This window comes from Natrix helvetica, assembly GCF_964273705.1.
Source record: "Natrix helvetica genome assembly, chromosome: 5".
Classification (NCBI taxonomy): domain Eukaryota; kingdom Metazoa; phylum Chordata; class Lepidosauria; order Squamata; family Natricidae; genus Natrix; species Natrix helvetica.
Window position 1 is genome coordinate 119,974,877 of NC_138551.1, and position 134,758 is coordinate 120,109,634.

The 134,758-nt window shown below is 43.5% G+C and overlaps 3 protein-coding genes across 3 annotated transcripts in view; 2 read left to right on the forward strand and 1 right to left on the reverse strand.

Annotated features, from left to right (window-relative positions):
* Positions 1-4,809: 4,809 nt before the first annotated feature.
* LOC309392697 (vomeronasal type-2 receptor 26-like) lies at positions 4,810-120,749 on the reverse strand (the record flags this gene model as incomplete). The annotated part of the gene is made up of 4 exons (XM_081954125.1): positions 4,810-5,720; positions 116,618-116,744; positions 117,567-117,779; positions 120,735-120,749. 4 exons carry the CDS (start codon positions 120,747-120,749, stop codon positions 4,810-4,812), a joined length of 1,266 nt encoding a protein of 421 aa, XP_081810251.1.
* LOC309393718 (vomeronasal type-2 receptor 26-like) lies at positions 64,194-84,157 on the forward strand (the record flags this gene model as incomplete). The annotated part of the gene is made up of 6 exons (XM_081956213.1): positions 64,194-64,435; positions 64,873-65,161; positions 70,064-70,858; positions 77,773-77,985; positions 82,821-82,947; positions 83,247-84,157. Exons 1-6 carry the CDS (start codon positions 64,206-64,208, stop codon positions 84,155-84,157), a joined length of 2,565 nt encoding a protein of 854 aa, XP_081812339.1. The 5' UTR covers positions 64,194-64,205.
* Positions 120,750-129,728: 8,979 nt separating the features above from the next.
* The window catches only part of LOC309393740 (vomeronasal type-2 receptor 26-like), a gene marked incomplete at both ends in the record, with an annotated part of 25,188 nt that continues 20,158 nt past the window's right edge, over positions 129,729-134,758 (forward strand). The window contains one exon of the mRNA XM_081956235.1: positions 129,729-129,755. Coding sequence (XP_081812361.1) covers positions 129,729-129,755 — 27 coding nt within the window. The remainder of the gene's footprint in view (positions 129,756-134,758) is intronic.

Genomic DNA, 134,758 nt, shown 5'->3' on the forward strand with positions numbered 1-134,758 from the left:
ACAGTATAGAAATCTCACAATTTGGTTCCTTTGGGTTTATATCCTCATGGTTTACATCCACGTGTCTTGCCTGAATCCAGGCTGCAAATCGTACAAGAGTGGATGGCCGCCAGGAGCCCCCTTCTCCGTTCCATCATCCGGCAGGTGCATCAACTATAATTCCAAGAACTCCCAGGGCTGGGTGGCCCATAGGTCAGAAGCATCCACGATGATGCAATCAAAGCTCTGCTGGGAATTCTGGGAGTTGAACCTATCAGAAATGGCCAAGCTGGGAAAAGCCACCCCAGTGACAGATTCAGAGACCTCCTGAATCCCCTCCTGGAGATCAACTCGGTGTTTGCACCCAGGAGTTCTTTCCCCTCTCCCACTTCCAGCCTCCTTCCTCAGTTCCAGGAAAGAGGAAGAATCCCCTGCAATGGATCATCCTGATTTGCGGCCTCCCACTTGTGTGTCTTCTCCTGCCTTTGCTGCTCTGGAGAAGCCACTCAGAAGAAACCTCCAACCCTCCACAAAAGGCCAACAAGGACGATGGGACCAACCTAAGATTTGCTTAATGACCACACTCATTTGCTTAACAACAGTGGCAAGCAGGTTGTAAAATGAGGCAGAACTTACTTAAGAACTGCCTTGCTTAGCAACAGAAATTGTGGTCATAAGTGGAGGACTACCTTGATTGCCTAATAGGCCATTGGAATTTGTCTCCATGGATGTTCAGGAGCTCGTAATCAGAACTTTCCCTTTCTTTTCCCTTCTGCTCGCTTCCTGGGAGCCGGGAGCAAAGTCCTTCTGAAGGGCTTAGTTCCGGGGCTTCTGGGGCTGGAAGCAGCCTGAGATGACTGAGGAGAACCCCCCAGATCAGGCCTTCAAGGGTTGCACTGCTGGGCTTCCCACCTTGGAAAGAGAGAGAGACTCTCTTTCCTCTGATGGAGTTTGAGACACACCCGATCTCCTGCTTGCAGCTATTCACCTGGTGCAGCCACAAGGAGCCCAATCTCATCAGGATGCAGTCTGACTCTCCTGTGGGGTTTCTCCACCCACATCTTCTGGTCTCCAGTCTCAACCTGGCCCATGCATTGGGGAAAAGAACCAGCTGTTTACAGTGTCCTTATCACCCAATAAGGGGATGGAGATGGGATGGTGGATCTCATGGAGAAGCTTCTTTAACAGGGCAGGAGTAACTATGGAAAGGTTAGCTAACTAGGTCTCATTGGATGAGAACATCTAAGCATCTGGCTTGGTGGGATGGCCATTGGTTCTCATCGAGATTATCGAACAACATAGTTGGAGTTTGGCTCCCACATCTTACCATTTTTCCTATTCATTCTTTCAGACAAACACTTTTAGTTGCTGTTGGTATGAATAATTGATCAAATGATTTCTTCAAAGGTGTCAAATTCATTGGCAGTTGCTGAACAACATATTTCTCTGAATGATATTCACAGAGTTCTCTTTAGCCAGATTTATTGAGATGAAAGGGAAGGGACTGGATCCCCCTGCAAGACCCCCAGAGTGGAGAAATCTCCCCCTTGCTTTTCTCCCAGAGATTCTGAGAGATTCTCTTCAGATCATGATCTGTCTGATCTCGGTCCGTCTCTGGAGTTGGAGGGTCTTCCTGGCCAGCCTTCCCTCTTCCTTCCCTGTGCTGATTATTGTGGTCCTTGGATTCACATCTGGGGCTGTTTCTCTTCCCACCCAGGAGGATTTTTTTTCTTTTACCATCCATGTGACTCAGGGTCTAGTAGAACTTGGATTTATCCTGATGGACTCTTATGGGCCAAAAAGACCTTTTGGAGGTAAAGCCACGGAAAGTAACCATATTCTGCCCAAAACCCCAGCCCAGCAAGTCTGTAAATTGGGAGCTGATATCCTCTTGGAAACTTTCAAGGTAATCTAAAGATGGAATTGTAGGATGCTGTAGATATAATATTAAGAAGGTTTTTTCTTCTGTTGATATAAGATTTCTTCAAATTCTTATGATATTTAGAAATATTTCTAGGCTATCTTTAAAGGCAAAACTCAAGCTGTTTTGTTAACCTTTTCCTTCTCAAATTAAAATAAATGTAATTTTTTTTCTTAACCCTGCTTCTTACTATCTGTGGGAGACAGGAAATAACAGGAGCACTCCTTTGCATGAAATTTAGTTCAAGGCAAATTTGTTATTGGAGTGGGTTAAGGCCACCGAATGTAGCTTGCTTTGGCTTTTAAATGTGAAGCCTGTCAGAATATTCATGAACTGGAATAGGGCATAGCAGCAGGTCAGCCATTGGGGATTGGCTGGAATAGGACATGGTAACAAGGTCAGCCAATGTATAGTCATGGCAACTGGGTCAGCCAATGGGAACTATTTGGTGACTGAGAGCCATGCCAGACGGCTCAGAGCCTGCGCATGGCTTACCTATGAAGCTCTGTGCAAGAGAATTACCGTATTTTTCAGAGTATAAGGTGCACCTTTTCCCCCTTAAAAGAGGGTGAAAAATTGGGTGTGTCTTATACACTGAATGTAGCCCCACCTTTTGGCCTGTTCCTCCCAGCAATTTACCTCCTTGCAGCAAATGGGGAAATGGGGCTTGCAGAGGCTGCAATAGGCTATAGCAATCCCTGCAGCCTGAAACAGCTGATGATCGGGAGGCCCACCGAAATTGAAAGTGAAACTTGCTGTTAGCTCCAGGAGGCAAATTGCTGGGAGGCAGAAGCAGATTTTTTTTCTCGTGCTAATCAGGCTGTTTGTTGCAAGGAGGTAGGTCAATAACTATAAATGCCTATAGAATGTTCAAATTATCAGACTTATTTTTTAAAGACTGTTTTATTATTGTTCTAGACAGCTTCACACAATGAAGAAGCTTTTTAAAATAAATGCTTGATCTTAAGAGGCCCAGTGCTATTGTATCTTCTTTTAAATAGCAGAGAATAACATATACTTCCAGAAAGCCACATCAATTTTAACAGAATCTGTACAAGTATACTCTGAAATGTAACACTACAAACAGTCTATATTGTCTGTACTGTTTGCTGTTTGTTGCAAGGAGGCAAATTGCTGGGAGGCAGAAGCAGATATTTTCCCCTTGTTTTCCTCCCCAAAAGCTAGGTGCCTCTTGTACTTCGGAGCGTCTTATGCTCTGAAAAATATGGTAATCTAGTCTGCTCTCTGAATTGAAACTGGAAACCAATCTCTTCTCTCTGGAAGAATCTGCTGTTGGCATTGTACATTTATTCCCCCCCGATATTGGAACCACCTCTGATCTCCGCTCCTTCCGCAAGAAACTCAAGACCCACCTGTTTCGAGTAGCAGGTCTGGCCTAATTACAACCATAATCGTAACTGCATTTAACATCTATTCAAACCTTCCTGGATGGCTTTTTAAATTTTATATTGGGGTTTTAACGGGTTTTAAAATTGTTCTTAATATTTAAATTGGTTTTGGGATTTTATAACAGACCGTGTGTGTGAGTTGTTTATGTTTCATGTCTTATGTCTTATGTCATTTTTATTGTTTTGATTATGAATGGTCTGTACACCGCCCCGAGTCCCTACGGGGAGAGGGGGCGGTCTATAAATTAAATAAACTATAAACTATAACTATAAACACCCTCTCATTCTTTTGAGGCCTATGGAAACACAAGTGAGGGCACCAGACCCCCTCCCAGCCATGAGTCACAGTGGGTTTATCTATTCCTTCCCCAAGCAGAGTCTGCCTGAGTCCCATCATCCACTTCCCTCCCTGCCTAGGATCACCTGAATTCCTCCATTCAGACAGCAGGAAAAAGGGAGTTTGAACAGAGCTTCCAGGTCATTCTCTGTTCATCCATACTGACCTCTCCAAAACCAAATTCCCGCTCGGTTCCTGGACACCTCCAGCCAATGCTCAGCTGAGCTCACAGCAAGGCCAGGGCGGCTGAGAATTGGGATGGAACCACAAACACTCCACAAACCTCCCCAGCCACAACAGACTTTTAGATGCACACCGTGGCCTCACACACACTCCTAGACAGTGCCTTTATGTGGCCTCAAGGAGGGAGATTGGATCAATCTCACAACCCTCACCCTATCAGAGTTCCTCAGCTGTTGTCCCTGGTGGCAGTTCGAAGATTGTGAATCCCACTCCTGACACCAGTTTCTGTGGAATCAAACACAGGAGGACCCAAAAAACCAATAATCCAGGCTCACTGCAGTTGTTATTGATTCAGTGTCCACTGGAGGAATTTCCCTCCAGAACACAGCAGGACAGATTCCCACAGACAAAAGGATGCAGTCATATTTATACATTTCTGGAAAGGAGGACAAAATGATAATCATAAATAGGCATATCTAATAGATGATATAACCATGAATATTCATAATTAGCACACTTCAAGTTCATGCTCACCCACAGTTACTATCCTCAAGAAAGAGATATCGTCTAAATAAAAGGAAACTATCAGTTGTATTGCCACAGCAGTTTGCCTAAAAAGTATTGAGGAATGAGGGCATTAACCCTTTCTTTCTATCTTGTTAACGCATTCTCATTCCTCCAAGAAATCAGTTTCCTCACAATCTTCCAGACACTCTTTATTTATTTGAATAAAAATCATTGCCCCACTCATGTATGGAGAATAGCTTGGAGTTGAAATTCCTCTGTCTCACATTTCCACATTTCTTCTAGTCATAAGCTAAAATAGGGAGATACAAGAATTCCAGTCATTCAAACATTTCCCATTTGGAAACATACATATATGGTTTTCTTTGATTCCTGCATACTATCTCAGTGGAAATAATGCCTTTTTTCAAATAAAAGTAATGTTTGCAATACTTTAAATAACATGGTATTATATGTCATGTTTTTACATTCATTCTGGCTGTAAGCTGCTCCTTTGTGTTCAGGTCTGGCCTCAGAAGGATAATGTAGCACTTGGGGATGAAGATGCAGCCCAGCAGACCAGCACTGGAGGCCAGGATGGAGAAGACCTGCACAGCCACCATGTATTTCCCTTTGGTGCTCAGGTAGGTGGGCACAAAAGTCACCCAGACACTGCAGAAGACCAGCATGCTGAAGGTGATCAGCTTGGCTTCGTTGAAGGCCCCAGGCAGATTCCTGGCCAGGAAAGCCACCGTGAAGCAAATGGCAGCCAGGAAGCCCATGTAGCTGAGGGTGATGTAGAACATGACAACGGCCACTTCGTTGCATTGCAGGATGATCTCTCCAGGTTGGGAGTGGAGGTCAGAGTCAGGGAAGGGGGGAGAAACTCCCAGCCAGATGGAGCAGATGATAATTTGGAGAGCAGAAGAAGAAAGGATGATGGAGTTGGCCAAGCTCTTCCCCAGCCATCTCTTCACTCGGTTTCCTGGTTTTGTGGCCAGGAAAGCCAGCACCACCGTGATGGTTTTGGCCAAGAGAGAAGAAACGGCAACTGAGAAGATGAGGCTGAAAAGCGTTTGTCGGAGAAGGCAGGTGGCTTTCCTTGGTTGACCAATGAAAAGAAGAGGAGACAAGAAGCAAAGCAGGAGGGAGACCAGGAGGATGTAGGAGAGGTCCCGATTGTTGGCTTTGACAATGGGAGTTTCTCTGTATTTAATGAAGATGATTAAAACAAGGCCTGTAGTTAGGAACAAGAGCAGGGCAAAGGAGACCAAGATGATGCCCAGAGGTTCTTCATAAGACAGGAAGGTTATAACTTTAGGGATACATTGGATTCTGGACTCATTTGGGTATTTGTCATCCGGACATTTGGTGCATTTTTCTGCATCTGAGAAGCCAAAAATCAATTTTCTTTAATATTTCGTTCCTTTTATTTTTCATTAAAAAAAGCATAAGAAGGATGTACTTTTTTTAAAGTAGCTAGGTATATGAAGTTGAGGAAAGTCCTAAGGCTGTGATGGTGAATCTATGGCACCCGTGCCTCTTGGCACACGGAGCCATATTGAGTGGCACACCAGACATCAGCTCCAACTCGCATGCGCATGCCGGCTAGCTGGTTTTTTATATTTCCGGAGGGCCAGGGGAGGCCTTTTTGCCCCCCAACCGGTTACCGGGTCACAGCTCGCTTGTCCCACCCCACCCACTCTGTACTCTGCAGCTTGCCTGCCTGAAGAGCTGCACCCCTGCTAGGTAAGACTGCGAGTCGTGGCTTAGCTAGCTGCCCCTTCCCCAGGGCCCTGCCATGCTTCCCTACCTTCCACATGGTCTTACCAGCGGATCCCTATGCCCGCTAGTCTTCTGAGATCAGCGCCTAGCCAGGCCAGTGGGGGGCCCTTGGTGAAAATGCAGACGCTGTGATGGGGCTGAGAGAGGCGGCAGCGACGATACTGCGGCCTGGGGCTGCTGCACATGTACCCGCTCCCTTTCTGCAAAGGCAGAGCCCCCGCCCCCACTGGAGGAAGATGCTGCTTTCCACTCAGGCCCACATGCCTCTCATGCCAGCTCCGTGGGGCTTCAGGCTCCAAAGCAGCCCACTGGCTTCCCACCCAGCCACCTGCCTGCTCCTCGGCCGTGGCGCCGCTTACCGCTGGCAAAGAAGCGGAGCAAGAGGCAGAAGCCGTGAGTGGATGGGGGGAACCCCTCACATGGGGAGTGGGCCGCGGCGGAGTTTCCTTCCCCCTGGAACTCCAGACTCCACAGGACGAGTTCCCTGAGTAGCGCTGGTGGTTGGTTCCTTCTCTTTGAGAGCCGCCTTGCAAAATGTCAGAAAACACCCCGTTTTGCAAGGTGGCTCTCAAAGAGAAGAAAGCAGCCGTGGCGGAGAGGGAGGGAGAGGGAGAGGCTGGCAAAGAAGCCTTGGATTCCCCATTGCAGCGGCTGTCGGGGGAAGGAGGCAGGGTTACTGGTGGGCGCTTGCTTCCCAAGGCTTCTTTGGTAGCCTCCCTTACACAAACAAACACACACACACACACACACACACACACACATCACTTGCTGCCACGCGAAGCGAGCGCCGGCCAATGTCCCTGCCTCCTTACCCCGAGAGCCGCGGCAGTGGGGAATCCAAGGCTTCTTCGCCAGCCTCTCCCTTGCACGGCAGTGTGTGTGTGTGCGTGTGTGTGTGTGTGTGTGTCTGTGTGTGTAAGGGCAGCTAGCAAAGAAGCCTTGTGAAGCGAGCGCCGGCCACTACCCTTGCCTCCTTCTCCCAAGAACCGCTGCAATGGGGAATCCAAGGCTTCTTCGCCAGCCTCTCCCTCTCCCTCACGCGTTGTTGTGGGCACGCGGGTCCGTGCAATAGTGCACACGCGTGCAATTCTGCCATGCCGTTAAAAAAAGGTTCGCAATCACTGTCCTAGGGTGTGAATTATTTCTGGTGTAATGTAATTCATAGGAAGCTACATTATTACAGATTAATCATGAATCATATCATCTTTTCATGCAAATATTTAGAGTCCTGCCACATGGCAATTAATATACTGGACTTAGAGGATACCTACAGTATCTTGTAACATCTGGAAGCTATATGGAATTCAGGAGAAATTTCCTAACAGTGACAACAATTAACCAGTGGAACAGCTGTCCTCCAGAAGTTGTGGGTGCTTCAACATTGGATGTTTTTAAAAAGAGACTGGACAGTCACTTGTCTGAAATGGTATCAGGTCTCCTGCTTGAGCAGGGGGTAGCACTAGAAGACCTCCAAGGTCCTTTTCAGCTCTACTCTGATTGATTGATTGATTGATTGATTGATTGACTGATTGACTGATTGACTGATTGACTGATTGATCTACATGATTGGCAGAATATTTGCGCAATGAGTTGCCCCCATAACTATCCACAGCACCACATTATGGACCAGTGACACCTTTTATCTACGTGAACTTCAGGGAAGGACAAGGAAGCCAAGGAAGAGGTCAAAGGAGCTGCTCTTAGCCTTGAGGAAAGACAACAAGGAGAAGAGCTGAAGATCAGGAGGAGTCTGGGAGCCCCTTTTCCAATTGAAACAATCTCAATTGTTGGGGAAGGGAGGATACAGCCAGTGGTGGGATTCAGATGGTCCGGCCCGGTTCGAGTGAACCGATAGTAAAAATTCTGCCTGGCCACGTCTCTCCCCACCACTACTTGCCTCGCAGGCCTTGGCTGGTGCCTTAGAGTTATAGCTGCAGCTGCTCTTTGGCTCCCTTGCCTCAACCACGTGTCCATTCAGCCCAGCCTGTTTGCCTGCCTTTGCCGTGGCCTCCTGCTCGTCTTGGTCTGCTCCCGAATGCCCACCTCAGGCTGCTCCAGACCACTCCAACAGCAGCCATTCTTCATCTTTTCCCCCTTTCCTTTCCTTTCTCTTTTCCTTTTTCCTTCCCTTCCCATTCCCTCCATTTTTCATCCTTTCCTTCTTTCCCATTTCCTTTCCCTCCCCTTCCCTTCCCCTTCCTTCCTTCCTTCCTTCCTTCCTTCCTTCCTTCCTTCCTTCCTTCCTTCCTTCCTTCCTTCCTTCCTTGGGGTCTGAGGGAAAGTCAGGGGACCCATTTCCTCCTTGACCCCCTCCCCAACATCTGCTCTGATGGCAACTATGGCTAAAAGGCCTTTGGAAGCTGGGGCTACCCCCTCCCCCTCCCCATTGCAGAAACTCCTCTTGCTGCAGAATTGGGATCTTTCAGATCTTCTTCTCCTGCCCCAGCCAGGGGAAGGGGTTGACCAGGTCAGCCAACAGATTTCAATCGTCCCTCCTGGCTCACCGGAGCCACTCCAATTCCCCCCCTGGCCAGAGGGACCTCTGGCTAAAAGCCCCTCAGTGGACACCCCATGCACACACACACCAATGTGGAGTTCAGAATGATGTTTCTCCAAAGAGGTTCTGGGGAACCCAACCCCCCGCTGCCCCTTCCAGAGCCCAGAAAACTCCCAGGCAAAGCAGCGCTGCCTTGTTCTTAGGAGTGGGGGAGAGAATGGATGGTAGGAAATAAAAACTTGAGGAAGAGGGAGGGAGATCCAGAGGAAATGGAGAGAGGCCCTTGCCCCGTTCCCACCTCCTCCCAGGTGGCCCACAAGGTTGAAAAGCTTCTGATTCCTCACTCTCACTCTCTTTTTCTTTTATCTTTCCCCCCTCTCTCTCGCTCTTACTCTCTCTCTCTCTCTCTCTCTCACACACACACACACACACACACACACATACAAACTCACAATCTTATCCCTGCAAGTCCCCCTTCTCTGCCTGCTCCAGAGAGAGAAGCTTGCCTGCACAGAAGAGGCACCGATCGAAGCGCGTCCCAATAAGTTAATCAGCCGGGCTTTCCTGGGATGCGAGCGATGCTGCCGGGTGCTTGGAAAGGACTTTGGCCACCGGCCCACCACTAAAATCAAACAATGAGGCGAGGCGCAGAGCTGGTTGGAAGAGTGGGTGTGGGTGTGGGGGTGTGGGTGTGTAAAATGGCCGGTTTCATCCAAAGGAGTTTTTGTTTCAGGTGGATCTCCTAGCTTTCAAAGGAGGAAAGGAAGGGGTAGAAAGAGAGAGACGAAAGAAAAGGAAAAAGAAAGAAAAGGAAAAGGAAAGGAGAGAGAGAGAAAGAAAGAGGGAGTTATGGAGGAAGGGAAAGAAAGAAAGAGAGGGAGGGAGGAGGAAGTGAATGAGATATAGTTGGATGGATGGATCAATAGATACATGGAGGGAGGGAGGGAGGGAAAGAAAGAAAGAAAATGAGAGGAAGCAAGGACACAAACCATAGCTTCAAAAGACTCTTTCAAAAAGCACAACAATGCTTGAAAGGGCTGGAAGGGATCTTGGAGGTCATCTTCTAGTCCAGCGATGGCGAACCTTTTTTGGCTCGCGTGCCACAAGTGGGGGGAGCACAGGGGGGTCGTGTGCAGGCGTGCTGCACCCATAATGCAATGCGCAACCCCCCCGTGCGCATGTGTGCACAACAGGCACAGACCCCCCCCCCATTTTACATGCTTTTTTCACCTTCCCCAGGCTCCAGAGGCTTTATAGGAGCCTCGGGAGGGTGAAAAGAGCCTCCCCCACACTCATCCAATCACATGACCACCAAGCCACGCCTACCCAGTTACATTACCACCAAGCCACGCCCACCCAATCACATGACAACCAAGCCACACCCACCCAGTCACAAGACCACCAAGCCATGCCCACAGAACCAGGAGTAAAAAGATTTGAATCCCACCACCGGATACAACCCTCTTCCAATAACTGACTCCTGTTACACACGAGTGTAAGATCTGCTCTCTATTATTCCAGACTGTCAGACATGGAAAAATGAATTCAGTTACAAGAGAGGAGATTTTAACTGAATGAGTGAAAAAATATGATAAAAGGATGAGCTGTTTTAGAGCTGAGCCAGTAAAGCAGAGAAGTTCAGTCTCCTCTTCATGGATCATCTGAGAGCAAAGACTGAGCAGCCATCAGTCAGAGAAGCTTGAACTGGGATTCCTGCAGAGAGGAGGGAGTTGGGCTAGATGGTCTCAGGGTCTCCTCCTAATTTATAAAGGTTGTCATGCCATAACATGCACTGTATTTTTCGGAGTATAAGATGCACCAGAGTATAAAATGCACCAAGGTTTTGAAGAGGCAATTTTTTTAAAAAAGTAGGTAGGTAGAGGAAGAGAAAGAGAAAGAAATACAGTAGGTAGGTAGGGAGAGAGAGAGAAGTTAGGTAGGGAGGTAGATAAAGGGATATATAGAGAGAGAGAAATAGAGAGAGATATAGAGATAGAGAAATGTAGTAGGTAGGTAGGGATAGAGAGAGAGAGGGTAGGTAGGTAGAGGGATAGAGAGAGAAAAAAAGAGATAGAGAAAGAAATACAGTAGGGAGGGAGGGAGAGAGAGAGAGTAGGTAGGTAGGTAGATGTTTCCAGGTGTATTTATCAATGTGCTGGAGAAGGAAATCACTGACAATCTGCAGCACCTAAGACTTTGCTTATGCTGGCAAAGCACTTGATCAATGTAATTCTCATCAACCAGTTAAAGAGCTTTCCAGGAGGGAAAAAAAAGTTTTTACACTCTGCAAACCTCCCCCAAAAGGCCCGTTTTTGTGAAAATGCCCCCCCCTTTTTAAAAAAGTCATGAATAGCCTTGGGGGGCTTTTAGAGTGCTCGGGGGGGGCAGAAATGAGCAAAAAATGGCCCATTTTTCGCAAAAACAAGCCCGTTTTTTGTCAATAGAATTGCAGGCATAGCCTTATGGAGGCTTATAGAGTGTTGCTGGGGGTGGGGGGGGGCAAAATGGTCCGTTTTTTGCTCATTACGGCCCTCCCCAGCCTCCAGGAGCTCTCTGAAAGCCTCCATAAGGGTATGCACGGCCATTTTGGTGAAGGGGGTGGGGCTTCAGGAGGCAAAAAATGCTGTATTCGATGTATAAGACGCACCCAGATTTTCAGCCTCTTTTTTGAGGGAAAAAGATGAGTCTTATATTCTGAAAAATACAGTAACTGTTGTGCTGTTGTTGCTCTAGCCCCACCTAGTGGCCGGGGGCAGATAAGCCTCACTATAAGGTCTGAAGCCAGACTCCATTTTCTGTCAGCCTTTGGAGGAGACGGAAGCAGCCGTTGTGACCGAGACCCCTGGTCATCTGGAGACGGCCTCCCTCCCTCACACGGAGCATCGCTGGAGAGGTTACAGCTGCTTCTTTGCTGGCTGTTAGTTAATGCTGCCTATCTCATATTTACATTTGATTTCCACTATTTGCATCTCTTCAGTTTCACCTGCCCTCTTCTCCCAATAAAGCATCCAGATCCACGCCAGGCTCCCTTTCATGGGAGGAGAATAGGGGGACTTAGCTGCCTGTCCAGCTGCACACAGACCCACCTGTGAGTGAATGTGTGGCTGGCTGCCACACGGTGACCTCGTCTGCTTTGAGTGTGGACCCTTGCAAAGGTGAGCCGGAGCTAGGCATCAAAACCCCTGCAGAGGTGAGCCTGACTGAGCTCGGCTATGGGACCCCAGCTGGGGTGCGCCTAGGTTAGGCGGGCCTGATACTGCCAAGGAAGAACGGACTCCATGATGTGTTGCAACGCATCAACCAGCTCAGCAAGATCCAAAGACCCCGGCTGGCCGATTGAGACGGTATTTATTAAAATCATACAAAAGGTTTCTGTGTTACAGCGTGTTATTACATGATTGGTTAAAACACTTGTTACTGGGCAGGCTTTGTTCACTTGTCACGTATACGTGTTACCGGGCAAGCTTGTTCACATGTTACAAAAAGATGTTACAGAAGACTGTTGCATAGAAATGTTGCAAAGCAAAGAATGTTGCATAGAATTGTTGCAAAGCAAAACCTTGAGCAAGCTTTGTGCTGGCTTAGCAGAAATGTGATGCAGCTAGCAACTTTTAACATGATCGCTACATCTCCTCTGTTTTAACTTTATTAAGGCTGAAACCATGGAGCTTTTACGTCCATGGAGGTGAGTGCTATTTCAGGTCGCGTGTTGCCCTCCGACCCCAGGCTTCCTGTGTCCGCACCTACCATTCTTTCAGCGTCATCTTCTGAATCATTATCCGGGGAGAAATGTAGCAAGGGTTGCTTACTTTCATCTGTTGGTATCAACCTATACGCATTATTCTCAAGCATCATATTAATTTGTGCAGTAGTTTTTGCTTCAGCAATGGCATTCAAACTACGCTTAATCATGAATACAAAAATAGGCAATAAGCAAGGTAATAGTATACATCCCATAGCAATCATTGCAACAAATATAAAAACAGCTTTTAAACCTGGGAATTTGGGTAAAATACCATAGTTGCGGTATCCATACATACCATCTTCAGCCCATGTGGCAGGGCCGTCAGTTCTTGGGCTTCCCAGGGCCATTTTTCCCCCATGTTGGTTCCCCCACATACAAAACAATTAGTAACATTCAATGTGTTAGCAATGTCCTCTGCTAGTTGGACAAAAGTGTTAGTAACATGTTGTGGTATTTCGGGGATATTCAATTTCTCAATTTCCTGATAAAATGACCAAAAAAGTCCTTTAGTTGTTCGCAATTGCTTAGTTTGCTTGGTTACTGTCCAGCGCAACGCAATGTGTGGGTCTCTACCACTTGCTTCTATGGCCAAGCCATATTCTACTTCCCATGTTTTAGTAGGTGTGCAAGTTATGGTAATTGGGTTGCACGAATTTCTTGGACACTTGCTGTTGGCTATGCCCGTTTCCAACTTGCATTTATGGTTTCCACCAGGTGGATCCCCAGACCACATGCTGACACAGCACCAATATGGGCAAAAGCTGTAAGTGTCCCGTTCGGAGCAAGTCCCTTTGTTATTGTAGCACATGTATTTTCGTTCAAGCATGAGACTCCTTTCCCATTGTAATGTCCCACAAGTTGATTTCCAACAATTGCGATTGATTGCTAAACAAGCGTCAAAACTGAGGCGGACTTGCGTGTTGAGGGATTTAAACTCAGTTTTGTTGAGTAATTCTTTTCTACCGCATTCAATGGTGTAAATGGACATCACATATGTAGTAACAGTTTTCGCTTCTTTTGGGTTGTAACATTGAATCTTGTTGTTAAGGGTACACATGTGATATACAGTATTATTGACTCTACAAGTTGATGGATTAGTAATTTGACAATGTTCAGGTTTGATGGTATGATATATCAATGTCTTAGAGACCTTGCCATTGTGTATTGTGGTGGTGATGCAATCGCTACAACTTTGATTGTTAAGTGGTGCAGCACGCCGAATTCGTGAGAAATGAGTGGATTGTTTCTGGAACAACAATAAAGTCAATCTGGCAGAAGTGGCAAGTCCTTTAACTATTTTGGTAATTTCACACTGATATGGTCCCAAATCTACTGCCTTAGGGTTTTTGACAGTCAATTGAGTAGTACGGAAATGAAATGTTTGTAAATAATGTTCTGAATCTTCAGGAAGCCATGTGTTGTTAAAAAACCATCGCCAAAAAGTACCTTTTTTCTTGATAGGAGATCATTGTCGACAGGACATGGTGGGAGCATATGGCACTCCTTGTATGAAGGTGTAGCGTACCTGGTGTGTTCGTATGAGGGAATTGTATTTTGGAAAGTCCGGTGCGTTTCGGCGAATCCTTGCTCCTGGGAGAGGCTCGCTTACTCCTAGTGCATAGTCTGGAATTTCTTTGGCTTTCCACAAACAAGTATTCACATCGCATGGCTCTGGAAAACAGCATGAAAAATGGCGAAGCAAAGTTCTTGAAGAGGGGTAAGGAGAGGTGCGGACAAGAGTCATCCAAGAAAGAAAAATTGAGGATAATGGAGGATAAACCACAGAGGGTGTTGAATAGAGATAAACAGTTTGGTTAAAATAGGTGTTATTGGACAAAAATCCAATGCACGAGTAGGAGCCAATAGTTTGAGGAGTTACGTGTAAGGAAAGACGAACTTGACAAGAGTCATGATATAAGTATTGAATTAATATCAAAGGTTTTAAAGAAGGGAAAAGAAATTTGCCCTGATGCTGCAAGGCATAGGGGCAATCAGTGAGAAGAGTGTCTTTGAACACAAAAGTCACATGAGTGTCAAGAGGTGCAAAAATCACCTGAGGGTGAGCAACAAATCGAGCAGAGGCATAAGATAACAATGAGAGAAAGAGTTTAAAGAAAAAGGAGTGATATGTCAGGGGGAGAAGAAAAGGCAGGGTCATCTTGATCTTCTTCTGGTATGCGGTGATACGGACGAACACAACGAGCAGGAACCCAGAGAGTCTTGTCATCAATTTGTACCGCTGCGTAGCCTTTTCCCCAAGTAATCAATTGTGCCGGACCTTTCCAGTGTGGATCCGGCAATTGCCTGTAGTAAACAAGAGGTCGGGAGGCAGGGAGAGGAGGTTTAGAAAAGTGACGAGAGGCTGCAGAGGAAGCAGGTGTGCCAGTAAGGTTAAGAAAGTTGATAGTATAAAGACAAGTATTTAGAATGTTTTGCAACATCGGGAGATTGGGGGGGGGGTGTAACCCTTTTGACCCCATATGCCGATCAAGAGCTAATTTCAAGGTTTTATTTGCTCGTTCTACAATTGCTTGTCCTTTTGAATTAAAAGGAATTCCAAATTTGTGAATAATGGACCACCTATAACAAAATTCAGCAAAAGCAGAGGAGGTATAAGCAGGACCATTATCAGTTTTTAAAATTTTTGGACACCCCAATGTTGCGAAAGATCGAATGCAGTGATTAATTGTTTGCTTGGTATTCTCACCCCGTTGCGGGGTCACCATAATAAAACCCGAAAAAGTGTCCACAGAAACGTGAAGGTATTTCCATGGGGCAAAGGGAGAATATTGAGTGACATCCATTTGCCATGTCTCACAGGCCGAGGTACCCCTGGGGTTCACGCCCTGTGGGATAGCAGCAGCCTGGAGACTACAGGTCGGGCATTGTTGAATAATGGCAGTTGCTTCTGCCATTGATATGCCAAATTGCTTCATCAAGGCTTTTTTGTTTTGATGAAAAAAGGTGTGACTTTCACCTGCTGTTAATGGGGCAGGCTGAGGTGAAACAATAGTTAGAGGCATCATTTTGCAGGCCTCGTCTGCCATGTGAGTTCCTTCAGATAGGAACCCAGGCAGATGCTGATGACTACGAATGTGTGCTACAAACAAAGGTTTAGTCCTTGCGTGTAGTACTTTTTGCAATTGTGTAAACAACATCAAAAGGGAAGGTGTTAAAGAGGGTGAGATATAGGCATCAAAAATGTGTAAAGTTAATTGAGCAACATACAGACTGTCTGTGATGATATTTAGAGGTTCGGAAGAAAATAATTCCAAAGCCAGAATAAAAGCTGCCAATTCAGCCTGTTGTGCAGATGTTTGTGTATTAGTCAATTTCTTATGCCATATCTGTTGTGTATTCCAAGTACATGCACCATGATTTTTGGACCCATCTGTGAATACGGTTAACGCATCTTTAATGGGTTGTGATGTTATTGGTGTAAAAAATTGTATCGGAATGGTCTTAATAACTTGTAGCCTTGGGTCAGCTGGCAAATGACATGAAATTTGACCAGGCCATTCCGTGAGTGCATCTTGGAGAAGGATAGAATTTTGAAAAAGAGGTTCCCATTGAGATAACTTGAAAGGGAGGTAAAGCGTAACAAAATCCATTCCCATTAAGGCACGGGTTCTTCTTCGTGCTTTTTCAATGAGTAAAGCTATTTGGGCTGCTCTGGGTGTGAGTGAATTATGAGGTGTATGTGCTAGATGTAACCATTCTAAAATGTAAAGTTTAGGTTTTGGGATTAAACATGTAAAAAGCAAATTTTCCATATATATCCCCAAGTAATTAAAGGAATCGGTGTTTTGTCTGGTAAAACAGTAAAAATATACCAGAGGGAGAGGCAAACTTGTTTTTTGTTGAAAATGCCTCTGATAAGTGGTCAAATTAGAAAGTGAAAAAATTCAAGTGATTGAAAGTAAAAAAACAAAGATTGAGTTTGTTTTACATGGCTGGGTCACACCCCTTTGCGGGGTGCCATAATAAATCCTGAATAAATATCCATGGAAATATTTCCTTGGGGCAAAAAAAAAAGGTATTGAATCATCCATATGCCAGAGTTCACAAGTCCTCACATACACAAGTCCTCACATATTCATAGCTGTGACTTTCTGAAAAAACATATCTCTGACTTTCTGAAAAAACATATCTCTAACTTTCTTTCACTTACTGAAATCCTTACAAAAACATATCTCTAACTTTCTTTCACTTTCTGAAATCCTTTCTTGTTGCTTGTACAAAATGCACATTGATTCGGTCTCAAAATGACCTCACCAACTGCCAAGCTTCAACTGTCCTTATCAACTTGCCTATTTCCTCTCTTTTGTTTCTGCAACATCTCCAGTACCTTTCAACAAAGCACATCTTTTTCCCACGTTTAGGTCAGATGCCTTTTACAACATTCTCTTCCCATCTATATACAAAGTAACCTTATTCTGGCTCCAATATCGTCCCTCTAAATGTCCGTGTGAAACTGATCTGGATTCTAGCAAAAATGTTATTCATTCTTTCTGACTGCATTTTGTATTTTTTAGGTCATCTCTGTTAAAATTCTAAAAGGGACAGCAACCAGTGCTACTGATAAACAATTAAACAAACAGACGTGACATCTGTTAAACATACAAAGTGCGCGCAAACATAAAAACATAAAAGAGAAAAAACACAGCTTCAAAAATAAAACAAGCAATTAAGATAGTTTGAGTATACTCTGAAATATGCAGGCATCAGATATCACCCTTAACCCCGCCTTGCTGATGCTCGCAGGGAGAGGAGAGGAAAAAAAATGGTGAAAAGAACACAGCCCCCCCTTCCTCCTGCCTTCTCACCAGAGGCAAAGAGGGGGGGTAAAAGGAAAGGAAAAAATGTTTTGTTAAAATGACAGGCTCTTTTAACACAACACGCTCTGCTTTTTCAGCCAACACACCTTACATTTCAAGTATCCAATACTGACTACATACACACCTATTCACACCTATAGTTACATTTCTTTTGCCACATTAATTTTTACACACTATCATTACAGATGCAAAGAACGGTAAGTCAAAGGAAATTAAATGCACAGCGGGGGAGGATTGCAAAAGCAAAAGTCAGGAAAGGGAAAGCGAGAGTTGTATCTTTTTTCCAAGGCAATTTACAATCCATACTAGGGTTTTGATCCCTGATGAAAGAGAGGGCGAGTTGTTACAGACATGCCCCTCCTTGGATTTTTATACTCCCTTTTAAAATAACACTTTCCTTGAGGTTTGCTGCCTTGTAATAAAGCAGCTGCTAATAAATTAGTTTTATGAGAAGATATTCTTATGTCCTGACACACTTTAATCATATCTCAACAATTCCATTTGAGCCTGCAATATATTAAACCGATACAGGCTCTTTCAAAAAAAAAAAAAAAAGGGAGGAGGTGTGTGTGGGGGGAGCAGCAAGCAAAAGCCGACACAGAGTCTTTTTAAAGAGGGAAAAGTGTGTGTGTGTGGGGGGAAACAACAGACATCCCGGAGAGGGGGAGGTGGGGGGAGAGGAAACATAAACCAGCAGAAACTCTTTCAAAAGAAAAGAAGGGGGGGAATAAGAGGCAGACATACAAAGTCAAACTTTTCTTGCGAAGCAGGGCAATCCTTTAAACTAATTACTTTATGATCTTGTGGAATAAATTTAGGTGGAGAGGCAGAAAACATATGTTTATTCCCCTCCTCTTTTGCTAATTGTTCCTCTAACCATGGAGGAGCTGAAAAATTAACATCTCCATGAGGAGTTGAAAGGCCAATTGAAAATAATTTTGAAGAGAGAATTTTTACTTGATAGATAACACTTTTGCAGGGGCTCTTTGTGTCTTGTGGAAATAAATCCCAATCTTCCACATAGACATTTTTATGGAGCCTTTGCCAAATAAGCCGGACATTGTTTTTCTAAGTACTAGAAAAATTTACTTAAAGAAACTTTAGAAAGAGGATAGTATTGCCATTAATTTTTTGCAAATTATAGGCCTTCTCGATTAAAAGTGAAAGTTCATTCCTAACCTGAATGAGACTTTGAATGTGAGGAGCTCATACTTACGAAGCGCTTGCCCGCCAGGTGCGTAAGATGAGAATCAAGGCGCCGAACACGTAGACACGGGACTCGGCGTGAGACGTCCGAAAGGCAATTCGGCACGTCGGGGTCACCAGTTGTGAGTGAATGTGTGGCTGGCTGCCACACGGTGACCTCGTCTGCTTTGAGTGTGGACCCTTGCAAAGGTGAGCCGGAGCTAGGCATCAAAACCCCTGCAGAGGTGAGCCTGACTGAGCTCGGCTATGGGACCCCAGCTGGGGTGCGCCTAGGTTAGGCGGGCCTGATACTGCCAAGGAAGAACGGACTCCATGATGTGTTGCAACGCATCAACCAGCTCAGCAAGATCCAAAGACCCCGGCTGGCCGATTGAGACGGTATTTATTAAAATCATACAAAAGGTTTCTGTGTTACAGCGTGTTATTACATGATTGGTTAAAACACTTGTTACTGGGCAGGCTTTGTTCACTTGTCACGTATACGTGTTACCGGGCAAGCTTGTTCACATGTTACAAAAAGATGTTACAGAAGACTGTTGCATAGAAATGTTGCAAAGCAAAGAATGTTGCATAGAATTGTTGCAAAGCAAAACCTTGAGCAAGCTTTGTGCCGGCTTAGCAGAAATGTGATGCAGCTAGCAACTTTTAACATGATCGCTACACCCACCTGCAATGGGGACGGAAGGAAGGTGGAATTCCACCAGGCTAATCACAAACCCACAAATACTGGTATTTATTTTAAAAAGAATACAGCATTTTCCAATTAGCAGTGTTTAATATAAAAATGCCATGGTATCTACTCTTTGGAACCATTAATTCCCTGAGTAGTTAAATTGGCCAGATCTGTTGAGATGGTTCCCCTCCTTCTCCTCTGGATTCCTCCTCCAAAGGATCTAAGATTAATGGATCCATATCGGGACCCCCATACCTGCCATGGCTGCAGCCTTGGAGACCCCAAGATCTTTTCATCCTCCTTCCTTCCCCTCCTCGATCTGGAGGAATATGCAGCATTCATGGCCTGGACCAGAGTCTTCATGAGACTGTAATATTGGTAATAATTTATGAACCCTTTTCTGTCCCATTTCCATTGGGTCTCCAGTGGGGCTTTCTGGGTGCATCTTCTGCGGCCTTTGACGGAAAAGACATTCTTTGAAAGAGAACAATGAAAATAATGTTCTTGAAACTTTACTTCCACAAATAAAACGGGTTTAAAGACAGAATCTTTTGGCCTTTCTTTCGGCAGATAACTAAAGTTCCAAATACTATGGATGTATTTGAGAAGTCTGCGCTTGTCTATTTCATACACTGCAAAAGTTGTGAGGATCCAGACTTTCCCCTCAATGGGTCCTGGGAGACGCATAAGTGTTAAATGGAAAGGAAGAATTCTCTCCCAAATGAAATCAAATTCTATGAAGTGAACAAAGACGTTGACTTGTCTCCACTTAGAGAGGGAATCCCTGAGGGCTGCTGTATGTCCAGTTGTTGAGAACAGTTGTGATATAACCACACAAATTCCATTCGTGAGAAGCACAGGAGGGAAAATCCTCATGAAATTCTCTCCCTTTTCTGTGTCTGAAACAAAGAGGCCAATCAGGGTCCATCTGAAGTGGAGGAGCAGCTGGACAATTGCTGGGTACTGGAATCCTTCTTTGGGGAGCATCTGGTGGAAAAAGGGGAATCAACTTTTATCACTCAGAGCCTCTGAAGCTGATCCATAATTGATCTGGAAAAGGAATTGAAAGGATTAGAGCCGTGATGGGGAACCTGTGGCATGCAGAGCTTTCTCTCCCAGCATTCCAGCCACCCCAGCCCAATTCCACTAGCATCCACATGCAGGCGCACCTCCTGCCGGCCAGCTGGTTTTGGGGCCTTTGTGGAGGGCCAGGGCAGGGGACGCATGAGTATGCAGTGGGGGGGGGGTCACATTGTGCAGGAAACTCCGGCCGGCTGGAAGTGAGTGTGAATGGCCTCCCCCCTCCCCCCCCAGTGCTTCCTGGCTCAGTTGGAGGCTTCCTTCAGCCTTCAAACAGTTGCAGGTTTTTTTTTGGGGGGGGGTTGCTTCCAGGTTGGGGCAGGAGGCTTTCCAGGGCCAAAATGGGGCGTGGAAAGTGCAGGGTTTCCCCCCCCCCCCCCGTTATTACCGAATTGTGAGCTCTTAGGAAAGAATCCCCTCCTTGTCGGTTGCTAACAGTGGTGGGTTTCAAAAATTTTTAGAACCTCTTCTGTAGGTGTGGCCTGCTTTGTGGGAGTAGCTTGGTAGTCATGTGACTGGATGGGAGTGGCTTTGCAGTCATGTGACTGGGAGGAAGTGGCCAAGACGATGTCAGCATTCCCAGTCAATATAGAGGTGTAAATTACACAGAAAAGAAAGAGGCATCCATACATCTGAATTTAACTTCAAAGCAGTGGCAACAACTTAAATTCATTAAATAATAATGTTTGTTAGGGCTATGCACTGTTTTTGAATATATAGGAATGCAAAGCCCACAGCATCTACTTGGTACTTTTTAAAGCAGCGGCACCTTTTTCCTGGATTCATGAAATATCTACTTTAAAGAGTTGTGGGTGGGTACTATATTTACAGTCTTGTATTCTCTTCAGTACTTTGTTTGGAACAGAATCCAAAGTACCATGCAGTCCTAGCATTTGTACTAAAGCTAGGCAAGTTATTTTACAGGGCTCTGAGCACTCCTCCAGATCTGGCCAATGAAGCAGATGTTCCAAAGTCCTCCCACAACTTTCCAATGCTTGGAAATCCCACCAAATGATTTATACAGGCCTATTTCATATTTTCTTCTATATGGCAATCAGGGGGGTTTTACATATGGTTCACAGGTGGTCTATTTCCCAAGTACTTAGAGGGCCAAGAACTGCCTTTCCTAGATTGCAGCTTTAGCTTCCTTGAATGTTTACACACCTTCAGGCCATTCAAATATAGACTAGCTCTGATCCTGGAACCATATCACATGCTTTATATGTTAATATCATAATCAATGTAATCATTATTGCTAAAATAACAGGCAGCAGTTAGAGTAGTTTGTAACAAAACATGGGCAATAAACAAGAAGTTGATTCACCACCACCACCCCTATTTTAGCTTGTTTCTGTCTTATCTAATATTTTCCTGAAATTCTTCCATAATCCAGACTACTAAAAAGAGTTCTACATAATTAGCCTTTTAAAATAAGCTTGATGTCCAACAGATTTCCTACTTATTAATATGAACAGGTTCTGGCCTGTTGCTTAAAAAAATAAATCCATACCACAATCTACAGGAAAATGCAGTCTGTAAGTATAATTTCTTTTGTGCTACTACTAACACCACTACACATAAGCACCATACAAAAGGCTAGTAAGATTATTTGCAGAATAGTGTGCTCTCTCACACTTGCCTTTGTTGTTTAAACCACTTTGTAGAGTATATAATATACAATATACTGTGTATGTAGAGGGGAAACTACTTGGATTGGCCACCCTCTTAAGATCTTGGGCTTGGAATTATGTGCACCAGAAACAATACCTATTTGTTTCAGAGTATTTTCAGATTGACAGGCTGACATGTGCTGAACTATCTGTTCTTTGTTTTGTGTACACAAACATAAAGTACAATCGGTGCAACTGTTAACTCTTTATACTGTATATAATCTCTGAAAATGTAAAAGGGAGAAAACAGAACTCCCCAGTCTGTCCCAACCGCATTTCAGCTTCTGCAACTTCCCTCCACCCTCAAAATACAGGGCCAATAAGTTATATTCCAATCTTACACAACAGAAACAACCCCCCCCCCCACACACACTGTTTACATTTCTTTGAAGGCTTTATCAGCACCTGTCCCTGCATAAAGAGGCTCAAGGAAAGATAATTAATTTCTTATTGGACTTGGAAGTACTTAGAAATAGCAAAAGTTCCCACTGCTTTCCAGTGTCTCAAAAGCCCATCATAAAGGCGAGAGTCTATCCTTCTGCTTCTCAGTGCAGAAATCCCTAATATGTTCCAGTAGATTTCAAAGCATCACTTGGAAGCAGAAACAGCCAATGTGGACCCTCAAGAGTAGTCACTGCTATATAAGGTTTCTTTAGTGCTGTGAGCTATACAATTTAAAGTTTCTGCATACTGCCATCAAGCAATTTAAGCCGAAATATACCTCTGAATAAACAGGTATTTTGCTTATGGCATTTGTACATTACTGCAACAAGCAAGCACTCGCCCTCTAAATAAGTTAGACAGTCATAATATTAAAACTTGATAAGTGTTCTTAACAAGAAATTCACAATGGTAGCATCAAACATACATTCCAAAAATACTTATGATATTTGCACAACCACCTGCTTTGCAGTTCTTGTCTTCTTAACTGATGGGAGACTGAAACTCAATATTCCCAATTAAAAAGAAATAGTATGTTGGAATACTGAAAAACTCAGCCAAATGGAAAAATGCAAAGAAAAAAATATTAGCCTTCCTGCTAAGAAGTAACAATTTATATATAGTATGCACAATTCTTTTAGTTAAATTATTGCTGAACAATTTATAATAGTTGCATCACAATATTATTCTAAGATATTTGCCACTACTACCCTACGTCCTAAATATTCACTATTGTCTCCCCCCCACCCACCCCGATTTAAGGGCATGTGAAATTGTTTTGATGAAAGTTGCATGATATGAAACTTCTCTTCTTTGAAATGTTTGGTTTTAATTCTCCAATGAATCACAAGGAATGATTCAAATCACAAGGAATGATTCATTCATTTGGGAGCTGTTATTCAAAATAACAGCTCCCAAAAGAAACCAGCATGGCTGCATAAAGAACTATCTGACAAACTGAAAGACAAAAAAGGTAAGTATAACAAGTGGAAAGAGGGGGACATAACTAAGGCAGAATATCAGCAAATAGCCTGAGCCTGTAAAGATGAAGTGAGGAAAGCTAAGGCTCACAATGAAGAAAGGCTTGCCACAAAAGTAAAAATTAACAAAAAAAGCTTCTTCCAACATGTTAAAAACAAGAAAAAAGTTAAGGAAACAATTGGTCCATTGCTAGGAGAAAGTGGCAAGAAGGTGACAAGCAACAGGGAGAAAGCAGAACTATTTAACTCATGTTTCGCATCTGTCTTTACACAAAGGGATAAAACAGTCCAACCTATCAAAAGCAGCACCCCAAAAATCAGATTAGGAACACAAATTGAAATAGGGAAGAAAATGGTAAGTGAGCACCTATCTACCCTAGACGAGTTCAAATCACCAGGACCGGATGGATTACACCCCAGCGTTCTGAAGGAACTAGCAGACGAGATCTCAGAACCACTGAATTATATCTTTCAGAGATCCTGGAACACTGGGGAACTACCAGAGGACTGGAAAAGAGCTGATGTGGTTCCCATCTTCAAAAAAGGGAAAAAATTAGATCCAGGAAACTACAGACCTATCAGCCTGACCTCAATACCAGGAAAGATTCTGGAAAAAAATAATCAAGCAACGAATTTGGGAACACCTAGAAGCAAACAAAGTAATATCCAAAAGCCAACATGGATTTGTTAAAAACAGATCATGCCAGACTATTCTTATTGCATTCTTTGATAATGTGACAAAATTAGTGGACCAGAGGAACGCCGTTGATATAGTTTACTTGGACTTCAGTAAGGCTTTTGATAAGGTAGACCATAACCTACTACTAGATAAAGTAGAAAAAAGTGGGTTGGACAGCATCACCACCAGATGGATTCGAAACTGGCTGACCAACCGCACTCAACGGGTAGTCCTCAATGGAACTGCATCTACATGGAGTGAAGTATGCACTGGAGTACCCCAAGGCTCTGTTTTAGGCCCAGTACTCTTCAACATCTTAATCAATGATTTGGATGAGGGAATAAATGGGGAACTCATCAAATTTGCAGATGACACCAAGCTGGCAGGAATAGCCAACACTCCAGAAGATAGACTTAAGATACAGAAGGATCTTGACAAACTTGAACATTGGGCACTATCTAATAAAATGAAATTCAATGGTGAAAAGAGTAAGGGTCTACATTTAGGCAACAAAAATGGAATGCACAGGTACAGTATAGGTGGTACCTTGCTCAGTAGTAGTAACTGTGAAAGGGATCTTGGAGTCCTAGTGGACAACCATTTAAATATGAGCCAGCAGTGTGCAGCAGCTGCCAAAAAAGCCAACGCAGTCCTAGGCTGCATCAACAGAGGGATAGAATCAAGATCACGTGAAGTGTTGATGCCGCTTTATAATGCCTTGGTAAGGCCACACTTGGAATACTGCATTCAGTTCTGGTCGCCACGATGTAAAAAGATGTGGAGACTCTAGAAAGAGTGCAGAGAAGAGCAACAAAGATGATTAGGGGACTGGAGACTAAAACATATGAGGAACGGTTGCAGGAACTGGGTATGTTTAGCTTAAGAGAATGAAGGACTAGGGGAGACATGATAGCAGTGTTCCAATATCTCAGGGGTTGCCACAAAGAAGAGGGAGTCAAACTATTTTCCAAGGCACCTGAGGGTAGAATAAGAAGCAATGGGTGTGAACTAATCAAGGAGAGAAGCAACTTAGAACTGAGGAGTAATTTCCTGACAGTTAGAACAATTAATCAGTGGAACAGCTTGCCTCCAGAAGTTGTGAATGCCCCAACACTGGAAGTCTTTAAGAAGATGTTGGATAGCCATTTGCCTGAAACGGTATAGGGTTTCCTGCCTAGGCAGGGGGTTGGACTAGAAGGCCTCCAAGGTCCCTTCCAACTCTACTATTGTATTGTATTGTATTGATTCACGCTTCCTTGTTACACAGCATTTGTTTTAGCTTTCCATAGCTGTCCCAAAACCAACCAAGGAAGATAAAACCACAGAAATTTAATATTGTTGTGCCCGGCTTTGCACTAAATTATCTGTATAGTAAGCCAAAAATAGTTCAAGATTATAATTAGCCCACCTGTTTTCCCCATTAACATGCAAATACATTTTTCTTGTTCAGAGACTGCATGAGAGATTTCCCAGTCCTTGCAAAATATCACATTAAATCCACATAACTACTCAAGTTTGTTTTTAGCATGCGCAAGGAAGGAGCAGGCACTATCTTTCAACAATTAGAAGTCCAACAATAAGCTTTCATTCTTACATCAAGTTGAGCTGACTTGCCCTTTCCAGAGCTAAGGTGTATTGTTTTACCCAAGCAAACAGGAATGCTTTGTAAGGTGAATTATTATTCCACCAACACAGCTTACCATACTCACATTCCTCTCCGCCAAGGGTTGCTAAATTATCTTTGCTTTCAATCAAGTGCAGATTATCCTCTTCCCTCCCAACCTTTAAAGAAATAATAATTACTTCCTCACTCAAGCCTCAAGATTTGGGGGCATTCAGAATAAATCTTCCCAGTTTCCACAACTCACAGAAAACCAAACCTTACTTATCTGGAGTGCTTATCTGGAGAGAGCCACATCGCTTGGGGCCGCACAGGTCTGACTGTCCAGCCTCTTTAAGACAGCTGGTAAACTCCAGGTCAAAGTCCGGCGGAGGCAGGAATGCAAAAACGATGCCTACTACTCCCATGCAAGGGGAGCGAAGGAAACCGCCTGGGTCTCTGAACCTGACTCACCTGTCTGGAGCCGCCAAAAGCTTTAGACTCTGATGGCGGTGCTGGTTTCCCGTGGCTTCGGCATCCCTGAAAGGCGACTCCGCATTGTCCTTTCCTTCTCCCCTCCTCCCTTCAAAAGCTGTGAGGTGCTTTCTTAGCACCAGTTCCCCAGCTGGCACGGCCCCGTGCGCTTGCCTCCTCCTGCCTCCTCCTCCTCTTCACTCCCCAAAGATTCTTCTCCTCCTTCCAGGAGCTCAGTGGGAGCCAGGCACAAGGGTTGGGAGGCCACCTTTGAAACCACACCTTGGAAAATTTCACTGGGAACAGAGGCAGGGAACCAGTTGGGGGGGGGGGGTTGTGGACATCCTGCAACTTGCCTAGGAGGCTGGCAGCTCTGCGCAACCTACCTCCTGCTGCTCCCGTGCTTTGCTGGCAGCCAGGCCTCCTACTCTAAGCAAGGTCCTAGGAGGCCGGCCACGCCGTGCAACCTACCCGCCACGAGCAGCGACGTAACAGGCAGGGGGAGTGCGCGAGGGGGCCGGGGCAGGCATTCTGGTACTGTCCCACAAGACAAAGGGGTTATAAAACGTATGGTAGATTTCAGGAAGCTCTTCTACCGTACCGATTAGAACAGGGAACAACCCACCCCTGATTGCAAACAGCTATTTCCAGTGGGGTAAACAGGACAAAGCAAGTGGGGAAAATAGTTTCCTTTGCTATATTTCCAGTCTGAATTAGACCATGGCAGGGTCCCTACAGAAGAGCTCTTTTAAGGATCATTATGTATTCATAGTAAAGCAACTAACTTAGCTCTGTTCTTAAATGCTAAAGCTGTTGCACATAAAAAACAGAGGAGCTCTGATCAACTACCAGAGCCATCATTTTGACAGTTTTGCTGTCCTGTAGTCTGTCCCCATGAAATGCAAGCATGGAATAAACTGAGCCTGGTTTGTCCTCAGTCTTTTCAGTGGCCACAAACTACTAGCAAAAGTGGCATTTGATAACAAGGCAAGGAATGTTTCCCCTTTTGCATTGGAGCATCCAAGAAGGGACAGGAAAGACCAAGTAAAAGAAGGAAAGAGGGGAAGAGAACAAGGCAGCTAAAGGAAGGAAAGAGGGGAAGGAAGAATGAAAAGGGAAGGAAAAAGAATTTGTGTGACACCAATTTATGTTTCCATAGCAATGACGTTCTGTGCAAGCTGTGTGAGCTGTAAGATGTTTGGAAAAGTTTTTGGTGCATGCCTGTTTTTCTCTCTCTGCTTGCTCTGTTAAGGTGGGAGACAAAAAGGTCATCCAGCCTTTTGCTTTCTGCAGAAATAGAAGCTGATAATCCATAGCTTCGTCTTCAGAGTTTCACTGGATTTATCAGATTCTGAGCTGCATTCAAAAACCTTGCACAATGAAGAATGCTGTGTTATATTTGGGGACAAATCAAGTCCACAATATTAGATTTTAATAAATCCAATCTTGTTCTCATGAAAGCATCAGAATTATTTGTTAATTAGACATTGTTTAAAATTTTAAAGACAGAATATTAGCAAGATTGTATTGTAAAAGTGGAAAATAATTAATAAATTAGAAAACTATAACCAATGTAAATCAAATCACTGTATCTCACCCCTAAAATTTATTTCAATTAGATTAACATGTGCAAATGCCAACTGAGGTATTCTATTCCAATAAACGGCTTACTATAATTTTGAGGATTGCTGCATCTTTTAATGCTTCTATATCCCACATTCTTTGTGGAGGAATCTTTTTAGCTTCTTCTCCAGTTGTACAAGAAACAGGGAGACCTCAGTTCCTAATACAATTTGTCAATAATACAATCCAAAATTGGTGTTTAATTGAAATTTTGTCTGTTCTAACAGCCACAATTTTTGGAGTCTGTCAGTTTGCATAGATTAAATTTAATGCCAATACCCATATTTTCTGATTTTAGACAAAGCAGAAATTGTGTAAATTCCCAAATCAGCTCTGAGGGGCAGCAGCTGGAGTCCTTATGTCCACTCCAAGATACTCCTCGGAGGCTGTGATTGGGTTGGTTCTGCGGGTGGTTTCTCTCTGAAGCCCCAAACATCAGATTGATGTAAGAACATGGGGGAAACCTTGGCCTCATATACTTCAATAATTGGGGGAGGAAGCTGGAGAGCTATGAGGTTTTCTTTTAAGCACCACTTTCACTCATGTCTTTGATCTAACTGAGCTCCTTTGATGATGAGGGAGACAAGATTCAGTCTCAGAGAAAACTACCCCAGGTAAGGAAAAGTGTCACTTGCTCTATTGGCTGACCATCTATGGCTAGGATGTCATTTCCCAAGACCATAACTTTTGACCTTGATTTATTAATTATCAGATAATTATTATGAGAAAAGAACCCAAGTCTTCCTCACAGGGTATATAATCCAATGTGTAAGTATGATAATATCACAGTGTAAATCAGCATGTTCAAATAGGTATTTAGCATGCTAAACATATGTACCTATAACAGAACTTATAACAAAATAAAAGGTTTGGAAAGGACCTTTGAGGTCTTCTAGTCGAACCCTCTGCTCAAGAAGGAGACCCTATACCAGGGGTCCTCAAACTACGGCCCACAGGCCAGATATAGCCCACTGAAGCCATTCATCTGGCCCACATGGGACCATGAGGCTGCCCCGCCCAAATCACCCCACCCACTTGCCAGTCCCCACCCACCCGCTGAGTGCAGGCCTTCCCTTCGCAAGCCCCATGGACTGAAACTGCAAAGTAAGACCAAAGCTTTTGGCCTGGAGAGTACTTCTGGGGGCTGGGGAGGCCAAAAACGGGATGCACAGAGGCCCCAGGAGGGGGAAATGGCACCCTCTGCCTCAGCTTCTTAGCTCGGGCTGAGTGGAACGCAGAGCCATGTCACCTGGCATGCGTGGCCTTGCCCGTTGCTCTTCCGGGTTTCTAGTGTGCATGTGTGTGCAACAATCAGCTGGCCTCTGTGTGTACAGTAGTGCCAGGAACTGGAAGCGCTGGTCTTCCGGTTTCTGCGAGTGCATTCGCACCAGCCATCTGATTGTCATGTGGGTGTGTGCCAGAAACCGGAAGAGGAGCTGCCTGGTGCACATGTATGGACCAACATGCACATTGGTCAACTCCTCTTCCAGATTGCATCCCTGACAAGAGCACTTGGTGCCAAAAGGGTTTGCCATCAATGCACTATTCCAAGGGTGGTTTTATCAAGGCATTATAAAGTGGAACCAATACTTCTCGTGATTTGGATTCTATCCTTCTGTCGATGCAGCCTAGGATTGCAGTGGCTTTTTTTGGCTGCTGCCACACATTGTTGGCTCACATTTGAGAGATTGTCCACTAAGATTCCAAGATCCCTCTCACAATTCCTGCTATTGAGCCAGGTTTCACGTAATCTGTACCTGTACATTTGGCATTTCTTGCCTCAGTGTAAGACTTTACTTTTCTCTACACTGAATTTCATTTTGTTAGATAGGCCCAGGGTTCAAGTCTATCTAAATCCATCTGGCTCTTGAGCCTATCTTCTGGGCAGTTGGCTATTCCTGCTAGTTTAGTGTCACCTGTAAATTTGATGAGTTCCCCATCTATCCCTCATCCAAACCATTGATGAAGATGTTGAAGAGTATTGGGCCTAAAATAGAACCTTGGGGTCCCCCACTGCTTCTTTCTCTCCATGTAGCTGTAGTTCCATCTGGGGGTGATGCTATCTATCCCATACATTTTTAGCTTTCGAAGAAGTAGATATTGGTTTACTTTGTCAAAGCCTTTCTAAAATCCAAGTACTGGAAACTATATGCACTGCATTTCGCTGGTCCACTAATTTAGTAATTTTTGTTAAAGAGTGAAATAACATTTATTTATGATCTGTGTTTGGATCCTTCATTTGTTGAAGTAAGTTGTCAATATCTAGACTGAATAACAAGGGTTCAAATATGCATCCTTCCCTTCCTCCTTGGTAAGTATCAATCCTTCTTCTCATTGCTCCATTGAGCCCAAACCTCCCTCTCAAACAAGGACCTGGAGAAAGAGCCTGGATCAGGGCCAGCAGGCTGAGCTCCATTTTGAGGGCAATCAATTTCCTACATAATATTTCTCGGTTAATTATGACAAATGCACTAACATCTAGAAAGCCAGCAAACTGTTTTTTACTTCAGTGATATAGATGAGATATTTCAAGACAAATCTGTTAGCAATATTAGATTATTGACATGCAATATTTATTATAAAATCTATATAGCTGTTCACTACCTAAAACCTTCTGATTCTTCTGTAAGGAATGCATTTTTCTCAAGTTTAACTAAGAGGATCATGGCATAAATTTTAGCCACAATATATGCTAGTCTATTTGGCCTATAACTGCTACAGTCCTTTTTATTCCACTTTTTGGATAGATAAAATGCTACTACTGCCAATTTCAATCTGACTGGATAGGGTAGACATTTTTATATGTGAAAATGAAGATGCCAATAGAGGCCCCAAACCACCTGGGATATTTTTTTTATCAGTCAGTTGGTAGAATGTCTTATGCAGGGAATATATTGCTTGCATTTCAGGCCTTTTATGATTAATCTCAACATGAACATAATGGGGTGAAATATTGTCATTTTTGCTAATATGGAGAAAAGTAGCTCTTGAATTCCATGGAGAAGACATGATTGCATCTATTGCTCACCCACCACCACCCACCCCTCACTTTACCAGAGAGAGAAAAACACACACAGACCTGTGGGACTTTGTAGGTGCCTCCTAATGTTGACATCTGGATTGAGATGGCTCTTCTAGCTCCATCAAGAAGAGCCAGAAGGTTCTCCTTCCTTCCACAGCCGTAGTTGGGGACATTGGCTTCTCCAGTGGAGAGAATGTCCAGCAAGGCATCTGAAGTGCGGAAAGTGCTCAAATGGTTGTCATGGAGGTTGTAACCAATTGTGAGATTGTGCAGGAACTGGGAAATCTTGTTGACCGTCTGAATGTTGAAAATGAATCCTAAGCTATATAAAAATTTATCATAACTCCTATTGTAAAAAAAAAAAAGTTATAATTAACAGCAACAACAAATACTTTTGTCATATATAATATATATAATCCTCCACAAGCCTATTAAGCCTTAAGCCAACATTGATCCAAAACCAATGATCAGTTACCCAAATATGAAAATTGGTAGGGGTACGGCAACTACAACTGGTTCAACCACTACTTTAAATTAAATTCATTATTCAAGTGACAAATTAAGGATTGAACTGAGAGAGGAAAATAATCTGCAGCCCTTTCAGCTTTTTTTCAGACCCCTTTTTGAGTCTCTTTCACAAAATCAGACAAAAGAGAGACGCCATGGAAATCAAAATCATTCAGGAAATTAGACATATCCCCCAATATAGGAATAAATGAAAAATAAAAAAACAGAAAAGAAGGAGAGTGTTAGAATGGAGGGAGTGCAACTCCAGCAGCCTGAATGACTTACGAATCATGTAAAGCAAACTGAATAGAAGGAGCCACATTGAAAAGCAACTTTATATGCAATTTTTCCTCTCCACTGATGACTATACCGATGAGATGGTCTCCTGGACTGTAAAAGCTCTGTGGTCGTTTTCCATCCTGGTGCTCTGAACTCAGCGGGCATTTCGTTCTCAGCTTCCCAGAGACTGGATGGGACACCAGCAGCATCAGAAGCAGAAGGAGGAGGTCCATCATTCATGGGGCAAATCAATCCATCTCCTTTCTGTTTCTAAATAAGAATCAGAAGAATTCAAAGGACTCTCACAAGGTGGAATATGATCCAGTGTCTTTCCTGATTGAAACACAGAGAAACACTCAGCTTCATCTGGAAAGGAGAGAGACGGACATTCAAGAGCACAGACCCTGCCTGTCCCTAAACTCCATATTTCTCTGCCCAAAGTCTCCCCTGGAAGATTCGGCCAAAGAGCAGAGATGAAATTTTTATCATAATTCTTCCCCTCAGGAGGGATCCCTGGATAATTCAACCAGTTCTTGGACTCAAAGGTTGTTGGGAAATTCTCTGGAGGGAAATGAAAGGGAAATAATCCCCATGTGCCTCATAATAACAGGGGAAGAGATCGAATTAAATCGGTCATTTAGAATTCAGAGGTTTGGGGTCTCCATGCTTGGCCCCAGAGGGAATACACGGCGCCTGTGGCTGCAGAAAAAATAAATCTGAGATTTGTTTGCATAAAGACAAAACCAGGGGGTGGGGCAGTTAATGCCATAGTATGACACAGATCTGAAATAGTTGAGTTGGAACTAAAAACTATTTTATTTTGAAAGCTAATCCTCAAGGGCATCATCACAAAAGGACTGATGCATCCAATAGTGCATCCAATCTCTAAGAACAAAATCAACTTTAGTGAAAAAGTACTTATCGGAAGTTTGCAAAGTTAAAAACAACAACATAGAGACAGAAAGACAGAGAGAAGTTAGGAAAAAAACCAAGTGAAAAGAGATGATGAAATCAGGGCTGCCTCTCACCCCATGGAAGGAAGGGAGGAAGGAGAGAGAGAGAGAGAGAGAGAGAGAGAGAGAGAGAGAGAGAGAGAGAGAGAGAGAGAGAGAAGAAGGTATGAAAAGAGATGGAGAAATCAAGGCTTCCTCTCACCCCATTAAAGGGAGGGAAGGGAGGGAGGGAAGGAGGGAAGGGGAGCTCAGGACCTTCGTGTTGCAGATGGAAAAGCTGATCTGCAAAATCCAATTTCCATCTTCAGAGAGCCAGAGATGCAGAAACGCATATCCCGTGTTCTCCTACCATCCTTTCCCATGCACAGGCCAGGCAAGGGGGCTCTTGCAGGGATGCCAGAGAGGAGTCTGCCCAGCTGAGTGAGGAGACCCTCTTGGGAGAAGGAAGCTGGGGAGCCTTGTGTTGGGGAAGGGAAGCAGATCTGCAAAATCCCCCTCCAGTTTCCATCGTCTGAGTCCTGGCAAGTGGGGAGACCATATCCCGTGCTGCTCAGTCGCCTCTTTCCATGCATGGGGCACCCAGGGGAAAGGAAAGCCCAGACCCACAGAGAAGGCCCAGGATGGCCAGGAAGGAGGAGGGGATCTGGGGCATTCCTGGGAAGAGGCTAACCTGGTTTATGGGTCCCAGCGTTGAATGTTAGGGGGACGCAGCCCCCGGGGTTTCTCCAGCCTCGCTTGGGCTCTGTGTCTTTCCAGGAGAGGCTCCTGTGGGGGAGAATGTGAGTGAGTGTGTGGCTGGCTGCCACACGGTGACCTCGTCTGCTTTGAGTGTGGACCCTTGCAAAGGTGAGCCGGAGCTAGGCATCGAAACCCCTGCAGAGGTGAGCCTGACTGAGCTCGGCTATGGGACCCCAGCTGGGGTGCGCCTAGGTTAGGCGGGCCTGATACTGCCAAGGAAGAACGGACTCCATGATGTGTTGCAACGCATCAACCAGCTCAGCAAGATCCAAAGACCCCGGCTGCCCGATTGAGACGGTATTTATTAAAATCATACAAAAGGTTTCTGTCTAACAGCATGTTATTACATGATTGGTTAAAACACTTGTTACTGGGCAGGCTTTGTTCACTTGTCACGTATACGTGTTACCGGGCAAGCTTGTTCACATGTTACAAAAAGATGTTACAGAAGACTGTTGCATAGAAATGTTGCAAAGCGAAGAATGTTGCATAGAAATGTTGCAAAACAAAACCTTGAGCAAGCTTTGTGCCGGCTTAGCAGAAATGTGATGCAGCTAGCAACTTTTAACATGATCGCTACATCTCCTCTGTTTTAACTTTATTAAGGCTGAAAACATGGAGCTTTTACGTCCATGGAGGTGAGTGCTATTTCAGGTTGCGTGTTGCCCTCCGACCCCAGGCTTCCTGTGTCCGCACCTACCATTCTTTCAGCGTCATCTTCTGAATCATTATCCGGGGAGAAATGTAGCAAGGGTTGCTTACTTTCATCTGTTGGTATCAACATATACGCATTATTCTCAAGCATCATATTAATTTGTGCAGTAGTTTTTGCTTCAGCAATGGCATTCAAACTACGCTTAATCATGAATACAAAAATAGGCAATAAGCAGGGTAATAATATACATCCCATAGCAATCATTGCAACAAATATAAAAACAGCTTTTAAACCTGGGAATTTGGGTAAAATACCATCGAACATACCTCCAAAATCAAATCCATTCCATGTTTGCACAGGAACATGGGCAATTTTCATCATTTTGTCAGTAATTTCCTTAATTACTTTACCACTTTCATCAATTTCAATACAACAATTAGTTAAATTAAATTTTCCACATATCCAATACAGCCCATCGGGTGCTAACCATGTGAGTGATTGATTGTTTGGGTTTGTCAAGAACTTTTTCATGTGTGTAACTTTAAACAAAGCAGTTTCGTCTTGTCCAGCTGAGCTATTTTTTCCTGACCACCATATCCCATTTTCCCATTTCCCAGTGCAAATTAAGTTCCTTACTTTAGTACATTTGGAACCAACAGGTCTGGAGAAGCAAACATTTCCCACAAGATTTGTTGTAAGAGTCCAGTCCCCATCTTTCCCTTTTGTGTATGACAAATTACTTAGCTTGTCCATCTCCAATATTTTAGAATAATTCAGTTCTTGGGCTTCCCAGGGCCATTTTTCCCCCATGTTGGTTCCCCCACATACAAAACAATTAGTAACATTCAATGTGTTAGCAATGTCCTCTGCTAATTGGACAAAAGTGTTAGTAACATGTTGCGGTATTTCGGGGATATTCAATTTCTCAATTTCCTGATAAAATGACCAAAAAAGTCCTTTAGTTGTTCGCAATTGCTTAGTTTGCTGTCCAGCGCAACGCAATGTGTGGGTCTCTACCACTTGCTTCTATGGCCAAGCCATATTCTACTTCCCATGTTTTGGTAGGTGTGCAAGTTATGGTAATTGGGTTGCACGAATTTCTTGGACACTTGCTGTTGGCTATGCCCGTTTCCAACTTGCATTTATGGTTTCCACCAGGTGGATCCCCAGACCACATGCTGACACAGGACCAATATGGACAAAAGCTGTAAGTGTCCCGTTCGGAGCAAGTCCCTTTGTTATTGTAGCACATGTATTTTCGTTCAAGCATGAGACTCCTTTCCCATTGTAATGTCCCACAAGTTGATTTCCAACAGTTGCGATTGATTGCTAAACAAGCGTCAAAACTGAGGCGGACTTGCGTGTTGAGGGATTTAAACTCAGTTTTGTTGAGTAATTCTTTTCTACCGCATTCAATGGTGTAAATGGACATTACATATGTAGTAATGGTTTTCGCTTCTTTTGGGTTGTAACATTGAATCTTGTTGTTAAGAGTACACATGTGATATACAGTATTATTGACTCTACAAGTTGATGGATTAGTAATTTGACAATGTTCAGGTTTGATGGTATGATATATCAATGTCTTAGAGACCTTGCCATTGTGTATTGTGGTGGTAATGCAATCACTACAACTGTGATTGTTAGACATAAGTGGTGCAGCACGCCGAATTCGTGAGGAATGAGTGGATTGTTTCTGGAACAACAATAAAGTCAGTCTGGCAGAAGTGGCAAGTCCTTTAACTATCTTGGTAATTTTACACTGATATAGTCCCAAATCTACTGCCTTAGGGTTTTTGACAGTCAATTGAGTAGTACGGAAATGAAATATTTGTAAATAATGTTCTGAATCTTCAGGAAGCCATGTGTTGTTAAAAAACCATCGCCAAAAGGTACCTTTTTTCTTGATAGGAGATCGTTGTTGACACGACATGGTGGGAGCATATGGCACTCCTTGTATGAAGGTGTAGCGTACCTGGTGTGTTCGTATGAGGGAATTGTATTTTGGAAAGTCCGGTGCGTTTCGGCGAATCCTTGCTCCTGGGAGAGGCTCGCTTACTCCTGGTGCATAGTCTGGAATTTCTTTGGCTTTCCATAAACAAGTATTCACATCGCATGGCTCTGGAAAACAGCATGAAAAATGGCGAAGCAAAGTTCTTGAAGAGGGGTGAGGAGAGGTGCGGACAGGAGTCATCCAAGAAAGAAAAATTGAGGATAATGGAGGATAAACCACAGAGGGTGTTGAGTAGAGATAAACAGTTTGGTTAAAATAGGTGTTATTGGACAAAAATCCAATGCACGAGTAGGAGCCAATAGTTTGAGGAGTTACGTGTAAGGAAAGACGAACTTGACAAGAGTCATGATATAAGTATTGAATTAATATCAAAGGTTTTAAAGAAGGGAAAAGAAATTGGCCCTGATGCTGCAAGGCATAGGGGCAAGCAGTGAGAAGAGTGTCTTTGAACACAAAAGTCACATGAGTGTCAAGAGGTGCAAAAATTATCTGAGGGTGAGCAATAAATCGAGCAGAGGCATAAGATAACAATGAGAGAAAGAGTTTAAAGAAAAAGGAGTGATATGTCAGGGGGAGAAGAAAAGGCAGGGTCATCTTGATCTTCTTCTGGTATGCGGTGATACGGACGAACACAACGAGCAGGAACCCAGAGAGTCTTGTCATCAATTTGTACCGCTGCGTAGCCTTTTCCCCAAGTAATCAATTGTGCCGGACCTTTCCAGTGTGGATCCGGCAATTGCCTGTAGTAAACAAGAGGTCGGGAGGCAGGGATAGGAGGTTTAGAAAAGTGACGAGAGGCTGCAGAGGAAGCAGGTGTGCCAGTAAGGTTAAGAAAGTTGATAGTATAAAGACAAGTATTTAGAATGTTTTGCAACATCGGGAGATTGGGGGGGTGTAACCCTTTTGACCCCATATGCCGATCAAGAGCTATTTTCAAGGTTTTATTTGCTCGTTCTACAATTGCTTGTCCTTTTGAATTAAAAGGAATTCCAAATTTGTGAATAATGGACCACCTATAACAAAATTCAGCAAAAGCAGAGGAGGTATAAGCAGGACCATTATCAGTTTTTTAAATTTTTGGACACCCCAATGTTGCGAAAGATCGAATGCAGTGATTAATTGTTTGCTTGGTATTCTCACCCCTTTGCGGGGTTACCATAATAAAACCCGAAAAAGTGTCCACAGAAACGTGAAGGTATTTCCATGGGGCAAAGGGAGAATACTGAGTGACATCCATTTGCCAAGTTTCACAAGCCTCAGTACCCCTTGGATTTACTCCTTGCGGGATACTATTAGCTTGGAGACTACACGTGGGGCATTGTTGAATAATGGCAGTTGCTTCTGCCATTGATATGCCAAATTGCTTCATCAAGGCTTTTTTGTTTTGATGAAAAAAGGTGTGACTTTCACCTGCTGTCAATGGGGCAGGCTGAGGTGAAACAATAGTTAGAGGCATCATTTTGCAGGCCTCGTCTGCCATGTGATTTCCTTCAGATAGGAACCCAGGCAGATGCTGATGACTACGAATGTGTGCTACAAACAAAGGTTTAGTCCTTGCGTGTAGTGCTGTTTGCAATTGTGTAAATAATGTCAAAAGGGAAGGTGTTAAAGAGGGTGAGATATAGGCATCAAAAATGTGTAAAGTTAATTGAGCAACATACAGACTGTCTGTGATGATATTTAGAGGTTCGGAAGAAAATAATTCCAAAGCTAGAATAAAAGCTGCCAGCTCAGCCTGTTGTGCAGATGTTTGTGTATTAGTCAATTTCTTATGCCATATCTGTTGTGTATTCCAAGTACATGCACCATGATTTTTGGACCCATCTGTGAATACGGTTAACGCATCTTTGATGGGTTGTGATGTTATTGGTGTAAAAAATTGTATCGAAATGGTCTTAATAACTTGTAGCCTTGGGTCAGCTGGCAAATGACATGAAATTTGACCAGGCCATTCCGTGAGTGCATCTTGGAGAAGGATAGAATTTTGAAAAAGAGGTTCCCATTGAGATAACTTGAAAGGGAGGTAAAGCGTAACAAAATCCATTCCCATTAAGGCACGGGTTCTTTTTCGTGCCTTTTCAATGAGCAAAGCCATTTGGGCTGCTCTGGGTGTAAGTGAGTTACGAGGTGTGTGTGCTAGATGTAACCATTCTAAAATGTAAAGTTTAGGTTTTGAGATTAAACATGTAAAAAGCAAATTTTCCATATATGTCCCCAAGTAATTAAAGGAATCGGTGTTTTGTCTGGTAAAACAGTAAAAATATACCAGAGGGAGAGGCAAACTTGTTTTTTGTTGAAAATGCCTCTGATAAGTGGTCAAATTAGAAAGTGAAAAAATTCAAGTGATTGAAAGGTACAAATGCAGCGGTTGATCACACCCCTTTGCGGGGTGCTATAATAAATCCTGAATAAATATCCATGGAAATAATAATAATAATAATAATAATAATAATAAATTTGGATTTATTAGCCGCTCCCTTTCCAAGTAGGACTCGGGGCGGCGTACAATGGAGCATAAAACATAAAAAATATATAACAACACCAAACGTACATACATACACAACATACCTACATACATACACGGAGGAGGAAACAAATTACATCAATAGACAGTTAAAAATCAACTTTAAAATACCCCAATTGTAAAAACCCAATAAAAATTAATATTTAAGGACAATTTAAAACAGTTTGGAGGAATGGGAAAATTACGATTGCGATTGAGCCAGGCCGGATAATTGAAAGAGGTGGGTCTTCAGCTGTACACGGAAGGAGCGGAGATCGGAAGTAATCCTGATGTCACGGGGGAGGTCATTCCACAGGGCTGGGCCCATCACAGAGAAGGCTCTGCTCCTGGGTGTCGCCCCCCGACACTGTTTGGCGGACGGCACCCGGAGAAGTCCCTCTCTGTGTGCGCGAATTGGTCGTAGGGATGTGTGGGGCAGGATGCGATCCTGCATATAACTAGGCCCTGTGCCATGGAGCGCTTTAAAGATCATAATCAAAACCTTGAAACGCACTCGGTAGACCACAGGCAGCCAGTGCAGCTCGCGCAGGAGAGGTGTTACAGGGGAGTATCTAGTCCTCCCCATAATCACCCGCGCGGCCGCGTTCTGGACCAACTGTAGTCTCCGAGTGCATCTCAAGGGAAGCCCCATGTAGAGAGCATTGCAGTAATCCAGGCGAGACATCACTAGCGCATGGGTGACTGTGCGTAGGGCATCCCGGTCCAATAAGGGGCGCAATTGGCGCATCAGGCGAACCTGATGGAACGCCCCCCTTGCCACGGCTGTTACATGGTTGTCCATGGACAGCCGGGCATCCAGGAGGACGCCCAAATTGCGCACCTGTTCCATGGGGGCTAGTTGGACGCCCCCGATGGCCAGAGATGGAAGCACCTGGTTGAACCGGGAGGCCGGAAGCCACAGCCACTCCGTCTTGGAAGGGTTGAGTTTTAGTCGGTTGCCATCCATCCAGACCCGTACGGCCTCCAGACACCGGGACATCATTTCGACGGCCTCATTGGGGTGGTTCGGAGTGGAAATGTATAGCTGAGTATCATCAGCATACAGATGATATCCCACTCCAAAACCACGGATGATCTCGCCCAGCGGTTTCATATATGTGTTGAACAGGAGAGGCGAGAGCACCGATCCCTGTGGCACTCCACATGTGAGTGGCCTCCGGGTCGAACTCTGCTCCCCTGTCAACACACGTTGCGTCCGACCAGAGAGGTAGGAGCCAAACCACCGTAAAACGGTGCCCCTGACTCCCAGCCCCTCTAGCCGGTGCAACAGGATACCATGGTCGATGGTATCGAACGCCGCCGAGAGATCTAATAGGACCAGGATAGAGGAACAACCCCTATCTCTGGCCCTCCAGAGATCATCAACCAATGCGACCAAGGCCGTCTCCGTGCTGTGCCCGGGTCGGAAGCCGGACTGGCGCGGGTCTAGATAATCATTTTCCTCCAGGTGACGTGGGAACTGCTGTGCTACCACACTCTCTACAACCTTCGCTAAAAAAGGAAGGTTGGAGACTGGACGATAATTGACTAGGTCCGTTGGGTCCAGGGAAGGCTTCTTGAGCAGGGGCCTCACCACCGCCTCTTTCAAGGCGGCCGGTAGAGACCCCTCACCCAACGAGGCGTTCACCAGGCCCAGGAGCCAGTCGCGCGTAACCTCCCAGGATGCCAGTACAAGCCAGGAGGGACACGGGTCCAATAAACATGTGGTGGGTCGCAGACGTCCACGCAACCTGTCCAAATCCTCGATGGCAACCGAGTCAAATATTTCCATGGGGCAAAGAAAAGGTATTGAATCATCCATATGCCAGAGTTCACAAGTCCTCACATACACAAGTCCTCACATATCATATCTGTGACTTTCTGAAAAAACATATCTCTAACTTTCTGAAAAAACATATCTCTAACTTTCTTTCACTTACTGAAATCCTTTCTTGCAATGACCAGTTGCTGTAGCTTCAACTGTCCTTAACGACTTGCCTATTTCCTCTCTTTTGTTTCTGCAACATCTCCAGTCCATTCAACAAAGCACATCTTTTTCCCACGTCCATCCTGACTTCCAATTTAGGTCAGATGCCTTTTACAACATTCTCTTCCCATCTATATACAAAGTAACCTTTTTCTGGCTCCAATATCTGATCTAAATGTCCGTGTGAAACTGATCTGGATTCTAGCAAAAATGTTACTCATTCTTTCTGACTGCATTTTATATTTTTTAGGTCATCTCTGTTAAAATTCTAAAAGGGACAGCAACCAGAGCTACTGACAAACAATTAAACAAACAGACGTGACATCTGTTAAGCATACAAAGTGCGCGCAAACATAAAAACATAAAAAAGAAAAAACACAGCTTCAAAAATAAAACAAACAATTAAGATATCACCCTTAACCCCGCCTTTCTGATGCTGGCAGGGAGAGGAGAGAAAAAAAATGGTGAAAAGAACACAGCCCCCCCCCTCCTCCTGCCTTCTCACCAGAGGCAAAGAGGGGGGGTGAGAGAAAAGGAAAAAATGTTTTGTTAAAACGACAGGCTCTTTTAACACAACACGCTCTGCTTTTTCAGCTAACAAACCTTACATTTCAAGCATCCAATACTGACTACATACACACCCATTCACACCTATAGTTACATTTCTATTGCCACATTAATTTTACACACTATCATTATAGATGCAAAGAACGGTAAGTCAAAGGAAATTAAATGCACAGCGGGGGAGGATTGCAAAAGCAAAAGTCAGGAAAGGGGAAGCGAGAGTTGTATCTTTTTTCCAAGGCAATTTACAATCCATACTAGGGTTTTGATCCCTGATGAAAGAGAGGGCGAGATGTTACAGACATGCCCCTCCTTGGATTTTTACACTCCCTTTTAAAATAACACTTTCCTTGAGGTTTGCTGCCTTGTAATAAAGCAGCTACTAACAAATTAGTTTTATAAAAAGATATTCTTATGTCCTGACACACTTTAATCATATCTACCAAATATATTTTAAAAGGTAAATCAAATTCTTTTTTGATATCACTGGCAGGACTTTCCCATTATTTTTAAAATCAGCCAATTGTTTTTGTTTATTGGTGAGTTTGCCATGATTAAGACAAAAGGCCAATTAATTCCTTGTCTTTCAAATGGGGAAGTGTTTTTCCACCATTAGAAGAGATTTTAAGGCAGGAGGCGGTTAACTCTCTCATTACCTTTAGGTGCGAGACCAGATACTGAGAGAGTTTTCCACCTATACTCACGATTATCCAACCGTGTTTCAGGCAGGACGAAGTGCACATGGTCGTAGATTCATTTAAAACACGCAGTTCAATGTTGGTAAGGACAGGGGGGCCAGGGGCGCCCGGCACAAAGGTGAGAGGATAGGCGACAGGGAGATCGGAGGAGTCAGTCAAGGGAAAAGGAATGAGAACGGAGAAGGGAGGAAACGTGACCACCCTGGGAGGGAGAGGGGAGGCAAGGGGCAGAAGAAGGAGAAGGGGGAGGAGGAGGATAATCAGGAGCCGTAGGTGAAGGATAGGGAGGGGGAGAATCAACAGTGACAGGAGCATACAAAGAGTGTTTATCAGAGGAGGAAACAGAAGGGGGGGTGTGGGAGAAGGAAGTGAATTATCAGATTGAGAAAGAGGATAGACAGTAGTGCCATTAATTTTTTGCAAATTATAGGCCTTCTTGATTAAAAGTGAAAGTCCATCCCTACCTGAATTAGACTTTGAAAGTGAGGAGCTCATACTCACGATGCGCTTGCCCGCCAGGTGCGTGAGATGAGAATCAAGGCGCCGAACACGTAGACACGGGACTCTGTGTGAGACGTCCGAAAGGCAATTCGGCACGTCGGGGTCACCAGTTGTGAGTGAGTGTGTGGCTGGCTGCCACACGGTGACCTCGTCTGCTTTGAGTGTGGACCCTTGCAAAGGTGAGCCGGAGCTAGGCATCGAAACCCCTGCAGAGGTGAGCCTGACTGAACTCGGCTATGGGACCCCAGCTGGGGTGCGCCTAGGTTAGGCGGGCCTGATGCTGCCAAGGAAGAACGGACTCCATGATGTGTTGCAACGCATCAACCAGCTCAGCAAGATCCAAAGACCCCGGCTGCCCGATTGAGACGGTATTTATTAAAATCATACAAAAGGTTTCTGTCTAACAGCGTGTTATTACATGATTGGTTAAAACACTTGTTACTGGGCAGGCTTTGTTCACTTGTCACGTATACGTGTTACCGGGCAAGCTTGTTCACATGTTACAAAAAGATGTTACAGAAGACTGTTGCATAGAAATGTTGCAAAGCGAAGAATGTTGCATAGAAATGTTGCAAAACAAAACCTTGAGCAAGCTTTGTGCCGGCTTAGCAGAAATGTGATGCAGCTAGCAACTTTTAACATGATCGCTACAGGAGAAGCCATGCAGGGCTGGGTCTTCCAAGGGGGATCTGGGGTTGCCCGGGTGGAAAAGGTGGGTGGCCTCACCCTGTAGGGGACCCTCCGTGACTCTGAGGAAGATGGGGGTCTCTGTGGCCCCCCCCAGAGTGGTCTGAAGATGTTACTTCCATTCTGAAAACAATGAACACAATTTTGTGTAATGCACAAACCATGGTTTTTTTACGCCAGATAACCTTAAAACCCTGATCCTGGTTTGGGAGCCACCCTGGTTGCTTCTGAGGCTGCCCTAAGCCAACCCTGAGCAAAGCCTGGGAGGCCCTGCGAATTCAGCCCCTTCCTGGCCCTTCAGACCTGGGCAGAGTCACAAAACCTTCCCAGATTCTGAGGCTCTCAGGCCCCAAACCTCCCTGGACCAGGAATGGCTGGCAGGACCTTCCAGGAGAGCCTCCTTGGCTGCTTCTCTCCGGGTGTAACCACTGAGCCCACTGGCTCCTCCTCTGAACCTCCGTTTTTGGCCTCTGCTAACGGCGTAGCTGTGGCTGAAGGACTTGGAAAAGGCCTCTTGAAAGTAGCAGCCTCCATTGTTCCTCCCAACGCCTGGCAGGAGAGAGAGAGAGAGGGAGGGAGGGAGGGAGGGGGGGAGCCAACAGGTACAGAAATGCCTGGAAACCCCTGGAGGCCCTTCAGGTGAGCCGTGAAGTTGGCCCATTCTAATGACTCCACAGGGCCCAGGAAAGAGGCTTCCTTCCCATTGCAGGTTAAGGAGATGAGACGCTTCCATGAGGGTTAATGGAGTTTGACTCCCTCGGCTGAATTCGGCAGGGCACCCAGAAGCCTCAACCCCCTGGCGGGACCTCCACGTGTCCCCCCTGAAAGGGCTCTGCCGTGGGGTCCTGCAAAGGGGGCTGAGGGGCCCCTCCAGGGCTGGGCTTGGCTGAGGAGGGCCAGATCCCATCTGGATCCCCCCAAAGACACTGAAAGGCCCGTTAGCCCCCCTATAAGGAGCCCCAGAAACTCTGCTCCAGCCTCGGCCTCTTCCTCTGGCCAGGACCAGCCTCTGGGTCAGCTTCACACAACCCCTGACACACCCGGGGGAACAACGCCCACCCTCTGGGTCCCCAGCAACCCAGCCACAGAAGGAGGATCCTGGCAACAGATACGGCTCCCCCTCCCCATTTCTTTTACCTCTCCCCTGGGCTCCCTGGGGCAGAGCCCCTCCCCTGCCCTGCAAGGCCAGAGGGACCCTCTCCATGGGGTGCCCCACTTCCCAGATCAGGAGGAAGAAGCCCCCGGCTGCCCCAGGGGGAAATTGGCAGCAGAGGCCCAGGCTGACCTCATTTCCCCCACTGGACCCCACCAGCCCCACCTGGCCTGCAGGTTCCCAGGGCTCACCTGGGAGCCCCACCTGTCCCCACCTCTGATGTCAGAGCCCCTCTCCCTCCCAGCCAATCCCAAGGAGGGCCCCTCCCTCAGAGGTGAGCTTTCCAACAGCCCCTGAGCTGCCCAGAGCAGACAGGGTGGGTGGGGGTCTCCCCCTGCCTCCCTCTCCCCCAGCCCCCCTCCCTTCCTGCCCTCACTAGGGAGGGGGAGGATCTCCTGAGACCCCTCTGGCTCTGAAGGACCCCTGCGTACCCCCTCCTCACAGCACAGCCACCTGCAAAACCCTCTCCAAATTCAGCCCATTGGAGGCCGCTTGACCGGCAAGGAGGAAGCCAGGCGCAGGGAGGCCATCTGGGAGTGAAGGTGGTCAGGAAGCCCCCAGGTGAGTCTGACCCAGAGATCTCGGCAAGGCTGTTCAGAAGAGGTTGCCATTGCCTCTTTCCCAGGGCTCCGAGAGAGTGGCTGGCCCAGTCTCCTAGCTGGCTTAGTGCCCAGGGCAGGACTAGAACTCAGGGTCCCCTGGGATTTCACAACCACCACACCCGACTGACTCTGCTGAGATCCACACAACCCACTGAACCCGGTCACTTCACCAATGGCCGCATTCCCATGTGCCACTTTTAACCATGGTTTGTTTCCTGAGGCTGAACCTGTTGGCCGAGGAGTCAGTGGATGATGGGAACTCCGAAGTGGATCAATTCATTGGAGAGAAGCTGAACAATAGGATACACAGGCAGTCCTCTACTTATGACAGTTTGTTTAGTGACCGTTCAAAGTTACAACAGCACTGAAAAATGTGACTTATGACCGTTTTTCACAGTTACGACCTTTGCAGCCTCTCCAGGGTCACGTGGTCAGAATTCAGATGTTTGGCCACTGATTCATGTTTATGGCCGTTCTGGCTGTGTCCCAAGGTCACGTGATCCCCTTTTGCGACCTTCTGACAAGCAAAGTCAATGGGGAAGCCAGATTCACTTAACAACAGTGTTATTAATTTAAGAACTGCAGTGATTCACTTAATGACTGTGGCAAGAAAGGTCATAAAATGGGGCAAAACTCACTTGATGGATGTCCCACTTAACAACAGAAATATTGGGCTTAATTGTGGTTGTAAGTCGAGGACTACCTGTATTGGGATCACTTTTCTGCTTGCAAGGACCACGTTCACACAACATACTTGACCAGGCTGGGGTCCCCTCAGCCCCCCTGAGACAAACCAGAGGTCCATGTGGAGCCTCCTCAAAGCCTGTAAGAAACTCTGGATGACCACATCCCCCCCCTCCTCCTCTCCTCTGGGGTCTCCCCTGGGACAAACTCAGACATTGGGGTGGGCTCATTCCTGGCCGAAAAGGGGCTTCCTCCTCTCTGGGCAGAACCCGGCTTTGGTAAGACACGGCTGTGAACCCCCTGGAGGAGAACAGAGTCTAATCCCACATCAACCTGGCATTGAGAAGCCACAGCTTGAACCCAGAGCCACCCAGGATCTGGTCTTCAGGCCCTGAGAGCAGAATCTGAGGGACGTTGAGTGGGAGAACTTCCAAGCGGTGGACCTGGGATATGGGCCATCCTCTGTTCTTCTCTGTCAAGATGGACCTTCCTGTCCCTTCGGTTCCCCCCTTTCACTCAGCCCCCTGTTCCCCTTCTAGGCAAGAAGTCCATATCAATGTCTCCCACCCCCAGCGAAGAGACACAATCCCTGAACAATGGATCCAAATAAACCAGGAACAAAGGAGTTTTCAATAGGACCTTCAAACCCCTTGGAGGTTTTTGGATATAGAAAGTCTCAGCCTCAGAGATGGGAAGGTCAAAGGGAAGGTCCTCCCCCCCCCAAGTACATCCCCACAACAGAGGAAGCCCCACCAGATCTCCCAAAATCATGTCGCTAGAAATCAGGTTGCACCAACCACCACACTGTGGGCATCTCGACCATCTTTGCAGAGCTACCCTGTGATAAGATGGGTGGCCAATAAATGCAATGATTGGATGGATGGATGGATGGATGGATGGATGGATGGATGGATGGATGGATAGGTGGGTGGGTGGATGGATGGATGGATGGATGGCAGATAGATAGATCTCAGCTGTAGACCTTATAGTCCATTCTTTATTTTAAAAAACTAAAAAAGGTCAAAATATATAATCTTGGTGTATTATATGAACATGGAAAGACAACACAGAAAAATGAAAGCTTCCAGCCAGTCTATAATGTTCTCCCTATTTACCCAACAATATAGTCCACAAGTTGTCCCTTTCTGGCTTCTTAATGAGTTCTTATCCAAAAATGAATTTTGCTAGAAAACAAATGAAATTTCACTTCAGGCACAAGCAATTTTAAAATGAGCTGCAATTTAAGATTAATATATGAAATTCTGATATAAAATAAAATTCCGAACAGGGCCGACTCTTAACATTGGGCAGAGTTCAAGGGTATTGATGGCCTCCTTGTCATTAGAAGACAGGCAACACTAGAGTTCAATGGCATTAGAGTGGAAACAAACTCCATAGCTCTGGGTGACCTTCCCCAGCAATCTCTGGAGACCAGAGACCATGTTGAAGGACAGCAGAAGTCAATTCCCTGAACTGTCTTCTCCAGCATCACTTTCTGGACGTGTCCTGACAGGAAGGGCCCAACCACAACGGAGCAGTGTCCCCAGGGCTGTATCTGTAATTTTTCACTATAACTTGCTTTTCTCCTGCCTCTTCTCTGCACACGGAGCCCGGAAAAGGTTCAGGATCCCAAGAGGAGAAGTTTCTTCTCACTGTAATTATCACCGCCTGGGCCTTTGAGACCTATGATTTTCCTGTTTTTGAGTTTGATGTAGACATCAGATTGAAGCCATAAGCAAAGGATCTTGTATCAGCAAAGGATAAATTCCTTGGGTCAAGGTAGGGGCTTCACTCTTGATTGCACCTGTCTCTCCTGTCCAGATGAAACTGGGGGGGGGGTCCTCTGTCTATATCAGGAAGCCACGGGCACTTCTGAGAGTCTTTGAGGTTTTCCAATTGCTCCTGTTGTGTTGGAAACAGGAAGAGGATTAATAAAACCTCATGAATGATGGACCTCCTGCTTCTGCTTCTGATGCTGCTGGTGTCCCATCCAGTCTCTGGGAAGCTTAGAAGGAAATGCCCACTGAGTTTGGAGCCCCAGGATGGAAACAGAACATGGAGCTATTACAGACCAGGAAACCATCTCATTAGTATGGTCATCACTATAACAGAAATATCACACAAAAGGTTCCCTTTCACCAGGGCTCCTGCTATTCAGTCTCATTCGTAAGTCATTCAGGGTGATGGAGCTGCATTCCCACCATTTGCAGTCCTAATACCCTCCTTTCCTTCTTATTTCATTTACTTCTATATAACAGGATGTGTTTAATTTCTTGAAAGATTTTGATTTCTGTTGCTTGCCTCTTTTAAATTTAAATCCGAAAATGGGGCTGGAGAAAACCTGAAGGCTGTTGAGACTATTTTCCTTTTTCTGTGCAAACTGACCTAACTGTTCTTTGGTCTTGGATCAATGTTGGCTTAAGACTCAGTAGGCTTGTGGAAACAAAGAGGATTATTTTTTTAAAGAAAGAATTTGTTGTTGCTGTTAATGATAACATGAACATATTTTTTTTGCAGTAAGCTTTCTTTTGGTTATGCAGAAACCTTACGCTTCATTTTTGCCATGCAACTTATCAACAACAATTCCCAGCTCCTGCACAATCTCACACTTGGCTACAACATCCATGACAACTATTTGAGCACTTTCCGCACTTCAGATGCCTTGCTGAACATTCTCTCCACTGGAGAAGCCAATGTCCCCAATTATAGCTGTGGAAGGAAGGACAATCTATTGGTTCTTATAGATGCAGCTGCCAAGGACATCTCTATCCAAATGTCAACATTAGGAGGCATCTACAAAGTCCCACAGGTTTGTTTGTTTCTTTATCTGATTGGGGTGATGATGGGTGAGTGATAGATCTAATCATATCATCTTAGTGGAATTCAAGAGCTGTTCGTCTTTATATTAGAAAATATGTCCACTTTGTCTTAGTCTACTTTGCTCATGTTCAAATTCATCCTAAATGACCTGAAGATCAATTAGGTTCCCAGAAAGGACTTTCCAGTGGATATTCAGATATTCAGAAAAATATTCCTAGTTATGGGGGTCTTTATTGGCATATCCGTTTGACATATACCTTTCACATCCATTTGGACAGAAGTTGGAAGAAAGAGCAGTCTAGCAATTACAGGTCACTTAGTCTAATATTGTGGCTAAAATATATGCCATGTTCCTCTTAGATAAACTGGACAGCGGAAAGAAGAGAAGTGCATTCTTTAGAGGAACAAGAAGGTTTTAGATAGACTTAAAGTTCATATACATTTGAATAAGAAGCAATGCGTCACTGATAATCTGATATTGACAACAGATTTACCTTGACAATCTAATCAGAAAATACGTATGTCAATTGGATAAGCCAGGGTTTGCTGGCTTTACAGATGTTAGTGCAGCATTTAACACACGAAACAGAGAAACATTATGGAGGAAATTGCCTTCAAAATGGAGCCCAGACTGTTGGCCCTGATCCAAGCCCTTTCTACAAGCCCTTGTTTGAAAGGGAGGTTTGGACTCAATGGAGTCACAAGAAGAAGGACCAAAACTCACCAAAGAGGAAGGGAAGGCTGCATATTTGAACCCTTGTTATTCAGTCTAGATATTAATGACTTAACAGGAATAATGAAGGATCCTGAAGTAAACTTGTCTACAGTGATTGGAACAGCCTGGTTTACACTGATCACACAATATTATTATCATTCTCACAACTTGGATGCTGTAAGGTGTAGAAACAATTTGGCTTCTATTGACATAATAATGCAATGATTATTGATAAATCATTATGTATAAATAAATTGATAAAGTTATGGTCTTTGGAAAAGAACAGCATAGCCATAGGTGCCTATTTGATGGCGAGTCTTTAGAGCAAGTAATGCCTTTCCTTACCAGTTTTCTCTGGAACTGGATATTGCTTTGTTCATCATCAAATCACTCACTTAGAGAAAGGGCACAAGTGAATTTAGGTTTGAAATTTAAAAAAAAGTAACATAGCTATCCAGCTTTCTTCCCATTCATTAAAATATAACTGCCAAACTTACCCCAAATCTTTATATGAAAGTGAAGTTTGGGGCTCTATCTATCTATCTATCTATCTATCTATCTATCTATCTATCTATCTATCTATCTATCTATCATCTATCTATCTATCTAATCTGCTAGAATAACACAACCACAGTCCCCGAGAATTATCTTTGGGAGTGGATAAAAGTCTTCAGCTGCTGTCCTGGGTGCTGAATTGGGAATTTATGCAATTTATCCTTTGTATAAAATTTGGGCATATAATTATTAGTCTACAATTAAAGCTATGGAATCTGACAGACTCCCAACAGTCTCCATATTAGAAGTGTAAAATTTCAATTAAAGACATTTTGGATTGTCCAACTGACAAATTATATTAGGAGATGTGTTGTTCTCTTGTACAACCGTGAAACGCATCTATTATCAGAATGTCAAATGTCTAAGAAAGAGAGAGATCAGGATCTTGGACTGAACATCACACAAATGATTTATTGGGATTCATATATTAAAACAATACATATCCTGGACGATCAGAATTAAAAAATTACATATGATACAGCTCCTTATTTGAGCAAAAAAGTTCAGTTGCGATCAGGATACATGGATTTGATTGTACTAAATTGTAGGAGTGATACAGAAATAATTTACACTCTTTATTCTTATTCTTTCTTCGTTTATTCCTGCATTCTGTTTATATAAACCAACTTATAAATAGTCTGTGTACTACATTATAACTGCTGATATGATTTAATGGCTAGTCAACAATAAACTATTTCTAATGTGCAGTTATCAATAAGGAGTTATCAATAAGGAGGTGTTAAAATGTAGTTTTGGGGACTTTATCTGATCCCAGACATAACACAGCCTCCTCTGTTGCTTTTTTAGATCAGTGTTGAACCTGTTTCCGAGACTCTGACTGATAAAAGTCAATTCCCCTTTTTCCACCGGATGCTCCCCAAACAAGGGATCCAATATCCAGGAATTGTCCAACTGCTCCTCCACTTCAGATGGACCCTGATAGGTCTCTTTGCTTCAGACACAGAGGTGGGAGAGAAGTTCATGAGGACTTTAACTCCTATGTTTGTCCAGAATGGAATTTGTGTTGTTATAACACAACTATTCTCAACAAGTGGTCATACAACACCCCTCAAGGATGCCCTCTCTAAATGGAGACAAGTCAACGTCTTTGTTCACTTCATAGAATATAATTCCATTTGGGACAGAATTCTTCCTTTCCATTTAGCACTCAGTCATTTGCCAGGACCCATTAAAGGGAAAGTCTGGATCGTGACAGTTTTGGGCCAATTGACAATTAGAAGGCACGAACTTCTCAAATATGTCCATAGTATTTGGGCTTTTGGTTTTCAGAGTAAACAAAGGCAAATGTATCATACATTTAAACCCTCTTTATTTTTGAAATCCAAGGTTGAAGATCATTATTTCCACTGTTCTCTTTCTAAGAACGTCTTTTCTGTCAAAGGCCGGAGAAGATGCACCCAGAAAGCCCCACTGGAGACCCAGGAGAAAAGGAACAGGATCCAGTTCCCAAATTTCCCCTATATGTATAGTTTTATTAAGACTCTGGCCCAGGCCTTGAATGCTGCATATTCCTCCAGACTGAAGAAGAGAAGCAAGGAGGTCAAAGAGCGGTTGGGGGCTCCAAGGCTGCAACCATGGCAGGTATGGGGTTCTGACAAGGATCCATCAAACTTAGTTACTTTTTGGAAAATATCCAAAGGAGATGGAGAGGACCTACTTCTCCAACCCAGAGATTGTGTTACTTGGAAAAAGTATTCTTGGATTCCTTCTGATAAATCAGTAAATCAATCTTACAGAATAACTGAGTTGGGAAGGACCGTGGAGGTCTTCTAGTCCAACTTCCTGCACAAGCAGGAGTTTACCAGTTTAGACTGCAGCACATTGCTGGCTCACATTGAAGTGATTGTCCACTAGGACTCCAAGATTGCTCTCGCAGTTACTGCTATTGAACCAATTTTCACCTTTCTATGAGGAACAGTGAAAATTATTTGATCAGCCTATCAGTCACTGGCCTGATGTCTCCAGGGTCTCTCCCTTTGTCCCTTGCCATGGGCGCCAGACTACTCTGCCCTCCTGCCCAGCTTGAATACTTCTGCTGTCCTCTGGTGTGCCTGGCATCCCTTCTGGTCACGGGCTACCCTGCTTGCCTGCATCAACTCACCTTTGCTATAGGCTGGGGCATCTGCTACCACCTCTGGCCATTGGTTCCTTCATTTGCTGGATAAGCTTCTCTAGCTCTGGTCCCTGCCGCCTCTCATGCAACCCCACCAAGCAGGGGCCACGAGGCAGTGTGCAGCATGGCAGACTGGTGAACCCTTCTTGTCCTCTCCCTTCCTGGCTCTGTGCTGAACCCCTTCCACCTCTCACGCTCTCCTCGCCCTTTTCTCTCCTGTTGCTGCCATCTCCCCCTTCCTCACACCGTTCCTCTGTTTCCGTCACCCTCTTTCACCCTCCATCTCCCTTCCTTCTCCTCCTCTGTTCTCCTCTTCTGTCCCACACTGACTCTTCCTGCCTCGTTTCCAGGTGAGTCCCCTTCCCAGTGGTCATCCCCAAATACCCCACTTGGCTGCCCCTCAAGCAGCCACACCCAGCAGCACCAATCATCCATGCGCCTGTTGCTTGCTCTCTACCACCAACACCCACCCCCAAACACAAATGATTACCTTTTTTCTATTAGTTTGTTGTTGTTGTTTTGTTCAATTGTGTTGTGACTGCTCTAGACTATTCTATATAATTGAGAAATGTTGTCAGTTTTGTTTTATCAATATATGATTGACAAATGCAAATGTTGGTGAATCTTTGTTTTTCACTTTTGAAAATAGTGGTAACTCTTCTTCTCCCAACTAAAATTACTTGCAAATCAGATAATTATAGAAGAAAGATTCAAATGTAAAGACACCACATGAGATAAGAACCCAAATTTTTGATCTTTAACTTTTCCTGATTTTCCATTTTAGTTTCATCCCTTTCTTGCAAAGAATGAGTTTTGCAATTTTTCCACCTTGAAACTGAATTTGGACCAAAATGGAGATGTAGCAGCAGATCTGAGGATCAAGACCTGGAGGATTCTCCCCACAATGGAATACATCTATAAGGAAGCAGGGCGTTTTGAAAGAAAGAGACTTAATATCAACCAAGGTGCTGTTTCATTGGTAAAGGTGGGTGGAATATTTGCATCTTTTCTCTGTTTTCCAAAGCCTTAGGAACCATTTCAAGTGGGCTAAGCCTACCGTATTTTTTTGGAGTATAAGACCAGTGGTGGGTTCCTACCGGTTTGGACCGGTTTGGCCAAACCGGTAGTAGCTTGGCGGTCTCATACTCCAAAAAATACGGTCACCATCATGGTGAATGACCTCCACTGAGAATTGAATGTGGGAAGGCTTTCTTAGCCTCTTGAGAAACTTCAGTAGTATTCAACAAAATGTCCTTCGGATGCTATAATATAGAACACTGTTTAAGCTGATTGAGACAATCTGGGAAGACAATTCTTTAGGACACAGTTGATGGTCCATTTGTGAACATTCTGTTATTTATTATCTTCATAAAACTGGTGAGAGAAGCCATCAAGTGATGAGGATTGTGGCGTTGATGGTCTCAGGCTCACCTCTTCCTCAAATAGAAGGCAATTCTGTTGATCAGCACCTGAGTTCAGGTTTGGACTGAATCCAAGGAAGGTTTTTTGAGACTGGATGGAGATCCTTTGGGTGCCAGTGGCAAACAAGATATGGAATTGGAATTCAACTTCACATTTATATGCTATTGTCTTCCAATCCAAAGGAACTCTGGGTGGCTTACAACCAGTGACGTGCAGTCAGGGGAGGCAGGGGAGGCAGAGCCTCACCGCTCTCATCATGAAAATATAAAAAAAATTACTCCAGGAAGCCGTGAAAGTGGCTGGGAGAGGCGCGCGGCTTGCTTTAGCCTCCCTGGACATCTCAGCAGCAGCCCCAAGTGTGCCGATCTCGCCATTTTTTACATCAGGCGAGCCCAGGATCCTTGCAAGAGGAATGGGACCACGTGTGCAGGTGGCTCCTCAGCTCCAGCCTCAATCAGTGCAGCCGCGGTCACCTTCATCTTGCCTCAGGAAGGAGGGGAATGGGACCACGTGTGCAGGGGAAGGGGATCGCAGCTCTGCTAATCCGAGGCTGTGCGCTGAGGAGCCGCCTGCACACGTGGTCCCATTCCCCTTGCAAGGATCCCGGGCTCGCCCGATGCAAAAAATGCCTAGGTACCGTGTTTCCCCGAAAATACAACCTGTCCCACGCTGGAGAGGGGATTTGCCGGGCGGCTGCTGCTGTGCCCGGCTCTTCGGGAGCCAGTTCACAAGAGAGCAGCCGCCCGTCAACTCTCCCCTCTGGCCGGACAGAACGCCACTCCCCAACCTAGCGGTATACCGAAGGTGGCAAGCAACGTGAGCGCTCCCCCCACCCCCGTCTCCTGTAACTTGGCGCTTTCGGGATAACGCTAGGTCAGTGAGCGCGGGTCAGGTTGTATTTTCGGGGAAACACAGTACCTAGGCATTTTTTGCATTGGGCGAGCCCGGGATCCTTGCAAGGGGCATGGGACCACGTGTGCAGGCGGCTCCTCAGCGCACAGCCTCAGATTAGCAGAGCCGCGATCCCCTTCCCCTGCACACGTGGTCCCATTCCCCTCCTTCCTGAGGCAAGATGAAGGGGACCGCGGTTGCGCTGATTGAGGCTGGAGCTGAAGAAACTTCTCCGTTTGGGCTGCGCCCGTGCGATCGGAGCAACCACATGGTTTGATGACGTCACCAGCCTCACCAGTCATAAACATCACCGCACGTCACTGCTTACAACAGTATATTGTTTGTATAAGGTCTCATAATGGCTTTTACGAGGGCTCTTCATCTGAAAACCTCTGGAATGCCATTTTTGATCTTGACTGTTAGCTACCTTCAGTCTCTCTGGGTGAAAAGGAGCTTCCCAAATTCCACTAATAATACATTTTGGGCTCTCTTTCCATGCCAGCTGGTGTCACCTATTGGCCGTTCTACAGAAAGGACCTTGTCTTGGATAACTAGATGGGCTTTAGAAATTTCCCTTTCTGACCCAGGGCTCATATTCATGTCCCACCAGCTGCAGCAAATGATGCCTCATCTCCCCTTTCTGGGGGACATGTTCTCATGACTTTGCCTCCCTCTCTCCTCACTTGAGTGGTAGAAGCTAGGCAGTCAGATTTAGCCTTAATTCATTAGACTATATGCAGGCATACACATTGAGGGAATAAATATACAAATCAAAAATGACTATTTCCTTTAAAAATAACAATCCTAATTAGAAATGGAGTTTTCCTATGTATCCTAACTGGAAGACTGTTTTGTACTACTTTCAAAGGTGAAAATTGTATATGAAGAGATCATCATACTTTAAAATCTTGGGTATATGAAGAATGAAGGAATGAAGGAGAACCAACTGGTGGTAACTTAGTGATTAAGTAATTTAATTAACCTGATTAATGATTAAATCCTTCTTCAAGTCCATCCTTCCAAACTTTATTAATTAGCCAGGCCCTTTATTGCAATGGGATATGCCAGAAGCAAAAGAGAGGAGAAAACAAAGTAACTCCAATAGTTTTAGGTCCTATAACCTTCTGGAACTAGTGAGAGATTTCATATTTACCTAAGAAGAGAAGCTACAATTGTTTTCCATGGATGGAGAGTCCTAACATCTTTTCTTTTGGCATTCCTTGTTTTTCTGCTCAGTCCCTGCCTGCGTCCAAATGTGCGGAAAATTGTCATCCTGGTTTTGTCAAGAGGGCTCGAGAAGGAGAGCCATTTTGCTGCTATGACTGCGTTCCTTGTCCGGAGGGGACCTTCTCCACTCAGGAAGGTGGGTGACACCAGAGGAAAAGAAGGCCTTGTGGAACAGGATTTATCCAGAGCATTTTGATAGTCAGTGCAAATTAAAACATACACTGAAGCTCAGCTCTATTTTTGTTTATTCAAAATGCACCAAAGAACCACATTCATTAGGATGTCACCCAATTCCAGAGATCTTAGTTACATAGATTTTAAAAAAAATATTTTCATTCATTTCTGTGGAATTTTTAAGCAATGAATCTTGGAAAATGTTTCTGTTATCAGCTGCTATTTCAACGAGGTAATTCATGAAATATCAAAGGACAGAACATTAAATAAATATTGTGCTTTTATTTTCTCAGATATGGAAAAATGCACCAAGTGTCCAGATGATAAATATCCAAATGAAGATAGAATCCAATGTATCCCCAAAATTATAACTTTCCTCTCTTACAAAGAACATCTGGGCTTCATCTTGGTCTCTTTTGCCCTGCTCTTCTTCCTAACCACAGCTATCATTTTAATCATATTGATTCAATACCAAGAAACTCCCCTTGTCAAAGCCAACAACCGGGACCTCTCCTACATCCTCCTGGTCTCCCTCCTGTTTTGCTTTTTGTCTCCTCTTCTTTTCATTGGTCAACCAAGGAAAGCCACCTGCCTTCTCCGACAAACGGTTTTCAGCATCACCTTCTCAGTTGCCGTTTCTTCTATCTTGGCCAAAACCATCACGGTGGTGATGGCTTTCCTGGCCACAAAACCAGGAAACCAAGTGAAGAGATGGTTGAGGAAGACCTTGGCCAATTCCATCATCCTTTCTTGTTCTGCTGTCCAAATTGTCATCTGCTCCATCTGGCTGGGAGTTTCTCCCCCATTCCCTGACTCTGACCTCCACTCCCAGCCTGGAGAGATCATCCTGCAATGCAACGAAGGGGCTGTTGTCATGTTCTATGTCACCCTCAGCTACATGGGCTTCCTGGCTGCCATCTGCTTCACGGTGGCTTTCCTGGCTAGGAATCTGCCTGGGGCCTTCAACGAAGCCAAGCTGATCACCTTCAGCATGCTGGTCTTCTGCAGTGTCTGGGTGACTTTTGTGCCCACCTACCTGAGCACCAAAGGGAAATACATGGTGGCTGTTCAGGTCTTCTCCATCCTGGTCTCCAGTGCTGGTCTGCTGGTCTGCATCTTCATCCCCAAGTGCTACATTATCCTTCTGAGGCCAGAGCTGAACACAAAGGAGCATCTCACAGCCAGGATAAATGTAAAAGCATGAGATATAATACCATTATGATATTGGAAGAATTGTTAATGTTTCTTTTATTTTAAAGGAGATATGCATTACATTTAGATAGTACGCAGGAGTCAAAGAAAATCGTATCTCTGTTTCAAAATGGGAAATTGTTGAATGACTGGAATTCTTGCAGCTGCCTTTCCTTTCAGCTGAATAAATCTTGCTAAAGAGAACTCTGTGAAAGTCATTCAGAGGAATTTATTGTTGAGCAACAGCTACTGAATGTGACACCTTATAAAAAATAATTTGGGCACTTGTTCCTACAGCTAAACGTTGTGTCTCTGTCTGTGTGTGTGAGTGAGTAAGTGGGGGTAAAGGATCAGGAGGAAACTCTGGGATGAATAACGGTTGGGGGGACTTTGAGGTTTCTAGGAAGAGCCACCAATAGAAGCTGTTTTTCACACACCCATTCAATAAGAACTAAGGTGGGACTGGAACTCAGGCATCTCCTAAGGATTGTCCCAAAGTCCCCCAGGAAGTTTTCATGCCTAAGGGAGGATTAGAACTTGAGCCCCCTGGTGATTGGCTGTAAGTCTCCCATTTGGCTTTTATTTCACGGTGGAATGAAATCTTGAGTAATTGGGGCAAAGTCCTTCAGCTGGCTTTGATCCCCGCACCCTCCCCAGGCACTCCTTGCCCCCCCCCCCAAGACAAAAGGCTCCTTCTGCAGCTGCGCCACCCATCTGCCCTGCCCCCTCACTCAGACTGACAGCTGTCACTCAAGCCCCTCACTTGTCCCGCTGCATCGCTCCCAGGTCGGGCAGGGCCATCTCTGGCAGGTGGTCTGTCTGAGCCCTCTTCCCCCTCTCCCGCCCGCTTCTTTTCTCCGGCTCTTCCCCTCCATTCCTCGCGACTGGCCGAGCACAGTGGGCAGAGAGGAGCGGGGCGGGCGGCAGCACCTGGACAGGCTTCCTCCCAGCCCAACTGCAGGGGCTCCCTGCGCCTCTTCCCTCCCAGCCACGTCGGGGCTCGGTCTCCAGAGGCTGCAGTGCCCTCGCCGAAGAGAGCCGCCGGAGGATCCGCGGGGGACGAGCATGGGCCTCGGATCTGAGAGCGGGAGGAGCCCCTGTGGGAGGGAAGGGGAGGCAGCCTCTGGGCTCTGAGACACGCGGGACCCCCAGGCGGCTGGAGGAGGAGCCTCTCTTGCTGCCCCTCCCCGCGGACTGTGAGGCGGGCAGGCGCTGCGGAGGGGGCGGCGGGGAAGCGGCTCTTGGGAGGAACGGATCGGGCACCGCCAGACTCCTGGGAGGGTTTCTCTCCATCGAACTTACAGCCATCGGGCGGGGGAGAATCGGCGCCCGGATCCTCTTCCAGTGCAGGAGAGGCAGGAGCAGCAGCGGCGGAGGGGCGAAGCTGGAGGCTGGGCGGGGGGGGGGAGACTCTTCTCTTGGGGGGGCGTTGAAGGTGTCAGCACCCCCCCTTTTCTTGCCTGCGTCCGGGTAAAGCTACAAGAGCAGCGTCATCGCCTGGAGCTTTTCATCAGCTGCAGATTTGAGCTCCCTCAATCCTCCCGCCCCCAACACACACACACCCTTAATCGCTTCCCGGTCTTGGTCCGACCAGGCACTCCGAGGGCGGCGCTTCTTCTTCTGGCAGCTGCCTGCTGAGGAGCCCCTGGAGGGGCAGCCGAGGGCAAATTGCCTCCTCCCCAAGGAAAGAAAATCCCCCTTTCCGCCTGTCTTTCTCAGCGGCAACTGCCCTGAGGCCCCTCAGCTCTCACCCACCCACCCTGCCCCATCTTCTGTATCCTTGAAAGGAGCAGGCGCGGGGGGGGGGAGTGATGGAAACAGCCCGGCCCTTCTTCACTCCCCCAACCACAGACAGCCACACCCGGAGAAGGACGGGTTTCTTCTGACTTGGGGGATATATAAAAATGGCAGGAGAAAATCCAGGTGGGCTGAAACTTCCCTTTTCTTCGGGTTGAGGTGGAGCCGGTTCCTCCCCCTCCAGACCTTCCCAGCCTCCGGGCACCGTGGAGGCTCCTGAGTGGCCCTGACTGATCGACCGGGGTCCCTTGGGGCTTCTTTTTAATCCCAGCAGTATTCAATCCTCCCTCTTTCTTCCCCCAGAGAATAAGAGGGGCCCCTCCTTTACTCCCCCCCCCTAGGCTGCCAGAATCCCAGCTCCTCTTTTCCCTTCTCTCTGCCCCGCAGTTCCAGAACTCGCCCCCTAGGACAGCTCCCACTTGCCCCCCCCCCGCCGCCCTCATTTAGCCAGAGCGCTGCCCTCCCTTCCCCTCCCCAGAGGGACTGTAAGTCTCAATGGTTATAGAGTCCTTTGTGGGGAGATCTTTCTTTTCTACAGGTTGAGAAAGAAACTTCTACCTGGGAGTTTGGGGGACTCTCTGTTGGTCAGTAAAGATCCAGCAGGAGGAGGAAGCTGTGGGCTTATCATGTTTTCTACCCATTTAACCCCCTGCCCCAGATGCCCTTATTATTATGTCTTTTTTAAAGAAATGGCAGTTAGTATTTGAAAGCAAAGCCTCTGGAATTCATGTCATGGTTTAAACAATGGGCCTCGTAGTCATTGCTACCAAAAGAGGGGAGATGGCTGCAGCTCAGGCCTTTCTCTGGGAGGCTGTGCAGGGGGTTTGCCTCCACTGAAAATGGGGGTGTGAAATGGATAAAACCCATAAAGGGCCTTGGAAGAAGAAGCGATTGGGAAGAACTTCCGCTCTTCGTTTGTGGATAAATGAGGGTTTTACAGTTGACCCAACTTGCCATGCCAGCCACTCTGAGAATGGGCAGCTCACCCCTGGGACACACATTATGTGAGCGTGTCGATAGAAGCATTTCAGCCGTGTCCCGGCACACGCAAAAATGGCCTTGCTCTCGATTTTGCTCTGGAACGGACAAATGGTGTGGGAACGAGGTCGCCATGGTATATGTGCAGATCAGTTTTCCTGATTGGAACACATATATGGAATTTGGGACTGAAATAAATTGAGTATTGAACGCGGGTTGAGCTGGATGCCCACTGGGAGGGCCCAATTTAGAAAGCTGTGCTTGCAAAGGCAAAGCAATATCGAAACCATCTTAACAGGGACTTTCCAGGCTGAGGCAGCTAGGAAACACGTGGTTCAAGCCGTTAAGATACTCATATTTGAAAACACCGCTTAAGCAGGTAGAGCTAAATATAACCATATTAGGCTAAATGCTATATGTAACCAATGATAGAATGCTTTTGTTTCCTTATACGCTGTTAATAAAAGAGGGGGTCAGAACACGCTCTGGGCTCACTCACACCTCGAGGAAATGCTTGTGTGTTGTCTTCATTATGAGTAGCCCACCCTTTGTGGGTTGGCAATCCCGCAACTGGTGACCCCGACATGATCTCCACGACAGAGATACGTTTCGGACCGCCCATGCCCATTGGCCGGAGAGGTGGCCATGCACATTCGACTCGTCTGAAAAACGACAAAATCTTTCGTGAATATGGGCGGGAAGCTCTCCCGGCAGCAAACAGCGCATTTGCAGGAGCTGGGGGAACTAACTGAATCCTCCACTAAAATTGCCTCAAATGGAGGGAAATCTCTCCCTCGTTTGAAAAAAAAGGAGTTAATTGGCCTTCTGTCTTACATTTGGCAACAAAGTCCATCTTACCCTGAAAAGGGGAGTCTGAAAATTTCGACTTGGACAAAATTGGGGGAATATTTCCATGCGGCTCCTAGAGTCCCAGTTCAAATTTTGACTGCGTGGCGCGTAGTCATGGAATGTCTAATGATTCATTATAAATTTAATAATCAGGTGCCTGCAGAAGCAACACCTCCCCCGTACGATTCTGCAATGGCTTGCGCTCCTAGTAACTGCTTTATTACAAGACAGGAAACCTCAAGGAACGTGTTATTTTAAAAGAGAGTGTAAAAATCCAAGGAGGGGCATGTCTGTAACATCTCGCCCTCTCTTTCATCAGGGATCAAAACCCTAGTATATCATCGTATGGAATGGCTTTCAAAAATACAAAATGATTTATGTGTCTCTATTTTTTCTCCCTGTCTTCCCAGAAAAGGGAGCCTGTCATTTTAACAACAATTTTTTTCCTTTCCTCTCACCCCCCTCTTTTTCCCTGGTGAGAAGGCAGGAGGAGGGGGGCTGTGTTCTTTTCACCATTTTTTTTCTTTTCTCTCCCTGACGTATCAGCCTGAGAAAGGCGGGGTAAAGGGTGATATTAGATGCCTGCATTTGCAGTTTTACTGCAACTTTGCTTTCTGGAAATTTTTGATATTCTCATACCCAATTATATTTCAGAGTATTGACTCAAATTACCTTATTTAGATTGTTTGTTTTATTTTTGAAGCTGTTTTTTTTCTCTTTTATGTTTTTATGTTTGCGTGCACTTTGCATACTTAACAGATGGCACGTTTGTTTATTTGTTTGTTGGTTTGTTGTTTGTTTGTTTGTTTGTTTGTCTGTCGGCAGCGCTAGTTGTTGCCCTCTTAGGCATTCTTACAGAGCTGACTTAGAAATTACAATATGTTGTCAGAGAGAGTGAGTAACATTTTTGTTTGAATCCAGCTCAGTTTACAAGGAAATTTAGAAGGACGATCAGATATTGGTGCTGAAAAGGGTTACTTTGCTTATAGATGGGAAGAGAATGTGGTAGCAAGTATTTGGCCTGATTTGGAAGTCAGGATGGAAGTGGGAAAAGGAATGATATGTGCTTTGTTTATTGGAAGGTAATGGATGTTGCAGAGACAGAGGAAGAAAAAAGCAGGTTGCTAAGGACAGTAGCAGATGGAGAGGTCATTGGAAGAGAGGATTTCAGATAGTGAGAGGAAGTCAGAGATATGTTTTTGAGGACGGAACATGAGGATAAATATGTGAGGACTTGTGAAATCTGGCAAATGGATGATTCTATACCTTTCCTTTGCTCCGTGGAAATATTTGCACGTTTCCATGGATATTTACTCAGGATTTATTATGGCACCCCGCAAAGGGGTGAGGCCACCAAACATGTGATCAACCACTGCATTCGTACCTTTGCAACCTTGGGACACCCAAAGGAACTCAAAACAGACAATGGCCCTGATTGCAGATCAGTTTTCCTGATTGGAACACATATATGGAATTTGGGACTGAAATAAATTGAGTATTGAACGCGGGTTGAGCTGGATGCCCACTGGGAGGGCCCAATTTAGAAAGCTGTGCTTGCAAAGGCAAAGCAATATCGAAACCATCTTAACAGGGACTTTCCAGGCTGAGGCAGCTAGGAAACACGTGGTTCAAGCCGTTAAGATACTCATATTTGAAAACACCGCTTAAGCAGGTAGAGCTAAATATAACCATATTAGGCTATATGCTATATGTAACCAATGATATATCAGAATGCTTTTGTTTCCTTATACGCTGTTAATAAAAGAGGGGGTCAAAACACGCTCTGGGCTCACTCACACCTCGAGGAAATGCTTGTGTGTTGTCTTCATTATGAGTAGCCCACCCTGAGCAGGAAGGCAAGCCCGCAAAATGGCTCCTCCTAACCATCCATCATAATCCAGGATAAGAAAAGGAGAAGGAGGCCCATTCGTATGACACAACTGAATCGGTTCAGATCAATGTGAGGTCAGTCTGGGCTGAAGAGGCAGTTGGAGATTGTGGACTTTCGGCTCCAGTCCCAGAAATCTCTATATTTTAAATGATTTATAGAGCCACCCATCCCACATTAATGACATACCAGACTCCATACTCACAAAGCACTAGAAGCTTGATTTTGATCTGGGAATTTACCTCTCCCTTCAATGGCTGGGGAAATATTTTTATTTCACAAATAGGAAAGCTTACACATTTTTTTAAAATTAAAGAGAAATTCTAAATTCTTTCAACCAGAGCAGAAAGTAATGTTAACACTATATCTAGTTTAGCTATTTTCTATAAGCTCTTTGGCGACACTGTTTTCTTCATCTTCCCATCTTTCTGCCTTGTGTCTCCAATAGATTTGCTTAAGGCTGGATTTTTATCATTCTATGCTTTTAATTGCTGTATATCTCGTGGATCACACTCTAGGGAGCTAAACAACTTTTTCTACTGAGTTTGATAGTTTTTTCATTGTTTGGTGTTCACTTTTTATTTTTCTTCTGTCAAAGACTACATTTTACTTGGTTTTTAAAATATATTTTAAAATATTCTTTCGTTTCCTCTGACCCTTCCCTCCCTCTAATTCTGAGCTTTATCTGAGCAGGGTTTCCTAAAAGAAAGCAGATTTCGCATTCAAATCCTCGGGTTGTCAAGGAAGACAAAAATCCCGCCCTCCCTCTCTTTAGTGGTTGCCTCTATTCCTGGCCCGCCCCCTTCATCATGACAACCCTGTAGCCAATCAAATGGGGGGAGAGGGGAAGAGGGGTTGCCTGGGAGCTTCCCTGCCCTCAGCCTGATGGAGAAGAGGCTGAAGAAACCAAGCCAAAGGGGGGGGGGGGTGTCAAATAAAGAGCAACATTCAAAGCTTTGGGGATGATGAGAAAAAGGCAAAACCTCCCAGAATTGCAGAGGGAGGGGGCGGGGCTTAAGCTCCCTCCCCAGAAAAGGCTGCAATGAAGAGGGTCTCCTCAGCTGGGGGGTGTGGGGGCTCTGCAGGGGCCACAGGGACCCCCATCTTCCTCAGAGTCACAGAAGGTCCCCTCCAGAGTGAGGCTGGCTGCCTTTTCCTCCCGGACAACGCCGGATCCTCCTTGGAAGACCCAGCCCTGCATGGCTTCTCCCCTATAGGAGCTTCTCCTGGAAAGACACGGAGCCCCAACATTCAACCCTGGGATCCATAAACCAGGTTGGTCTCATCCCAGGAATGCCCCACATCCCCTCCTCCTTCCTGGCCATCCTGGGCTTTCTCCGTGGGTCTGGGCTTTGCTTTCCCCTGGGTGCCCCATACATAGAAAGAGGTGGCCGTGCAACATGGGATATGGTCCCCCCCTTCCCGAGACTCAGAAGATGGAACCTGGATGGGGATTTTGCAGAATGGCTTCCCTTCCCCAACACAAGGCTCCCCAGCTTCTTCCTCCTAAGTGGGGCTCCCCACTCAGCCAGGCAGAGACTGGCATCTCTGCAAGAGCTCCCCTTCACCCCTCCCCTCCTCATGTGGGGTGAGGGGCAGCCTTGATTTCTCCATCTCTTTCACTTGGTTTTTTCCTAACCTCTGTTTGTATGTGTGTGTGTGATTTTTTTTAACTCTGCAAACTTCTGCTAACTACTTTTTCACTAAAGTTTATTTTGTTCTTGGAGTCTGGCCACACTATTTCATCAGCCCTTTTGTGTGGTGCCTTTGAGCATTTGCTTTCAAAATAAAGTAAATTTTGGCTCCAACGCAGCAGGCAGCTATTTTAGGTCTATTTTCATGCTCTGGTCTGGCATTAACTGGCCTCTGGGATTTTCTCCTTAACCACAATGCCAACAAATGTCACATTTCTTTTTGTCTTCAGCCACAGGTGCCGTGTATTCCCTCTGGGACCAGTTTCAAGCATGGAGATCCCAAAACTCTCAATTCTAGATGATGGATTTAATTCCATCTCTGCCCCTGTTATTATGAATCACATGGGGATTATTTCCCTTTGATTTCCCTCCAGAGAAGTCCCCAACAACCTTTGAGTCCGAGAACTGGTTGAATTATCCAGGGATCCCTCCTGAGAGGGAGAATTATGATAAAAGTTTCAGCTCTGCTCTTTGGCCGAATCCTCCAGGAGAGACTTTGGGCAGAGAAATATGGAGTTTTGGGACAGGCAGGGTCTGTGCTCTTGAATGTCCGTCTCTCTCTTTTCCAGGTGAAGCTGATTGTTTCTCTGTGTTTCAATCAGGAAAGACACTGGATCATATTCCACCTTGTGAGAGTCCTTTGAATTGTTCTAATTCTTCTTTAGAAACAGGAAGGAGATTGATTGACTCACCCCATGAATGATGGACCTCCTGCTTCTGCTTCTGCTTCTGCTTTTGTCCCATCCAGTCTCTGGGAAGCTGAGAGTAAAATGCCCGTTGAGTTTGGAGAACCAGGATGGAAAACAACCACAGAGCTTTTACAGTCCAGGAGACCATCTCATTGGCATATTCACCACTGGAAAGAAAAGATTGCATATAAAGTTGCTTTTCAATGTGGCTCCTTCTGTTCAGTTTGTTTTCCAAGATCCGTAAGTTATTCAGGGTAATGGAGTTGCACTCCCTCCATTCTAACACTTTCCTTTTCTGTTTTTTTAATTTTTCCTTTATTCCTATATTGGGAGATATGTCTAATTTCCTGAATGGTTTTGATTTCCACGGCTTCTCTCTTGTCTGATTTTGTGAAAGAGACTCAAAAAGGGTTCTGAAAAAAAGCTGAAAAGGGCTGCAGATTATTTTCCTCTCTCACTTCAATCCTTAATTTATCACTCGAATAATGAATTTTATTTAAAGTAGTGGTGGAACCAGTTGTAGTTGCCGTACCTCAGCCAATTTCCATATTTGTATAACTGATCGTTGCTTCTGGATCAATGTTGGCTTAAGGCTCCAATAGGTTTCTGGAAGATTATATATATTTTAAAAGTACTTGTTTTTGCTGTTGATTATATTAACACTTTTTTTACAATAGGGATTCTTATGGTTTGTCATATGGCTTAAAAATCCTTTTCAACATTCAAACGATCAACAAGAATTCCCAGTTCCTGCACAATCTCACACTTGGCTACAGCCTCCATGACAACTATATGAGCACTTTCCGTAGTTCAGATGCCTTGCTGGACATTCTCTCCACTGGAGAAGCCAATGTCCCCAACTACGGCTGTGGAAGGAAGGAGAACCTCATGGCTCTTATTGATGGAGCTAGAAGGGACATCTCCATCCAAATGTCAACATTAGGAAGCACCTACAAAGTCCCACAGGTTTGTGTGTTTTTCTCCATCTGGTAAAGTGAGGCGTGGTTGGTGGTTGGTGAGCAATAGATGCAATCATGTCTTCTCCATGGAGTTCAAGAGCTGCTTTTCTCCATATTAGCAAAAATGTCAATATTTTACCCCTTTATGTTCATATTGAGATTAATCATAAAAGGCCTGAAATGCAAGCAATACATTCCCCGGAGAAGACATTCTACCAACTATTTAACTGATCAAAATATATCCCTGATTGTTGGGGCCTCTATTGGCATCTTCATTTCCACATATAAATAATATCCAGTCGGATTGAAGTTGGTAATAGTAGCATTTTATCTATCTAAAAAGTGGAATAAAAAGGACTCTAGAAATTATAGGCCAAATAGACTAGCAGATATTGTGGCTAAAAATTTATGCCATGATCCTCTTAGTTAAACTTGAGAAAAATGCATTCCTTGCAGAAGAAACAGAAGTTTTTAGGAAGAGTTAAATGTGTCAAGTTACTGAGGATTTAATAGCTACCAGCTGATGTAAAGTTGTAAGCTGTAATCAGTAAGCTAATGCAATGTGGCTGATGCAATGAGGCTGATTCATTGCAGCTGTAGTATCTCCTCTTTAAGACTCTGGTGGGGCCCACACAACTCATTTACTGTTTTAAGAGGAGTCTATATATAGGTGGTCATTAGAGGGTGTTTCTCTCTCTCAGCCTGTATTCAGTTCTCTCCTTGTGTCTGTAGTGAATGGAAAGGGAATTTACCTCCTGCTTGTATATGTCTGTATATAGTTTGTAGATAAACCACTGTTAATTGTTTTAAGACCCTGTGTGCTGTGTTATTGTTCCTGGGTTTATCACATACTACTAGTCACACTGCCAAAACTCTGACGAATGCTATATAGATTTTATAAGAAATAATGCATAGATTATTATCTAATATTGGCAACAAATTTGTCTTGAAATACCTAATCTATGTTAGTGAGGAAAAACAAGGTTTGCATGCTTTCTAGATGTTAGTGCAGCATTTGACTCAATAAACAGAGAAACAAGGAGACAATGGATTGCCCTCAAAATGGAGCTCAGACTGTTGCCCTGATCCAAGGCCTTGTTTGAGAGGGAGGTTTGGGCTCAATGGAGCCATGAGAAGAAGGATCTATGCTTACCAAGGGGGAGGGGAAAGGTGCATATTTGAACACTTGTTATTCAGTATAGATAGGAATGACTTACCAGGACTTATGAAGGATCCAAAAATAGATAATAAATAAATAAATAAAGACCAGCTCTTCCAGTTTCTGGCACTGCCATGTGCACAAAGACCAGCTGATCAGCATGCACACATGCACATAAGAAACCCGGAAGAGCAACGGGCAAGGCTATGTGTGCCAGGCGACATGGCTCTATGTGCCACTTAGCCCAAGTTAAGAAGCTGAGGCAGAGGGCACCATTTTCCCCTCTTTGTGCTTCCGTGCATTCCGTTTTTGGCCTCCTCGGCCCCCAGAAGCATTTTGCTGGCCAAAAACTTTGGTCTTACTTTGCAGTTTCAGTCCATGGGGCTTGTGAAGGTAAGGCCTGAGCTCAGCTGGCGGGTGGGGGCTGGCAGGTGGCTGGGGAGATTTGGGTGTGGCAGCCTTGTGATCCCACGTGGGCCAGAATAATGTCTTCAGTGGGCTGTATCTGGCCAGCAGGACATTGTTTGAGGACTCCTGGTATAGGGTCTCCTTCTTGAACAGGGGGTTGGACTAGAAGACCTCAAAGATCCTTTCCAACTCTTTTATTTTGTTATAAGTTCTGTTATGGGTACATATGTTTAGCATGTTAAATACCTATTGGACCATGCTGATTTACACTGTGATATTATCATACTTACACATTGGATTATATACTCTGTGAGGAAGACTTGGGTTCTTTTTTCATAATAATTATCTGATAATTAATAAATCAAGTTCAAAAGTTATGGTCTTTGGGAAATGACATCCTAGCCATAGATGGTCAGCCAATAGAGCAAGTAAGACCTTTCATTACCTGGGGTAGTTTTCTCTTAGATCAAAGACATGAGTGAAAATGATGCTTAAAAGAAAACCTCATAGCTCTCCAGCTTCCTCAGCCCCAATTATTGAAGTATATGAGGCCAAGGCTTCCCCCATGTTCTTATATCAATCTGATGTTTGGGGCTTCAGAGAGAAACCACCAGCAGAACCAACCCAATCACAGCCTCCGAGGACGATCTTGGGGTGGATGAAAGGACTCCAGCTGCTGCCCCTCAGAGCTGATTTGGGAATTTACATAATTTTTGCTTCGTCAAAAATCAGAAAATATGGATATTGGCATTTAATCTATGGAAACTGACAGACTTTGAAAATTGTGGCTGTTAGAACGGAGAAAACTTCAATTAAAAGACCAATCTTGGATTCTACTACTGACAAATTGTATTAGGAACTGAGGTCTCCCTTTTTCTTGTACAACTGGAGAAGAAGCTAAAAAGATTCCTCCACAAAGAATCTGGGCTGTAGAAGCATTAAAATATGCAGCAATCCTCAAAAATTATAGTAGGCCCTTTATTGGAATAGAATAATTCAGTTGGCATTTGCACATCTTAACCTAATTGAAATAAATTGTAGGGGTGAAATACAGTAATAGGATTTACATTGTTTATAGTTTTTTAATTTATTATTTTCTACTTTTATTATACAATGTTGCCAATATTGCCGTTAATATTTCAAACAATGTCTAATTAACAAATTATTCTAATGCCCTCATGAGAATAAGATTGGATTTATTAAAATCTAATATTGTGGACTTGATTTGACCCCAAATATAACACAACATTCTTCATTGTGTAAGGTTTTTGAATGCAGCTCAGAATCTGATAAGTCCAATGAAACTCTGAAGACGAAGGTACGGATTATCAGCTTTTATTTCTGCAGAAAGCAAAAGACTGGACGACCTTTTTGTCTCACACCTTAACAGAGCAGGCAGAGATAGAAAAACAGGAATAGGCATCACACAGCTTGCACAGAATGCCACTGCTATAGAAACATAAAGATATCATGCGAATTTCATGATTTTTCTCAGCGCTCTGAAAATAATTGACTTTAGAAGGGAAAAGAAATACATTTTCTGGCATGTAGCTCAGAGCTTTGTTGGGGAATGCTGAACACACATTTTAAGTTACAGGCAAGGCTACTTGGTAGAATCCACATTTTACTTTTCACAAGACGTTACTTTGCTAGGCTAAGCTTGGCAATTCGCCTAGAAGTTTTATCTATGTAGTTGGCACGTTAGGTTACAATGGAGCTTCTCTCAACAGCAATTTAACAAAAGCTGAATTAGGTTACACTCTGTGTATGCTCTAATCCAGTGATGGCAAATCTTTTAGAAATCGAATGCCCAAACTGCAATCCAAAATCCACTTATTTATCTCGGAGTTCCAACGTGGCAATTTAATGAATTGAATAATGAGATTTTAGTTTAGAAAAACAGCTCATACATGATTAACATCTTTTCTCTGAAAAACCCCCCACAATAACAGCACTTTCAATGATACAAACACCTTTTTTATTTAAAGGTAAATGTTTGCATTTGGCAGGCTTTAGATTAATGTGGGTTTGCTCTTGAATGCACGCTGATAATTTTTCTAATCTTGACTCATACTTTGTAAGTTTGAGAGCAGCACATGCAGCACTCAGGTTATCTGGTAGTTCATGGGTGTCAAACTCAATTTCAAAGAGGGACCCATTGTTGTTGACTTTGGAGGCCATGGTAGGCGTGTTCCCATTGCTGCTTTGCTCACTCTCCTTGGTTGCCCATGGTGTGTGCAGGAGGGCAATGTATGTGGGTCAGAGGGAGGCCCACTCCCTCTCCTTATGAGACCTAGCTTTGTAACCAAAGCATCCTTAATGATAGGCTGGGAGACCACCAGGAGAGGTCAGGAGGAGGGGACAAGAGGATGGTAAAAGTCAGCAGGGCTGCTGGTGATAAAGTGCTAAGGTAGGATTTACCTCACCCCCTCACTCTCTCTCCTAATAATCTCCTCCCTTCCCTTCTTTTTCCTCCCCTCTTCATTCTTCCTTCCCCTCTTTCCTTCTTTTTGCTTCCTTGCTCTCTCTTTCCTTCTTTTTCTTGGTCTTTCCTGTCCCTTCATGGATGCTCCAATGCAAAAGGGGAAACCTTCCTTGTCTTGTGATCAAATTTCACTTTTGCTATGTACCTAAGCACCATGATTCCTCCCTCCCCAACCAGCCAGCCAGCCCCACCTGACCTGTTCCCTGCCGGCTCCTGCAAAGCCTCTCCATTGTTCTCCTCTTCTGTCTGTCATTGTACTTCTCGCCCAAGCGGCAGTGGGCTCCACAGGACAGGCTCTCATTTCTGCCCTGACAGCGAACTCCAGGCAGGCTGAAAGTGAGTGTGAATTGCCTGGTTCTCTCCCCCCCCCCCGTGCTTCCTCGCTCAGTTGGAGGCTTCCTTCAGCCTTTAGACAGTTGCGGGGGCTTTTTTCTTTGCTTCCAGGTTGGTGCAGGAGGCTTTCCAGGCCCAAATTGGGCACAGAAAGTGCAGGGTTATTTTTCTGTTTTGGCCCTGGAAAGCCTCCATCACCAACCTCGAAGCAACCCCCACCTCCCTGCAACTGTTTGAAGGCTGAAGGAAGCCTCCAACTAAGCAATGAAGCACTGGGGGGCCATTTACACTCACTTCGAGCCAGATAGAATTTGCTGCACAATGTGAGTCCCCCCACACTGCATACTCACAAGTCCCCCGCCCTGGCCCTCGACATAGGCCTGAAAACCAGCTGGCCAGCAGGAGGAGCATCTGCATGTGGATGCTAGTGGAGCTGGGCTGGGGCGGCTGGCATGCCAGGAGAGGATGCTCTGCATGCCACAGGTTCCCCATCATGGCTCTAATCCTTTCAATTCCTTTTTCAGATCAGTTTTGCAAGAGCTTCAGAGGCTCTGAGTGATAAAAGTCGATTCCACTTTTTCCACCAGATGCTCCCCAAAGAAGGGATCCAGTACTCAGCAATTGTCCAACTGCTCCTCCATTTCAGATGGACCCTGATTGGCCTCTTTGCTTCAGACACAGAGAAGGGAGAAAATTTCATGAGGACTTTCCCTCTTCTGCTTGTCAGGAATGGAATTTGTGTGGTTATATCACAACTGTTCTCAAAGACTGGATATACTGCATACCTCAGGGATTCCCTCTCTAAGTGGAGACAAGTCAACGTCTTTGTTCACTTCATAGAATTTGATTCCATTTGGAACAGAATTCTTCCTTTCCATTTAACACTTATGCGTCTGCCAGGGCCCATTGAAGGAAAAGTCTGGATCCTCACCAGTTTTGCAGAGTATCCAATAGACAAGCGCAGACTTCTCAAATACATTCATAGTATTTGGAAGTTTTGTTATCTGTTGAAAAAAAGGCCAGAAGATTCTGCCTTTGAACCCTTTTTCTTTGTGGAGGAAAAGTTTCAAGATCATTATTTCCACTGTTCTCTTTCAAAGAACATATTTTATTTCAAAGGCCGGAGAAGATGCACCCAGAAAGCCCCACTGGAGACCCAGGATAAAATGAACAGGATCCAGATCCCAAATTACTCTCAATATTACAGTCGCTTGAAGACTCTGGCCCAGGCCTTGAATGCCGCCTATTGCTCCAGATTGAGGAGGAGAAGGAAGGAGGGAGAAAATATGTCAGGGTCTCCAAGGCTGCAGCCGTGGCAGGTATGGGGGTCCCGATATGGATCCATTAATCTTAGATACGTTGGAGAAGGAATCCAGAGGAGAAGGAGGGGAACCATCTCAACAGATCTGGCCAATTTAATTACTCAGGGAATTAATGGTTCCAAAGAGTAGATACCATGGCGTTTTTATATTTTGCACTGCTAATTTGAAAATGCTGTATTCTTTTTAAAATAAATCCCTGTATTTGTGGGTTTGTGATGAGCCTGGTGGAATTCCACCTTTCTTCCGTCCCCATTGCACGTGGGTCTGTGTGCAGCTGGACATGCAGCTAAGCCCCCCTATTCTCCTACAATGAAAGGGAGCCTGGCGTGGATCTGGGTGCTTTATTGGGAGAAGAGGGCAGGTAAAACTGAGGAGATGCAAACAGTGGAAATCAAATGTAAATATGAGATAGGCAGCATTAACTAACAGCCAGGAAAGAAGCAGCTGGAACCTCTCCAGCGATGCTCCGTGTGGGGGACGGAGGCATCTCTGGATGACCAGGTGTCTCGGTCACAATGGCTGCTTCCGTCTTCTCCAAAGGCTGACAGAAAATGGAGTCTGGCTTCAGTCCATATAGTTAGGCTTATCTGCCCCCAGCCACTAGGTGGGGCTAGAGCAACAACAGCACAACAGTTATATGTTGTGGCATGACAACCTTTATAAATTTGGAGGAGAGCCTGACACCATCTAGCCCAATGGTTCCCAAAGTGGGTGGTACTGGGGAGCGGTGGGGTGACTTAGGGGGGCGCTAAGAGGCAAGGGGTGGCAGCAGGGGGCTGCTAAAGGACAACCCGAAGGGGACATTCTCCCAGCAGCGTCTCAGGCACCTTTCTCTCTTGCCGCGCAAGGAAGCGAAGCCAAATTTGTTTATTTAACCTCCCGCTCCAGCCTCCCCCGCCCTACTTAAGATCCCTGCACTTTCCATTTCCGCTGGAAGCATGCAGGCCATGTGAGCGAGCAGGCGTGCGAGGCCCCTTGATGATCTGAGGGGAGCTGGGAGGTGCCAAACTGCACCCAGCCGTCCTCACTCCCTCGCGGCTAAGAGTGGGAGTGCCTGAGATGCCGCTGGGAGAATGTCCCCTTCGGGTTGCCCGGACAGCAAATTTCAAGGGAAAACGCAGCTGCTGGAATCGGTGCGCCTGCAACCTAATGCTCTCCAAGAAGCCTGCATTACAGGGAGCAGCGGAAGAGCATTAGCGGGCACCACGGCCACGCCCGGTGTCCAGCATCCTCCTCAGGAGGCTCGAGTTGCGGCCGTTTGCGCGTCTCTCCCGAGCTTTTGCCAATTGGGAGCTATGTGTGTGTGAGAGAGAATGTGGGAGAGAGAGAGAGAGAGAGAGTAAGAGAATAAAAGGAAGGAAGAGGGGGAGAGAGAAAAAGAGAGACAAAGAGAGAAAGAGAGAGAAAAAGAAAGAAGAAAGAAAGAAAGAAAGAAAGAAAGAAAGAAAGAAAGAAAGAAAGAAAGAGAAAGAAGGAAAGAGAAAGTAAGTGGGGGAGAGACAAGAAAGAAAGAAGGAACAAAGGAAGGAAGGAAGAGAAAGGAAGAAAAGAAAGAAGGAGACACAAGAAAGAAAGAATGGAAGGAAGGAAGGAAGGGAAAGAAAGAAAGAAAGAGGGAAAGAGAGATATAAGAAAGAAAGAAGAAAGAAAGAAAAATAAAGAGAACTTATGATCACAATTGAGCCCAAAATTTTGGTTGCTAAGCAACAGCATTGTTAAATGAGTTTCACCACATTTTACAAGTTGGCCACTCCCACCCAGTCACATGACCGCCAAGCCATGCCCACAAAATAGGCCTCACCTACAGAACAGGTTCTAAAAAAAATTGACACCCACCACTGGTATATGTGTATGTTTGTGAGGGAGAGAAATAATAATTAAGGTCATTGATCTAAAGATGAAAAACTTTAGATAAAAGACAAAAGTGTTTATTATCCATTTTGGATTTCTTACAACAACATCTTTTTGTGTACGTTTGTGATATCTTAATGAGATCTGTTGCAGTTTTGTGCTTTGTGATAATACCTTACTGAGATTACTTCTTTCAATATCTACACAGGAATTATCACCTACTAAGAACAGTGAAGTAGTTACTAAATTTTACTGAGTTTACTAAATTACTAGTTACTAAAGTTCTTGATAAATGACTATCAGATTTTGAAAACCTGGTATCACTGGATCATGTTCAACAATTTTGTTGAATTAACATTAACTAAAAAGGTTTTTAAATTGGATTTTGAATAAATGTGCAATTAATTGTTACAGTTTTGAATTTTACTGTTACTATCTTCCTTCCGTCCTGCAAACCGCCCAGTCACATGACCAGCCACGCCCACCAAGCCACACCCATAGAACCGGTAGTAAAAAAAAATGAATTCCAACACTGAGTGGGGGGCACCGAGGATCAGTTTGTAGCACCAAGGGGGCGGTGGACTGAAAAAGTTTGGGAACCACTGATCTAGCCCAACCCCTCCTCTCTGCAGGAATCCCAGTTGAAGCTTCTCTAACTGATGGCTGCTCAGTCTTTGCATTCAGACAATCCATGAAGATGAGACTGAACTTCTCTGCTTTACTTGCTCAGCTCTAAAACAGCTCATCCTTTTATCATATTTTTTTCTCTCATTCAGCTAAAATCTCCTCTCTTGTAGCTGAATTATTTTTCCATGTCTGACACTCTGGAATAATAGTGAGCAGATCTTACACTTGTGTGTAACATGTGTCACTGATTGGAAGAGGGTTGTATCCAGTGGTGGGATTCAAATCTTTTTACTGCCGGTTCTGTGGGCATGGCTTGATGGTCTTGTGACTGGGTGGGCGTGTGACTGGGAGGGTATGGCTTGATGGTCATGTGATTGGGTTAGTGTGGCCAATTTGACATCACCCACGTCAAGGGGTACCTTGTCTGGCCTCTCCTCACCTCAATGAGAATTTCCCTATTTATTTACTACTATTGAACATCCAAAATATACAATTTAATCCTATGTATATATGCCATATGTGTACATACATGTTACATACTATAGTCTGTCTATAGGCACACAAAAAGATACATTATTTACTATATATACTGTATGTGTATGCACACACAAACACACACACACACACACACACACACAGCCCTTGTCTAAAACTATACACATTCAACCTCACTTATTGTGTTTGGAAAAACACACCCAGAGTCTGCCACACATTTAACTATCACCTCTGCACATTAGAACATTGCACAGGCCTTCAGATCAGTTATTCCCTAGTGTGCACATGACTGTTAGAGCCAGGAGATGTCATGGATTGAGTAAAATGTGGTGAAACTCACTTAACAACGCTTTTGCTTAGCAACCAAAATGTTGGGCTCAATTGTCATGAGTCAAGGACTGTCTCTTCCTTCCTCTGCATGGCAGCCTTGTCCTAGTAAACTCCTTCCCTTTTCTGGCAATTTTCCTCTCTGTTAGAGGGACCAAAATAATCCAGAGGATATAAGGTCTCCTGCTGGAACAGGGGGTTAGATGGCCTCCAAGGTCCCTTCCAGCCCTAGATTGCTCTGCTGTTTCAAAGAGTCTTCTGAAGCCTTCCTTCCTTTTGCTTTTTCTCTCTCTCCCCCCATGTATCTATCTATCCAGCCATCCAATATATCTCATTCACTTTCTCCTCCCTCCCTCTTTTTCTTTCTTTCTCTTCCTTCCATCCCTCCCTCCCTCCTTCTTTCTCTCTTTTTCTTTCTTTCCCTTTTCTTTCTTTTTTCTTTTCTTTCTTCTCTCCCTTTTTCTCTCTCTCTTTCTCTCTTTCTATCCCTTCCTTTCCTCCTTCCAAAGCTAGGAGACCCACCTGAAACAAAAACTCCTTTGGGTGAAACCTGTCATTATACCCACATACACTCACTCATTTCCAATCGGTCACCAAAGTCCTTTCCGAGCGCCCGGCAGCATCGCTCGCATCCTAGGAAAGCCCGGCTGATTAACTTCCTTGGGCGCAGGCAATATACTGGTGGTGCCATTGGATTGGTGCCTCTTCCATGAAAGCAAGCTTCTCTCTATGGAGCAGCCAGAGGCGGGGGACTTGCAAGGAGGTAGAAGGACAGGCGGCTTGTTTACACCGCGTGCTGGAATGGGAGATGAGAGAGAAAGAAAGAAAGAAAGAAAGAGAAAGAGAGAGAGTGAGAGCGAGAAAGAGAAAGAAAGAGAGAAAGAAAAAGAAAGAATGGGAGAGTGAGAGAGAGAGGAATCAGAAACTGTTCAACATTGTGGGCCGCCTGGGAAGAGGGGATGGAGACCCTCTCCCGTTTCCTCTGGATCTCCCTTCCTCTTCCCCCCAATTTTCCGTTCCACCCTCCACCAGAGCAAAATAAACATGCTCTGGGGATCCCCCCCCCCCAAAAAAAACCAGGTTGCTTCTGGAGGGGGCAGGCAGATGGGCAGCATTCCCCCCTCCCTGGGCGCCTGCAGCCTCGGAGCCTGCAGCAACTCCCGACCCTTGCACAGCAAAGGCAATGAACAACTTCTCACTCGCCCGAAGATTTTCTTTAGTGTGGAAGGGCCCAGAGTTGCTCCAAGGCTGCAGACACCCAGGGAGGAAGGGGGGGGGGGATGCTGTCCGTCTTCCCTCTCCCAAAGCAACCTCAGAGGTTTTCAGCTCCTCTGCAGAGGCATTTTTTTAAAAAGAAAACCCCCCAAAAGCCACAAGATCCGGAGCTGCCAGTCTCCAGTAAGATGTGCATCTCATGGCCTGGCTCAGCGCATCCCCTGCCCCACCCACCACCCCCAAATTGCACCTCATTGTGAGCGTCTCTCAGACATTGTGTGCAGGGAAAAACCTTGCACAGTAAAGAAAAACTTCCCAAGAGTTCGAGAAATTGTTAATTACGTCACACTCACGAGAAGGTTTTCTTTACTGTGCAAGGTTTTTCCCTGCACTGTGAGACAATCACAGGGGGGCACAATTTTGGCCCACCCCCCACCCCAAGGCAAGGCCCATCAACCACAGTTAGACTTAATAAGCCAAGGGTTGCTCCCTCAACCGGCTCCACTGAAGATCCCCTTCATCCTTTTTGAGTCGGTCCACTTTGCCGTCCACTCCTGCCCAGCGGCATCCCCCAACTCCCCATGCCCGACCGTTAAGCCACCTGATTGTGCGTAACTGTAGCTGACTGCATGCAAATCTGGGTTGACAATGAGCCTCCGAGGTCTCCCTCCTGCCTGCTTGCCCAGCGCTTCCTCAGCTGCCCCCTCCAATCCCCCGGCTGGATGCAGCCACTCACCAGCGACTGGAAAGTGAAGTCATCCATCTGCCAGTTTGCCCAGCACTCACTCAGAGACCTCCTACCCTCCCGCTCACTCCCCCAGCCCCCCATAACATCCCTCCCTGCCTGGGTGCAGCCACTCACCAGTTCTCTCTTCTTCTGTTTCCAAACTAAGCCCTGGTTTGTTGGTTGGTGGTTGGTTAAAGAGCAGTTGGATCCGAAAGCTCCATCACTGGAGGCTTTAAAAGGGAGAACTTTTCGGCTCCCAGCTGGCAAAGAAAGCTCTCAGCCATGACCAGTGCCACTGCGGCTCCTGCTGGCTGGGTGAATAAAGGGAGTGGGTGGCGACTGCAACCTCGGTGTGGTGCGAGTTGCGGGCCTGGTCTGGGGAGGTGAGGAGTGGCTTGCCTGAATGGCTGCTGCGACAGCAGGGCTGGCCAGGTGCCATCCCATGTGATGCACACCCCTCCCAGATTTCACCCATGCCTCCATGCCGTTTTTGGGCGTGCAAAACATGGAAGATCCTAGCTGCAGTTTACTCGTGAGCCACATTGGCCAGCAGAGGCAGGGAGAAAGGCCAATGGGGTCACGAGTAAACTGAGGCTCCTAAGTGGGATCGAGCCAGGGGTGGGTTCTGGCTACCGCTACTGCCGGTTGCTCTGCGCATGCACAGAAGCCAAAAACAATATGGCCGAGAGAACCGGTTAAGGGGTGTGGCCAGCCTGGGTTGCTGCTGGTTCCAGCAACCCAGGCCACCAGGTTACTACTGTTTCAGCCAAACTGGTCCAAACAGGTAGGAACCCACCCCTGATCTGGAGGTGTTTTCAATCAGGATTACAAGGGAGAAGATTAGCCTGACAGATTTCTTCTTGATCGACCCATGATTTCTGGGAATCAATCTGTTGTTTTCAAAGAGTTTATGAATAATCTTTTTTTTTCTCTGTTCATTTTATTTGTTATCTGCTCTAAAATGTTCCCTATAATTGACCAACTGTATCTGTTAGGTAAGCTCCCCATTGGGAGAGTGAGTGCGTTCAGAGAAGCGTTGTGAGAGTTGTGTTGGGGAACACACAAGCCAGCATACAGAGACACTACAGTTTAAATAGGCTTTTACTTTCATGGAAATAGAGGTATCAGAGTACACCAAACAGTCCAAGTCATACACGGAGAAGACAGTAAGTCATCAACGTCTTTTAGATAAGGGATAATCCAAATAACATAGTCCAGTATCATATAACCAGTTCAGTACACAAAGTTTGCTAGCAGTTGCAAAAACATACAATAGCTCACGGCACTTCTAACAGCCAGCTTCCAAACATTCAGATCAGATCAGATCAACATCTAACAGTGATTCTGGCTCCATCTTATGGCCGGTTGAGGAAACAGCAGCCAATCACATTTTACAGCATGATTTAAAGAAACAGGTACAGCATTGTTATATGATTTATATATTGCCAACCCAACCATTAGATTATATTCCTAACAGTGTCAATTATATTTTCTCTATATTTTATCAATATATGATTTGATATTTTATCAAAACTTTTCGTTCACTTATGAAGAGACTGGCAGTATTTGTATCCTATATTTGGAGATTAGACAATTGTAAAGAAAGATTCAATGTGGGATAACAAACAAAGTTTTCTGCTTTTCAAATTTCTGGATGTTCCCATTCTAGTTTCATCCCTTTCTGGAGAAGAATGAATTTTGGAATATTTCTCAGAGAAAACTGTACTTGGACCAAAATGGAGAGATAAGAGCAGATCTGGCCATTCATGGCTTCTTGGTTCTCCCCAAGGAGGATCCCAGGAAAGAAATTCTGGCATATTTTATAAGACAGAGATTTTCTATCAAACAAAATGCTCTTTCACAGCTAAAGTTGCTCAATAAGGTGGGAGAAATTTTGGTGTCTTTTCTCTGTTTTCCAAAGCCTGAGGTCCCATTTCAAGTGGGCAAAGCCTACAGTTTCCAGGGTGGTTGACCTTCCATGCCAGTTGGTGTCATCTAATGGAAGTTCTTCAACAGATGGGACCTAAGTGGAGGAGCTTTGCCATGTTTTATGGAAACCTTTCAAGATCTTACTGGTCAGAGGTTTCTTTCTTCATCACTGTTTTATTCTTTATTGAAAAACCTAGTGGAATAAACGTTTCCTAAAATTTTTATAGTAAATTTTATTTTCAGTTTTAATATGAATATATCATCATACTTAAATCTTTTTTTCAATTCCATCCCTCTAGACTATTAAGTGCGGGTTCGCCCCCCCGCAAAGAGTGGGCTAACTCATAATGAAGACAACAGACAAGGTTTCTCGATGCATGAGTGGCACAGAGCGTAATCTGTAACCCCCTTTTATTAAGAGCGTATAAGGAAATAATATATTATTGGTTACATGAAGCATTTCTCCTAATATGGTTATTTTTAGCTATACCTGCTTAAGCGCTTTCACCACGTGTTTCCTATGCAGCTAGTAACTTCCTCAGTTTGAAAGTTCCTGTTAAGATCTAAGCATTGCTATTGTCATTGCAAACACAGCTTTCTAATTTGGGTCCTCCCAGTGGGCATCCATCTCAACCCGCATTTACTACTCAATTTATTCCAGTCCCAAATTCCATATATGTGTTCCAATCAGGAAAACTGATCTGCACACATACCATGGTGACCTTGTTCCCACATCTCCTCTGTTTTTGTTTTTTAAAGACACTCTTCTTTGTCCCCTTCTCAGTTGGTTAATGCGAAGGGTGCAGTGAGCGAGGGGATGCTGCCAGAGGCTTGTTCAGTGGTGTCCTTGTTCTCATCCTCACTGTTTAAGGTGAGGGGAACTTTTGCAGACACCTCATCTTCCTAAGGCAGGATTTGATAGGAGCCATGAGTGTGTAGCAACGCATAAACTCGTGCTGTTACCCTTGTTTCAGCTAACAATGATAAACTATTAGAGATAGTATGAACAAAGATTGGCAAAACACAGGGTAATATTATGCAGCCTAAAGCAATCATTCCAATAAGCACAACTACAGTTTGCAAGCCAGGCAATTTTGACCACCATCCACTAAAGGCATCAGAGAGGTCCATCCCCTTCCATGTTTGCACAGGATTGTAGTGTGATGGTTTGTAAAGTCATCTTCTTACAAAGGCTAGAAAAGGAGCTATTATCAGGAGAGGGATATCCCTGTAGTTGTCTATACAAAGCATAAACCTGACTCTGGGCCAACGTGAGATGTGGTTTTGGGATTAAACATGTAGAAAGCAAATTTTCCATATATACACTTCAGACAAACAAAAGGCATCAGTTTGTGTGATGTATGCAAGCTGTACCCATAAGTCTTGTTTCATGTGTTGTTCAAGTGAATGTCTGGGTGATATGACAGCTCAAAATACAGTTATTATCAATTAAACACAAAAATTGCAGCACACAAATTCTCGGGTGCGCTTTAGTGGTTAAATTCTTCACATCTCCCCATGTCACTGGATGACTGGCATGACAGGATCGGGTTGGTGTAGAGTCGCCGTTGCCATCTCTGGGATAGGAGTCAGGGGTTGGTGGCACAACATCTTTGGCTGGACCCTGTAGATGTAAACACAGCAGCCTAGCCCCACCCCCAAGTAATTAAAGTAATCGGTCATAACCATGTTTTGTCTGGTAATTGGTGTAAATATACCAGAGAGGCAAACTTGTTTTTTGTTGAAAATGCCTCTGATAAGCGGTCGAATTAGAAATTGAAAAATTCAATTGATTCAAAGTAAATAAACAAGGATTGAGTTTGTTTTGCAAGGCTGGGAGGCCGAGGCATTTTTCCTCTTTTGATTTATTCAGGGCATGTTTGTGAGTCTAATTAGCTCGCTCTGCAATTCCCTGGCCATGAGAACCACAGGGCAAGCCAATTGTGTGTGTGTTGGACAATTGGGCATCCCAACATTGCAAAGGTACGAATGCAGTGGTTATCATATGTTTGGTGGCCTAACCCCTTTGCGAAGTGGCCATTATGAAACCAGAATAAATGTCAATGGAAACATGTAGATATTTCCACGGGGCAAATGAAGCATATTGGGTGACATCCATTTGCCAGATCTGTCAGGATTCAGTGCCCCTGGGATTTACTCCCATAGGCCCTGAATGTGCTTGATGACTGCATGTGGGGCATTGTTGAATGATTGCAGCCGCTTCTGTTGAAGAGAGATCAAATTGTTTCATAAATGTCTTTGAAAAGGCTGATGGCTTCTGACGTGAGAAACATGAAAGGAGTGTTGTCCTTTTGAAATAAGAGTTTGTAGAGAAAGAAAAAGGGATAACAAGGTAGGTTCAATAGAAGGAGAAAGGTAAGCTTCATAGATAGAAGAAATAATTTGAGAGACATACAGACTATCCAAAATGAGATTAAAAGGCTGATCAGAAAATTGTTGAAATGCTAGCAAAGATGCATACAGCTCTGCATGCTGGGCAGAGGACTGTGGAGGAGTAATTTTGCCATTGGCCATTCAACTGCCAGGCACATGCACCATATTTTTTGCTTCCATCAGCAAACACTATTATAGCATCTGTGATAGGCAAAGGGTTGAAAGGAGAGTTCCAGAGGAAAGATACAGTTTTTGGTTTGGAGCTTCTTTGTAGATTGTTCCTGTTTGCACCGCCCCCAAGGGCGCGGCACTAAACCTTGAAATGACCAGGTTTCCCACAATTAAATAATTTCCGGTAGGGCGGGAAGAAGCAGATGAAGAAGAAGCAGAAAAAGAAGAAACAGGAAACGCGCCATTTTGTTGCAACGCAGCAGCAAAAGCCCCCATCTTGTGGTCAGTTGTACCCACGATGTGACAAGCCTGAAGGAAATCAGCTAAAATAACCCCGGGACGATTTGCTATAGGTTGAAGAACCTTTTGACAATCCCTAGTAGCATTTTCATAAGCCAATCTCAGAGAAAGTTCCTCATTATCAATTTGTCTTTCTAGATTTCCTTGTAAACTGAGCTGGATTCAAACAAAAATGTTATTCACTCTCTCTGACTACATATTGTAATTTCTAAGTTATCTCTGTAAGAATTCCTAATAGGGCAGCAACTAGCGCTGCCGACAGCCAAAAAAGAAACAAACAACAGACCAACAAACAATTAAACAAACGTGCCATCTGTTAAGTATGCAAAGTGCACACAAACATAAAAACATAAAAGAGAAAAAAACAGCTTCAAAAATAAAACAAACAATCTAAATAAAATATTAAAATTTTCCAAAAAGCAAAGTTGAATTAAAACTTCAGATACAGGCATCAAATATCACCCTTTACCCTGCCTTTCTCAGTCTGAGACGTCAGGGAGAGAAAAGAAAAAAAAATGGTGAAAAGAACACAGCCCCCCCCCCTCCTGCCTTCTCACCAGAGAAAAAGAGGGGGGTGAGAGGAAAGGAAAAAAGTTTGTTGTTAAAACGACAGGCTCCCTTTTCTGGGAAGACAGGGAAAAAAATAGAGAAATCATTTTGTACTTTTGAAAGCCATTCCATATGATGATATACTAGGGTTTTGATCCCTGATGAAAGAGAGGCTGAGATGTTACAGACATGCCCCTCCTTGGATTTTTACACTCTCTTTTAAAATAACGCTTGTCTTGAGGTTTCCTGTAATAAAGCAGTTACTATGAGTGCAAGCCATTGCAGAATCGTACAGGGGAGGTATTGCTTCTGCAGGCACCTGATTATCAAATTTATAATAAATCATTCCATGACTACGCGCCACGTAGTCAAAATTTGGACTGGCTCTAGCAGCCGCATGGAAATATTCCCCCAATTTTGTCCAATTCGAAATTTTATGGACACTGTTTCCAAATTTAAGACAGAAGGCCAATTAACTCCTTTTTTGTCAAACGAGGGAGAGATTTCCCTCCATTTGAGGCAATTTTAGTGGAGGATTCAGTTAGCTCCCCAACTCCTGCAAATGCGCTGTTCGCTGTTGGGAGAGCTTTCCGCCCATACTCACGAAAGACTTTGTCGTTTTTCAGACGAGTCGAATGTGCACGGCCACCTCTCCGGCCAATGGGCATGGGCGGTCTGAAACGTATCTCTGTAGATCACGTCGGGGTCACCAGTTGCGGGTTTGCCCCCCCCGCAAAGAGTGGACCACCCATAATGAAGACAACACACAAGGTTCCTCGATGCATGAGTGGCACAGAGCGTAATCTGTAACCCCCTTTTATTAAGAGCGTATAAGGAAATAATATATTATTGGTTACATGAAGCATTTCTCCTAATATGGTTATTTTTAGCTATACCTGCTAAAGCGCTTTCACCACGTGTTTCCTATGCAGCTAGTAACTTCCTCAGTTTGAAAGTTCCTGTTAAGATCTAAGCATTGCTATTGTCATTGCAAACACAGCTTTCTAATTTGGGCCCTCCCAGTGGGCATCCATCTCAACCCGCATTTACTACTCAATTTATTCCAGTCCCAAATTCCATATATGTGTTCCAATCAGGAAAACTGATCTGCACACATACCATGGTGACCTTGTTCCCACAATTAAGTAGAAAAGTACCTTATTATAATGTTAAATTCCAAAAGCAAAAGGGAGGAACTAAATGAAGAATCTGCCAGTTGTTATACTTCCTGCATCTGTTTAGAAGTCGTCAGAGATTTCATATTTACCTCAGTGAAGACCAGAGGCTACTTGTCTCCATCCATTTCTCCCTCCATTTTCCATGGACGGAGAGTCCTAACATCTTTTCTTTGGCATTCCTTGTTTTTCTGCTCAGTCTCTGCCTCAGTCCAAATGTGTGCAAAGTTGTCATCCTGGATTTGTCAAGAGGGCTCGAGAAGGAGAGCCAGTTTGCTGCTATGACTGCGTTCCTTGTCCGGAGGGGACCTTCCCCACTCAGGAAGGTTGGTGAGACTGGAGGAAAGGAAGTGGAACTGATTCATTACATACATGAAATAATAATGTTTGGTTCTGAACATCACACAGGAAATTATTTGGGTCCCAATTCTTCTCTCACTTTCATAGACGATTAAAGAAAAATTGATTTTTTTAAACAAAAAAGTCTTGTAGTTCTTACAGTCTCTCACTAGAGGTACTAATAAATGCATCCTAGACAATATCTCTTGGTATCACTTGTCCAAATAAGGTATTTCCTGAAAGGTAAAAGGAGAGAATAGTAAGGGAATATTATTATTTTTCTCAGATACAAAAAAATGCACCAAGTGTCCAGATGACAAATATCCAAATGAGGACAGAATCCAATGTATCCCCAAAGTTATAACCTTCCTGTCTTATGAAGAACATCTGGGAATCATCCTGGTCTCTTTTGCCCTACTCTTGTTCCTAACTACAGGCCTTGTCTTAATCATCTTCATTAAATACCGAGAAACTCCCCTTGTCAAAGCCAACAACAGGGACCTCTCCTACATCCTCCTGGTCTTCCTCCTGCTTTGCTTCTTGTCTCCTTTTCTCTTCATTGGTCAACCAAGGAAAGCCACCTGCCTTCTCCGACAAATGGTTTTCAGTATCATCTTCTCATTTGCCGTTTCTTCTCTCTTGGCCAAAACCATCACAGTGGTGCTGGCTTTCCTGGCCACAAAACCAGGAAACCGAGTGAAGAGATGGTTGGGGAAGAGCTTGGCCAACTCCATCATCCTTTCTTGTTCAGCAGTCCAAATTATCATCTGCTCCATCTGGCTTGGAGTTTCTCCCCCCTTCCGTGACTCTGACCTCCACTCCCAGCATGGAGAGATCATCCTGCAATGCAACGAAGGGGCTGTTGTCATGTTCTACATCACCCTCAGCTACATGGGCTTCCTGGCTGTCATCTGCTTCACAGTGGCTTTCCTGGCCAGGAATCTGCCTGGGGCCTTCAACGAAGCCAAGCTGATCACCTTCAGCATGCTGGTCTTCTGCAGTGTCTGGGTGACTTTTGTGCCCACCTACCTGAGCACCAAAGGGAAATACATGGTGGCTGTGCAGGTCTTCTCCATCCTGGCCTCCAGCGCTGGTCTGCTGGTCTGCATCTTCATCCCCAAGTGCTACATTATTCTTCTGAGGCCAGACCTGAACACAAAGGAGCATCTTACAGCCAGAACAAATGTAAAAACTTGAGAAAAAACACCATGATATTCTAAGAATGGTATAATGTCCTTTTATTTGAAAGAATACTTGAATTATTTCCACTTAGATAGTATGCAGGAGTCAAATAACATATCTACATGTTTCCAAATGGGAAACGGTTGAATGATTGTAATTCGTATAACTGCCTTCCTTTTCACCCCAATAAATCTTGCTAAAGAGAACTCTGTGAAAGTCATTCAGAGGAAATTGTTGTTCACCAACTGCCAATGAATTTGACACCTTTTAAAAAACCTTTTTTTTAAAAAAATGATTCCTATGCACGGTACTAAAAGTGTATGTGTGAGAGAATGAACAGGAAAAGTGGTAAGATAGATTCTATGCGAGCCAATCTCCATGAGAACCATTGACCATCCCACCAAGCCAGAGAAGGTGGGGACCTCCCGGTCCTCTTGCTTAGATGTTCTCATCCAAGGAGACCTATTTAGTTCACCTTTTCCATAGCTGCTCCTGCCCTGTGAAAGAGGCTTTTCCATGAGATCCACCATCCTCTCTCCATCCTGTTTTTTGGGTGATAAGGACAGCAGAAACATGCGGTTCTTTTCCCCAATGCATGGGCCAGGTTGAGACTGGAGTCCAGAAGATGTGGGTGGAGAAACCCCACAGGAGAGTCAGACTGCATCCTGAGGAGATTGGGCTCCTTGTAGCTGCACCAGGTGAATAGTTGAAAGCAGGAGATCGGCTGTGTCTCAAACTCCATCAGAGGAAAGAAAGAGGTTCTCTCTCTCTCTCTCTCTCTGAAGTAGGAAAAGGGAAGGACACAGGCCAAGCACTTCAGTGTAGGAAACAGTTTATTATGCATAGGTTCAAACGTCACAAAATAGGACAATGTGTTTGAACCCCGAAGGGTTGACAAAAGCAGGGTTATATACCCCAAATTACGTGTACATTAACTGGGTGTTACATTTGACATATATGGTCCTAAGAGGAACTGGAAAATGCTTCATACAGATATTTGGTTACAGTTAATGACAGAAAAGAGAGTTACACGCATCTCAAGAATTGTGCAGACCTTATCACATTCTAACTATTGCATTTGGGGAGGAAAGCAGAAGTGAACAACAGGATAGATCCATCTGGGTCTGCTCGGCTATAGATAAAAATACCATGTCATCTCAGCAAACCTCTTCCCGGCAGAAGGAGGAACTATAGCCTTGACCAGGATTTCACGGGCCTTTAGTATTGCAGCTTGGCTTTTATGCCTGAACCAAAGTTATAGCCCATCTCACTCCCCCCTTTGTGACTCATCTGACATATCCAGAAGAGTCACATACTCTGGCTCCCCATTAGGTTCCTCTCTTGGTCGAAGCCTCTTATATCCCCACATAGCCATTACCTGAACCGTTGCTTTGCTTTCTGCCAACAGTTAGAGATAGTTCTGACAAAGATAGGTAACACACACGGGAGTAATACACAACCAGCAGCGATTAATCTTGTAAGCCAGGCAATTTGGGCCACCATACTGAGAATATATCTTGTAAATTGAGACCTTTCCATGTTTGTACTGGCACATGGGCTATTTTAACCATTTTATCGGTGATTTCCTTAATTACTTTGCCACTTTCATCTATTTCAATACAATTGGTCAAATCGAACTTTCCACATACTCCTCCTTCCTTAGCTAATAAGTAATCTAAAGCTTATCTGTTTTGCATGATATAAGTTCTTGATTTTGCACTTTCTTTGGCTAGTTGGGTGAGACCCTTCACTGTTTCATTAGTTATGATTTCCACCACTGCTTGCAAACGAATCAGGTGATTTAGAATATACACAGGGGTGCGATAGCCATACATGCCATCTTCCCACAGATCCAGTATAGTCCATCGGGCGCTAGCCATACGAGGGTGTGATTATCAGGATCATTCGAAAACCCCAGCCCCTTGACTTTAAACAGGGCCTGTTCATCAACTCCCTCTGTGGTACTGCTTCCCGACCACCATATTCCACTTTCCCATTTTCTGGTGCATATTAAATTACCTATTTCCTTACATCCAGTTATACGTTTTCTTCTGAAACACACATTACCAAATTGGTGGTGTGTCCAGTCTCCATCTTTTCCTTGATTATAAGAGAGGTTACCTTGTTGCTCCATTTCTAACACTTTAGAATAATTAAGTTCTTGGGCTTCCCATGGCCACTTCTTTCCCATGTTAATTCCTCCACACACAAAACAGTTAGATACCTTCAAAATATGAGCTATATCTTCAGCTAATTTAACAAAAGTGTTAGTTACATATTGGGGAATCTCTGGTATGTTCAGTTTCTCCATCTCCAGATAAAATGACCAACATAAACCCTTGGTGTCCTGCATTTTTCTTGTAATTCTGGTAATTTTCCATTTAAGTGTTACATGAGGGTCTGCTCCATAAATCCCTAATCCCTATAATCCTTCCCAGGTTTTCATAGGTGTGCAAGTCAGTTTTACAGGGTTGCTTCTATTTCTTTGACAATTACTGGTTGCTACCCCTGTCTCCAATTTACACATCTGATTACCTCCTGGGGGACCTCCTGATCACATAATTACACAAGACCAATAAGGACAGTAGCTATAGGTATCTCGGTCAAAACATTCACCCTTATTATGGCACATGTATTTTTGTTCCAACATATAACTTCTTTCCCACTCTAATGACCCACATGTAGCTTTCAAGCAGTTACGGTTAATAGCCATGCAAGCATCAAGTGTAAATTCTACTGGGTTATTTAAGGATCTAAATTCAGTTTTATTCAATAATTCCTCCCTACCACATTCAGTTGTCAGTGACGTGCAGTCAGGTGAGGCAAGTGAGGCACAGCCTCACCACTCTCATCAATGAAAAAAAAAGTAAAAGGAAAAAGCTGAGCTAGTTGCTGCCTCACCGTGGATGACTCTGCTTAACCTCACTGGTGCTCTCCCTCCCCAAGTGTAGTGACTTCCTCCCCAGGCCCCCATTCATTTCTCTCTCTCTCTCACACACACAGCTGGATAAAACTGTATAAAAATCTAGCCCAGCTTCACTGATTACAAGTTTGAAAAGGCAACGTGGCTCCACCTGCAATCAAACTACACTTGGGGAGGGAGAGCACAAGTGAGCACTGAGGAGACCACAGGAGGAGGCAGGAAGCCAGGCAAAGAGCCATGCTGTAGTACACACACTTCCCCCCAGCCTCTTTCTTTTGGAAGGCTCGGCTTGGCTCCCCTCCGGCTTCTCTGCCTCTCCTCTCACCCCAGCCTGCCAGCAGGAGGTGGTGGGTGGGCTTTATTGTGTTCCAGGCAGTTCCCACCCAGACAGCAGGCTGCATTTGCAATGGTGGAGGTGTTTGGGAAAGGCAGCAGGGGAATGGGGGGGGATGGCAGAGGAGCAGCTTTCAAGCCACTGGAAAAGATATCCAGTCCAACTTTTGTGTGTGTGGGGGGTTGTTTGAGAGTGAGTGAGAGAGGGAAGGGGTAGGAGAGATAGTCCAATCCAACTTTTCTCTCTCTCTCTCTCTCTGTGTGTGTGTGTGTGTGTGTTTGAGAGAGGGGGAGGAAGGGAGAGAGGGAGGAAGGAGGGGAAGGAGAAGAAAAAGAAAAAGAAAGAAGGAGCAAAGGAGAAAAACAAATGCTGTCGCTTTAAATTGGAACTGAGCATGCCTGGCTGTGGAATTCTGGGAGTTGAAGTCCACAAGTCTAAAAATATTTGAAACCCAGCACTGTGTCAATGCCTCACCAGTCATAAACCTCACCGCACGTCACTGTCAGTTGTATATATGGACATCTCATATGTAGTAATAGACTTAGCCTCAGCTGGGTTGTAGCACTGGATTTTGCCTTTTAGAGTACACATGTGATATATAGTAGCATTTACTTGACATGTAGGTGGTGTGTGAGGTGAACATCCATCAGGTTTACTAGTATGGTATATCAGGGTATTAGATATTAAAGTAACTCGGACTGTAACCTTGATACAGGGACTGCATTCTTCCTTCCTTTCTAATTTTGGCTTTACCATAGGTGTCACTAGGGACTTTATAGTAGGATGTGCTTTGATTACTGAACCATGATTTCCCCCAATGTATTGTATAGGTACTAATGAGGTGGCTCTCTTTTAGTGCATCCCCCTAGTGTTTCTTCCAGTGCAAACCTTCCCTTTCTTGGTTCTTTTATCGTAGCTCCAAATTCATTAGACAGCACCTGTAAAATACAAGTCCCCTGCCATCCAGATCATAATAGGGAGGGGGAAGTAACGCATTCCCATCCCCAATACCGAAGCGCCCCACAATCTAGGGTGAGCGAAGAGCTCCCCCCTTTTGATGGGGTTTTCACACAAGTCCCTTTTCTTAAAACATAACCCACATATTGACAACCCTTAGGATTGGAGTATCCTCGAGCCTGACAAGCAATTGCAGCTATTTTGTCAAACAGTTTAGGCGTTGTACAAGGGTGTGGCAAAATACCACAATACATAATAGATGGCGAACCATCACAGCTCCCTGTCTCAATATTAAATGCTTGTACTATGCAAGGCGGTTCCTCTAGTTTACTCCACTGACCCAAGGTGCTAACACATACCAGATTACTTTTCACTCCAAATACCATTACACTTACCCACATCCATACAATACCATATCTTAGGAGCATGATTGTCGGCTCCACGTTCCCTTCGAGCTTCTTTGCGAGCCTCTTCCAGTAGTGTCCTGATGGTGGGATACGATATAAGTGTATAATGGGAGGATTTGTTTACACCTACTACTTTATAATGCTGTAATATGTCCTCTATCATTACCACATCACACTCCACATTACCATGTATGCATATAACACAATCAATACAATGTGCACAGCAACAACATCCACATTTACACTTACAAAACCAACACATATAAGCAGCAAAGGAAAATCCTTAATGACTAGCAAGACAACCAAAAACCTTCTCATCCATTCTTCCCCCATGCGTAGAAAGTCAGCGTCCGGTGTGACTTAGCAAGGGTTTTTTCTTTCTTCAAGAAACTCACATCACGTAATCAGCTCTGGAGGAGGGATTGACTGGGGCGGGCTAGCCCAAAGACAAAGGGTTTTGAGTGTCCACAAAGTTTTAGTTTATAATGATAGAATAAAATTGAAGCTAATGATAATGTTGCCACCAGCCAAAGCCCCCACACCCAGTTTCCCCATGCAAGTCCTTACCAATCTTCTGCCATGTGCAGGAGACCAGCGTCTGGTGTGGTCCAGCAGGGCAAATCTTCAACCTTGACACTTTGGCCTGTTAACAGCGTCCTATTTACATACACAACACATATCATCTAGACACGTTTAAAAGTAAACTTGGTCGGGTTCTTCTGATCCACGGACACCTTCCAACTCACGTCTGCTGCAGCTTTAACTCGTGTCCAATGGATCCAGAACTTAGATCTTACAATCTTGACAGCAAGCGGAGAAGACATACAACAGTAAAAGGTCCTTTCCAAAACAGACTGCCCCGCGTGTGGGGAATGTACACTTATAGGACTCAAGAAAGTGAGCTTATTACAATCCTGAATCAACTCAGCAATAGCAGCTAATACCTTTAAACAGTGGGGCCACCCTTTTGCAACCCCATCCAATTGAGAAATAAGCTACTGGCTATTGCCAGCTCCCAAGGGGCTGGGTCAATACCCCTAATGCAATATTCTTGTTTGTGTCCACATATAGATTAAAGGGCTTTAATGTAAACTGGGCTATGTCAATGCCGGGGCCCGTGTTAGAGCTTCCTTAACATCACAAAATGTTTTGTTCCTCTCCCCAATCAAGGGGTTCCGAGTTTGCACCTTTGCAGCATACAACGGAGCTGCTATCAGGGCAAAATTAAGAATCCAAATACGACAAAAACATGCCAATCCCAGAAAGCTCCTCAACTGTCTTTTGTTCTAGGCTCAGCCAGAGCCAAAAGTGCCTGCTTCCTTTCCAGTCCCACTGCACAGCATCCTTGTTCTATAACATACCCTAAAAATCCAACATGCTTTAACATCAACTCCAACACACAAGCTGAGCCTTTTTCCGGGAAACTCTATACCCATATTCCAACAACAGATCCAACAATGCCTTGGTATTATCCCAAGTATCCCAAGTATCTTCTGTCATCCCTGTCACTAAGACATCATCTACATACTGCAATATTGTATCCCCTTGCTGACAAGGCACATAATATTGTAAATCTCTTGCCAAAGCAGTTCCAAACAAGGTAAACAAGTCTTAAACCCTTGGGGAAGCCTAATCCAGGTATATTGTGACTTTGTTTCGGTACCGGGTACCTAACAACGGAATTGGGCATTCAGAAATATATAAAAATTCATGCTGTATTTTGGCTCCTTTAAAATCACAAGAGACAAGGCCCTATGCCCCAAGACCTGTCCTGAAACCCCCTAAACCATATATGGTCCAGGTATTGAAATGGGCCTAGTCACCACTGATCTTCCTGCTCCAGTATCCACTAGAAAGGTTGTCTGTTGACCCCCGACATTTACGGTTACCAAGGGCTCAGATGGGGCCTCCTCCAAGCCTGGTCCCCGTCAATCTGTCCAATCTGTTTCAGCCAACCCCACTGTTCCTGATACCTCTTGGAGCCGACTAGGGTTTCCAAAGTCTCTATCGAATCCCCTACCACCTCTACCAGTAAATCAACCAGCCCCCTGGCCTCCTCGGCTTTCCCCCTCAGGCTGCAATCTTCCTCTTCCTCTCCATGCCCCCCCTTTCTCTCTGCACCCGTTTTGGACATTCCCTTTGCCAATGCCCCTCACCCTTACAATAAGCACACTGGTTTGGGCCCAAGGATATCCCTCCTTGCAAAGCCACAACTAATAATTCAGTCTTCTTCTGCAGTTTAGCCTCTTATCCTTCTTCTCTACACATATAGTTTCCTAGCAGTCTCCAGCAACTCACTACTATTCTTTCCTGAAGCCCCTTCCTGTTTCTGCAATTTCCTTCTGATATCTTCATAGCTCTGAGCAATAAATCTTTCATTCAACATTCTCACGTTCTCTGGCATATGCCCCTATCAATCTCTGCAGAAAACCTTCGCCTATGCAGAAAACCTTCGCCGCAGCTTTGGCTGCACGGGTCTGCACCCCCACTACTGCTTCCTCTATTCCCCCGGCTGCCCCCATAGCCCCCCTCATCTTCTTCCACATCACTATGTCCACTTCCATCAGTAGACGGACTAGTTTTAACTCGTGACCCTGTCACATCCTCACGTTTGCCTGCCTGATCTACCCCCATCGCTCCCCCAACGGCACCTCTCCCCTGGGGGGACTGATAGGGCGGTAACGGCGGCGCACAAGGAGGGGGCCGAAGTGTTTCTTCCTCATCAGCAGCTAACACTCTCCTCATCCTGTCTCTCTGTTTCCTCATGGCATTCGCCTACTGTGCTTATTGTTAAGTCTCGCCACACACAAACACACCATCTCTGCCTGACATTGCAACAAATCATTAGCTTTTTCAGTCAACGCATTTACCCACTGAGCTATAATCCCCCACAGCTCATCGGCAAAAGATCCCTCTAGTGGCCACCCAATTCCCCTATGTGGCCACACATTTTTACACAAATACTTTAATCTATCCTTCGTTACTGTAGGATATGAGGGGTCTCTAAAATAGCTAACAAAGCCTTTCATCATGCATGCCAACCGTGTGTTGGGCACACTCTGGTTCCCCCCCCCCCCATCCTAACACACTGTCACCGACTCGCAGCCCCGGTTCTCACAGCCACGAACGAGAACTGCGGTGACTTAACCATCCCACACAGTTACCTCACACGGACTTCATTAGGACAGCCGTCCCGAGTCCAGGGGAGAGATCAGGTCCCCTCTTCTGTCTGCAAATGAGACAGGTACCAATTATTACAGATACTCACCTGAGGTTCCACTTTACACGTCCTGTCCAGGAATCACACGAATCCTCCTTCCTACACCGCAGGGTTCTTGGACTCGTTCACAGCACTGTCGGCCTCACAGGGAAGTCGCTGCCGCCTCCCGGAAGTCAGGAAACTCCTGTGGTGCCTGGAGGATGTTTAGGAGTAACGGTTTGGGTGGTGGGTGGTGTTCGTTTGTTGGCTAGGGCTGGTTTCCAGATGTTTGGTAGGCGGGAGGTATCATCACGTTTATTCATGTGAATAAATGAATCATCACATGAATAAACGTGATGATACCTCCCGCCTACCAAACATCTGGAAACCAGCCCTAGCCAACAAACGAACACCACCCACCACCCAAACCGTTACAATACAAAACAACAATGCACACACAGCCTGCCCCAATCAGCACCAATCTACCAATCATGATACAACCACGCAACCAATCATTCCACTTACTGAAACAAAGCCAGCACCCCATCCCCTCCCACCAAGACTTACAGAAAGACGGCAGCTCCGTTCCCATTTTGAGCCCAGGCTTGAAGATGGCAGGTGAGATCTTGCCAAAACGTTGCAAAGACAATCTCAACCTTACATGGGAAAAGACCCGAATACAACAAAACCAGCATACCTACACCCGTGAAAATCTACGAAAACACACACACATTATATATGTATGTATGTATGTATGTATGTATGTATGTATGTATGTATGTATGTATGTATTTGTGTTACAACCCCTGGTATGCCTAAATATGGGAGGAAGGTCACTACTCCCTCTTTCTGTCCTTCGGCTTATCACAGAAGACCATGCAGGCAGAAAACCATATTTTTTATTTTTAATGTTGCCTTTTTTATATTTGTGTTGTATTTGTACTGATAAATAAATAAAGGGAGACTAGTATAGATCTATTTCTAGCTAATTAGCTCTCATCAGCTAGCCATACCCTTACTGGGATTCGAACCTGGGCTGTATTATATCTTAGGCAGGAGTCTTTATATATATATATATATATATATATATATATATATATATATATATATATATATATATATATATATATATATATGTGTGTGTGTGTGTGTGTGTGTGTGTGTGTGTGTGTGTGTGTGTGTGTGTGTGTGTGTGTGTGTGTGTGTGTGTGTGTGTGTGTGTGTGTTGTATTTGTGCTGATAAATAAATAAAGGGAGACTAGTATAGATCTATTTCAAGCTATTTAGCTCTCATCAGCTAGCCATACCCTTACTGGGATTTGATACCAATACCAGGGGTTGTAACACAAATACATACATACGTACGTACGTATGTACGTACGTACGTACGCATGCATGCATCCATGCATGCATGTATGTATGTATGGGTACAACATAAGGAAACTGGATGTAAATTGTAAACAGTGATTTGGTAAGGAGGATTAGAAATTTTTGTTACTAGATATTATGGATGTTTAACTAGAATAGGCCATAAGGATTCAGTGTTATTGGAGGATTTTAGAAATAGCAAATGAAATGCCAGTATGTCGTTATGTTTTAAATCTTGATATATTTTACGATGAAGGACGTTTAAACAATTGTAGTCAAATGAAAATGGAGGTATGATGATGGTAATATGTATAAATATCTGAGTTAAAATACTTGAGTTAATATGAATTATGGTTGATGACTGTGGAAGAGATGCACGAAAGTTTTTTGTAACCAACTGATACACTTTCTATAGTATGTAAAAAAGGAGGATTTTTTGTGTTGTGTTTGTTTTGAAAATTAAAAATAAAAAACATATTTTTTTTAAAAAGAGCACATCCGTGAATTTAGGAGGGTCATAGGAAGCCTACCCCCTTTACCAAAGCAGCTGCAGGTGCATTTTTTTAGAACAAGCCTGGACAAGTAAATTGCCCAGGTAACCACATACCGCGACATCCCAAATCGACTCTCTGAGTGGTTCTGAGTAGCAACAAAAGTCGACAGTGGGCTACGGGCCAATGATATGAGAAAGCAACCAGACACAAAAGAGAGAGGTCAACTTGATCTGAAACCATCCTGCTGACAGGGAACCACAGCACCACAGTGGGCCCTGAGACCAGCCCTCCCTCGAAGTCCACTGAAATGCTACAGATGCAGGGGGATGAGCCACATGGCATCTGCGTGCCCAACCCCAGTCCTGAAACCAAGGCCAGCCTGCCTCCTCGAAGTCCACTGAAATGCTACAGATGCAGGGGATGAGCCCATGGCATCTGCGTGCCCAACCCCAGTCCTGAAACCAAGGCCACCCCCACTCCTGGAAAGTGGTGGAACTCCAGGCAAACGCATCATCTGAATCCTACAGCTGGACTTGGGAGAAAACGACCCAATGGTGAGTGAACCAATTCACCCTTTCCTTTTTCCAATATGCCTCACAGCCCCAAAAACAGGAAACCAGGGGGATTTTCAATCCCTAATAGACTCAGGCTGCACTATGTGCTTGAGCAACCTAACCACAGTCCTGAAACTGGGGATCAGAGCAAAAAGACTGGCCCACCCAATCCAGTTCGAACAGGTCGACAGGTCCCTAATGGGGGGAGCCTATGCCACCCACCTGACCGAACCAGTGAGGCTAGAGCTAGCGGATCACTAGGAAGTAATTTGATTCATAATGGCCCCCAAAATGACAGATGCAGTCATACTGGGACTCTCCTGGCTAGACAAGTGGGGATCGACCATCTGGTGGCAAGGGGGTACCTGCAGACTTAGGATATCAAGGGGCCCTCAACCCCTCCCACACCAGCAAGCAGAAACATCACCCAAGCTGGAAACCCCCCAAAAGAGCCCACAAGAACAACTAGCAACCACATTCGTCAAAACCCCAGAGGCCAAACTGATTCCAATGGAATATCAGGACCTCGCAGAAGTATTCAGCGAGGCCGAGTGTGATGTTCTGCCTCCTCACTGTGAGACAGAATGTGCCATCGAAATCATCCCCAGGGCAAAACTACCCAAGCCCAAACTATACGCCATGACGCCCCGGGAAATGCAAGAGATGCGCAAATATATAGACAAAAACCTAGCAAGGGGGTTCATTGAGCCAGCCAAGCCACGGGTTGCTGCACCAGTCCTCTTCAAAGAAAAAAAAGATGGAACCATGAGATTGTGTGTGGACTTTCGAGGGATAAATGGGGTGTGCGTACACAACTTATACCCCCTCCCCCTCATGAAGTACATGCTATCTCATCTGGCCAAGGGAAAGGTCTTCACCAAACTAGACCTCAGAGAAGCATACTACCGAGTATGTATCAGAGAGGGAGATGAGTGGAAAACAGCGTTCAACTGCCCCCTAGGGAGCTTTCAATTCAAAGTGATGCCTTTCGGACTGCAGGGGCCCCCAGCAGTATTTATGCAGTTAATAAATGAGGTGCTGCATGAGCACCTCTACAAGGGGATCCTCGTGTACCTAGATGACCTCCTCATCTACACTGAGACCATGGACGACCACATACCCCTGGTCCGCCAAGTACTGGAAAAACTTCTGGCAGCCAACTTGTACGTTAAGGTATCAAAATGTGAATTCCACCATGCATGGTTAGACTACCTGGGTTACTGAGTGTCAAATGAGGGAATAGAGATGGACCCAGCCAAAGTACAAGCCGTCCTATGCTGGCAACCCCATTGCACCCGCAGACAGCTACAATGTTTCCTAGGGTTCGCGAACTTCTAAAGGCAATTCATCCCCTCCCTAGCGAAAATTGCCAAACTCCTAACAGACCTCCTAAAGACAGGGTGCTCAGGAACAAAACCCCATCCGGGACAACCCCTACAGTGGGACCTAACCTGCCAAGAGGCGTTCGAAACACTAAAAGAAATGTTTGCAAAGGAGCCGGTGCTCAAGCATCCTGACCCCGAGCAACCCTTCATGAACCAGGCAGACACAAGTGACATAGCAATGGGAGTGGTGCTACTCCAAAGAAACAACCAAGAAAATTACAACCCTGCGCCTACACATCCCGCAAGCTCACAGACACAGAGAGACGATGGGCCACATGGGAAAAGGAGGCTTTCGCAGTGAGATGGGCACTGCTAACCTGGAGACACCTGTTGGAAGGGGGCCATAAACCTTTCGAAGTCTGGACCGACCACAAAAATCTGGAGGCGCTTAGGACCCCATGGAAACTATCACCCAAACAAGTCCGATGGGCTCAATACTTCAAGCATTTTGATTTTGTTTTAAAGCACATCCCAGGGGGGAGGAACTTTCTAGCTGATGCCCTCTCCCTCATGCCTCAGTACAAATGTGAACGGGAGCATGTAGTGGACGCCATCATTCACTCTACTCAAACCACTGCCCAAGTGACCACCAGCCGGCAACGCCGTGACCAACAAGACCAACCCGCAAGCGACTTAACCACAAGGCTCAAAACCAAACTGCTAGCAGACCCCTAGTTCCAAAACAACCAACACATCTTGACAAAAAGAGATGACCTTGCATGGAAGGGGATGAAATTCTACGTCCCAGAATCCCTACGTACCAGAGGAGCCATGACACCAAACCGGCGGCCACTTTGGGTTGCTAAAGACTTTATACTTAGCCCAGAGGCAATTCTGGGCTGGCATGAAGAAAGATGTGGATAGTTACGTGAAAAGTTGCACCATCTGCACCACAATGAAGAGATGACTGGGAAAAACTCCTGGAATACTGCAAACAGTAGCAGAGCCAACGAGGCCATGGGAGGAGATCGCAATGGACTTTATAGTAGAGTTGCCAAAAAATGGGGGGAAACACGGTGATTTGGACTGTAATAGACCTGTTCTCCAAACAGGCACACTTCATACCCTGCAGCAGACTACCCTCAGCTCACAAGCTGGCTAAAGTGTTCGTGTAGCATATCTATCAACTGCATGGAGTACGTCGAAGAATTATCTCAGACAGAGGGGTCCAGTTCACGGCTAAGTTCTGGAGGGAGTTCCTGCAGTCCATTGGGTGGTCTCAGAGTCTAAGTTCAGCTTTTCATCCGAGCACCAATGGGGCAGCAGAGAGACTGAATGCCATGGTAGAGCAGTACCTGAGGTGTTACGTGAACTATCAGCAGTCCAATTGGGCAGACCTTTTATCTTTTGCTGAGGTCGCGTACAATAATGCTGTCCACAGTAGCACAGGACTCACACCATTCAAAATAGTGAGCGGTATGGACTTTGTCCCAATGCCTGAGTATCCAAGGGATTCCCCCCTCCTCAGTCAGCTTGACTGATTGGATATCAATGCTGAAAGCGACCTGGGAAAATGTCAAAAAAGCACTGGCTAAAGCGGCACAAACCTATAAGAAACAGGCAACGGCCATTCTGGGTGGAAGAGAAGGTTTACCTCTCCACAAAATATTTGAGATTAAAACTGCCTAGCAAGAAACTGGGGCCGAAGTTTATGTGACCATTCCCCATAGTAAAGATCATCAACCCAGTCACAGTGCAATTGAAACTACCTTGATTGTTGGGGAAGATACACCCAGCGTTTCATAGTAGCTTCTTAAAACCCGTGATTGGATCCACTCTGAAACCACTACCCCGGGAGCCCCCGGGCCCTATGGTCATAGGGGGACAAACCCAATATGAAGTTCAATGAATCCTTGATTCAAGGTGACACAGGAGACAACTCCAATACTTAATTAAGTGGAAGGGTTACCCTTTATCAGAGGCATCTTGGGTGAAAAGTAGAAATATCCAGGCTGATCACCTTATAGCAAAATTCCATGCAAAAAATCCAAGCAAGCCTGTGGGAGGGACGCATTCCCTAAGTTATACACCTGTACTCAAATTGCTTTGTTTTACACAGGTCACTTTCAGGAAGTGAGGGGAGCCGGATGTCAATGTGTAAAGCGTTTCCATGATTACTATCAACTTGAGAAGGGAGGAGAATTCCATGCATACTTTTGCCCAGAGTAAAATCTATATTCTTTTTTAAAGTTTTTTTTATTTTCAAAACAAACAAAGACAAACAAAATATGAAACATAAAACCCTCCTCAATTACAATTACATATAGCATGTTGTTTGGTTACAATCATTTGTGCCTCACCACTTTCAATTGTATACAAGATAAGAGATTATCCATCGAACATACATAAATATATCATTATCATTATAGATCATATGTTCAGTTAGAATTGGTGTTCCTTCATTTTAAACAAATGTTCTAAGAATTAGTTTCATATCTATACCAATATTCCATCACATCCTTATTTTCTTTTTAATAATCATATGTTCTTATAGAATCACCTATCTCATTCTATTATTTTTGCAATATGAAAGAATTCTCCAACATTTTATATTTGTACATCACTTGTTTCAGTTGTATATAGAATCACAGATTGACCATCGAATATTACATAAGTACATTATTATCATTATACGTCATATGTTCAACTACAACCATTATTCCTTCATTTTAAACAAAATGTTCCAAATATTCAATTCATGTATGTATCAATATTCCATTACATCATTATTGGTATATTTAAAGTCTCTTTGGTAAAGTCTCATATTCTTGTAGCTGGGATGTGAATGTGCATGTCCAGAACCTGCCGTAACATCTTGTTGGCGAATGTGATTTATGATTTCAGGCAGAGGGGAGGGGACACAGGGGTAAAGTTCAGACGCCATTAAGTGGGATTCAGTTTCGGCTCCAGAAAAGATCATGCCATGATGTTGATCCTAATAAATGAATGTTTTTTTAAAAACTTTGTCTCAAGGCTCGTAAATTAATTAGGTCATCTCTTGGGAACTTTACACACTAATGCAAACAAGGAGCAAACATGGTGAACTTCAAATAGAAAATAGAATAACATAGTCAGAAGGCACCTTGAAGGTCTTCTAGTCCAACCCTCTGCTTGAACAGGAATCTATATACTAGTAAATGAGGACAAATACGATATAGTTGCCATTATGAAACTTGGTGGGATGAAACTCACAACTGGAATGTACTGATACAAGGATACAAACTATTAAAAAGAAACAGACCGATCAAAAGAGGAGCTGGGGCTACATTATATGTTAGAGATCATTTCCTCTCCACAGAAATGCATGGAACCAAAGTCAAAAACCTCCTAGAATGCATATGGATCAACATAACAGGAAAAAAAGAATGACATTGCCATAGGCATATACTACAAGCCACCCAACCAAGCAGAAGAAATAGATGAACCTTTTGCTAATCAGTTAACCAATATATGTAAGAAACCCACCACAATAGTAATGGGGGGCTTTGGGATCACTTCCGGTCACCGAAGGCGACGGACGTGTTGTCTGCTGTTCGTCTCTCTGGTGGGCTTCATCAGGAGCACAGGGGGTCTCGGAGGGACCACCTGCCATAGGGCGGCTTGCTGGAACTCCCCAGATTCGGCGGCAGCCGGACGGGGTGTTTTCAGCCTCACCTCAGGAGCCGGGGAGCGAAAGGGGGGCATGGCGCGGCTTTTGGCTGCCTGCCCTTTCACTGAACAGGCTCCGGGAGGAAGGAGATAACTAAGAAGAGACGGCTGGAATGCTGGTGGCGAGAGGTTCATCCTAATCTCTCTAATCATCGTTAATGGATAAGCAGCAGCCTATTGTAAGTTTGTGGATTCAATCTGTTTGAAGCTGGAAGATTGGAGGGGGGTTTTCTTTCTCTTCACCCCCCTCGGATAAAGTGGCATTTGGATTATTTCTCTCTACATTGGAATGGAGAGAGAATAAAAGCTGATTTGTCACTTGTCCTAACTATGTGAGAAAGATTTTATATCATAACTGTAAGAGGTGAGCTGTTTTCTTAAAGGAAAAAAAAACTTTATGGACATTTTTGTTCTTCTCCCTGTGAAAGGAGGAGCCAAGATGGCTCTCTTCCGTCTTTGTCTTTGTACTTACAAATGAAGTTTGCCTTTTGAAACTACCTTTGAAAAAACCTCTGGCATTGTATTACTACCCCCTCTGAAGGACTCCTGGGCCTCTCCTGTTATGTGGTTTTCCTGGATTTTGATTATTTGACTTTCCTATTTCTGGTGTGCCTCTGTGGCTTGGAACTGTAACAGAGAATTAACTTTCACTTTTGGATTTCCCTGCCTCCTTGGACCTGCACAGCTGTGCACTTCACTGCCGCCATTTCTTTTGTAAAAGACTTATTCCATCTCTGAACTCAGATAAATGGGGTCTAAAAAACCACCAATGGGCAAGTCAGCTTCGGCTCCCACCTCTGCTACTTCCAGCCCAATTATTCAACAGACGAAAATTACTTCACTATTACAACAAGAAGGGGCTGGAGAGAGTCCAAAAGACTTATCTGTCACTCAAATGCTCCAGGCGCTTATGAGGGGGTCAAAATGAATTGAAAAAAGAGCTGACAGATCTTAAAGAAGTGCTTAGAGGTATACAACTTCATGTAACAGAAAATAAACAAAGAATTAGTGTATTGGAGGAGGGGGCAGCTGGGCTGGGGGAGGAGTTGAGGACAGTCTGGAAGGGGAATATAGAACTGGAAAATTTTATGGCAAAGATAGAACTTGAAAGAATGTCTTTTTTTCTCAGATTCCAGAACCTACCAGAGATAGAAAATGAAGATCTTAAGGATATTATGAGTACAATCTTAGCAGAATATATTAAGAGAGACAAAGAACAATTATGGTGGGACGTGGATCTGGTTTATAGGATTAATTCAGCATATGCCAGAACACATAATGTTTCAAGGGAGGTACATGTTAAATTCCTTAGGAGGACCATCAGGGATGAGGTGCTAGGGGCCCAAAGGGGGGGACCACTAAAATATAAAGATAAAGAAATTACCATTCTTAAGCAAATTCCGAAAAAAAATAAGAGAAAAAAGGAGGAAGTATTCCTTCTTATCAAAGAAATTATATAATAAAGGGGTTTGGTTCAGATTGCTATTGCCAGAGGGAATGTTGATTTTCTGGGAGGGAAACAGAATTAGAATTAATACAGTGGGGGAGGCAGAAGCCTTCATTTAAAAACATAGTTCTCTCCTAGAGGATGAAAACATGGGAGGTAGTGAAAAAGGTAGTAATGCACAAGATATGAAGTAGGGAGGGGCTGTGGCTCCACCTGGGGACCGGGGGGAGGAAGCAATTTCAAAAAGGCTCAGGTCACAAAAATAAATGTACTTGAAATATTATTGTAATTGTTGATATACTAGAAAGTGACCAAAAAGAGATGATTGAACACATGGTTGATATAATGCATAATAAGATGCTGTTTTTGCTTATCTTTTATCTTTTCTTTATAACTTTGTAAAAACTGTGAGATTTGGAGGGATTTCTACCACCAGCACGGGAGCTGCCAAAATTTTCTGTATACCTCTTTACCTTTCCCCATAAATGTTTAAAAACCAATATATATATATTTAAAAAATAGTAATGGGGGGCTTTAACTACCCTCATCTCAACTGGGAGACAAACTCTGAAACAAATGGGAGATCAAATAGATTTCTGTCCAAACTCATCATCCAACTTCATCACCCAAAAGGTAGAGGTGGCAACTAGAGGGGCAACTATACTGGACCTTATTCTTACCAAATGATAGATGGGGTTGAAGTTGCCAGGTAGCCTGATATTAACAAAGGGCGGGGGGAAGGAAGAAAGAGGATTGGAATGCAGGGAGGAGATGCCGGAGAAAAGTTAAACCAAAGCTTACCAGTGGAGGAATGATGAACAGATGCTAGCCAAGGTCACACAGCCAAGTGCAAAGCAGAAAAGCCCACAAAACAGAAGGCTCGTTACCCAAACAATATGCAAGCACCTTATTGGGCATTGGTTGATAACAGGGGGATGTAGTCAGGGAAATACCTCCTCTCCTTGCACTGATGGGGAGGGCCAGTTCCAGTCAACTGCAATGGTTCCTCAGGTAACCTGGATCCATGACATACACTTTTAGCCACTATCAGTAGGAAAAAATGTTCAAATAATTTCTTAAAAGATGTTATGTTCATTGGCAGTTGCTGAAAAGCAAATGCTGAAAATCAAATGGGTAAACATAAATGTCTGAATGACTTTCACAAGAGTTCTCTTTAGCAAGATTTACTGAGATGAAAGGGAAGGGGGTTACAAGAATTACAGTCAGTCAACCATTTCACATATCATTCTCTTTGACTCATGCATACTATCAAGAGGAAATAATATCTTCTCTCAAATTAAAAGAAAGTTTTAGAATTATTTCAACACCATGGTGTTATGACTTATGTTTTCACATGTATTCTGGCTGTAAGCTGCTCCTTTGTGTTCAGGTCTGGCCTTAGGAGGATAATGTAACACTTGGGGATGAAGATGCAGACCAGCAGACCAGCACTGGAGGCCAGGATGGAGAAGACCTGAACAGCCACCATGTATTTCCCTTTGGTGCTCAGGTAGGTGGGCACAAAAGTCATCCAGACACTGCAGAAGACCAGCATGCTGAAGGTGATCAGCTTGGCTTCGTTGAAGGCCCCAGGCAGATTCCTGGCCAGGAAAGCCACTGTGAAGCAGATGGCAGCCAGGAAGCCCATGTAGCTGAGGGTGACGTAGAACATGACAACAGCCCCTTCGTTGCATTGCAGGATGATCTCGCCAGGCTGGGAGTGGAGTTCAGAGTCAGGGAAGGGGGGAGAAACTCCCAGCCAGATGGAGCAGATGATAATTTGGACTGCTGAACAAGAAAGGATGATGGAGTTGGCCAAGCTCTTTCCCAACCATCTCTTCACTCGGTTTCCTGGTTTTGTGGCCAGGAAAGCCAGCACCACCGTGATGGTTTTGGCCAAGAGAGAAGAAATGGCAGCTGAGAAGATGATGCTGAAAACTGTTTGTCGGAGAAGGCAGGTGGCTTTCCTTGGTTGACCAATGAAGAGAAAAGGAGACAAGAAGCAGAACAGGAGGGAGACCAGGAGGATGTAGGAGAGGTCCCTGTTGTTGGCTTTGACAAGAGGAGTTTCTCGGTATTTAATAAGGATGATTAAAACAAGGCCTGCGGTTAGGAAGAAGAGTAGGGCAAAAGAGACCAGGATGATGCCCAGATGTTCTTCATGAGTCAGAAAGATTATAACTTTGGGGATACATTGGACTCGGTCTTCATTTGGATATTTATCATCTGGACACTTCGTGCATTTTTCTGTATCTGAGAAAGACCGTAGGGGATGTTATTTGGAATCATGACAAAAGCAATATTTCTTTAACATTCTGTCCTTTGCATTTCAAGAAATACCTTCTTGAAACATCTGACAACAGGGACATTTTTCAAGATGAATTGCTTAACCAATTGATGGGAAGAAAATGAAAATATAATTTTGTAAACATTATATGACTAAGGTACATGAAATTTGTGGAAGTCCTAGGATCTAAAACATTTACTGTGTAATATAGAGAGCTTTCATAAGAACCTACATTTTGAGACGTAAATAATGTATCCGATAATCTTTCCAGGTTGTAGTCCTGGATCCTTCCAGGTGGCATTTCTTAATATATTGGATCCAGAGGATGCATATCTTTTTTTTAATTAAAAGTTTTAATAAGTTTTACAAATATTACCCGCTCCCCTTCCCTCCCTCCACCCTCCCTCCCCCCAACCTCCCAGAGCAAAATACAGGGTATAAACATTTAACAATCATATTCTAACATAAGCTAACTGAATTTGACATCCTACCTCCTCTTGTGCTTTAATTCTCCTTTGTTATGCTAACTTTAGGTAAGTTGTAACATTCCTTATACCTTCACTCATAAGCTAATTGAAATTTTTTAGTCCAATATTTATTTTGAATATAGTCAGTCCATCTTTTCCATTCCAGCTTGTATTTCTCATCTGAGTAGGCCTTCAAGTATGCTGTAATTTTGGCCATCTCTGCTAGATTTATTACTTTTAGCGTCCATTCTTGAATAGTAGGCAATTCTTCCCTCTTCCAGTACTGCGCCACCAACAATCTTGCTGCCATTGTTAAGTTCAAAATCAAATTAGTCTCTATAACTGTACAGTCTGTAATTATATCTAACGAAAACAACTGGGGGTTGAACTTTATCCTTTTTTAAAATATATTTTGAATAACCCACCATATTTTTAATCAAAATGCTTTGACTTTTTTGCAAGTCCACCATATATGGTAATACGTAGCATCAGCACAATCACATCTCCAACATTTTGGTTGTAAATTCGGATACATACAAGATAATTTTTTGGGATCTAAATGCCATCTATACAACATCTTATAAAAATTATCTCTCAAATTCTGAGCTTGCGTAAATTTTACATTTGTTACCCAAATCTTTTCCCATGTTTCCATCATTATTGGCTCTTCGAAATTTTGTGCCCATTTTATCATACAGTCTTTAACTAACTCTGTTTCAGAATCTATTTCTATCAGTATATTATACAACCTTTTTATATGCATTTGACTCTGGTCCCTAATTTGTTTTATCAGACTATCCTCATTTTGCGTGATACCAATTGTCTGATTTTTTTTTCCATCTAACTTGTAACTGTCCATATTGGAACCAGGTTTGAATTACCCTTTCCTCTCTTAATTTGTCCATAGACTTTAACTGTAGTACACCTCTCTCTATGTTAAGAAGTTCTCTGTATGTAATTACATCCTGTTTTTGTTCTATACTTATATTCTCTATCGCTTGTCTGGGTACTACCCATGTAGGTATCTTATCATTTAACCTATATTGGTATTTTTTCCAGAAACGCAATAGGGCATTCCTTAATATATGGCTTTTAAAAGTCTTATCCACCTTCTTTTCATATATTAAATAGGTGTGCCAATCATATACCAAATCGTATCCCTCAATATTCAGAATTCTATCCTCTTTTAAATTAATCCAATCACTAATTGTTGTTAAAACTACTACTTCATAGTATTATTTTAAATTGGGCATTTTCAAACCTCCTCTTTCTCGTATGTCTTGCATTATTTTAAGTTTTATTCTTGGTTTCTTCCCTGCCCAGACAAAATTATTAATACCTCTCTCCCATTCTTCCAAATTTGCATCTTTTTTAAGTATAGGTATCATTTGAAAGAGAAATAGAAACTTAGGCAGAACATTCATTTGTACAGCTGCTATCCAGTGACGTGCGGTGAGCTTTACGGCTGGTGAAGCTGGTGACATCATCAGCATGAGCCGCGGTCCCCTTCATGTTGACTGAGGAAGGAGGGGAATGGGACCACGTCAGCCTCCCTCCTGCGCACGTCCCATTCTCCGCCTTCCTAAGTCAACATGAAGGGGACCGCGGAGCGCGCTCCGCGGGACCGAGGCTTACGCTCCGCGATTCCCTTCATGTTGACTCAGGAGTCAGGAAGGAGGGGAATTCCCCTCCTTCCTGACTCCTGAGTCAACATGAAGGGGACCGCGGCTCACGCTCCGGGGGACTGTGGCTCATGCTCCGCGATCCCTCCAGCCTCCCTCCTGTGCACGTCCCATTCCCCGCCTTCCTAAGTCAACATGAAGGGAACCGCGGAGCGTGCTCCGCAGGACCATGGCTCACACTACGCGATTCCCTTCATCTTGACTCAGGAAGGCGGGGAATGGGACGTGCACAGGAGGGAGGCTGAGGCTAGAGGAGCCTCCTGCACACGTGGTCCCATTCCCCTCCTTCCTGACTCCTGAGTCAATATGAAGGGGACCACGGAGCGCTCCCATTCCCGACCACATGTGGAGAAGGCTCCTCAGCGCCTTTTCACTTTTTTAAAAATTTTCATGATGAGAGTGGTGCGGCTCTGCCTCCCCTGCCTCCCCTGACCGCACGTCCCTGCTGCTATCCTTCCCAACAATGACAATTGTAGTTTTTTCCATTTATTCATCTCTAGCTGTATTTTATGCCATAATGGTTCATAATTATACTTATATAGTTTCCCATTAGAGGTTGTAATGTAGACTCCTAAATATTTAACCTTTTGTACTATCTCGCATCCTGTTGCTCTTTCTAGTTCTTCTTTTTGATTTGTAGTCATATTTTTAACTATCATCTTTGTTTTTCCTAGATTTATTTTAAACCCAGATACTTGACCATATTGATTAATTATGTTCATTAAACCTATAGCTGATTTCCCAGGTTGGGTTAAAGTTACAACCAAGTCATCCGCAAATGCTCATAATCTATATTCATAATGCCTAATCTTAATTCCCTGTACGTCATCTGACCCATGTATTCTATTCAACAATAACTCCAAGGTTAAGATAAACAATAATGGAGACAGGGGACACCCCTGTCTTGTTCCTTTTTCAATTTTGAAAGATTCTGTTAAATTACCATTAACTATAATTTCTGGTATATTGCCTTGATAGATTGTGTGAAGTACTCTCCAAAATGCAACTTTTGTATTATTTTTATTAGAAATTGCCAATTCACTCGATCAAATGCTTTCTCCGCGTCTAAAAATAAAAGCGCTGCGGGGACTTGGTGGTTCTTCCCCAAATATTCCATATTTGGAATATTCCATATATTAACAATTTGTCTAACATTACTTTTCATTTGTCTGCCCTGTATAAAACCAGATTGATCATTATGAATCGTTTGTTGTACAATTGACATCAACCTATTTGCTAATATTTTAGCAAAGATTTTATAATCTGTATTAAGTAAGGAAATAGGCCTATAGTTTTTTGGCTGAGTATGGTCCTGATCTTCTTTTGGAATCAGAGAAATAAAGGCGGTTCTCCAAGATGGCAGTACCCTTCCTTCCATTTGAATTTTATTAAATAATTCCTTAAGAGGATCTACCATTTCTAATTGTAATTTTTTATAATAAACCGCTGTCAATCCATCTGTACCTGGGGCCTTCCCAATTTTTAATTGCTTAATTGCCTGGAAAATTTCCTCCGTGGTTACAAGTTGATTCAGTCTTTCCCTTTGTTCATCTGTAACTATAGGTATTTTCTCTTTCTCCAGATATCTATCTATATCTAAACCTTGTATTTTATCACCAACGTACAATCTAGTATAATATTCTGAGAAGGCCTTTTTAACTATATCCTGTTGATAAACTTCTTTGCCTTTGTATTCTACTTTCTTTATAGTACAAGATTTTTGTTTTTTTCTTAACATGTATGCTAGCCATCTACCTGGTTTATTTGCATTACAAAAAGTATTATGTTTAGCGTATATCAGATTTGTGGCTACTTGGTCTGACGTCAACATATTGAACTGTCCTCGCAATAAAGTAATTGCTTCTCTTATCTTCTTATCGTCTGGATTAGATATTAATGCCTGCTCTTCCTTTTTTATTTCTTCTTCTAATTCCCTTCGTTTTCCCCCTGTCTGCGCCTATATAAATTATTCAAATTTATTAAGACACCTCTCATGTAAGCTTTGCTACTATTCTTTCAATATTTTTTTACATTCTATAACGTTTCTCTCATATCTAAATAAATTTTCATTTAACCTCCAAGATCTCCTAGATCCCTCTCTATATTCCAATTCCATCCAAACCGGATTATGATCTGTTAGAGTTCTCGAGCATATCATCGTTTTCTTCACCCTAGAAAATAAATCATTTGTAATTAGTATAAAATCAATTCTGGAAAAGGATTGATGTCTATCGGAGAAGAATGTGAAGTCCCATTCTTTAACATTCCGTTCTCTCCAAATGTCTCTCAGTTCCATATCATCCATTAACTCAAAAAAAGATTTAGGTAATCTTGTTCGTGTTTGAGTATTTTGCAGTAGTCTCTTCTTATCATTGGTAATGTCCATTACTCCATTCCAATCACCCAATAGTATACACGATCTATAATCCCATTGTGTTAATTTAGTATGAAGCAACTTATAAAAATTTTCTTGTTGTTGGTTGGGAGCATATACTGCTGTTAACAGTATTTTCTTTCCTTCTATTAATAATTCAATTGCAATATATCTTCCTTGAGGATCTGCTTTGATTAATTCAGCCTTTAAGTCTTTTCTTAAGTATATAACTATACCATTTTTCTTCTCTGGAGCAGATGCCACAAAGTATGATCCCAATCTTGCGTTCATCAAGTATTTCTGATCCTGTATTCTAATATGAGTTTCTTGCAAGCAAATTATATCGTTTTTAAATTGTTTCAAGTAGTGAAATATTTTTTTCCCTTTTTTGTGGTGAATTTAAACCATTAACATTCCAGGTTAGATATTTAGTTGTCATCTTCAGCTCCCTGAAGCTTTCTAAGAGCTGCCTGGAAATCTTGCTGAGATTTCACCTTCAGTCTTGCTCCCCCCACAGCTTCTGTATTCGTGTTTGTAATTTCTTGGATTATAGTCTGGGTTTGCTGCATCTTTAATTCTTGCTCTTTGCGTTTAGTGGCTGCTCAAGTTTGTCTTTGTTCCATAATTTCTTCTGTTTCCTCAGGTAAATCCAAAGCTTGAGCAGCTCCCCCTTGTACCTGAACTTGTTGTCTGGTCTCGCCTGTTTCTTTTCTTCCTTTAGGTACTGGGGATGGGGGGCATCCAACCTTTAATACATTGCTATAAAAATCTCTTGCTTTCCAAACTGTGCTAAGACGACATCTTTGTCCTTGACAATTCACCACCAATCACCACCAATCCCATCTAAATTGAATCTGGCGACTTTTAAGTTCATCCACTAAAAATGCATAATCCTTTCTGGATCTCAACATTTTTGGGGGTTTCCTTCAATACTACCACATCTTGTCCTGCCACTTGTAACTTATTTTTATAAGTTGCTTGCAGTATTTCATTCCTGGTTTTCCTGGTGACAAAATAAATTACAATATCTCTTGGTACTTGTCTCTGTCCGGCAATCCATGAATTAACATGGTAAATTTTATCGATCTGCCAGGCACACTCCACCTTTGGTTCACCAGTTAATTGAGCATAAGCTTCGGCAAAAATATCTCTCAGATCTTCTTGGTGATTTTCCTTCAGGCCCCTTATTCTTAAAGTAAATCCCATTGTTCTATATTGTATCATTGTTAACTTCTGCCTCTGATTTATCAATTTTGCTTTGTGCCTCCTGTTAGGATCTGGTGCGATTAAGCACTAGCAATGAACCCCAGGTCGAGGTTATAACAGAGCAACCCTGTAAAGTATACGCAACGTGCGATAGATAAAGCAACCACACAGAATAATGGATAGTAAAGTAACAAAATGAGCTTTACTTTTTGAAGAATATAGCAAAATCCATAAACACAGCCAAAAAGTCATACACAGAAAAAACAGTCCAATACTACCAAGATAACTTGGATACAAGTAGCAAATAACTTACACACAGTAAGTAGTAGCAACAGTAGTAACAGTTAGATAGCAGTTATCATACATCAATCAAGAGAGAGAGAGAGAGAGCAACAACATCAGCTGCAATTTAAATGCTGTAATCTACTAATTAGCAGAGCTCCTCTCTTAAAGATACATAACATGCCTTGTGCAATATATTGTCTACCCAACTTGTTGGTTACACCCTAACATTCTCCCCTTTGGGTAGATCAATATATCCACTCACAATGTAAGATGATAACCTTCACATGATGAGGTATGTTTCACTGAACTTTGTGCCTTAGTGAAGTTGTCTGCTAAATTGTCTTCAGTTGAACAATATTCCAACTTTATCAGGCCATCCTTAATGCTTTGTCGAACATTAAGATACCTCAAATCAGTATACTTCGATCTCGTCTTAATAGCTAAACTAGTCGCCATTTTTATTGCTGCCTGATTATCTTCATAAACAGTAAAAGGTTCATTGATACTTAATCCCATATCTATAAGCAACTGCTTATAATATATCAGCTCAGTACATGTCAACGACAAACATGAAAACTCAGCTTCCATTGTGGATAAGCTTATGTGTTTCTGTCGTATCGACTTCCATCCAATCAGTACACCACCTAGCATAAAGGCTATGCCGGAAGTTGACTTCCTATTATCTATAGCAGCTGCAAAATTCGCATCAGCATAAACAGTCAAAACTAAATCCCTATTCGGTTCTAAATATAATGCATAGTGGATAGTTTTCTTCAAATAACGCAGCACACGCTTTGCTGCTTGCCAATGCCTCTCTGAAGGACTATCATTGAATCTAGCCAGTTGGTTCACACTAAATGATATATCTGGTCTAGACCAATTACTTAGGTACATTAGGCTACCTATCAAAGATTGATAGATTCCCTTATCAAAACCAGTACCCTCAGTAACCTCAGGTTTAAACTCCAATGCCATTGGTGTCTTTGCAGTCTTACATAGCTCCATGCTATATTTCTTAAGTAAATGATTAATTTTACCAGCCTGCGACAGCTTAAAACCTTTACTGGTTCTAACCACGTCTAAGCCCAGATAATGCTTAATTTCACCCAAATTCTGGATTTTAAATTTACTCTCTAATTGTGAAACAATGTCAATAGCTTCCTGCTCAGACCTAGTAATAATAGCTATATCGTCCGTGAACAAAAGCAACAACGAGATCAAACCATTTTTCACCCGTCTAAATAAACAAGGATCAGCCAAACCTGGAATAAATCCCATAGCTTTTAGTTCATTTACTATACATCTGTTCCACTCAAAACCGGACTGTTTTAAACCATAAAGGCTCTTTTTAAGTCTCCAACAACCAGTCTGGCCATTAGAATCAACACCTGGTGGCATCTTCATATAAATGGTATGCTGCAATGGAGCATGCAGGTACGCTGTTTCAACATCAATATGGGTAACATTACACCGATACTTAGCAGCCCACACCAATGCTGCCCTCAACGTAGAGGCTTTCAAGCTCGGAGCAAAAACCTCATCGTAATCCCTCTCAGTTTGGGAAAACCCTTGAGCAACTAAACGAGCCTTATAAATAGCATTGCCAGCAGCATCGTTTTTAATTTTAAACACCCATCTACAGCCAATTGCACTCTCCCCTGAAGGGAGCCTAGCTTCTTCATAAACCTTCAATTCCTGTAAGGATTTCAACTCCTTCTCCATAGCTGTTTTCCACAATTTCTTTTCCTTTTCAGGATACAGCCTTAACTCTGCAAAACTAGAAGGTTCTATGCTAACTTGCAATACTACACTGGCTTGGTATCTGTCGGGTGGATGCCTGTCCCTAGTAGACCTCCTAGGCAATACAGGACTTGCAGAATCATCCTGTTCCACCTCACGAGTAGATTCTACATCTACATCTTCCTCCTTTTTCAGAGTAATAGATGGACCATCCTGATTCTCTAACTGCTCATTTGGTGTATCATGATTAACCAAACGATCAACATCTATATCATCACAAATCTTGTGAAACTCTTGTTCTAACTTCTCCCAACCAACATGTTCTGAAAATTTAGCACTAGCACTGTGCATAATTCTCCGAGTTCCAGGTTCCCAGAACCTAAACGATCTATGATTGGAATTATACCCAACAAAAACCATCTTCCTAGCTCTGCTTTGATCCTTCCGTCTAGTCTGTGAGGGAATATGCACCCAAGCAGGGACACCAAATGTGTGTAAATAACTCAAATCAGGCTTCCTACCATGCCAAAGAGTATAAGGAATCTTACCAGTAGTTGAGTTAACTACTATGTTCAGAATATGGTTTGCACACATTATAGCCTCACCCCAAAGCTTTTCTGACAAACCAGAATCAACCAGCATAGTTCTGGTCATAGCCTGCAATGATTGACCACGTCTTTCAATAAATGAATTATGTTCTGGCCTGTAGGGGGCAGAACGCCTATGTTCTATACCAGCATTCTCCAACATTGATGTAAACCTATGATTAGTGAATTCAGACCCATTATCAGTGACTAGGCAAAGTACTTTTTTATCCATCTTACGTTCAACAAACTTTAACCATTTAGTAAAATGTTGGAAAGTTTCTGCCTTTGATTTCATTACATAACAGAAACCATACCTAGAATAATGGTCCATAATGCTGAGTATATAGCAGGCACCTCCTAAGCTAGGTTTCTTAGGGCCAATTAGGTCTGCAAACACTACATCCAGTGGTTTAGATGTCTTGAATCCTTGAAACCGGTTTGCAGGGGTAACCTTACTTTTAGCCTGGTTACAGGCATTACAGTTAAGATATTTTGAACAAGGTTTCAAATTGATTCCATTAGATAGAATAACAGTTTGACGTACCATTTTAAAATTTACATGGCCTAAACGTCTATGAAGTAGATGTATACAGTTATCATGGGGCTGTTTATTCTTATAACCAGGTTCAGAACTCGCAATATTTAAAGAGTTCTCATGTAGAATAAATAAATTATTCTCCAAATTGGCAATAACACTATTACCTTCCTTTTCAATAATGCATCTATCATTCTTAAATGTTACTGTAAACCCACATTTCACAAGGTCTTTTACAGATAATAGGTTAAATTTCATTTTAGGTACATATAACATTTCCAATTTTTCATTAATACATGGACAATAAGCTGTACCTTCACCTAAAGCCTTAATTTTCCAACCATTTGCTAAGGAAATGTGCTGTTTGCTAGCCTTCATAGTAACAAACCTTTCTTTAACCTTAGTTATAGAATGGGATGCGCCACTGTCAACCACCCAAAAACTATGGTTTACAGCCTTATCTACCTTAGCTACAGTTACAGTAACATTGTTGCTTTTTCTTTTACTATTAGCAACACTCCTTTTCTTGCTATTTTTACAGTTCTTAGCAATATGCCCCTTACCACCACAAGAATAACATTTCTTAACAAAATTTACAGTTGAAAACTGTGTTTCTTCTTGTGATTGATTGTCTCTGAACTGAACTCTATCCTCTCTTCGTCTGGACTCTTCAAGCAATCTCCTGGTAACCTCAGATAATGTCAGTTCAACTCGTGAAAGAACTTCCAATGAGGAAACAAAAGAGTCGTAGCTTTCATCAAGCGATGATAGAATAATATACACCTGTTAAAGCTCAGAAAAAATCAACTCTTTTTCTTGCAAATCCTGCAAAGTTTTCTTCATGAAGTCTAAATGAGCCAACATATCACCACCTTTTTGCAAACGGGCTCTAAACAGTTTCCGTGTGAGATGAATATGAGCACCCATACTGTCCCGAACATAAATTCTCCGCAATGTGTTCCAACACCTAGCAGCAGACTCTTCGCCACGAATATGGACCAGTTGCTGGTCATTCAGTGTTAGTCCAATAATGCAGAGAGCTCTCTCATTGTCCCTGTTAAACTGCGCAATCTTCTTCGCATCCTCATTATCAGCAGGATCCCAATCTGTAACATCTGGTGGGTTCTGAACCACAAACCACAGTCCTTCTCTACGCAAAAGTAGGGAACACTTCAAGGACCAGGAAACATAGTTGGTTCCATCAAACCGGGCAATCATGGAGAGTGCAGCAGACTGTTCTTGTGCCATATTCACAAAAATAAACTATCCAAAAAGTGGTGCTTAAAAAAAAATTATGGTTAAGGCAGGGCGTCTGGGCCCATAACCAATGTTAGGATCTGGTGCGATTAAGCACTAGCAATGAACCCCAGGTCGAGGTTATAACAGAGCAACCCTGTAAAGTATACGCAACGTGTGATAGATAAAGCAACCACACAGAATAATGGATAGTAAAGTAACAAAATAAGCTTTACTTTTTGAAGAATATAGCAAAATCCATAAACACAGCCAAAAAGTCATACACAGAAAAAACAGTCCAATACTACCAAGATAACTTGGATACAAGTAGCAAATAACTTACACACAGTAAGTAGTAGCAACAGTAGTAACAGTTAGATAGCAGTTATCATACATCAATCAAGAGAGAGAGAGAGAGAGAGAGCAACAACATCAGCTGCAATTTAAATGCTGTAATCTACTAATTAGCAGAGCTCCTCTCTTAAAGATACATAACATGCCTTGTGCAATATATTGTCTACCCAACTTGTTGGTTACACCCTAACACCTCCTCAACTTTATTCTCCAACTTGATGTTAGACTGGTTAATTTCTTCCACCTTCTCATCCAGAGATGTTACATAACCAAATATGTCTTTGAATGCATCTACTATGTCTTCCCTAATCTCTTGATTACGGGTTTGAATTAAGTCCTTAATTCCAGACATTTCTTCAGACACATCTTTAAAAGCATTTGAAATCTTTTCCTCCAAAACAACAGCTTGATCCTTTAATGCCTTTTGGAGAGCCTCAAGTGTCAGAGTTTGTGTTTCTACTGGGGGTAATAAAGATTGTAACTTCTGTGTCTGGGCGGGGGAGCTTCCCGCACTCTTGGAAATGCTTGCTTTTATTTGTTTTGAAGCCATTTCCAGATATTCAAACAAACTTTTCAGCGGCCAGTTTAGTAAGTCCAAAAGGTCCACCTATTCCCCCAGGTTTGTTAGCCAATACTATTTTCTTTGATCTTAAACTCTTGAGTCTTTTAACATCGTTAACAGGCAGTTAACAAATGCTATCCCTTTTAAGTTTCGTTTTCAACACACCCTTTGTTATTCAATCACCATCTTTGAGTGCTTTTGTCTTCACAGAGGGAAGTATGTTACATCGGAATTAAGGTTTGTACTTACAATAATATTCCCTCCTGCTTCGCTCTGCCTGCGTATCTTCCAAATGTAAATTTAAACATTGGCAGCAAGGGTGGTCATGACGTTTCGTTTCTCCAAAGGCAGAAGCATCCCGGATGAGGAGCTATGTCGGGCTTCTGGGGAACTCTCACCCTTCGTACCCCCGAATCACTCCTGGGGGTCCCGGGGAGCTCTGCCCTCGCCCGTCTGCTCACTCCACCCTCTTTTCCCGAGGGGGGAGTTTTCAAACCGCTAGACAGCTGATTTACGCTGTTCTAGCAGTTTATACTCAATCCGGGGCTGGTGTTCCCTAGGGAGCGTCTTCCAACGCTGACGGTGCCACCGGAAACTCCAGAGGATGCATATCTTGTGAAACCTACTTGGCTGGTAGAGAACGGTGTCCTACAAATAATCTGAAATGGCTACTGGAAATAGCCATAATATGGGTGTAATGAGCTGCCCCCATAAGTGTCCACACCACCTTATTGTGGACCAGCAACATCTTCTCAGAGTTCCACAAGGGGAGGCCCATGTAGACCTTATTGCAGTAATCCTTCCAGGTGGTGGACCTAAGAGATTTCCTCAGTTTCAGAGATGTTCCTAGAGGGGTCAATGTTTCAGGACGCATCCAAACTAAAAGAAGAAGAGAGGTTTTCTATGGCAGTAGTTCAGCTTTCCCAACCTTCCACCCTCCTGCCTCTTCCCTTCCAAGGGTGATTAAGGCCTGGGTGATAGTGACTAATGTCTCTTGATTCAGGAATTGACTGCTCTCATCTCATTGGATGTTGTTCAGATGAAATCTCTGAAAAGTCATCTGAGAAGATATGAAATTCCTACACAGTGGATTTACTTATGTGAAATTAGATATCAATATGTTTTATTCTTATATTCATCTACAAGTTTCCCTTAACATATTCCAACATCAGCTCATCAGCTGGACATGCATCAAGTGCTGGGACAAGCATTTCATAATTCCTGGTAAGCCACTAAATAATAGTGCTGAGACATGAAAATCTTTTATTTCTTCCCCTATACCTTTCAGGCATTCAATCCTGGCCTTTCATCAGTTTGGTTTGGTACAGCTTTCTAATCAAATGGAGTTCATTGCTGAATTAGCTCTTTCATGCACCTTTTGTAATCCTTCCCACATTTCTTTAGCAGTTTCATTTTTACATATGTATGATTTGATCATCTTCTATGCTAAGAGAGATTGTGCTTTGAACTTTCTGATCTTTATCCTCTCATCTGAAGGTCGTTCTGGCCCAGCTTCATTTATACAATTCCACACACCTCCTCTTATTAGCAGCATTTTCATCTTGAATTTCCAAGACTGGTAGTTCTGGGTTGTCAGATTTGCAAATGAAATCTTTGTTGCAGCTGTGTTACTAGCCATTTTCTTTTATTCTGTTGTGCTCTTTTTTCCGTTGCTGTAGCTTGCACTTATTTGCTGTAGCTGGCTGTGACTGGCTGTTTATGCTGCTGCTACATGCTTGGATGCAGTCTCTGGGCCCAAATTCTGTTTATATATAGCACTACAGTTAAGCAGTAAAGCACATGGGGACTGTACTCTTTGTCTGGTCTGTGGTGCTATATATAAACAGAATTTCTAACAGATATGTCTAAATATATTGATATCATTTCAAGAGATCAAACATCTATCTATCTATCATCTATCTATCTATCTATCTATCTATCTATCTATCTATCTATCTATCTATCTATCTATCTATCATCTATCATCTATCTGCGTTAGGCATGAAATCTGAATTGGTAACTTTCCTCCAGTTATTCTCTCTCAGCTTTCCTCATCTCACAGAGTTAATGTGGGGAAAATAGGAAGTGGAAGAACTATTTTACGTCTTTGCTGCCTTGAGTTATTTTAAAACTAAATGTGGGATATAAACAAAGAAATAAATAATATATTTTAAGTGGAATTCTCATGTTAATCCCAATTCACACTGACAAAACTAATAAGAATTTGTCCTTTTACACAAATTATAGGTTGCCTGATTCCCAGTATCTCGAGTTTACTTATTTAAAAAATATATAATTCTTCTCTTTATATAAAAAATTGTGCATTTTGAAAATAAACAAGAATACAATTAACTTTCAATGTGTCTTTCAACATGTACTTTCATCAAAGTGCTCTGGATAAACCCATTTCCGCAAAGCCTGTAATTTCCTCTGGTGTCGCCCACCTTCCTGAGTGGAGAAGGTCCCCTCCGGACAAGGAACGCAGTCGTAGCAGCAAACTGGCTCTCCTTCTCGAACCCTCTTCACAAATCCAGGACGACAACTTTCCACACATTTGGACTGAGGCCGAGACTAAGCAGAAAGGATGGCAAAGAAAGTGTGTTAGAGCTAAGAATCCATGGAAAATGGAGCCAAATCCCAAGTCTCTGCGATTTACTTATGTAAATATGAAATCTCTGGCTAATTCCAAATGGTTGTGAGAGATATGGCTACTGGCAGATTCTTCATTTAGTTCCTGTCATTCATATTGCAAGAAAGGAATTTTCTACTTAATAAAGTCTAGAAAGATGGCATTGAAAAACCTCTTTTTCACCCAGTGTGACTGAAGGTCGCTAACCCAGTAAGATAAACAATGGCACTCCAGCGGCTTTTAGAGTTTTCTTACTATCCAGAGGCCAAATCTAAATAAAATTTCTTTACAAATGTCCCTCATTGCATTTGATACCAGGAAGGCCTTAACTTTGGATCAAAGAAATGTTTCATTACTTTTTTAGTTTTCTGGGTCAGGACACTATACAATATGAGACATTATACATACAATACACTATTTTTAAGCCACCCAGAGGCACTCTGGGGGTATATAAATGTGCATATATATTTGGAGAAGCTGAATTCTAATTTCAAATCTTACTTCCCACTGGGACTCAGAGCACCTTAAGCCAATCTTGAATGTTGGGCATGGCTGAATCTGCTTAGAACTGCTTGTTCCATCTTCTAGCTTCTGAAGGACACTTTGTTGAGTACTAGTGAAGCCTCCCAAGCAGTCTAAGAAAACTGTCATTCCTCACATTCAATTCTTAGGGAAGATCATGTATCATGATGATAGGACTTAGGCCACTTGAAATGGTTCCTAAGATTTGGAAAACCGAGAAAAGACACTGATATTTGACCTACCTTGTTGACCAACTTTAGGCGTGGGAGAGCTTCCTGGTTGACAATCACTCTTTGTCTTTCAAAGCTCCCCAGGATCTCTATGGTGTAATCCATCCAGGGGTGAACTACCCAGCTCTCAATGATCAGGTCTGCTGCTACATCCCCATTTTGCTTCAAGTTCAGTTTTAAGTGGGAAAGATTGCAAAACACGTTCTTGGCCAGAAAGGGATGAATCTAAAATGGAAACATCCAGAAATTTTAAAAGCAGAAAACTTGGTTTCTTGTCCCAGATGGTCTTTTCACATGTGAATCTTTATTCTATACTTGTCCAATTACAAGAATTCTTATTTGGAAGAACAAGAGTTGCCACTATATTCAAAAGTGAAAAACAAAGTTTCAGCAAAATTTCTTAATCATATATCGCTTTAAAAAATTACAAAGTACATTGTATTTATTCCAGAGAAGTCACAAAACAATTAAACAAACAAACCAATCAAGAAATTATTCCTGAACTCCCTGAAAACAACAGGGTGACTACTAATATGAATGGATTTGCCAAGAAGAAAGTTGTCTGACTAATCTTCTCACAGGTAAATAGATGGAAATCATAGCCATAATTCTAATTTATTGTAAGGCTAACTGAATCTTGCAAATCGGAAAGCACAAATCTCCCACCAACAATTTCTATAGCCTGAAAAGTTAGGAGGGATTATTTCTCTGCCTGTTTTGCAGCTGAGGGCTCCCCTCCCTCTTATCTGATCATTTCTAGTCAGAATCTCTTCCACCATCCCCAAAATCATTCCCACATACCTTTACACCTTGTTAATAGATTGTGGGAATGCTTGTGATATATGTCATTCATCATAGTATTAGCAAATTACTTCATGGAATCATGACCATGAAGCTATTTAGGTGAGGACTGAATAGCAAGATCATTAAGGGGAAAAAGGCTGCCTTAAAAATGTACTCAAGTAATTTTCAATGTTCCTCCTAGAACTGGCAGGATATGAATAACAATTACTCCTTGGTCATCTCTTCTTCAATATATTCATCAATACAGTCAGATCAAACTGATAAATCATGATTTTGTGATGCAAGAGTTATAGCAATAAGAGCAATAGCACTTATATACCGTTTCACAGTGCTTTACAGCCCTCTCTAAGTGGTTTACAGAGTCAGCCTCTTGCCCCCAACAATCTGGGTCCTCATTTTATTGACCTCAGAAGGATGGAAGCCTGAAAGACTGAGTCAACCTTGAGCCTGATGTGACTCGAACTGCTGAACTGCTGAAAACTCCTTGACAAAGCTGTTTAGATTTCCAGCTTCCAGAAAAAAATATTTATGATTTCTAGCTTGAGAGATGTGCACAAATAAAATCCATTACAAAAATATCTCATGTTGAACAATTTTGACTTGACCAACTATGTATCTTGTATAAGAACAGATGGATGGGAGCTACAGTGTAGATCTATCATTAAGATTTCATTTACATATTTTTATATAATTATATCTGTATAGTGGTCACTAATTGTAAACAATTGGTAGTAGTAACTATTCGATGAATAATCATATAATTAACTGGATGATGATTTCATTATTTATGCACTGGAAGAAGGATGAAGGATAAAACTTGACAAAAATATTTATGAAAAGTATCTGTTGGCAATTTTCACTGAATTATAATGCATTTATCAGAAATGTATAGTGAATTTATATAAAATGATGTATTGTTCATATTTAGTGAAATGTAATTGTAACAAAGTACTTTTTATTATATGTGGCTGACTTGTGACAAGGCAAAGAAATATTTATGTTTCACCCCAGAAGATTCTATAAATAAGTATACAATGGAAGCCAGGTTTTTTTCCCATTTTGGACTATTATATAAGGAATTGGGGGGGAAATGAAAAAACACACACCATATTATCATATATGCTGACTAGAGTGCAGAAATTTATGCGCACTCGAAAATGGAAAGGAACTTCCACAAGGGAAGAATGGATGGAGAAATTGACGGAATTGGCAGAGATGGAAAATTAACAGCATTGATTAAGGAAAAGAATGTAAGTATCTTCGTCTTTGAAAGAGATAAAAATGATATTTTGACTTTTGCTTTTGATGATTAAGTAGGTAGTTATAAAAATGACAGACACACACATACAATATCAACTACATGTGTGTGTGTAGAAAATTGAGATTATAATCTGATTATGTATTTTATTGCATCAAAAAAAGTTGGAAGTTTCTGCTTTTTTGCTTAGTCCTCTTTTGCTCACACCATTTCCCATTCCCCCTTATTCTCACCCCCTTTGTTTGTATGTAAAATGTATGTGAAATGATAATATTTATGAAAATGAAATGGAAAGTAGGCAAATGAACCCATAAGAATCTCAGGAAGTGGGTGTTTTGGTTTGGGCGATCCCAACTCAAGTACTCCAAGATCCCCTTTGGAGACACTGGTGCTTTGAGAAGACACTGGACAAATAACTGGATCAGCTTCAGGGAAGGACAATGAAGCCAAGGAAGAGCTCAAAGGAGCTGCTCTTAGCCCTGAGGAAAGACAACAAAGAGAAGAGTTGAAGATCAGGAGTCTGGGAGCCCCTTTTCCAACTGACACAATCTCTCGGTTGGAGAAGGGAGGATACAGCCCTCGTCCAATCATTGAAAGATGTTAAACAGGAGCTGAAGATCTGCTCAGTTTTATTCCAGAGTGTTGGACATGGAAAAATGAATTCAATTATTTTTTTGCTGAAGATAGGAAAAACATCCTAAAAGGAGGAGCTATTTCAGAGCCGTCAGTAAATGGAGAGGGTCAATCTTCTCTGATTTCTTAATGCAAAGACATCAGCATCAGTCTGACTTAATGCATCAGTCAGAAAAGTTTTAACTGGGATTCCTGCAGAGAGGAGGGGTTGGGTTAGAGGCTCACAGTTTCTCCTTCGAATGGATGAAGGTAAAGTTCAGCGATGCTAATCACAAACCAATTTATACAGAAATTTATTTCAAACAGCACACAACATTTTTAAAATCAGCCGTGTTTAATATCAATTGCAATATTTTCAAGTGAGTGAATAAACTGGCCAAAGATCTTGCCCTTTTGCACCAAAAGGATGTTCACAGGATTCCTCTCTGTCTCTTCGGATGCTTCCTAAAAACTAGGTGTGATCGATTCTTGTCTGTACCACTTACCTGCCATGGCTGCATCTTCAGAGGTCCCAACCTCTCTCCCTTCCTTCTCCTCCTTGATCTGGGGGAATATGCAGCATTCAAGGCATGGGCCAAAGTGTTAATGAAACTGGAGTAATGTTTAGAATATGGGATCCGGATCCTGTTCCATTTCCATTGAGTCTCCAGTGGGGCTTTCTGGATGCATCTTCTCCGGCCTTTGGCAGAAAAGGCATGTTTTGAAACAGAACAGTCAAAATACGGATGTTGAAACTGGGATTCCACAAAGAAATCAGGTTCAAAAGCATAATCTTTTGAGCTTTTTTTCTCCTGATAAGAAAATTTCCAAATACTATGAACGTATTTCAAAAGTCTGCTCTTTCTCATTAACACATAACCCAAGACTGTCATGATCCAGACTTTGCCTTCAATGGGTCCTGGCAAACGCATAAGTGCTAAATGGAAAGGTAGGATTCTGTTTGAAATGGAATCATGTTGTATGAAGTGAACAAAGACGTTGACTTGTTTCCACTTAGAGAGGGCAATCCTAAGGGCTGCTGTATGTTCAGTTGCTGACAATTGTTGTGATATAACAACACAAATTCCATTCCTGACAAGCATAGGAGTGAAAGTCCTCATGAAACTCTCTCCCTTCTCTGTGTCTGAAGCAAAGAGGCCAATCAGGGTCCATCTGAAATGGAGGAGCAGCTGGACAATTGCTGGGTACTGGATCCCTTCTTTGGGGAGCATCAGGTAGAAAAAAGGAAATTTGCTTTTATCACTCAGAGCCTTTGAAGCAATTTCAATCCTGATCTAAAAATAATTAATTTATTATTTATTATACACATGCATATAATTTTAAATGAATCTGGATAGTGCAGGTATTTATGCAAAAATGAACATGCTAATAGAGGGTCCCCCAACTAAAGAAAAATTTTGAATAGACATATAGATGGCAGAAAGTCTTCTCCAGGGACCTTATTGTTCTTCAGACCTTTTATGATCAATTTGAACACAAACATAATAGGGTGAAACATAGTTGACATGATCAAAAAGAGCTCTTGAATTCCATGGGGAAGGTACAGTTGTATTGCTCACCCACAAGTACTCCTCTCACTTTACCAATAAAAACAAACAAACAAACAAATAATGAAAAAAAAACCAAATCTGTGGGACTTTGTAAGTGTCTGCTAATGCTGACATCTGGGTGGAGATCTCCTTGTTAGTTCCATCAAGAAAAGCCAGAAGGGTGTCCTTCCTTCCGCAGCCATAATTGGGAATATTGGCTTCTCCAGTGGAGAGCTTGTCCAGCAATGCATCTGAAGTGAGCAAAGTGCTTAAAGAGTTGTCATGAATGTTGTAGCCAAGTGTGAGATTGTGCAGGAGCTGTTGATTTTTGTTGACCAGTTGAAAGGTGATAATGAAGTGTAGGATATTTGTAAAACCAACAAAAACCCCACTGTAAAAAAAGTTCATGTTATTATCATCAACAGAATGTTTTTTTTTTAAATATTCACTTTATCTCCACAAGCCCACTGAGTCTTAAGTAAACTCTACTGATCCAAAGGCAATATTCAGTTACACGAATATTGAAATGGGCTGAGCTAAGGAACAAATAAACCTAACCTAACCTAACTTTAATTTCATTCACTACTTTAAACAGAGTTTAGTATTCAAGTGATGAATTCAGGGTTTAACTGGGAGAGCTAAATAATCATGATTTCCTTCAGATTTTTTTCAGCCCCACTTTTGGATTTGAGCCTCTTCCAGAAAATCAGACAAAAGGAGCAGCCATGGAAATCAAAATAATTCAAGAAATCAGAGATCCTGCAATATAGAAGCAAGTGAAATAGGAAGAAAAGAAGGAGAGTGTTAGGACTGCACGTGGAGAGGATGCAATTCCATCACGCTGAATGACTTACGAAAGAAACTGAATAGTGGGAGCCATATTGAAAAGCAACACTATATCTGATATTATTCTTTCAGTTGTGAATATACTAATGAGATGATCTCCTGGTCTGTAATAGCTCCATGGTTTATTTCTATCCTGGTGATCCAAATTGATCAGGCATTTCATTCCAGAAGTTGGCTGGAACATCAACAGCATCAGAAACAGAAGCAGGAGGCACATAATTCATGGGTTGAATCAATCCCCTTCCTGCTTCTAAACAAACAACAAGAGTAGGAAGAATTCAAAGCAGTCTCACAAAATGGATATCCAATCGCTTTCCTGATTCAAACAGAGACAAACTGAGCTTCACCTGAAAAGGACAGAAAGTCCATTCAAGAGCACTGTCCCTGCCTGTCCCAAAATTTGTGGCACACAGCATATGACCTGAGGCATTTATCCTTTTCTGATGAAAGACTTCTTTCCTGTTGAATCACTCTGATGTTTATATTGCAGATAGTTGGAGAAGTAGCAGAAGAACTCTCAAAGATCAAGCGGGGGGGGAGATTATTCCCATTGGGGAACCTGAACTTCTCTCCAGATCTATATGTGGAGGGTTAGCTGGAGAAAAACATGTTAGTAGGGGGAAAAAAATCTGAGATACACCCCTAGGAGCTTTGTTCTGTAGTTGGGTTGGTCCTTCCTGTCAGGACATGCCCAGAAAGTGAGGCGGGAGGAAGATAGCTCAATAACAAGGGAATTGACTTCTGCTGTCCTTCAACATGTTGTCCATAAACTCCAGAGTTATGGAGTTTGGTGCCACTCTAGGTTGATGTCACTTAACTCGAGGGCTGCCATGCCAAAGAAGCAATCAGTACCCTTGGACTCTGCCTAATGTTAAGAGTAGGGCTGTTTGGGATTTTCTAATACTAGATCTACTTATACAAATCCTGAATTGGAGCTTATTTTAAAATTGCTTGTACCTGAAGTAAAATTACATTTTTAAACAATATCATCTAAACAATAGTTTTTAGACGATATGGTAAAGAGAGAAATACTATGGAGTAAACTGGCATCTCTTAAAATAGAGCCTAGACTGATGGCTTTGATTAAAGCCCTTTACACAAGTACCTGTTTAAAGGTGTGGTGTGGGGTTAATGGGGCTCTGACTAACAGGATTCACACAAACAAAGGGGTAAGGCAAGGGTGTATCCTGGCCCCATTATTATTTAGTTTATAAATCAATGGTTTGCCAGGGTTAATGAAGGATCCCATGGTACACATGATCCTAAATGCTTTATTGTAATAGCTTGCTCTATGCTGATGATATGATTTTATTATCATATTCACAAGTAGGATTACGTAGGCTATTAAGAAGATTCAGCTCTTATTGCCAAGATAACTCCCTAACCATTAGTCAATCTAAATAAAAAATAATGGTGTTTGGAAAACATCATCAGAGACATAGGTGGCAATTAGATGGTGAATCAATTGAACAGCTTAACACCTTTGTATATTTAGGCATAACTTTCTCCAAGACTGGATCTTGGACTTGCCATCATCAGAGGCAACAGAGTACATGTAGAGCAAAATCTGATTTGAATTTACTGCTTAAACTAAAGAATCATAGTTATCCAGGCTCCCTAGCCCCATTAATTAAAGCATATAAAGTGAAGTTTACCCCTATGCTCTTACATGGAACAGAAGTTTGGGGTTTATACTCAACCCCAATATTAGAACAAATACAGTCCCAACACTTGAGATGTATTTTGGGTGTAGATCTAAGAATGTCTGATGCAGTAGTTAGAGCTGAACTGGGAATTCATACAATTCATGCATTATCCTAAATTAGAGCATATAACTTACTGGCACAAAGTCAATGAAATGGAGACTGATAGACTCCCCAAGTTATGTTTACTAGAGCAAATAAAATCACAATCACAAATCTCCTGGATCACCAAACTAACAAATGTAGTAAGAAACTGTGACCCATTGGGATCCCCATATCAAAACAACTTATCTTATGTGCAGCCAGAATTTGAAAACAACATTTAATACAGCACAGTACTTGATCAAAATGGCTTAATCTTAAATTATTCTATTCTATTCCAATTTCATTTTAGACTATTTTATTCCAATTTCATTTTAAATCTTATTTTATTCCAATTTCATTTTAAATTGTATTTTATCCAATTCCATTTTAAATTGCTTTTATAAAATTTTAGTAATAATTTGTGTGATTGTGCGGCTGGCTGCCACACGGCAACGACCTCGTCTGCTTTTGGGACCCTCGTGAGGGTGCACCTGAGCTAGGCTTGTGGACCCCCGAAGGGGTGAGAACCCTCGTTAGGGTGAGCCTAAGCTAGGTGGGTCTGGCTCTGCTAAGGAAGCACGGACACCATGATGTGTTAAAACGCATCAACCAGCTCAGCAGGACGCCAAAAGAACCCCGACTGGCTGATTGAGACGGTATTTATTAAGGCATACAAGAAGGGTTTTCGTAATACAACACACGGTTACATGATTGGTTAAAATCTTGTTGCAGGGCAAAACTTAAGCAGGTTAGAAGCTTTCTATAGGATGTGGTTTTCTCTCATGCCCGGAGTTCTCCGGACAGGCTTTGTGGTTTAGCGTTTCTGCATAAACTACAGGTGCTTTAGCTCGACAAAGGATGTGGTATTTATGTCTTTAAGCATGTTAGCTACATCTCCTCTGTTTTTACTTTATTAAAGCTGAAAACATGGAGCTTTTACGTCCATGGAGGTGAGTGCTATCTCAGGTCACGAGTTGCCCTCCGACCCCAAGCTTCCTGTGTCCGCACCTACCATACTCTCAGCGTCATCTTCCGAATCGTTATCCGAGGAGGAATGTAGCAAGGGTTGCTTACTTTCATCTGTTGGCATGGCCATGTGGTTGGAACAGGATATGCAGAAATATACACAGTGCAGCCACATTTTCTACATTGCAAGCTGTTATTTCCTCAGTTTGAAAGTCCCTGTTAAGATGGTTTCGATATTACTTTAGCTTTGCAAGCACAGCTTTCTAATTTGGGACCTCCCAGTGGGCATCCATCTCAACCCGCATTTACTACTCAATTTATTCCAGTCCCAAATTCCATATATGTGTTCCAATCAGGAACAGTTAACAATGACAAACTATTTGAGATAGTATGAACAAAGATTGGCAAAACACAGGGTAATATTATGCAGCCTAAAGCAATCATTCCAATAAGCGCAACTACAGTTTGCAAACCAGGCAATTTTGGCCACCATCCACTAAAGGCATCAGAGAGGTCCATCCCCTTCCATGTTTGCACAGGATTGTTGGAGACCATGGTTTCTCAGGGCAGGTGCCAGGCAGTGGAAGGATTTTTGTGCAGGGTCTGTAATGCCCGAGAGCTTCCTTGTGGCAGAATTATTCCGTTTGATGCACAATTCCGCAGGAAATGAGATAAAAAGTGTCACTGAGTAAGTGTTGTTCATAGTGTGATGGTTTGTAAAGTCATCTTCTTACAAAGGGCTAGAAAAGGACTATGATCAGGAGAGGGATATCCCTGCAGTTGTCTATACAAGCATAAACCTGACCCTGGGCCAACGTGAGATGTGGTTTTGGAATTAAACATGTAGAAAGCAAATTTTCCATATATACACTTCAGACAAATAAAAGGCATCAGTTTGTGTGATGTATGCAAGCTGTACCCATAAGTCTTGTTTCATGTGTTGTTCAAGTGAATGTCTGGGTGATATGACACAAAAATTGCAGCACACAAATTCTCGGGTGCGCTTTGGTGGTTAAATTCTTCACATCTCCCCATGTCACTGGATGACTGGCATGACAGGATCGGGTTGGTGTAAAGTCGCTGTAACCATCTCTGGGATAGGAGTCAGGGGTTGGTGGCACGACATCTTTGGCTGGACCCTGTAGATGTAAACACAGCAGCCTAGCCCCACCCCCAAGTAATTAAAGTAATCGGTGTTAACCATGTTTTGTCTGGTAATGCTGTAAATATACCAGATGAAGAGGCAAACTTGTTTTTTGTTGAAAATGCCTCTGATAAGTGGTCAAATTAGAAATTGAAAAATTCAATTGATTCAAAGTAAATAAACAAGGATTGGGTTTGTTTTTGCATGGCTGGGAGGCCAAGGCATTTTTCCTCTTTTGATTTATTCAGGGCATGTTTGTGAGTCAGTTCAATTGGGCGTCCCAACATTGCAAAGGTACGAATGCAGTGGTTGATAAGTGTCAATGGAAACATGTAGATATTTCCACGGGGCAAATGAAGCATATTGGGTGACATCCATTTGCCAGATCTGTCAGGATTCAGTGCCCCTGGGATTTACTCCCATAGGCACTGAATGTGCTTGATGACTGCATGTGGGGCATTGTTGAATGATTGCAGCCGCTTCTGTTGAAGAGAGATCAAATTGTTTCATAAATGCCTTTAAAAAGGCTGATGGCTTCTGATGTGAGAAATATGAAAGGAGTGTTGTCTTTTTGAAATAAGAGTTTGTAGGGAAAGAAAAAGGACAGCAAGGTAGGTTCAATGGAAGGAGAGAGATAAGCTTCATAGATAGAAGAAATAATTTGAGAGACATACAGACTATCCAAAATGAGATTAAAAGGCTGATCAGAAAATTGTTGAAATGCTAGCAAAGATGCATAGAGTTCCAGAGGAAAGGTACAGTTTTTGGTTTGAAGCTTCTTTGTAGATTGTTCCTGTTTGCACCGCCCCCAAGGGCGCGGCACTAAGCCTTGAAATGACCAGGTTTCCCACAATTCAAACAATTTCCGGTAGGGCGGGAAGAAGCAGATGAAGAAGAAGCAGGAAACGCGCCATTTTGTTGCAACGCAGCAGCAAAAGCCCCCATCTTGTGGTCAGTTGTACCCACGATGCGACAAGCCTGAAGGAAATCAGCTAAAGTAACCCCGGGACGATTTGCTATAGGTTGAAGAACCTTTTGACAATCCCTATTACCATTTTCATAAGCCAATTTTAGAGAAAGTTCATCTCGGGCATCCTCATTTTTCGTCCTCAAAAACATATCTCTGACTTCCTCTCACTTATCTGAAATCCTCTCTTACAATGACCAATTACTGTACAAAATGCACATTGATTTGGAACCAAAACAACCTCCAACTGCCAAAGCTAACATCTCCATTTCAGCACCAATATCTGATTGTCCTTCCAAATTTCCTTGTAAACTGAGCTGGATTCAAACAAAAATGTTACTCACTCTCTCTGACTACATATTGTAATTTCTAAGTCATATCTGTAAGAATTCCTAAAAAGGCAGCAACTAAGCGCTGCCGACAGACAGATAAACAAACAAACAAACAAACAACAAATCAATAAACAAATAAACAAACAAACGTGCCATCTGTTAAGTATGCAAAGTGCACGCAAACATAAAAACATAAAAGAGAAAAAAAACTTCAAAAATAAAACAAACAATCTAAATAAGGTAATTTGAGTCAATATTAAATTTTTCCAAAAAGCAAAGTTGAATTAAAACTTCAGATGCAGACATCAGATATCACCCTTTACCCCGCCTTTCTGAGGCTGAGACGTCAGGGAGAGAAAAGAAAAAAAAATGGTGAAAAGAACACAGCCCCACCTCCTCCTGCCTTCTCACCGGAGGCAAAGAGGGGGGTGAGAGGAAAGGAAAAAATGTTTCAAAAACACCTCTTTTAACAGAACACGCTCTGCTTTTTCAGCCAACAAACCTTACATTTCAAGCATCCAATACTGACTACATACACACTCATTCACACCTATAGTTACATTTCTTTTGCCACATTAATTTTTCACACTATCATTATAGATGCAAAGAACGGTAAGTCAAAAGAAATTAAATGCACAGCGGGGGAGGATTGCAAAAGCAAAAGTCAGGAAAGGGAAAGCGAGAGTTGTATTTTTTCCGAGGACACATAAATCATTTTTGTACTAGGGTTTTGATCCCTGATGAAAGAGAGGGCGAGATGTTACAGACATGCCCCTCCTTGGATTTTTACACTCTCTTTTAAAATAACGCTTTTCTTGAGGTTTGCTGCCTTGCAATAAGGCAGCTACTAACAAATTAGTTTTATAAGAAGATGTTCTTATGTCCTGACACACTTCAATCATATCTGCCAAATGTATTTTAGAAGGTAAATCAAATTCTTTTTTGATATCATGGGCAGGACTTTCCTGTTATTTTTAAAATCAGCCAATTGTTTTTTGTTTATTGGTGAGTTAGCCATGATTAAGACAGAAGATCAATGAATTCCTGTTTTATTTTTTCTTCAAACGAGGGAGAGATTTCCCTCCATTTGAGGCAATTTTAGTCTTTGTTCTTATACAGTGGTGCCGTTAAGTTTCTGCAGACTATTGGCTTCTTGATTAAAAGGGAAAGTCCATGCCTATGAAAGGCATGAGACTTTGAGAGTGAGGAGCTCATACTCACGAAGCGCTTGCCCGCCAGGTGCGTAAGATGAGAATCAAGGCGCCGAACACGTAGACACGGGACTCGGCGTGGGACGTCCGAAGGCAATTCGGCACGTTGGGGTCACCAGTTGTGATTGTGCGGCTGGCTGCCACACGGTGACGACCTCGTCTGCTTTTGGGACCCTCGTGAGGGTGCACCTGAGCTAGGCTTGTGGACCCCCGAAGGGGTGAGAACCCTCGTTAGGGTGAGCCTAAGCTAGGTGGGTCTGGCTCTGCTAAGGAAGCACGGACACCAAGGTGTGTAAAAACGCACCAACCAGCTCAGCAGGATGCCAAAAGAACCCCGACTGGCTGATTGAGACGGTATTTATTAAAGCATACAAGAAGGGTTTTCGTAATACAACACACGGTTACATGATTGGTTAAAATCTTGTTGCAGGGCAAAACTTAAGCAGGTTAGAAGCTTTCTATAGGATGTGGTTTTCTCTCATGCCCGGAGTTCTCCGGACAGGCTTTGTGGTTTAGCGTTTCTGCATAAACTACAGGTGCTTTAGCTCGACAAAGGATGTGGTATTTATGTCTTTAAGCATGTTAGTTACAAATTTGTCTCTGGAACTCTGCACTTTGATATGGCCCAAGGGCTAATCAATAACATTAATGAAAAATGAATGAAGTTTTTAGATGAGAGTTGACTAATAGGCTGGAAATGACCTATTATGGACTGGATCACTTGGTAAATAGTGAGAAAGTTATAGAATGAATAGATTTTTTTCTTGTGCCACTCTTATTTGTTTTCCTTCCATGTTCATTTAAGACACTTGGCTCCTTTCCACTTTAAATCCAAGAGTTTATTAAATAAACTGTGATGTCTAGTCTGCAGCTGAGATTGGTGGATGGTGCAAACTTGTTTCTCCCCACCCAGAAAACATGGCCCTTCCTGATTGTGTGATGTACTTGGTGCGGTGGGACCCCTGTGACATTCCCATCTCTGATTGTGTGAAAACCAGTGGCGGGTTGCTCCCGGTTCAGCCTGGTTCAGCTGAACCAGTAGTAGCAGCGGTGGGAGGCCCCGCCCACCCACCCACCTGGATGCTTCTGCACATGCGCAAAAGTGTTGTGCATGTACACGAGTCCACGAGCGGCTGAACCAGTAGTAAAAATATTTGCAACCCACCACTGGTGTGAACCCGCACCTCAGTACTTTGAAGGAGCAGTTGTGTTCCTGATTGATCTGGGAGAATTGTCAGAGATTATGTTTCTTATATGGAGAGGGGACATTAATCCCCTCTCAGCTGACTGACCGCTTTTCACTATTGAAGGTGACTCTCCTCCCGGCTCACCTCTGCGATGACATCTGATTTGGCTCTGGATAATTCCCATCCACTCCTGGAAACAAATAGAGAAAATCCCATTAAAACACAAGAATAACAGATCAGCCTACCTAAGTAGTGTGTGTTCTTTTTCCACCACCAACATTAATTTCTCTCTGCTTTTGCTTTTATCGGATTGAGGTTTTTTTCATTCTGACTTGGTCCCTGACAATTAAAGATATCCTCCTTATGCCATTCCTGTATTTCATAAGACTCAGAGCTTTGTTTGGGCTCCACTTCCATTGGACTAAGGAAAAGAGAGAGTGGCAGGAAGATTGGCTAAAGAGAAAAAAGAAAACTCTAAGAAATTTATAATCCTTTCTTTAGTTCATGCATTAGGACAGTGGCAAACCCAGATAATTAATAATCTAGGATATATACTCCTCCAGAAAATATAAAACAAACAACCTTGCTGGTTTAATATTAATTAAAGTTAATTAATTAATTAACATTATTAATTTAATTATTATAATTAAATTCCATATTCGAGCAGCACATTCTAATGGAGAGCTGTTTTAAGGCAGGCGGACTTCCACTCCCAGAATTCCCTGCATCTTAAAATGGCCGCCCTTGGGATCCCTTTTCCTTATGGAGGAACCAAGAGTTTTCCTGATCTTCTTCTTTTTCTCTCGCCAACAATGGGTTGGCGAGAGAAAAAAGTGGGGGGAGTGCAGGGGGGTTGTGTGTAGGCATGCCACACCCATAATGCTATGCATGCGACCCCCGCATGCATGCACGTATGACCCCCTCCGCCCTACCCTCCCTGCTTTTGGCGTGCGTTGGACCCATTTTTCACCCCCCCCCCAGGCTCCAGAGGCTTTTGGCACGTGATGGGAAAAAGGTTAGCCATCACTGTCCTAGAATGTGAAATCAAATGGGCCTTGGGAAATCTGAGCAACAACAAAGCTGGTGGAGAGAACAGCATTCCAGCTGAGCTATTCAAAAGCTTAAAAGGCGATGCAGTAAAAGTGCTACTCTCTATTTGCCAGCAAATTTGGAAAACTCAACAGTGGCCACAGAATTGGGAAAGGTCAGTTTACATTCCAATTCCAAAGAAAGGCAATGCCAAAGAATGTTCAAACTACCACACCATTGCACTCATTTCACATGCTAGTAAAGTTATGCTCAAAATCCTACAAGCTAGGCTCCAGAAGCTTGTGGATCGAGAACTACCAGAAGTACAGGCAGGATTTCGAAGAGGCAGAGGAGCTAGAGATCAAATTGCCAACATATCCTGGATCATGGAGAAAGCTAAGGAGTTCCAGAAAAACATCTACTTCTGCTTTATTGACTATTCTAAAACCTTTGATTGTGTGGATCACAACAAATTGTACCAAGTTCTTACAGAGATGGGAGTACCAGACCATCTTATTTGTCTTTTGAGAAACCTATATGCGGGTCAAGAAGCAACAGTGAGAACTGGACACAGAACCACTGATTGGTTCAAAATTGAAAAAGGAGTCAGACAAGGCTGAATACTTTTTTTTTTTAAAGAAATTTTATTGGTTTTACAAAAAATTTCAGGAAAGGGGATAATGGATAAAGTTACAAATTTTGACAGCTACATTATGCAGGAAATGACACTCCCCCCAATTCTCATAATTTTCACTTATTAATACATTAAGTATTCACTACTTAGCAATATTTTGACAGCATATTTTAACCTTATATCTTCAAATAATTTCAATCTGAAGGCTGAATACTGTCACCCTGCCTATTTAACTTACATGCAGAGCACATCACGAGAAAGGCGGAACTAGATGAATCAAAAGTTGGAATTCAGATTGCCAAGAGAAATATCAACAACCTCAGATATGCAGATGATACCACTCCACAGGTGGGTTGCTACCGGTTCGCACTGGTTCGGGCAAACTGGTAGTGGAAATTGGGACTGGGCCACTGAACCGGTAGGGATGGCAGGCTGGCCATGGCCCTGAACTGGTTTCCCAGTCGGCGCTGCTGTTGCCAGCTTGGTTTTTAGTCATTTCTTCATGTTCCGCGCATGCACGCACATGAAGGGAACAGGCAGCAACGCTGGCAGCAACCCACCCCTGTACTACTTTAATGGCAGAAAGTGAGGAGGAACTAAAGAGCCTCTTGATGCCGGTGAAGAAGGAGAGTGCAAAAGTTGGCTTCAAACTCAACATTAAGAAAACTAAGACCATGGCATCCGGCCCTCTCAGTTCCTGGTAAATAGATGAAAAAGAAATGGAGGTAGTGACAGATTTTATTTTCCTGGGCTCTAAGATCACTGCAGATGGGGACCAAAGCCAAGAAATGAAAAGAGGCTTGCTCCTGGGGAGGAACGCTATGGCAAATCTAGACAGCCTACTAAAAAGCAGAGACATCACCCTGCCAACGAAAGTGTGTATAGTCATGTGCTGTGGCCCAGCAGGAGCCGCTGGAGCTGCCACCAGACTCCGACAGCGAGGGTCCTTATGAGTCGGCTCTGGAGGATGTGGAGGACCCTGGACAGGGTTCCGACTGAGCAGGGCGCAGAGAGGCTGGTCGGCCACCAGGAGGCGCCTGAGGCATGGAGCACTGGTGAAAGCCAAAGGAAGGGGGCTCCTGATGTCATGCCTTGGAGCAGTGGGGAGGAGTCACGGGACAGTGAGTCAGACATCAGCAGTGAGTTATTAGATGCTCGTTACCAGCATGCTACCTGGCGTAAGGAGCAATTGAACAGTTACAGGAGGTAATTGCTCTCATCTGCTGATAATTAGACTCCTCTCCAGACTATAAAGGGGCTGCTTGTGGACACGCCCTTTGCAGGAATCAACTGATCATTGAAGTTGGAGAACCTCTTAGATCGGTGTTGTATCTTGGCAATCAGGATTGCTGCCAAAGGGTGCTGTGTAGCTGGATTGCTGCCAGAGTTTACTCTGTGCCTGTATTGCTGCCAAATCATTATCTGGACCTTGGCAGGCTGGATTGCTGCCAAGGTTGAAACTGTACGTAATAAAAACTCCTTTGCAAAGACTTTGTGCCGGAGTTTTGGTATATGTGGGGGGGGGGGGGGGCAGAACAGTCAAGGCTATGGTTTTTCCAGCTGCAATTTATGGCTATGAAGGTTGGACCATAAGAAAGGCTGAGCGCCAAAGAATGGAGGCCTTTGAACTCTGGTGCTGGAGAAGACTCCTGTGAGTCCCTTGGACTGCAAGGCGATCCAACCGGTCAGTCCTAGAGGAGATCAACCCTGACTACTCTTTAGAAGGCCAGATCCTGAAGAGGAAATTCAAATACTTTGGCCATATAATGAGAAGGAAGGACTCATTGGAGAAGAGCCTCATGCTGGGAACGATTGAGGGCAAAAGAAGAAGGGGACGACAGAGAATGAGGTGGCTGGACGGAGTCACTGAAGCAGTTGGTATGAGCTTAAATGGACTCTGGGGGATGGTAGAGGACAGGAAGGCCGGGAGGAATGTTGTCTATGGGATCACGATGGGTCGGACATGACTTTGCAAGTAACAACAGCAACAAAATGCATTTAATAATGTTTTCAATCTTTATTTTCTTTCTTTCTTCCTTCCTTCCTTCCTTCCTTTCCTTCCTTCTTTTTTGGCATTGCTATGGAGGTGTAGCTATTCCTTATTCATAATGAAAATCCAGCTCCTGTTTTATTAGGTTGCAATTTAAAACAATTTAAATCCCTATCATTATATATTGCATATTGTACATTATATATCTTGCAGCCTCATTTAATTATTAATTGCTGAAATAGTTCATGTATGGAAAGCAGCTTTGATCACTTTCTATGTTTGATCTGTTAGAATATGTTAAGATAAGAAATTCTTCTGTCTCATGTTTTTAAATTTATTCTGGCTGTGAGATGCTCCTTTGTGTTCAGCTCTGGTCTCAGAAGGATAATGTAGCACTTGGGGATGAAGATGCAGCCCAGCAGCCCAACACTGGAGGCCAGGATGGAGAAGACCTGAACAGCCACCATGTATTTCCCTTTGGTGCTCAGGTAGGTGGGCACAAAAGTCACCCAGACACTGCAGAAGACCAGCATGCTGAAGGTGATCAGCTTGGCTTCGTTGAAGGCCCCAGGCAGATTCCTGGCCAGGAAAGCCACCATGAAGCAGATGGCAGCCAGGAAGCCCATGTAGCTGAGGGTGACGTAGAACATGACAACGGCCCCTTCGTTGCATTGCAGGATGATCTCTCCAGGCTGGGAGTGGAGGTCAGAGTCAGGGAAGGGGGGAGAAGCTCCCAGCCAGATGGAGCAGATGGTAATTTGGACTGCTGAACAAGAAAGGATGATGGAGTTGGCCAAGCTCTTCCCCAACCATCTCTTCACTTGGTTTCCTGGTTTTGTGGCCAGGAAAGCCAGCACCACCGTGATGGTTTTGGCCAAGAGAGAAGA